The 132,850-nt window shown below is 29.4% G+C and overlaps 14 protein-coding genes and 1 long non-coding RNA gene across 34 annotated transcripts in view; 8 read left to right on the forward strand and 7 right to left on the reverse strand.

Moving 5' to 3' along the window:
- LOC112702010 (probable sugar phosphate/phosphate translocator At1g06470) overlaps positions 1-4,648 on the reverse strand; it is a 6,344-nt gene extending 1,696 nt beyond the window's left edge. For both annotated transcript variants that reach the window (XM_025752850.3, XM_072198978.1), the window contains exons 1-9: positions 4,413-4,648; positions 3,078-3,763; positions 2,808-2,977; positions 2,294-2,379; positions 2,092-2,141; positions 1,915-1,982; positions 1,209-1,309; positions 1,000-1,012; positions 118-302 (exon numbers count right to left, since the gene is read on the reverse strand). In XM_025752850.3, the coding sequence (XP_025608635.1) occupies positions 118-302; positions 1,000-1,012; positions 1,209-1,309; positions 1,915-1,982; positions 2,092-2,141; positions 2,294-2,379; positions 2,808-2,977; positions 3,078-3,595 (1,191 nt within the window). In that variant the 5' untranslated portion in view covers positions 3,596-3,763; positions 4,413-4,648. The remainder of the gene's footprint in view (positions 1-117; positions 303-999; positions 1,013-1,208; positions 1,310-1,914; positions 1,983-2,091; positions 2,142-2,293; positions 2,380-2,807; positions 2,978-3,077; positions 3,764-4,412) is intronic.
- A 949-nt stretch (positions 4,649-5,597) lies between these two features.
- On the forward strand, positions 5,598-8,533 carry LOC112702011 (uncharacterized). Of its 2 annotated transcripts, none has more exons than XM_025752852.2 (6): positions 5,598-5,962; positions 6,741-6,854; positions 6,956-7,238; positions 7,313-7,430; positions 7,776-7,940; positions 8,262-8,533. In XM_025752852.2, exons 1-6 carry the CDS (start codon positions 5,870-5,872, stop codon positions 8,296-8,298), a joined length of 810 nt encoding a protein of 269 aa, XP_025608637.1. In that variant the 5' UTR covers positions 5,598-5,869; the 3' UTR covers positions 8,299-8,533. The 2 variants fall into 2 exon arrangements, with proteins under 2 accessions (XP_025608637.1, XP_025608638.1); XM_025752853.2 differs by having other exon boundaries at positions 7,316-7,430.
- A 14,162-nt stretch (positions 8,534-22,695) lies between these two features.
- On the forward strand, positions 22,696-30,339 carry LOC112702012 (protein trichome birefringence-like 43). Of its 2 annotated transcripts, none has more exons than XM_025752855.3 (5): positions 22,696-23,439; positions 26,821-26,992; positions 28,910-29,085; positions 29,380-29,538; positions 29,888-30,339. In XM_025752855.3, the coding sequence occupies exons 1-5, from the start codon at positions 23,183-23,185 to the stop codon at positions 30,186-30,188; spliced, it is 1,065 nt and encodes a 354-aa protein (XP_025608640.1). In that variant the 5' UTR covers positions 22,696-23,182; the 3' UTR covers positions 30,189-30,339. The 2 variants fall into 2 exon arrangements, with proteins under 2 accessions (XP_025608640.1, XP_025608639.1); XM_025752854.3 differs by having other exon boundaries at positions 22,821-23,439; positions 29,870-30,339.
- Positions 30,340-30,502: 163 nt separating this feature from the next.
- LOC112702014 (protein trichome birefringence-like 43) lies at positions 30,503-33,547 on the reverse strand. The gene is made up of 5 exons (XM_025752857.2): positions 33,258-33,547; positions 32,830-33,004; positions 32,564-32,745; positions 32,033-32,191; positions 30,503-31,104 (listed from the first exon to the last, which is right to left on the reverse strand). Exons 1-5 carry the CDS (start codon positions 33,503-33,505, stop codon positions 30,801-30,803), a joined length of 1,068 nt encoding a protein of 355 aa, XP_025608642.1. The 5' UTR covers positions 33,506-33,547; the 3' UTR covers positions 30,503-30,800.
- A 1,972-nt stretch (positions 33,548-35,519) lies between these two features.
- Positions 35,520-38,246, forward strand: LOC112702013 (protein trichome birefringence-like 43). Its single transcript, XM_025752856.2, has 5 exons — positions 35,520-35,835; positions 36,215-36,386; positions 36,517-36,698; positions 37,409-37,567; positions 37,790-38,246. The coding sequence occupies exons 1-5, from the start codon at positions 35,588-35,590 to the stop codon at positions 38,106-38,108; spliced, it is 1,080 nt and encodes a 359-aa protein (XP_025608641.1). The 5' UTR covers positions 35,520-35,587; the 3' UTR covers positions 38,109-38,246.
- A 12,158-nt stretch (positions 38,247-50,404) lies between these two features.
- On the forward strand, positions 50,405-57,551 carry LOC112702015 (probable LRR receptor-like serine/threonine-protein kinase At1g07650). 3 transcript variants are annotated; one of them, XM_025752858.3, is made up of 24 exons: positions 50,405-50,723; positions 50,908-51,079; positions 52,308-52,379; positions 52,464-52,532; positions 52,671-52,742; positions 52,856-52,927; positions 53,014-53,085; positions 53,167-53,238; positions 53,355-53,426; positions 53,526-53,600; positions 53,704-53,775; positions 53,887-53,958; positions 54,056-54,121; positions 54,284-54,352; positions 54,442-54,480; positions 54,580-54,638; positions 54,785-55,170; positions 55,270-55,465; positions 55,631-55,780; positions 55,948-56,066; positions 56,170-56,380; positions 56,483-56,723; positions 56,801-56,951; positions 57,039-57,551. In XM_025752858.3, the coding sequence occupies exons 1-24, from the start codon at positions 50,597-50,599 to the stop codon at positions 57,435-57,437; spliced, it is 3,105 nt and encodes a 1,034-aa protein (XP_025608643.1). In that variant the 5' UTR covers positions 50,405-50,596; the 3' UTR covers positions 57,438-57,551. The 3 variants fall into 3 exon arrangements, with proteins under 3 accessions (XP_025608643.1, XP_025608644.1, XP_072055078.1); XM_025752859.3 differs by having other exon boundaries at positions 50,453-50,723; positions 50,908-51,071; XM_072198977.1 differs by lacking the exons at positions 50,405-50,723; positions 50,908-51,079 and adding an exon at positions 51,720-51,737.
- Positions 57,552-57,619: 68 nt separating this feature from the next.
- Positions 57,620-62,680, reverse strand: LOC112702017 (citrate synthase, glyoxysomal). Its single transcript, XM_025752860.3, has 13 exons — positions 61,946-62,680; positions 61,341-61,521; positions 61,056-61,141; positions 60,587-60,691; positions 60,227-60,289; positions 59,999-60,108; positions 59,801-59,920; positions 59,647-59,722; positions 59,228-59,301; positions 58,925-59,045; positions 58,464-58,561; positions 58,248-58,371; positions 57,620-58,072 (listed from the first exon to the last, which is right to left on the reverse strand). The coding sequence occupies exons 1-13, from the start codon at positions 62,189-62,191 to the stop codon at positions 57,941-57,943; spliced, it is 1,536 nt and encodes a 511-aa protein (XP_025608645.1). The 5' UTR covers positions 62,192-62,680; the 3' UTR covers positions 57,620-57,940.
- A 7,601-nt stretch (positions 62,681-70,281) lies between these two features.
- On the forward strand, positions 70,282-71,203 carry LOC112702019 (alkylated DNA repair protein ALKBH8 homolog). The gene has a single exon (XM_025752862.3). It carries the CDS (start codon positions 70,282-70,284, stop codon positions 70,963-70,965), a length of 684 nt encoding a protein of 227 aa, XP_025608647.1. The 3' UTR covers positions 70,966-71,203.
- LOC112702018 (ubiquinone biosynthesis O-methyltransferase, mitochondrial) lies at positions 71,037-74,155 on the reverse strand. The gene is made up of 9 exons (XM_025752861.3): positions 73,672-74,155; positions 73,257-73,346; positions 72,771-72,849; positions 72,398-72,475; positions 71,938-71,986; positions 71,801-71,850; positions 71,565-71,714; positions 71,327-71,407; positions 71,037-71,221 (listed from the first exon to the last, which is right to left on the reverse strand). Exons 1-9 carry the CDS (start codon positions 73,887-73,889, stop codon positions 71,108-71,110), a joined length of 909 nt encoding a protein of 302 aa, XP_025608646.1. The 5' UTR covers positions 73,890-74,155; the 3' UTR covers positions 71,037-71,107.
- Positions 74,156-75,676: 1,521 nt separating this feature from the next.
- On the reverse strand, positions 75,677-80,576 carry LOC112702020 (serine/threonine-protein phosphatase 5). Of its 3 annotated transcripts, none has more exons than XM_029287839.2 (14): positions 80,481-80,572; positions 79,711-79,798; positions 79,481-79,636; positions 79,015-79,184; positions 78,857-78,928; positions 78,400-78,550; positions 78,185-78,293; positions 77,974-78,091; positions 77,404-77,551; positions 76,837-77,085; positions 76,581-76,706; positions 76,411-76,511; positions 76,203-76,277; positions 75,677-76,036 (listed from the first exon to the last, which is right to left on the reverse strand). In XM_029287839.2, the coding sequence occupies exons 3-14, from the start codon at positions 79,548-79,550 to the stop codon at positions 75,977-75,979; spliced, it is 1,449 nt and encodes a 482-aa protein (XP_029143672.1). In that variant the 5' UTR covers positions 79,551-79,636; positions 79,711-79,798; positions 80,481-80,572; the 3' UTR covers positions 75,677-75,976. The 3 variants fall into 3 exon arrangements, with proteins under 3 accessions (XP_029143672.1, XP_025608648.1, XP_029143673.1); XM_025752863.3 differs by having other exon boundaries at positions 79,750-79,798; positions 80,481-80,570; XM_029287840.2 differs by lacking the exon at positions 79,711-79,798 and having other exon boundaries at positions 80,481-80,576.
- A 5,056-nt stretch (positions 80,577-85,632) lies between these two features.
- Positions 85,633-89,988, forward strand: LOC112702021 (serine/threonine-protein kinase 12). The gene is made up of 12 exons (XM_025752864.3): positions 85,633-86,160; positions 86,775-86,849; positions 86,946-87,041; positions 87,125-87,210; positions 87,306-87,426; positions 87,932-88,011; positions 88,175-88,237; positions 88,373-88,491; positions 88,685-88,770; positions 88,958-89,079; positions 89,198-89,309; positions 89,450-89,988. The coding sequence occupies exons 1-12, from the start codon at positions 85,843-85,845 to the stop codon at positions 89,543-89,545; spliced, it is 1,374 nt and encodes a 457-aa protein (XP_025608649.1). The 5' UTR covers positions 85,633-85,842; the 3' UTR covers positions 89,546-89,988.
- A 2,722-nt stretch (positions 89,989-92,710) lies between these two features.
- On the reverse strand, positions 92,711-95,255 carry LOC112702022 (uncharacterized). 2 transcript variants are annotated; one of them, XR_011863591.1, is made up of 3 exons: positions 95,035-95,255; positions 94,488-94,744; positions 92,711-94,251 (listed from the first exon to the last, which is right to left on the reverse strand). It is a non-coding gene; the product is annotated as an uncharacterized lncRNA (long non-coding RNA). The 2 variants fall into 2 exon arrangements; XR_003153904.3 differs by having other exon boundaries at positions 94,488-94,672; positions 95,035-95,244.
- A 13,825-nt stretch (positions 95,256-109,080) lies between these two features.
- On the forward strand, positions 109,081-119,505 carry LOC112702023 (uncharacterized). 10 transcript variants are annotated; one of them, XM_072198987.1, is made up of 7 exons: positions 109,103-109,328; positions 109,422-110,826; positions 114,327-116,375; positions 116,496-117,308; positions 117,410-117,481; positions 119,085-119,194; positions 119,284-119,505. In XM_072198987.1, exons 1-4 carry the CDS (start codon positions 109,297-109,299, stop codon positions 117,201-117,203), a joined length of 4,194 nt encoding a protein of 1,397 aa, XP_072055088.1. In that variant the 5' UTR covers positions 109,103-109,296; the 3' UTR covers positions 117,204-117,308; positions 117,410-117,481; positions 119,085-119,194; positions 119,284-119,505. The 10 variants fall into 10 exon arrangements, with proteins under 10 accessions (XP_072055084.1, XP_072055083.1, XP_072055082.1 ...); XM_072198986.1 differs by having other exon boundaries at positions 119,088-119,194; XM_072198983.1 differs by having other exon boundaries at positions 109,081-109,328; positions 114,327-117,308.
- LOC112702024 (HVA22-like protein f) lies at positions 118,919-120,048 on the reverse strand. Its single transcript, XM_025752871.3, has 4 exons — positions 119,877-120,048; positions 119,653-119,679; positions 119,420-119,542; positions 118,919-119,332 (listed from the first exon to the last, which is right to left on the reverse strand). Exons 1-4 carry the CDS (start codon positions 119,921-119,923, stop codon positions 119,059-119,061), a joined length of 471 nt encoding a protein of 156 aa, XP_025608656.1. The 5' UTR covers positions 119,924-120,048; the 3' UTR covers positions 118,919-119,058.
- A 2,261-nt stretch (positions 120,049-122,309) lies between these two features.
- Positions 122,310-125,289, forward strand: LOC112702025 (zinc finger BED domain-containing protein RICESLEEPER 1). 3 transcript variants are annotated; one of them, XM_025752873.3, is made up of 2 exons: positions 122,310-122,572; positions 123,186-125,289. In XM_025752873.3, exon 2 carries the CDS (start codon positions 123,195-123,197, stop codon positions 125,181-125,183), a length of 1,989 nt encoding a protein of 662 aa, XP_025608658.1. In that variant the 5' UTR covers positions 122,310-122,572; positions 123,186-123,194; the 3' UTR covers positions 125,184-125,289. The 3 variants fall into 3 exon arrangements, with proteins under 3 accessions (XP_025608658.1, XP_025608659.1, XP_025608660.1); XM_025752874.3 differs by having other exon boundaries at positions 122,332-122,572; positions 123,174-125,289; XM_025752875.3 differs by having other exon boundaries at positions 122,335-122,572; positions 123,106-125,289.
- The last annotated feature ends 7,561 nt before the right edge of the window (positions 125,290-132,850 follow it).

Below are 132,850 nucleotides of genomic sequence, written 5' to 3' on the forward strand. Positions count from 1 at the left end.
ATAGAGACATTACAAGATATTCTCCTTATTTCTAACAAAGCGTATCTCAAAAAAGTCAATAAGAAGCTAGTTGTGTTAGATCAGAGCACAAATGAATCTTGAAGGGAATACCATTACCATGAAAAAGGCAAGAATGCCCCCCAAAATCATCAGGAAGAAACTTTGAGTAATATGCCTTGAATCATCAAAGTATTTGTTGTTATGGAGTTCATGCCATGGATCTAATGCAAGAGAGAGAAGTGCAGTTGCCACTGCCATTACTGGTGCTACATAGCTCATAAGCGTAAGTGGATCTTTTAGACCTGAAACATTTGAAAATGCACATAAAGGCTTTGCTAGAGACTATAATAGAACTTATAAAATTTGTATTAGTGAAGTAAGGGATAAAGGACACTACTTACATCTAAGATTCTAACATCGAAAATATCTTTTGATTTATCTCATGAAGTTATCCTTGCCATTACCTATCTCCTAGATATCAATCCTGGTTGAGATTTTAAGCCTATTCATTAAGGTCTATATATATTTGCCTTCATCTCCTAAATATACTAAGGAGTATGGAGGATTTAGTTCAACATATGAAATGAATAAATAATGGAGAGAGTAGTGACCTATGTAAACTAATTTATTGCTATTTACAACTACAAATGGTGTACAATGATCTCTTAAACATCTGCTTTAGTTTTCTAGCAATCATATGATCTCTCATGCTTAGGAATATTTATGATATCTTAGGTATAAAGTACACATCTACCCTTTTTTTAAAGTACATCTGCATTTTCAGTAAAGGCACAAAGATTCTACTATCAATTTATACAGGAACAAAAAAAAAAAGGCACTAAGTTATATTAAATTTAAGGGTTGATTGACTGAAACCAACAAGAAATAAATAAGCAAAAGATTATTTTAACTAATAAAGTTTATCAAATATATTTTAAAAAATCTATTATGAATGAAGATGTGCCTAATGATTCATGTGGAGTTATACAGGGAACTTACCATAGGTTTCTTTCTTCAATTTGGTTTTTGTGTCAACATGCACAAGAAGAATGAAAATTAGGTTCCACGGCAACAAAACAAGGTAAGAATACTAGTTACTAAGGGCACAAAGAAAAATAATGAAACTTTAATGTGGTTCTGCAAGTGCTCACTTGTATTTTATACATACAGACTTTTTAAGCAAAAGAAAAAAAATGCAAATATCATACCTGCAAAAGGATCTGGGTCATACACCAGCGGAACCCAGACATAACAGCAGCAAGCATAACAAGTATAAACCCCCATAACTGAAATTCTGTCTCCTTTGCAACTGCAGTGCACAGAAATAAGATGGGTATGTGTGTGAATTCTCAATGTGGTATGTTTTCCTAATGCTTGAAAAGTTCGCTGGGCAAGCTCCAATTGAAAATTTAAAGTCAAGAAACTTGTAATCGTGATACTATATAGAACTGAGAAACATTCACCATGACGGTAAAAAAGAATCAAAGCCCAATATTAGTTGAAATATTTAACTGGTTCACTGTTCAATAGTTTGCTAAACAATGTTGAGGTATTAACTGGAAAAACCAAAATTCAGAATGGACTAGGAACTTCCAAGAGCACACAAAGACATAGGGGGCCATTATAAATTCTGATAAACATTCCAAAATATCATGGAAAAGCAAATTAAGTAAATTAACAATGTAAGATCAACTCCTCTCCAGAAGCTATTTCACATAAAATATTACAATGTTTCAAGAAATCGCATATTCAACATGGAACAATATGATGGAACCATGGAACTATTAATAATTAGCATCCATATTCAGCTAATCTTTGTTAATGCCAGTTGGAAGCTATATTGCGTCAGATGTTCTGATTTTGAAAGTGCAAATAAATGCAAATTAAAACGAGAAGCTCTTAGACTGAACATGCCTGTTAGTAATATGCCGACAGAGATGACTACGATGATGCCAGATAGTTTATAGCTTGGTGCCTCCAACCTTCCAACAAATATTTGACAATTCAATGGCAAAAACATGAATTGAAACGACTGACTTGTTTATATTTGAATACGCACACAGATGACATATGAGGAAAAGAGAAAATTACCGGAATGCAAAAGCAAACAGAAGGAGAAAAATTGGAGCCCCAGACTTACACTGCCAGTGGAAAGGACAATGAAGTTAGGGAAGAAGAATAATATCTTCTACAAAATAGAGGGCGATGTAGTGAAATGAGATGTGACATTACAAAAGAATTTAAACAAATATTTCCCTCAGGTTACATAGAGAAGAACAGAAATATCACCTACCATTGTAGCAAACGTGACAGAGATGGAAATTAAAGATGCATTGCTCAGGTTAACATCCAATGCTGTTCCAAGAGCAGTCGGCACAACTGTGAAAGGCAAAGTCCATCTGTGGCATTAGTTGATAGAAAAGTTAATATAACGAGTGATGAGATTTTTGCATGAAAAACAGCTTCACTGTAAAGAAATGACACAAGATTTTTTAAATTTAAAAAAAAGGAAAAGAAGGAAGGGGGAAGGATTTTTTGTTTTGGGGGGGGGGGGTAACTATAACAGAAACGTGGCATGCCTTCAAATATCCCAAGTAGTGTTATAACTATACATTTTGTTAGTACTTTCCAAGTCAGAATAACAACTACAACAAAGAGCAATGAACTACAACAGTCAATTACACAAACTTAATGACCAAAAATTAAAAAAAAAAGTATCTAGAAGTTTTAATATGGAATACCCAATCAGCATAACCAAGTGAGCAGATAACAATAGCGATAATGAGATAGCAGAGTTCAAAGGCTACCTTTCAAAAAGTAATCCCTCCAAGACATGACAACACCAGTTTGAAATTTATGAGACCAGCACCAGGTAATAATCCTTGATAGGACACCTTGCATTATGAAGTGGAAAGTATTCATCATATAAGGAGCCGGGAACTTCCCCATATCAGCTCCTAATAGAGTTTTATTGTACCTGTTCAAATTAGTAGAAAAACAAGAAAATGCGAATCGTAAATAACCTTACATAGTGTATCTATGCATGTGATGACCACTTGTATCAAGAAGAAACTTACAGGGTCAAACAGAGACTGAATGTGTACCAAATAAGAATGAAAAAAAAGGTCTTTAAAATATATCCCACAGAAATAGGATTGCGGGAGCTTTTCGCCAAAGATCCATGATCTTCCAAGGACATGGAGGAGTCAACATGAGTCAGTCCCCCTGTAGGCCTGTTCTCAATATCAAAAGGCACATGCTTCTCAGATCCATTTACTCTCCGATGAATTGAATCTTCATCCATGTTACTAGCACCATACAAAATGCTATGCTGAAACTTTAGGTGAAACAGTCTCTCCCTTTCTAAAGGTCCTCTTGGTAGCTCCTGATGAAACAATAATTCAAAACCAGGGTCTTCGTCCACAAGATCATTCCTTGCATTTCCTAATTCCCGATTCAAATGGACTTCTTCGTCCGCATCACACCAGCTTGAAAATGAAGGCTCTCTGCCAAAGACAGAACCTACTCTTCCACTGTTGCCACCAGTGATCCTAGCAAACTTGCCCTTGTCAGAATCCAATTCACTCTGTACCATTTCCTTCTGTATGTCGAATTATTGCCATTTATATACTCCACAACAAATCCAGCATACTCTTTGACCAAAACCAACTACTTAACCTCACTTGGGTGCATAACAAAGCCAGGGCATAAGCTGCCTTCTAGCACAGGACCTGGTTTCATAATCAAATTCATCAAATTACGCCTGCATGATGGACTTAAAATCATTGATCAGTAATCAAAGAATAAACAAATTAAACATTGATTGTCATTACATCTTAGAACAATAAGCCAAGATATTTTTAAAAACCAAAAGAAACAATTGCTCCTTGACAGCCACCACCATTTTGCAGTTAGATTAAGCTGAATGTTCATAGAAGACAGGTACATCTTCCCTATTCATCTAAATGAAGCAATAATGATATAAACATTGATTGCTTAGAAACTACTAGGAAAGATCAATTCTTCAAATTTTTTATTGAAATTAGTTTATGCTAACTATGCAATGTTAGACAATGCAATGAAAATAACAATAACAAAACACGGAATGTGTGTGTCAGAGAGAAAGAGAAGCTAAATACAAATTATGGTGGTTATTTTCTTCAATCATTGGGACCATTATGTATTCGTCTTGAAAACAAAGATACAAGGACCCATTGGAGCTAAAGCTAGCTCGCACGCGACCAATATGATAAAAATGCAAACTTTGGGATCAAAAACATTTTTTTTTATTTATATTTTTTGTTTGTATATAGAAATCATCATCCATCCCAATTCCATAACAATAAGAAAAGACCCACGATGAATTAGTTATTGAAATGAACATTTGGCGGGGAACAAAGAATGAAACTGACCTAAGGAAGATTGAGAGAGAGAGAGAGAGATCCAATCTGGTTCGGTGCGATCAAGCTTTTTTGTGTGTGGAAAAAATCGGTCTTTGAGATGGAATTGGATTGAATGTCGTTATTGTTTGTTGAAGACGGCACCTCAAATCATATGAACGTCAAATTCGTTGTTCATATTTGTGAATTCTGATTTTTGCATTCTGCAGCTAAAGCTTAATGCTTTCAGCTTTGAACAATGTCAAGATAACTCTACTTTGCATTTTTAGTTACATTATATTGTAAAGATTATGTTGTAATTAAATGGTACATTTTGCAATATGCAAATATTCCCTTTTTATATATTTAGTAATTTCATTTGTTTAATTGTAGAATTGTTAATAAGAGACAGTATTTATATTTTTTTTATAGTTATAGAATTTATACTTTAAAAGATATATAAAAGAACATCACTATCAATATTCACATAGTTGATTTACAAATGTACCAAAAAAAAATACTGTAAAAGTTTAACATATTTTTTTTAAAGTTATTTCTATAGTGCTTATTATTTAGGATTGAATTTTTACCGAATTGTTTTTATAATCTATTAATTTTTAAAAATAAAGAAAAAATAGGTCATTCTGATTCGCAAATATTTAAATTTTTTAAAATTTGAAAATATATTTAAGTTCTTGATCCTTTTAAAATATAGACATATTGATTTTTCATATTTATTTGGGTCTGATCAAACGGGACTCCTGTTGTACTAACCTAGTTGATATGAATGTATACGTGAGAGTTTTTAAAATTGGATAAATTAGACTTAGGGATCAATATGTCTAGATTTTGAAAAACTCAGAAACTTAAATGTATTTTTAAATTCTTAGAGACTTAAATGTGTGCAGACCAAAAAATTAAGAATCAACTTATCATTTTCTCTTAATTTTTTTATATTTTTTAATTAAATATTAACTATCTAACTTATTTTTTATAATTAAACACTATACTTTTAGACATTATAACAAATATTTAAAAGAAAAAAGTGTGCACTATCAATATCAAGAGTACATGACAATTTTTCCTATTATACTTTTCAATTTTTATTTTTCATTTTTGATTCATTGGATAATTTGGAGAAAATGTTCACCCAAGAATGCCCCTATCAAAGACAAAAATGGAGGCAATAGAAGCAAGTGGGGTGACATGTGAGTATGTGACTAATTTGAAGCAGCAATATTCTATTCTACTAAAGTTGATAATTTAGGTTAGTAGTGAGGACCATGTGGCATCTTTAACTCTTTACACCTTCAAGTTTCAAAGATATTTAGATTCAATGGGCCCCACATGTTCCTTTGCTCAACTAAAAAATCTTCCACAGTGCTCAATGATTGGCTTCTCACTGCTTATAATCTTATTCATCTTCAGATCCACACAGTGTCACACACTTCATCATATTCATCTTCATCTTGGTTTAGTGCAAAAAAAATATGGAGAGTGAATTGGTGAGGCGCAGAGTTAACTTGATTGCTTCCCATTTTGCATCAACTGATGACATCTCAGCTACTCATGTTCTCCCTATGGTAATTAATTTATCAATTATTTTTTTTTATTGAAGAAATTGTTTGAATTGATCAATTGAAATTATGGATTTCTATTGACATGCTTGACAAGTTGATACTAAGTGGGGAGCAAGAATAGTGAACTTGTGTTCCTCAATGAGGTCATATGATTAGAATCTTAGGATCATGTTTATCATGAGAGAATCTAACTAACTGAATATGATTTGGGTATCTTATGTAAAGTAAATTCTCTTTTGTTTCATTTTTGGATTCTCTCTAAAGGGAGATAGAGAAAATTTATTCTTTGAATCAATTGATGAGATTCACACATAGCATAGTAAATTGATATAAGGTTGGATAATGTTTTCCTTTTTTGGTTTTAAGATTGGATGAATTGATATAATTGTGCATCTAGCTTTTCATAAATTCTTTGTGACTCTGCATAATTGCATATCTGCATTCATAGGTGGTAGTAATTGTTGAAAACTTGAAATCCAAGATGTGAAAAGTTCCTAAGCTTAGCATAGAGTTCTAGCAACTTTCAACTATATAAAACCAAAGAATTTTTTCTCCTCTTGTCTAAGACATATTTAAAAGGATTTAACATCAGATCTATGTGTTTCATAAAGACAAGGAATTAAATTAGTTCTATACTAAGATACTAATTCAGAATTTCCATGTGCTTCTGTTTTCTAGCATTTTTTGTATGATGTCTTATATAATAATCTTTACCCTTTTCATCATTAGTATTTGTATGCAACTTGTTTTGTTAATTCATTTTCATTCCCTTTTTCATCAGAACTGCAGTGGTAGTTTGAACTCTGTGCTCCGGCGATGCGATAACAAGGTGTATTTCGCGCGCCAATCATCTGAATCTTATGGTTATTTCATGAGGCAGATTTCAGCTGAAGAGGTAATAACAACAAATTTCTTATTGCCTGAAATACTCCTTCTATGTGATTCTTTTTCAGAAGAAGAAACTTAGTAGCATAATTAATATGAAAAATTTTGCAGGGTGCTCCAACTCCTAAAACTTTTGGTTCTGCATCTGATCAGAGTCCTGCTAACACAAGAGCACCATGTTTTGCTAGACCCGAAAGTACACCTTGTTTTGCCAGACCCGGAAGAGCACCGTGTTTTGCTAGACCGGCGAGAACTGAATCGGATTACTTAAGTTCAGTCGTTCAACCATTGGCTCCAGTGCAGGGTGGTGAATTTAGTACACTTGAACCTCCTTCATTTTCTAGGCCAAGAAAACCGCTACCGCGAGTAGACCAACTACATTCTGAAATTAATGGTTAGTATGTTAGAGATTTGAACCCAAAAGTTATTAAAATGGAAGCATGTTACATTTATAAAAATTTTTCTTAGCAGGAACTGAGTGGTCTCCGAGGATGGATGTCGCGGAATCAAAAGGAAAATATGTTATCACAGTTGAAGTTCCAGGAGTTAGGATCAATGACATAAGAGTGGAGGTTGATGATCAAAAGTAAGTAACCATTTCTGTTATAATCTTCTCAACTGAAGGAAAGGGTAAAGCTTAATAAAATGTTGCATAATCTTTTTACTCAAGTCACTATTGAAGTCTCATATGTGATCCAATTTATGCATACGCATCGAAAAGTAAGTCTTATCTGACTAGATGGAATCGACTACATTGATCAAATCAAATTATGTTAATGTATGTGTTCAAACCATTTCTTATGATATATGTTTCATAAAAAGTTGTGAAAGAAAGAATGGTAGGTAGAAAATCAAAATGTTTAACAATAATTAACATTCTTGGTTATGAATTGTGTTAAGTTTTTGACCTACTATGTGAACTGTGTGGCAGGTTATCTGTCAAAGGTAGACGCTCTACTAGCTACTTGACAATTGCAGGGTCTCCGAATGCCTCGTTTTCTTCGTATCACAAGCGCGAGATACTATATGGACCATGCGAGGCGGTCTGGCCACTCCCTTCCGGCGTGAACAAGGATCATATATCAGCTGAATTCCAGTGAGTGAAACCTTATAGTGTTATTTAACTTGTTATTTGTTGACTATTTAAGATTCATAACTCTTGAAACTAGCCACTGATGCATAGTTCATTACAGAGTTAATAGTATTCTAAAATCAAATTTTCAATTTCAGCTAGAAAACTAAGTACAATCATGATTCATAAAGACTCAATATCTCACAATCACATAAGTACATTTGAACTTACAAAAGAAGTGTTAGTGTTTGATTGAATCTATGTTAACATTCTTCATCAATAGTAGACACATGTGAATTGAAGCTGATATTTCTAATCTTGTTTTCTTTGTTTCTGAAATTTCAGGGATGGATTTCTTCAGATAATAATTCCTAAGATTTGAATGAGCAATAATGTTGATTGCAGCCAAAACATATTTTGGAGCATTTGTTTGGTTATGATCATATCATATCATATCATAAATAGATCATAAGATAGGCTATGTTGTGCTTTAGAAATGCTTTTATTTCTTCTGTACCAGTTATGTCTGTCTATGTCTTATTTTATATGCCACTAAACAAAAGAATTTGGCTGAACCTTAGTATATACATATTTATGGCTTAATTTTGATTGATCAAGATATTATTGCTGATCTTATTTTACATTGTATGTTGATTTATTTGAAGATTTATTACAGGATATGATGAATGCTTAAAAACCAAAGTTAAAATATCCATTATATTCAGTATCATTAAGCTGAATAGTTAACATTTCAAAATATAGAGACAACTTTTATGCAGCAGCAACTGAATCATTCTCCTCCTTTCACCAGACTTTGGATTCACATCTTATATGATCTAATTTTGCAAAATAACACAGGCAATCTTGTAAGTAAAAAGAATTAAGGAAATGATAATAAAATCAACGCTGGCTAAGGAAACTTTTATGGTAAATAGCTACTTGAAATATATGAATATTTGTAATTATTTTTCTTTCCCTTCAATATATTGTACCTTGGAATAACCTAAATAAATAAGGGAAGAAATCATAATCATGTACATAAAACATAAGCAAAAAGAAAAGACCACTCAGATTGAGAGCCAAACTCAATTTCACTTAGACTATGCTTGGGATTAGTCACCATATTCAAAGGGTGTTTAAGACTGGTCCAGATCCAAGACATATTTTATTGGGTTTGGGTTTATTATTTTTATCCGGTTTTAGGGGGTGGGTTATTCACATTTCATTTGATGGTCAAAGGCGAATTGAAAGCTAAACAGTGGTAATTCCAAGGATTGGATTCCCTGGGGAAAAATAGAGATGTCTCCTACGTTACCCGAACTATGCGTAAGTAGCGACGTAATTTCATAGAGTCATTCGGTCTGAATGCTACATGAAGAACATAAGTCAGATGAAGGAACAGGAAGACCTAGGATGTAGACGATCATAACATGAGTGATTCGGCGGATTTGGATTCCTATATATCCACTCATGCGGTACTTCCGGATCAGTTATTTTGTTATATTTTGGGTCGCTTGGCTCGGAATTTTTTTTATAAAAAAAAATATATTTTTTAGTAAAATTGGTAATGTCATATTATACTTTTATACTTCAATTAATATTTTATATTATATGGTATTGTTTTTGTTTTAAAATAATTTATTTTAATATAAATATGAGAAATATTTGTTAAAAATTTAATTTTTAAAAGTAATATTTTATTACTTAGTATATAAAATTTCAAAATTTATATATACTAATTTTACATTAGGTCGATCATATTTATTTTGGATTGATTTCAGGCCGGGTCAAAATAGACTTGGTGTCTTTTTAGGGCCAGGTCTGGATCTAATTAAACCCGACCTGACCCGTGAACACCCATCACTCCATATATATATATATATATATATATATATATATATATATATATATATATATATATATATATATATATATAGAGAGAGAGAGAGAGAGAGAGAGAGAGAGAGAGAGAGAGAGAGAGAGAGAGAGAGAGAGAGAGAGAGAGAGAGAGAGAGAGAGAGAGAGAGAGAGAGAGAGATGTTTTTTTAATAATATTTTTTTAAAAGATCTTTTACAAAAGTAAAAGTAATTTTATTTTTGGATACCGATATTTCATGTAAAAATATCTTTTTATTTATCAATTATGTTTGGATAAAATAAAATAAAAGTACTTTTTTGTTTATTTATTATGTGAAAAACATCTTTTTTTAAGAAAAAAAATCTTTTAAAAAAAGATGTAAATTGTAGCTTTCAAAAAAGATATTTTTTATTTTTTTAGTATTTTTAATTTTACTATTAGAATTTTGTCAAACACACTAAAAAATAAAAAAAAGATATTTTTTATCAATTTAATGACATCCAAACAAGCACGTTATGTATACACAAAAAATGAGTTCCAAAACACTCCACTATTCTCTTTGAATCTATATCAGATTGAAATGTTGGAAAGTATAGTTTATAGTCAAAGAGAAAGCTTATGTAACCTATAATGAGTTAAAAATTGTCCAAAATTTTCCCCTTAATTAAGTTAAATAGAATTTGATAATAAAACTCATAAAAACATGTTCAGTGCAGGGCCAAAGCTTAATACATAGGAAGGGGACAATAGCCACCTTATTCATAACTTAAAAGTTTTCCATTATAGAGTTAGGTTTTCCCCTAATTTTATTTTTTTGTCTTCTCTAAGTTATGCCTTTCATGTTGGCTTCCTCCACCAAGCACTAGCTCTAGTTCCTTCCCTGATTCAATGTGAATTTTAATATTAATAAATAACAAGTATTTGCTCTATATGAAAATAATATCAGTTATATTTAGTATATACTAAAATCAGGTGTTTAACAGGTCGATTAAGAGTTGCAAATAATAGAGTGATATTTGATCTTTTGGATTGTTGATGGCTTTGGTCGAAGATGATTACGATTTAGTTTATTTTATCTGTTTAATACTTTTCTATTGAGACGTTGATGCTCCACCTTGTTGTGTTGAGCTTTTTATTTAAAAAAAAAAATAGATAGTATATGTTCAAGTTTTATAACACAAAAACTATATGATCTTACCTTGGACTAACCACATGAGACAGAGACCATGGGGGAGAAGGAGTTCTCTCAGAATCTATAACATAACATAGGGTGAAAAAAAAAAGATCAATAATATATTTTAACTAATTGTTATTACAATCCAACCAAGATTTCATGCAAATTGAACAAGTATTGTAATAGATTCACTTTTTAATATTAAAGTTACAATCCAAACAATTGAATGATGTAATAGCAACAATAAACTAAAGCTATATTTTATCATTTACTATAAATAATTAGATTAGATATATCATTGGAATTAAAACTTACCTTCTGAAAAGTATTGTTGATCATTAGGGTTGAGCTGATTTAGGTTTTGGTTAGCATCTACCAAAACATTTTCAACCTCAACACTTTTTGTTTGTGGTTCTTCTTTTTCTTCTTTTTTGTTGGGTGAAGTTTCCTCAGTCACAGTAGCACCCATTTCCTAATTAAAATTTTAGCAATAAACATTTAAAACTTGTACATTGAATAATAATGAATTAAAATATAATGTTATATTTATCAAAATTTTGTAAACTCACTTTCACTGTTGTTTCAACATTTTCCATTTTCACTTTTTTTGGCTTGCGACCTGGGCGAGTGCCTTCTTTCTCAAATCTTTCAACCTCTTTTAAAGATCTACACATAATTCCTGACTCCGTATGATAATAGAACTACAAAAATAAATATAAGTTGTCAATAATAGGAGTGTTCGCTTTTAACTCATTCTATCCGAATATTGAATTTACTTGCGGTGTAATTTGGATTGGATTAAAAAACCGATCCGATCCTATTAAATTTCAAACGGTTTGGATTAATAAATTAAAATAATTAAATATATATAACAAGTCTTAACATCAAATTTTAAATAACCAACAATAACATAACAAGTCTCAACAATATCTTAAGAAACCAACGATAACATAACAATAGAAATAAAATTATAGATTAGTTAAAATAAATAAATAAATCACATTTTGAACATAAGATATTTTTAAATAATAATAATACATGAATAATATAAAAATATATAACAATTTGAACATGTTATAAGTATAATTGTAAATATAATAATAAAATAATAATATTATAGCACATTGTGCAGTTTGGATTGGATTGGATCCGTTATAAAAAATAGATCCGAAATCCGATCCAATCCGAAAGTTTGCAAAAAATAGAATCTAATCAAATTCAAATTATTAGTATGATTTTAATCGATTTTCAGTTTGAATTTAAACAACCCTCATAAACAATAATAAATAAGATATGTATTTCAATCTAGAAACTTGTATATTAAGAAGAAATTCTTAATTATTATTGCAAAAATTGATGTATATATGTAGGTACCTTATCCCATTTTCCATTTTTTCTCTGTCTAGGAACACACTTCCAATTGGCACCATATTGTTGTTCAAATTTAGCTCTTTTCTTATCATTTGATGATAAGCTTGAACCTGATGATGGACTACTTGCACTCTGAATAATCCAAATTAAAAAAAAATGAAGAATATGAAATTAAAAAAGAAAATGACCATTATATATTGACATTGATATATTAATATCAAGAATACCTTATTATTATTATTATTATTATTATTATTATTATTATTATCATTATTATTATTATTATTGTTGTTATTGTTTTCTTTTGGTGAGGAGATATTGTTGCAAGGTTGAGATGGAAGGGAATAAGACAATGGAATGGCAGGAATGGCTCCATCCTTGTTCTTTTCTACATTACCAAACATCAACTCAAATATTTTTGCATCTGCCTCACCCTAATAAACATAATTAACATAATTAAATAATAATAATAATAATAATAAATCAATAAAGGTTATCTAAACTTCAATAGTAAAATTTGACTTAGAAAATAATAAATTTGTTCGAGAAATTAAACTAATAAATTCATGCAAATTTACGAGTTAACTTGAAAATTTGATAACCTTGACCGTAAGTCTTTGGTTGTTTAATTTAATCTTAATTAATAGCTCAACCCAATCACAAGTAGTAATCTATACTCACTATTTTGTTGTCATACTCCTTTTTAATAGTGAAAAAATATAACAAAATTTATACATAAAAAAAACTTAATTGTAACCTAATCTAACCCACAATAAGATATAAAAAAAAAATCGAATACTACAAAACAAAAGATATTATACACCGATTTATAATATTCGTTGTAGATCGCCTCACAGATGATCAAAAAGAGGCGATTCAAAAATAATACTCCTATATTTTTTTCAATAATTATATTATCTAATATAATTATTTTGACAAAAAAATATGCTGACAAAATAATTATAACAATGATGAATTGATCAAATTAAAGAGAGATGAAGCAAACAACTGTTAAGTTACATTACCAATTCACTGAATAAACTTGTTGATGGTGAAATCTTGGGGTTCTCTTTCAAATCATCATCATGTGGACCAAAATCCATTTCTGGCCTCAAGAGAATGAAATCAAATCAAAGCTTTTGGATCAAAATAAACTTGAAATGTGAGTGATGATGAATTGAAGCATAGAACTCTAAAAATGAGTGAGAATGAGAAGCAGAAATTAAATAACACCATTTTGATACTTTCCTTTCATGCATGCTTCCCAGTTTTTCTGCATTATTATTGACTTGTAATTTGTTTTTATCCTTTCAAATTACATCATAATTTTTTTCTTATTAAAATAAAAAAATGGTCAAAACTCATATAAAAGTCATAAAAACTATTTATTTCAAAATTTTAAACAAATTATTTATCCTTGTAATTTCATCAAATTTGTAATTGAATTTTTACACTATAAATAATTTTAATTAAATTCATACATTAATTTTAAATTCATAAACACCTAATATTATCGTTCAAAAAACATTTAATTCAACGGAATATGCTAACCATATTCGCTAATGGTGTGAGATAAATGAAAACTTTTTTTTAATGTTTACTATTAAAAAATATCATTATAAATTTAAAATTAGTGTAAGAATTTAATTAAAAATTTTAAAATATAAATACCTAATTAAAAATTTAAAGTATTTTTTATGTTTATTTTTATTAATTTATACTTATTGTTTATTATTAGAATTTAATTTTCATATGCACTTTCAGGTAAAATAATTTTACATGTATATCCAATTATGTAATATTATATCAACAAAAATATTATTTTTTATATTGATTACATATCTACGTAAATAATCATTTAAATAAATAAATATAATTGAACGAGTATATATATATATATATATATATATATATATATATATATATATAATATTTTATGTTGTTAGTACACTAAATTAAACTCACTTTATTTTTATAAGGTAAGAAATCTTCTTTAGGAGAATTTAATGTTTGTTATAATTTTAAATATTACTTTTGACCACCAGATACAATAAATGGTAAATATTAAATACCGATATTCTAAATATTAATTATATTTTTTTGTGAAAAATTATATTTAATCGATATTAAAATAATTCGAACTATATATTGATAAAATCATATTCATTTAGGAAGATTTCTCTCAATATATCAGAGCAATATATAAACTATATATATGATAAAAAAATGTCAAAATAGAACTAGTTATAATAATGTATGTAATTTCAAAATAAATAAAAAATTATAAATAATAAATAATTTTTAAAATTTAGATTAATCATTTTAATAGAGATTTTATTCATGGTTTAACAACAATTTTAAAAATATTGTTAAAATAAAAAAATAGTATGTACAGTAGCGGAGCTTAAAATAAAATTTTGGGGGCCGGATAGAAGATAATTGTCAATATGTTTTTGATATGGATCCCATTTAAGATAAGCTCGTCTAACATCATTTCTTTGATTTTGATGATATTGCCAAATTTAAAACTTTTTTCTAGGGTCTCGTTCCAAAGAATTAAGGTCAAACTAATCAGATGCGATTCTTTGAACTTTTGAAGGTTGTATCTTACTTTTTTCGTGTTTCATTAAAGTAGAAGAACTATCTACATGTTTTGATATTGTAAAAGTTATATGTTCTCCTTCTTAAATATTAACCTTCCTTTTAAAAAATGCATCAATTCTTTGATTTTTTATGATTATTTTATATAAAAATTTAAATATATTTCCTGTAAAATATGTAAAAAAGAAGTTAGAAGGACAAATATTAAAATTTATAATATTTATTAAATTTTTTATCAATTTATACAACTATGATAGTATCAATACTTATTGAATATTCTAATATTTTTTATCATATAAAAAAATTAAATTAAATAAATAATAAAATATAAAATAATATTAAATTACATAAATAAAAAATACCTAATTTTTTATATTTGAACTCAAAGGTAGAGGGAGTGTTACTTATTGAATAGAGAGCTGCGTTCAATTCAGTTCAAATTCAACATGTTTTGAATGTTTAAAACTAAAAATTATTATGCAATAAAAGCAAGAGATGAAGATTAAACTTTAGTATTTTAAGTTATAGTAATATATTTGAGCCAACTTAACTATTTTTTATTTTTTGAAAAAGTATTATTAATTTTTTTAACAAAAGTTTGGAGGGCCATGACCTCCCTGTCTCAACTAAGTTCTGCCTTGAGTATGTATACAAAAAAAAAAAATTTACTATCAAATCAGTTATATCTGTATATAGATATGTGTATTATTTTATATAAATAACTAATTTTAATATATACATATAATATAATTATAAAATTATGCATTCACAACGGTTCTATATAGAACCGTCACCAAGTCAAAGCATCACGAGAGCACTTAACACTTTAACAGCAGTTTTGGCAGCGGTATGGAAATGGTTTTAAGTTTTTAAGTTTTAACCCTTTCTTTTCGGGTATCTCTTGCATAAATATTTCTTCCTCAAGCGTTTGAACAAAATAAACAAATTACACCATCAAATAACGGGATAAGAATTAAATATCTTTTTAACCTTGAATAATATGGAAGAAGACTGAAGTGGTTTTCTTTTTTTTAAGGAAGGATAAGTTATTTTGTAAAATAAAAAAAAGTATACATTTAAATAGGTTCCCAAAAAATTGTGTCTCAAAAAATTGTGTCGAGTTCCAAAAATTTTTTATTACATTCAAAAACGACGTCGTAAAAAAACTTTTTTTTTAAAAAATGTCCAATACAAAATTTTTTAAAAACCTAGTATATACTCTAAAAAATTCAAATTACTTCATAATAATTAATGTTGTTGCGAATTCACTGAATTATGGGGAATTATTTACGAATTGAAAGAGAAAGTCAAATAATAATTAATGCTAGCTAGTGGGCTGAATATATATTTGTCCGTTTTCTTTTTCTTCCCCAGACTTAATATCACTTTATACTTAGGAGGATTATATTATTTCTAAAAGAAATAAATAAATATTTAGTGAGAAATTTTTTGGGATCAGTAAATTTTAGTATTTTTTTGTTATTTGATTAGTACAAATACTAAAATATTTTTAATAAATAAATTTTATTAATTTATGTGAGTAAATTCTAAAAGATATGGGTGCAAATTATATTAATTCATGTGTGCAAAATTCTAGTAAACATAAGTTCAAATTATATATTTTTTGTATGCAAAACGTATATAAATATGAGTGCAATTTATTAATGGCTAAATACGGACAAAAAATAATGATAATATTTACTGGTAATATAGCATTGCTCATATTTAAAACTATTAGAAATGAAAAGAAAATAGATCAAATGAAAGTCTTTAAATAAATTTTAGATTTAAAATCTAACTGACTATTTTCATTAAAAAATATTAGAGGATCAATATTTTGAATAAAAATTAAAAATTGAGTTAATATTAACTCAAATGTAAAAGTAATAAATGTATAAAAGAAAAAATGTTGACCAAATACCTAATTTATATTTCTCATTAGGGAAAAAGATATGCAGGAGAATTGAGTAGAAAGATAAGTTACTTCTTCAATTTCGTTTATACCTAGTTTATACTATTAGAAGATGAAATCGCGAAGAAAGAAACCAAGAAGTATCAAGAATGGCACACAGAAGACTATAACATCACTTCATGGCTTTTTGCATCACTAGGTGCATCCTTCAAGCATCGATTGATTTAGGGGTAGAGCTTGAGCAATTCTTAGAAAGGTGCTAATATAAGAATATAATTTTAAAAGAAGAAAAAATTAAAATTAAAGGGACTAATATAAAAATTAGTGATTTTTATACATTAAAATTTTAATTTGGAGATCATTATTGCTCTTTTTTAACATTAGTTTCCGCCCGCTGGATTGATTGATTGTCATTTTGCTCATGAAATTTAGAGCAGAATCTATATCTTCTTTGCATCACAAATTAAAACAAGAATTTGCCAGTCACGACTACAACTTTAAAATAGTCAAGAAAATTACATCCACTTCTAATTATCTTCTAAAAATAAAAAATACTGATTCTTTGGCCTCAGTAAGAGCTCCTCTCACAGAATCTAAATGTACAAACATAATTTTTGATAGACTGAATAAAAAATATAATAAAATATCATGCCTTTATAACGTTGGTCACAGCAAAAGATCCACCATATTTGATTTCAGAATTTGAGGCTCTCTTAATGGTACAATTAAATCTAATAAAGTTATAGAACACTTGATACATTACAAGAGAAATAGGATTTAGCAACGGTTTAAAATTGCCACAAAACTACTTGCCAGCGTTTCAAGAAATGTTCTAGGATAGGGTGTGGAGATTTAATTTTGTGACATTTTCACTGAACCGCTGGCATAACCGCAGCGAAATTCCTTGAATAGCGTCGGTTAATTTAGCGGCGATTTAGAACCACCGCTATTTGGCCAGCCTTGAATTTGGCGGCATTTTCCAACGATTTTGAACCGCTTCTATTTTGTTGATCGTTGTATTTTTTAAAGTGTATTTCGTGGCAATTTGAAACTGCCGCTATCTAATATTCAATAGTTTTAAATTTATTTTTGGCTATTTTGTAACCAACACTATTTGTCCAGCTAAATGACCATAAAAATACTGTATTTTGCACCGACAATCAATGCTTTTTTAATTTAAATATATTAGGTTTTTTGTTATTTTTTAAATTTTCCTGATATTAGAAATCTTAATTATTTTGTAACTGAAAAAATAAATTGATTGGTGAACGACATTAGCAAAACTATAAAAAAATATTCATATATTTATCCAAATATTAATAAAGTATTCCTTACTAAGAGTTGCATAGTCAACAATAAAAAGCGTATATTTAACTAAAAAATTAATTTCAAATCCTAAGTTCTACTTTCTACTCTATCCTTCCAATGAATTAATCCATGCAGCCACGTTTGGTGGCAGCTTCCCACCTTTTTCTTGAATTAGACATCTCAGAGCACTCTCCATTGCCTGCCTTTTTGTTTTCTCGACTGCTACCTCATCCTCAACTACCTGTCTTTTTGTCTTCTCGATTGCTACTTCATCTTCCATTGCCTTCTATCTTTTTTAATTTCTCGGCTGCCAACTATGCTTGTAGTTTAAGTAACACCCTTTGGATCTCCTTTCTTTGAGTTCCATTGCTCGGTTGATGTGAATTTGTACCAAACACTTGACTAGAAGTTAGTCTGATACCCATACCACACACTCGATCCAGGTGCTCCTTTCGAATAGTTTGAGCAAGCAAATCATTCTGAGACAACATTCTAGATGATTCATCATGTTGCTCAATCTCTGCAATTCTTTCCTACACAGTTAGATAAGTAAACATAAGCATTTATTAGCTAATTGCTAACCAAATAGACTTTCAACACAATTTTAACAAACAAAATCTATGAGAAACAACTTAGCGATTCTCAACACATTACTTACACCAATAGCCTAAGCTGCATCATGGAGATAAGAGCCATTAGGTCATTTGTGCGTTAAGGTCCACAACTCCCCTCTACCAACTGGACGCCCTTGTTACTCCGACTGTAACAATATAGCTTAAATAGTGAATAGGTAGACAAAGAGAAGGTTCAAAAAGTAAGTCAAACGTAAATTACCTCTTTTTCTCCGAGCCTTGCCAAGCTTTTTGATCTGCCTGTGTGAGTGTATAACTGCTTCGATCGATTCACAGCATTTTTTCTACACTTCTCCTATCATGCCATCAAAAGTAAAGGTTACTAGACACCATTTTTTTTACTAAATGTAACATAAATAGATTTTTTTTTGTTATTAATATATTACCTTTGTGCCTTCACAATTGTGATAATCAAGGTACCATCTCTAATGATTCGCCGTAATTCCTGGTGGACGACCTTCAATATTTTGTTCAACAGTTAGTTCTGAGTTGTAATAATCATGGTACAACCTGTTTCTCGTTTCCTTCCAAGCCCTCCCTAACATTTTTAATATTGTACGCTTGATAGCACCTCTACTATCTTCATTAAAATAGAACATTTTCTACAATAGTAAAATTAACTTGCTAATAAGTGATAAATTAAGATTCTCGAACTCTACAACAATATAACGTTTTACCTTTACACATTCATTATAAATCTTGTCCTTGGAGCGATCCTTTCTCCAGTCTTTCTCGTAGATTAGAAATTTGGTGTAGTTAGATCCTAACAATCTAAGAATGCAGCTTAGTATACCAGCTTCATTTCCAACTAGTTGCAGTCTCTCGTTGAATTTGAGTACGATCTTTCTACCGTTATGTGGCTTCATAGCCTCCTTCACACTTAGATGAAGTTGCTTGAATGTCCCATTGGACTCTGTAAATCATAGTTACTCTTTGTGAGTAACCATTGTGGCCAAGATGCGATGAAATCATAGAAAAATTAAGCATAAATAATGATATGGGATAAATTCTTGTATACCAATTGTTTTAACATCCCAAAATTCAGTGGTCTTGCGTCCCTTGCACTTCTGAGCCTCCGATGCAGCAAATAGGTTGTCAACGTGTTGCTCAAAAGAATCTACCTCATCTGCCTCTGGGTTTAAGTCTTCATCCCCCGACTCTGAGTTTTGAACACTATTCGTGCAAGTATGTGATAGCAGGCAGTGGTTCAGTACGGAATGGTCAAAAAGGGCATAAAGATGAGGTTACAGGGGCACCAGCACCACTAGACGGGGGAATTAGGCAATCCACTTGATACACAGATGAAGCTGCAGCAGATCCTATCTGAAGTTGTTAACATGTTGTGTTTAACTTTGATTTTTTTGTGTAACGACCTATCTTGGGTATCTTAATAAACTGGGTACCACCAAGGGTATTACTTATACTATTATCAAACTGAAAAAAAAAAGAAACATAAATTTTACAGCATTAAATATTAGCAAATAAGTAAATCCAAACCAAAAGAAAAAGAAGCATCAATTCAACTTCTTAGACAGGAGATTTTAAAAACCTTACGTAATGCAAAACACTTCGAAGAACGCTGATAGCAGTAGTTTATTTGGTTAAATATAACATTAATAAATATATTTTAAAGTAGTCAGCTTTAAAGTTGAGACATGAGCATTAAAATGACTAATTATTTAAAGTAGAAAAACTAATAATACATATTTCCTGTCTTGGACTAGTTGTATGCTTTAAGTAATATTTCACCTCCAATTCAACCATCGAAGTTTTAGGCCATGCAAAAATCAAATGATTTTCAAGTACAATGTTATGACAAGAAAATTTTATGTCGGTCAAATATACTTCTAAAACAAAGCTACTCAACACACAAATTCTTAAAGAATATAACTCAAATTTGGAAGATGTCAGTACTATATATGCATTATTGTAATAATTTTTCAGCTATCAACACTTAATAGCAAGAAATCTAACATGATTTTGACAAGAAAAAGAAGGGTATAATAATTTATTGAATTCAAGGATACAAATAACATCATAAACAACCAATTCAACATAATAAAAAATGAAAATGAAACGGAAAGAAGCATATAAAAGGATATCTATCAAAATTTGGATGATTTGTCTAAAATGGATATCAAAATTTGGCTGAAATATGCATTTAGTAAAGAAGTAGGGGAAACAGCGCAAAAAGAACTTTTTGTCATGCTCTTAAACTGTTCAAAAGTAGCATATTATATAATATATCCTCCTACATTACAATAAAAACAATTTCCATCAAAATACAACAAATGTTGATATGATAACAATATAACCTTTTTGCTAATGATAATCAAATGTCTAGTAAAATGCTAGAAACAAAAAATACTACTAAATGCACTGAACTAAGGATAAACTAAATTATTGGTGAATCAAATATATTATACAATGTAGCATGGCAACAATGCTTTTTTCAAGTTGATTTTTCTTATTTAGTATTTTAAACTAATGTAACAGTAACAAAAGGAGGAATTTGATCAAGGAAACACAAAACTAAATCTATAAATAAGGGTTAAGTAATAGCTGAACTTTCAATTGGCAAATCAGTAACCACACAAAGTCAACTAGTTGTGCTTACCGATAGCGAGAGAAAGGTTATTGACGGCAAGAGAGGAGTATCTCATGACACAGCTGCTTGACGGGTGGACCAGCTTGACGACGCATTAAGAAAGTTTTAACTATTCATTTTTCTATTATTAGTCATCATTTTATCCATTCTGCATCTCTCTATGAATATGCTAATTGCTAAATACATGCTTAAACCTTTTAAAATCTCATATATTCTTGTCAAATACAATATTATTCTATGTTTTTCATATATGACAAAATCATTCATTCTTTTCTTATAGAAATTACTAAATTAAAGAACCATTGGTAAAAAGATGAGATTCTCTTCTAATATATATGACCTTTTACGATGACAAAATAAAAATGAAAGGCATGGAGTAATATTATGTATAGTTAAGTTAATTTTAATTTTTTTAATAACCAGATTTGTCATAACGTAAATGATAAATAATGTACGGATTGGATATTCTTCGAGTATAATATACGTTTTATTATTTTGTACGGAATATTCTTCGAGTATAATATATTTATTATTATTGACTGGATATTAAAAATAAATAGTGTTTGTATTATTAGCATTTATTGACAGTGTAGAATGTTACATGTCCAACTTTTATTGACAGTGTAGAATGTCTAAATTAAGACTAAACTATAACATTTGTCAAACAAATAAATAATAATTAATAAAACACTCATCCATGTCTTCTTATTTTGAGTACATTTATACATAAAAGAAATTACACATAAAAAAGAAAAAAAAAGAGATGAAATAACAAGAGCGATAAAATGACGATCCTTATAATTTAATTTTGCTTGGCCATCTATGTATAAAATACCAGATTTCAGATTTAGAAGATTATGATTATCTAACAAAATTAATTCGTATTTATTACATTTAATTTGAATAAGTAAAAAATTATTTTATTTTAGTTTAGTTCTTCATTCTTATGATTTAAATTTGTCTCAATTCATATGATTTGATTTAATTTAATTATTATTTAAAAATATCTCAATTATCTATTTTATTCTAAATTTATTATTTTGATGACTAATAAATTAATCAAATTAATGAACTAATATATATAATTAGTATACTATAATTAATTTAGTTTAATAAATTAAAAGAAATAAATTAAAAAATACTATTAAAATATTAAAGAAATAAATTAAAAAGTACTATCAATATAAATTGATATAAACTATATATATATAATAAATGATGTGATATTAAATATTTAAAGTGAATCGCATATAGATAGATAGATACTATATATCCAAGTATATAAATTTTCATCATGCATGAATATATTTAGTTCGGTCCATAAATATATTCTTTAACTGCTATATATCATCATTGTAGGATAGAATAGAACACTCAATGGACCCACTTAAGCTATTTTCATTACGTAACATCCATCTATATATACCCAAAAATTTTGTGATTCTTGGTGTGTAATCTATATCCATTCTCTTCTCCGATCCCTCCATTGCATATATATATATATCACACTATGCTTCTCTCTCTTTGTTAATTATTTTTCTCACAATTATTGCATATCATCATATATATATTCCTCTAAACATGGCACTTCATGCATAAAAAAAAAAAAAATCAAAATTCAATATAGTCACACAAAAATTAAAGTTTTGCATGCAACCGTTTCTTTAATTTCTTGCATCACCATTTTTGGCGGATACCAATTCAATTATTATATATACTCAAAATTCCACAAAAGCCAAATTAATTAGAAAGAAATCATACACCCTCTTAGATTGTTCATTTTCTTCTGCCACCATTTAGATATGGGGTCTTTTGCCATATCTAGTGTTGTGATGGTTGTTGTTCTTGTTTCTTATGTTTTTGTTGAGACAAATGGAAGTATAGGAGGGTGTGACTTGTTTCATGGTAGCTGGGTTTTGGATGAATCAAATTCATACCCACTTTATGAAATATCAAAATGTCCATTTATTGAGAAAGAATTTGATTGTATAAATAATGGTCGTCCTGATCAATTCTATCTCAAGTATAGATGGCAGCCCACTGCTTGCAACTTACCAAGGTACATGTTCATCACTTTTTTTTTTTTGAGTTTTTAATTTGAAATATCTTAGTGTATGTGTGCCTCCGCGCCGAAATAGATATGCATGAATATTCTTAGATTTGGTTTGGTAATTTTTTTTTTAAATAAAAAAGATTACGTGTTTATGGTGTTTAAAAGTTAAAAATATTTTTTAAAGTATTTAAAGAGATCTCTTTTAAAATTATACGTGTTTATCAAAATTAAATTATATATTAATAAATATTTAAATTTAAATTTATATTTATATTTATTATAATTTTTTTAAATTTTAAAATTAATTTTATTAAATACGATCGTTGTTACTTATTTCTATTAAATATTTCTGTTAAGTTTTAATTTGCCTATAAGGTTTAATATCTTATTCTTATTCTAAATGTTTTATTTTTTATTTTAATTTTTTGGTTAAAATTATTTTTTTCATAAATATCTTTTTTTATTATAATTTCTTTTAAATAGTAGCAAGAATAATAATTATAATGATCATAGTGGGTGACTGTAGTAATTTAAAAATATAAAAGATAATAATAAACAAAGAATATTTTTGAAAGAAAAATATTTAATTTTGATAAAAAGACAAAAATAAAATGAAATAAAACATTCGAGACAAAAATATAATATTTTAAATGTGATGAATAAAATTAAGACAGTTTACTTGTAATTTAATAATAAATAAGATATTAGAGTCGACTATATATATATATTTTACATTTGTACACTATATATATCCTTTTGAAATGTATTACATGAACTCTTTTAAAACTACTAGTTGTTTGACTAAGGTCAGGAAAAGAAAACACAAATTAAAGAAAGTTAAAAACAGATAGAAATACAAAAAAGTTGTAATGAAATTAAAGGAAGCTTATGTTGGGCCAACCGTGAAGAGCTCTCGACAATTGGGGAGACTTCGGGGAGGAATCAAGTGAGAGAATATAAGATGAAAAGACACCACATCTAACTCAAAACCTTAAGGTGTTAAATTAATGGGCTCATCTTATAAACTCCTCACTCTTCCATACTTTCTTAGATATAGGACTAACTTCAACACTCCTCACACTTACAATACTAACAGCTCATTGGTTTCATAGTAATTTCTTATCGGAAGTTGGGAAGTTGAATTTGGCATGAGGTGAGGCCTTGCTAATAGGCTGAAAAAATGAAGCTAGCAAGAACTTCATTTTCTTGGAAAGGATTATTTCTTTAATTTCGATCATGCATGATGCATGTCCTCTTTAATTTCCTAAAATTACTTAGTGATTAAGAATTTAATTTTCTATTTTATTCTTAATAAATTCTATTCTGTCTCAGTAATTAAACAATATCACTCACATGCAATAGTTTATAGGTGAATTTTAAGGTGGCTATAATGTAATGTCTAATTTTTACCTAACTTATTTTTTTATGATAAAGTTTGAATATTTAATAATTATTTGTTTTTATGTCATAGTTAACTAAATATTATTAAAGTTATTGAGGAAATAATTATAAGCCTTGCTTGTGCTCTATGTTTCTTCCAAAGATTCTATCACTTTACTCTCAACTTAGAATTATTGAAACATGAACAACAACTACTTAATTAATTTAGTGGACCTTTTTATGGGTAAGACACCTTTGTCAAGTAACCATGTGTCTGATAAAACTAAAACATAATTAGAAACTTTTAGATCAGTTAAGTAATAAGACAAAAAAGATTAATTAGTTATGGATCTCCTCCTCTATTTTTCATGCTACAACAGTTGGAATTGAATGTGACATTTTTTCTAATGTAGATTCCACGCTTCCTCTTAGGGTCCACTTGTTGTTACCATATGATATATATAATATAACATTCTGAAAGGAAAATATTTGCTTGACTTGTTTTACAAGCTACTAGTTATTAGATGGCTAACTAACTAATAACACTCATGTCGATAATAATAATAGAAAATATTTAGTAACCAAAGAAAGTCAGCTAAAATCAACTATAATTTATCTTATTTAGTATTCATTAATTGTTACGATAATTAATGAATACTAAATAAAGTAAATTTTGGCTGTTTTTTAATATCTATATTTCTCTTGTTCTTGTAATTCACTTTATTATTCCTTTATTACCATGTTGAATGAAATCGGCTAATAAATCCGGTTTATTTCTATATACAGTATAATAAGTCAAATATATTAATCAACTTTTTATTATAAAAATATTTTTATTTAATCTTTATTTTTTAAGATCTAAAAGTTAGAATTTAGAATTTAGGATTTAAAATTTAAGATAAAATAAAAAGTGATTTAAAATATTAGTTGATATTAACTAAAATTGACTCTAAAAATATTGTACACACTAATTAATTAGTTATTAAATTAATCACTATATATTTATATATAAATACACGTATGATTTAATTTAATTTTAATATATATTTTATACAAATAATTTATTTTTTATTTACACCTAACATGTTGATACAAATATATAGCTATGTACAAAAAATTATCAAGACAATTCGTTTTGTGAATTAGTTCAAATTCTTAAGCACTAATTAATTATTGTGTAGAAAAATATATTTAGTATCTTATAAAAAAATTATTATATTACTCTAAATCATTAGTTTAATTATTTGTCTATTACATATTTGATTTTTCTATTATAATAGATTTAGTTATTTTAGTAGTAATTATTTAGTTGTAATGTGAATTAATATATACAAATATACATATTAATTGATTTAATAGATGATTTTTAATTTATATTGAAGCATTTTTATTAGTTTATTATTCAACGATCACATATATTAATTAAATAAATAAAGAATAGGTATGATTATCTTGTGCCGTGAACCACTAGAAGAGAATATAAATGTTTTTTGTCTTTTTGGGGGCAATCCCTAATAACAAGTTGTCAAGCACCAAATGCAAAAAAGATAGACTTAGGTTGTTAGCCTTATATATACACATTTAAACTAATTAAAAATCTATAAAGTTAAGTGCATATAAATAATATATAATTCCGTGGAGAATTGATCAATTGAGAGACATGGTGTTGTAATGTTGCTTTCATCTATTTTGTCATCAAATAGAATAGCACATCCAATATTAGACCAAATAAAGTTTAGTTTTAATGATCATTAATTGTGATGATGTAACCAAATAGATTGGTCTAATAATTAGCTCACTAGTCTGTTTAAGTAATTGTCGTAAGTTTGAATTTTGTTTTGTACATACAGCAATTTATTGATCAGCGACAAATCTTTGAATAAAGTTCAGTGTCGCGACGGATTAGTTTTTAGTCTGTTGGGTTGGAAAATACCGTGAGAAATAAAAAAAATAATAATTGTGATGATGTAATTTTAAATGGAGCCATCACTTTTGAATATAATGCAGATTCAATGGGTATGATATGTTAACAAGACTTAGAGGGAAGAGTATATTATTTGTGGGGGACTCATTGAGTTTGAATCAATGGCAATCACTCACTTGCATGCTTCACACAGCTGTGCCACAAGCTGAGTACACTTCTCTCAGAAATGGAGATCTTTCTACCTTCACCTTCCCGGTTAGATCTCTTTAATTTCTAGCCTCATCTTCAATTATTCATTTTAATCTTATATATATGTTATTCATCTCTTAATTTATTATATTTATTTAGGGTTCAGCTTTTTTTTAATTAATATCTTCCAATTTTTTTTTATTTTAAATTTTAATCTTAAATAAAAAATAATTTTAAATATAAAAAATTGATTAATATTAATTGATTAAAAGTTGGTTTCTATATATACTATTTATGTATTTATTAATTATATCATGAATCATTATCATGATTAACACATGAGTTGGACGTAGTACAAGTGGACAACTATCTAATTAAAATTCGCATTCACTCACAAAAGATGTTAAATTAAATGGGTTGCAATAATAATAAATTATGTATGGGATTTGTAGTGACAATTTAAATGCAATAACATTCATTTGATTATTGTCCCTTCCTAAAAGAAGGTCTTGAGAATGATAGATTTGGAGCCGAAAAGTGTGATAAATTATTGAAAAATAAATAACAATGTATAAGTATAAATGTATAATGCACTAATGCTTATCCCTCTTCATTAAATTTATTTAGATTATTAATGGAATTTCATCACTGAAAAAACCGAGTCACAAATATAAAGTGTGTTTGATTTGTATTTTTATTATTATTATTATTATTATTATTATTATTATTATTATTATTATTTGTTTTTTGAATTTTTTAAAGAATAATAATTAAAATAATAAAATTATATTTTCTATTTTTATCTCTTATTTTTTTACAAAATGTTAAAAATAAAAAATACTAAAAAAATAAAAAATAAAAATACAAACCAAAAATATTAAGTTGGCGTGGCCTATATTTATTTTTATTCCGGAGAGGTATATATATATATATATATATATATATATATATATATATATATATTACTTTTTGAGAGAGGTGAATGCTATGGTATTTAAAAAGTAGTATTTATTTAATAAAAAAGATTAAAAGTTATTATTTAATTTAAAAAATATAAGAATAAATAATTTTTAAAAAAATCAAAATTTATTACAAAAAATAAATTAGACAAAATTCAAGCAAAAAATTATAGGCACAATAAAATTGGCTTTTGAGAAATTTGAGCTTAACTCCTCCATTATTTTTTCATGTATAAGAAAAAAACTAAATTAAAGTAATGGACCACAACTTATTAAGAATATATAATGCATTGTTAGCATAAATATATTCAATCATGTATAAGGGTCAGATTGGTAGTTCAGTAGTTGCAATATCATGCGTTGAACTATTGGAATTTGGAAAAGGACCTGTCTACTACAATGGTCTTCTAATTTCTATGGATATTTTAATTAATTTCCGAAGTATCTTTTTTAAATATTATTATTCAGCGGCTAATCTCTTATATTCTCCCTTTGCTACGTTCCAAATTTAATTTAATTTGTACAAAGATGCTTTTTTAATTTTTAATTATTTCCCTAGCATACTTTTGTTATAGCACCAGATATTGGCTAATTTAATTAAGACAAAACATCAAATACAATCAACAAATTAATTTTATGAGAATATTTTAGTCTTTGTTAAAATTAGTACAAGAAAACGTATTCTAGTGTTTATAAATTCAACGTAATTTTGTGTTTCTAGAGTTAAATTCTAATTTCTAATACAATTAAGCGGTCTTAATTAATTCACCAATAATAGATATATTAATCTTTTTAAAAATAATCCTAAAAATGTATTTTTGTCAAAATATTAAAAATCATACATTATTCTTTTGGCAAAATTCATTATAAAGGTATTTTATTTAAAAAAAATAATTACAATAACACTTTAATACATTATATTATATATTATATATATTATACTTCAGATAGTTAATTATATATTATTATTATTATTAATATTATCCACGTGATGATGACTCATTTAGTTACATATAATTTTCAGAGCTTCGATGTCACGGTGAAGCTTTCTCGGAATGCATTTTTGGTGGATACAGTGAGTGAAAGTATTGGTCGCGTTCTTAAATTGGATTCAATTGAAGCTGGAAAACTTTGGGAAGGAAACGATATATTAATATTCGACTCTTGGCATTGGTGGCTTCACACCGGAAGAAAACAGCCGTACGTACATAGAATACGGTGAAAACTCAGGTACAATCAATTTTACGTGAAGTTAATAGCTGAGAGTCATTAAATAAAAATTTAGTTAAATCATTTAACCAACTCTTATCTATCAATTTCATGTGAAGTAGAATGCATCTGAGTTTTCACTAAAATCCATTAATAAACATTAAAATATTTTTTCGATAAATCTGTCTATAATATCAAGTTATTTCTAGTAGTGTAACTAATTTATTATTACATAATTTATACAATGTTTCAGCTTCTCATTTTAACATAATTAAAACTTTGTAGATGGGATTTCATTCAAGAAGGAAATAATACATATAGAGACATGGATCGTTTGGTTGCATATACGAAAGCCTTAAGAACATGGGCCAAATGGATTGATGACAACGTTGACCCCACCAAAACTAGGGTGTTCTTCCAAGGGGTCTCCCCAGATCATGCCGAGTAAGTTTTGGCTTCTTTCTCACTCATTATCATTGCATTTTCTTCTTTTTTTTATTTGAGAAAGTATATGAAGTTAATGAAGTATCTATACAATGTGTACAATAAGGTTACAGGAATATTCGATTCAGTAGGATATCAAATGTTTATTATTTTTGGTATTCGGATGGTTATTTTAAATAATATAAGTATATTGTGTTTGAGAAATTAATAATATATTATTCTAAATGTTTATTTTTTAACTCATATTAAACTAAATAAATAATTTATTATACGCATTATATAAATACTCTATTAACTCTTTACCAGAATTCTTTTTATTTATACCCCTTAGATTGTTGAATAATTTCAGTGGATCACAATGGGGGCAATCATACCCAAAATCTTGTGAGGGGCAAAGTCGTCCATTGAGTGGAAGTAACTACCCAGGTGGGCCACACCCAGCAGAGACAGCCTTAAAGGGTGTGCTTTCAAGTATGACTAAGGCTGTGTACTTGCTTGACATAACTGAATTGTCACAACTTAGAAAAGATGGTCACCCTTCTGTTTATGGCCATGGCGGCCACCGTGACATGGATTGTAGCCATTGGTGCCTACCTGGTGTTCCTGATACTTGGAATCTTCTTTTCTATGCTGCTCTCTTTCAAACTTAATTTCTCTCTATGTATCTCTACCTAAGCTAATACAATAATAGTAATTCTTATATATGTGTATGAAGGATAATAATAATAATAATAATAATAATAATAATAATAATAATAATACGCTTTAAATTAATAAATATTAAATATTGTTGAGGGACAAGGTTAGTTGTTTACAATTAATAAATATTAAATAAAATAAATTTTAATTGTTTTTATTTAATTTATTTTGATTAGCAAATATTTTCGTAATTCATTTTTAATAATACACTAATTCTCCCTCTTCATACATGTAAAAAAAACATTTAATGATGAAAAGTCAAATATGACCATCATAATCACTAAAATCTCATTCATCACATAACTCATCATATAAAATATGTACATATGCATCATCAGATATTAATAATTTATCAATTATGCTATGCGAGTATCAAAATCAACTATTAAAATCAGCTATCAATATAAAATACATATTAAAATACAAAATATATGTTAAAAATAAAATAAACTATATAATATATGTATTTATACATAAATACATTAACGATTGAACATAAAAATAACATTTTTGATAATTTATTCATACATGTATAGATTGATTATTATTGGCTCGGATCCTTATTACAAGGATCTAAGAATCTCAGCATAAAAGAGTTGATTCCAAGTATCAGGAACTCCAGGGAGACACCAATGGCTACAATCCATGCCATGATGCCTTGGTGAAGCATAAAGACCTGGGTGTCCATCTTTTCTCAATTGTGAAAGCATTGTTATGTTCATCAATTTCACTGCCTTTGACATTTTACTAATCACTCTCTCCACTATTTCTTCGCCTCGAATCTTCATCAATGGAATCTTTGCCTTAAATATTGGCTCTGTTTCTTCACCGCAATGCTTCCCATCATAATTCCCCCAAGCGCTACCACTATATATTTCACAATACATATATATATATATATATCAATAAATAAAATAAATAGGTATCTGAGATTTTTTAATGAATTTATATATAGCTTGTTAGAAAAATATTAAATAATTTGCTGTTGAAAAGTTTTTATAATGAATTTATAAGTCCTTAACAGAAAGATGAATCATGTCAATTTATAAATCTAATATTCTAATTTTTTTAGTGATTTATTTGATTTTTTTTAGAATGATATTTTTTTTAGAGATGTGTTTTTTTCTTTTTTCTCAATATTTTTGTTTTTAATATTTTATGAAAAAACAATAAAAACAGTAAATTTTATTTTATACTTTTACTTTTTTTTTTCAAAATTTTAAAAAATATATTAACAATTAAAATAAAAAATAAAAACACAAACTAAATATATTTTAGTTGCCTTGTTTCTACTACAGAGCAAAGTAGCAATAGTTGTGTAAATTAAAATTATTTTGGGATCGGTTATGCTATGTTTACACTAAAATCAGCTATTAAAGTCAATTACTAATATAAAATTGTGGAAACTCAAGTGCAATCGACTTCACGTGAAATTAATAATTAAGAGCTGTTAGATGATTTGACTGATATGACTAAATTTTCATCTAACGGTTCTCAACTATCAACTTCACGCGAAGTCGACTGCATCTGAGTTTTCACCATATAAAATACATATTGAAATACAAAAATTACATATGTATTTTACACAAATACATTAGTAACTGATTTTTGATGTATAAATAGCATTTTTGTTTTACGATAAGTGTAAAATTAAGAGTTAAAAACCGTTAGATGATAATTTAATCAAATCTATCAAATTATTTAACAATTCGCATGAAATTAACTACGTACTTGAGTTTCTACCTTTCAGATATTGTGTAATTAACATTATTAATCCATTATTTAGGGAACCTACTTAGGATGTCTTGCTGCATCTCCTCGGAAGAAGACTAGAGTCTTATGAAAATCAATGTTACTTTCCACCCAATAAGCCCATGTAGTCAGTGCCTTCTCATATGCAACCAAACGATCCATGTCTTTGTGTAAATCATTACCATCCGCTATGAAATCCCACCTGCACATAACGTTCAACATCAAAGCTAGTTAATTTAAAGGTGAAAACTCAGGTGAAGTCGACTTCACGTGAAGTTGATACCTCAGAGACGTTAGATGAAAATTTAGTCAAATCAGTCAAATCATCTAACGGCTCTCAGGTATCCACTGTACCTGAGTTTCCACCTAATTTAAAATACAAATAAGTATTCATAAATGAATACTCACGTGAAGTTAATTTTATGTGAAGTTGATAGTTGAAAGATGTTAAATAACAATTTAATCAAACATATTGAATCGTTTAACTGTTCTTAACTAACAACTTTATATGAAAATAACTGCATCTAAATTTTCAATGCATATATATAGTTAATTTTGGGGTTATGGATCTCACGGAGTTGCGGTTCCAGACTGAAGCCACCATAGCCATGAATTGAAAACCAGAACATCACTCTGTTGCCACAGAGTAGCATCAGAATCGGCAATAGAACTCAGGTTCAAAACACGACCGTATGAAGTGCTTTCATTTTCTACTAGGAATGGATTCCATAACAAAAGTATTGTCACATTGTGATTCTACATACACACCGCAATAATATCGCATAATTAATGATTTGTCGTTATAGTAAATTCATGATGATGAATAACTATTATTATTACCGGAAAGGTGAATTTGGAGAAACCGTGATGGCGAATCCCTCCAATGAATGCAACGTGACGATGGTGTGAATGAAGTATGCATGTTAATGACTGCCACTGATTAAAGCTTATTGAATCCCCAACAAACGCTATCCGTTTATTCCTTAATCTCTCCAGAAAATCCTTACCATTAAACCTGCGCACATTATTTAATTATCATTCTTTCGTTAAACTAATTCTCTTTCAGTTATTTGTGGTTCAATGTTAAATTTTAATGTCAAAAATTTCAATCTTGTGACTAAAATTTTGTATAATGAGATTGAAATTTTAGTTCCCATCTTTAATCACCAAATACAATACTGAATTTTAGTCTCTTATCGTAATTTCCGTCTCTTAAAATAAATGCTATCATAGATGCAGAATCAACCTAATAGGAAAAATGATGATACCTTGGTAGGTTGCATGCATAGGGTTTCCATCTATATTTGAGATATTCTTTATCTGGACGACCATTTTGTTGGCAATCAAAGTGCATGTTTAGATGAAAACACTCACTTGAGTTGTAAAGAGGATATGAGTCATCATAAATCCATGTTCCATGGTAGATATCACACCCCTTCAAATTATGGATCTCATCATCTCCCCCATTTACATAGCCAAAAAATTGTAGTAGTAGAACCAAAAATGCAATAACCATAGAAGATTATTAGTGTTTCAAGGCAAAAGAATAATGTTATGGAATCAGGGCATGAATGTAATGTAACCTAATAAAGATGGGGAAGTTATCATCAATTATTGCATGAAGAAAACGACTTTAACGTGCGTGCATTAACATTAATAATTTAGTGGACTTTGCTAGGTAAACAATGATTTTTGTAAACAATATAAACAATAGGCTCTAAAATTAGCATAATAAAGCAAAAACACACTACACTCTCAAATTACCCACTTAAATTTTAATATTAGGATAACTATCCGCATACCTAGTGAAATAATAAACATCCAATATATTCATTGTTTATATTGTTTTCTACCTATACTTTTCTTAATTTAATTTGCAACCATAGCTTTTAATTATTTGATAGGCTGCATACTATTACATATAGTGATGTATAAATCGCGTTTCTCTTGCATTCCAAAATTTAAGACACTTCTGTATCTGATTTTTTATTGCATCTTATTAATATTAGTTATCAATAAAAGAAATTCATAGCTAGTAATTTTTAGTATGTTTAGTTATCATTTGGTTAGTATAAATATTAAATTATTTTTAATAAATAAATTTTATTAATTTATGTGTAAATTTTAAAAAATATGAGTGTAAACTGTATTAATTTATGTGTATAAAATTCTGGTAAATATAAATACAAATTATATATTTCTTCTATGCAAAACGTCTATAAATATAGATGTAAATTATTGTTGACCAATAAATGCTAGTCATATGTAGCATTGCTCAATAAATATTAATACTCAACTAACTTGGGTTGGTCGAGTGGTCAGTCCACTCATCTTTTTAAGCAAGTGTCGAAAGTTCGAATCATATTTTTTACATGTGGCAATCCATTGATCAACAACAGACCCTTAAATGGAGCTCAGATCCGTAAGGTACTACCGTGAACAAAAAAAAATATTAAACACTCAAAAAAGAGAAATTATTCAATGTTGGTGAGTATTTTTATTGTGTAACGGAGGAGGAGTAGTAAGTGAAAGAGTGGAACTAATAAGAAGGTTCTAGAAGAAGCTGAGTAAGAGTTAGTCAGAGGCGGTTAAATGGTTAAAAGGTGTTAGAAGCTGTTATGTGAGTGAAGCAGTGGCTTGTGATGTAATAACTTGGTTCACATTTTTCTCTGAACTTGAGTTGCTCTCTTTATTCTTCAAACTCTCGTTTTAATTCTTCATTTATTCAACCTAGATCTGATACCTACACTGTGAAAAAAGAAAAAGAAGGAAATTTAATTAAGGAAAAGTGTCACAACTTAATAATAACGCACCACAAGCTAATCGTTCTCATTGGTCTTATCCAATTGAAAGCAAAGTCATTAATTGGTGATGTCCATGCTTATTATTTAGGGTTTATTATCACCATGATAAGCATGCTATGCCAGCGACATGAATAAAACAGAAATAAATTTTGGTAACATCAATCCGGTGACTCGATTTCAGGATCATTAAATTATGGTCTTATTACATTGTCAATGTGGTACACATTCACTACAAGAAAATCGGCAGATAGCGACAAATATTTAGCGACGATTTTTTTAAACCGCTGCTAAATAGAATATGTTAGCAGTTCTTATAACAAATTTAGGAGAGACTACCAAAAACTCTCATTTTGCAGCGGTTTTGAAATTAATATTATTTTTAAATTATGAAAAGTCACAATAATATTATTTAATATAATTTTAAAAAATATTTTTAATTTTTTGAAAAGTTATTTAAGAGTTTTTGAAGAAGTAAAAAAAATATAATTTTTCTCCTTCTAAACAATTTTATCACTCCTATTTATTAAATAATTATTTTTATAACTAAAAATTCAAATACAAAATAATTTATTTATAAACTACTTTTAATATAAATTTTTAAAATTTAAACTTTTTTTTTAAAAGAACTTAATTAAATTATTTACTGCCTAAATGAACATTTTAAAAATTTTATTTTCAAATATATTAGTTGCCTCTCTATTTAAGCCACTGAATGGATACCTATTCCACACACATACCCTACCCTTTATTCTACATGATCTTGTATTATTGTTCTTGTGTCAAAAACGCAAGCCATGTTTATTGTGTTATTGGTTCTACTACTACAATTTTTTGGCTATGTAAATGGCGAAGATGAGCTTCATAATAATTTAAAGGAGTGTGATATCTACCATGGAAAATGGGTTTATGACGATTCATATCCTCTTTACAACTCAAGTCAATGTTTTCATCTAAATATGCACTTCGATTGCCAACAAAATGGTCGTCCAGATCAACAATATCTCAAATATAGATGGAAACCATTTGCATGCGACCTACCAAGGTATCATCATCACTCTTCAATAAAAATTACTAATTAAAAATAATTCTTTATATGCTTATATTCTATATTTAAATTTGAGCAATGCTACAAAATCAATAAATATTATTATTTTTTATTAATATTTGACCAATAATATAATTTACACTCATATTTACAGACATTTTTTATACAATAAACATATATATAATTTACATTTATATTTATCAAAATTTTACACACATAAATCGATACAGTTATATCCATATTTTTCAATAAAATTAATAAAATTTATTTATTAAAAATAAATTAATATTTATGTTGGCTAAATAATAACATACAAAAAAATATTAAAAATTATTGACCCAATAGTTTTTCTTTTTTTGTATATATACTCATGAAGGTTTAGTGGTAAGGATTTGTTGGAGAGAATGAGAAATAAAAGGATAACATTTATTGGGGACTCAATAAGCTTAAATCAGTGGCAATCTTTCATATGCATGCTTCATTCACACCATCCTCATGCCGCATTCACTCGAGACAACGATCATGGTTTCACTCAATTCACCTTTCTGGTTAGTCAATTAATTAGCTCAATAATAATAACACTCATTAATTTATTATATTATTATTGCCTTCTATATATGATTGCATTGTTAAATTGAGCTCATTATTTATATTATATATGTGTGTGTTATTAATTAGAATCACAACGTATCAGTGGGATTTTCATGGAATGCATTGTTGGTAGAAAAAGAGAGCACCTCTTACGGAATGGTCTTGAATCTTGGTTCCATTTCTGATTTTGATGCTAACATGTGGCGACACAGTGATGTTTTGATCTTCAATTCATGGCTCTGGTGGCTTCATAGTGGCTCTGATAGACCGTACGCCACATATATATTATTTAATTTTATTATTACTCTCACTATTATATACATATTATAATATACAAAAATATTATATATATACTAAAATTAATTACGTATATTTGTGTATAAATATATAAGTTGTTTAATTTATTTTTAATATATATTTTATATTAATAGGAGATTACTTGATAAAGATACTAAAAATATTTTTTTAAGATGTTTACATGTATTATGATATTATTGGACATTTTTATTAAATCGGTTAATAATCTATTTTTTAATAAATCAGAACAAAATTGATTTATTATAACAACAATAATAAACTCAATTGTTCGCATTATAATTATTAGATTCGATTTGATCCGACCAATTTATACAATTTAAACCGAATCATGTTTAATTTTTTTGATAAAAAGACAAATATATCTCTGATTTTTTTGTTAAAAAAAACCAAAAAAATCTATGATCCAATGGGTTATGTAAATTAATTGGTTCGAACAGATTTGATAATATACAATTGGATTTATTATTATTGTTATAAAAAAATTGGTTTTATTCTAATTTGTTAAAAAATTAAAAAATAACCGGTTAATTAATACGTCCAATAATAATGCGACACATAACTATCTTTATAAAAAGACGTTTTACCGTCTTTATAGAAGTATCGTCTTGATTTTGATACCTGAATGTGACCTTAGCTTATATATATGTGGGTATATATATAGGTGGGATTTCATTGTGGATGGTGATGATTTACACAAAGACATGGATCGTTTGGTTGCATACGAGAAAGCATTATCAACATGGTCTCATTGGGTGCAAAATAACATTGACTTTGATAAAACCCTAGTCTTCTTTCGAGGGGATTCACCAAGACATCCCAAGTGAGTTTCTTAAATAATAATCACTAATATCGCCACTATAATATTACAAGCTTATTAGTAGATAATTAGTATTTTTATTAGTCAACGAATTATAACTCAAATAACATAGTTTCTCCATATTCACTTAGAGGTCGCAGGTTCAAGTCTGGTACAGACATATATTATGACGACCTTATCAAACAATATTCGTTAATTTGGTGTCTTGTGTTGGTTATTTAATAGTGCTAGCGAATGGGGGAATAACGATGGAAAGCAATGCAGTGAAGAAAGAGAACCAATAGAAGTTAGGGAAGTGAATGAGTATCGAGAACTGAAGAAACCAGCGGGTGAAGGGATTGTGGAGAGAATAGTAAGAAAGATGAGAAAGCCGGTGAGGTTGTTGGATATAACAAGATTGTCGGAGCTGAGAAAAGATGGACACCCAGGTGCTTATGCTTCATCTCATCATCAAGGCATGGATTGTAGCCATTGGTGTGTCCCTGGTGTTCCTGACACTTGGAATCACCTCTTTTATGCCGAGCTTCTCAGAGCTTATGTATAAAACAATCATCATCATTATCTATATATTTCTCAAGGGGATGCTCCCATGCATAAAACGTCTCTTTTTGTAAAGACATTCACGTATCGCATTATTATTGGACGTATTAATAAATTGGTTATTTTTTAATTTCTTAACAAATTAGAATAAAATCGATTTTTTTATAACAATAACAATAAATTCAATTTTTTTTGGAATTTAATTATATTTTTAAATTTTGAAGGATTTAAATGTCCGAAAAACAAAAAATCAGGGATATAATTGTCTTTTTATCAAAAAATTTAAAGATATTCGATTTAGATGGTATAATTCGATCGGATCAAATCGGGTCTAATAATTATAATGCAGACAATTGAGTTTATTATTGTTACTATAATAAACCGATTTTGTTCTGGTTTATAATAAAAAATAAATTATTAACCGGTTTAATAAAGATGTCTAATAATAACATGACATGTGTGAACGTCTTTAAAAAAAATACATTTTTAGTGTCTTTATTAAAGTGGTCTCTATTTCTTAATCAATTTAGATTAATCAAGTGATCATTTTATTCGTTAGCTTAAATAAATGTTGGATATTAAAATCAGTCTTATACATACAATAACTCATTAACCAGATCATTAAATGAAATTTAGATATTTTATATAATAAAAATATTCTGAACAACAACAAAAAAATCATCTATATTTATGTGTCTATGCATGAAAGTGTGTTACAATAGGTTCGATTTAATTTTGCTTATTAATATTTTTCGAGAAATGATGTTACATATGTATGTAAAAGATAATAAAGATGTATAAGAAAAATGTACATACAAGTATTTTTCCTAAAAATGTTGTTATATGTATATGGAATAATAAAGTCATTTTTAATTTTTAGCCTTTTTTTTTCTTCTTTGAATTAAGTTTTTGGTTCGAGACGCGTAACTGTTTAAGCCCAGAAAATTCAGAATGACTAAAGCGTTTTTCTTTGTTTCATCTAACAAGATTGGACTGAATAACCAAACAGGCTCTCTCAACAATAACAAGGTCTTAATCAGTTGGGCTCGTCACAGCCCAAGATAAAAAAAAACAGAAAACAATGACAAAAATAAAATAAAAAAAAAAGAATTATAACCATCTTGGGTTGGTTGAATAGTCATCACTTGTCCGTTTAAATAAATGTCAGAGGCAGCCGAGGCTTGGAGCTAGTGGCAGAATCTATTGCCTCATAAGAAGCTGCACCCGGATTCAAGTCCTATGAGAGGGAAAATGAACCCTTAAATGAACTCATGTAGTGTGTGTGAGTGTGTTGTGTGGGTGTGTAATACATGAGTAATGCTTAGGATTAAGGGCCGTCTAATCTATGTGACAAATAAATAAATAAATAAATGTCAAAGGTTCAAATTGTGCATTATGTATATAGTAATTTATTAGACAGTGGTAGATCCTTAAATTGAGCTCAGATCCACGACATATTAGTCATTAACCTGACAAGTTGAGAAATATAGTGGAAAAATTGAAAAACAAAAATTAAGTTGGGTTAATCTAATAATTAACCCACTAATTCACTTAATCAAGTGTTTAGTGTTTAAATTTCACCTTATAGATGCTACAAACTATTGGCCGACAATAAATTTTTAAATAAAACTCCGATTCGTAATGGATTAGTGTTTATCCTGCTAGGTTGGAGATACCGTAAAAAAAAAAAAAAAAGGGACAAAAACAAAAGCAATTATTAGAAAAAACAAGTGAGATAAAGTTTTCTTCTATCTTCTTTCTTATTCTTATAGTATTTATTTGTATCTATAGTTGGCTAGTCAATCTCTCAATTTATTTGATCTCTAGATCTTACAGTTTATTTTGAATAATTAGCTAGCCTCTCATCAATCAAGCATCGTAAAACAGAATCTAACATGCTGCATATTGGTTGAAATCATAGGTCATTGATTCATATGCACTACTCACACACACACAGACAATAGATCGCATATAGATTTGCATGCAAATATATAAAATAATACTACAAATATCGCTATGACGTATGCATCACATGATAAATAATGATGAATGATCTCTAATAGTGTGCCTTTAATTTGATTAATTCCAACTTGTACATATTTTTTCATGTTATACTACTATAAAAGAACCTTAGAATATAATAATATAATATAAAGTGATGATGATATGTATAAAAATTATGGCCTATTGTATGGTTTTTTTCAATATATTTTAATTTTTATGCAATAATTTTATATATTATTATATCATAAAAAATAACTAATTTTTAAATGTTACTATTTAAAAAGTTATTTAAATACATCAATCCAATATGATCATTGCATACAAATTATTCAAAAATATTATATATACATACAAAAATTATCAAATCTTATAGGTGCTTCAAATGTTTATAACATGAAGAGATCAAATATTATTTAAAAATTATTAGTTTATTTTAATGTTTTGATTTTTTTTATTTAATTATTAGATTGAGCTTTATGTTTGTGGACTTTAGAGTTTTCTTTATTTTAACTTAATAAGAGGTTATAAATACCTCATTAGCTATTGTAGTAATGGTATTGAGTGATATAGAGGTGTCAAAATACTTTTTGATTTGGTGATAAAATCATGGTGTAGACAAGTGAGATTGAGTGGGCCAATGAATTATAGCTCAAATGACATAATTTCCCAATACTCAACTAAGAGGTTGTGGGGTTCGAGTCTCCCTATCTTCGATAAAAAAGAAGTGAGGTTAAGTGGATCCCTCTCTTATTATTGCTCGAGAAATTAGATAAAAAGTAGAGTAATAATTTGTATTTAATTTCAACTTATCCTTTTGTTTTTATTTTATTTTAATGTATCTTTTTTATTTAATTTTAATTCATATTATTTTATTTATCTTTTTTCGTATCAAAATCAATTATATTTATTTATGTATAAAATTATAAATATATATATGTATTATTTATTTTTTTTAAATATATATTTTATATTTTAACATATATTTTATATTGATAACTTATTTAGTGATTGAATTTTATATACATATAGTATAATTAAAAATTATTTATATGAAAACAAAATTTCTAAAACTAACCTGTATTAATGTATTATTAGGGTTTATGAAAACACCATTTTATAAAAGCGCGTAGCAAACACAATATATATAAATCCAAACTCAAGTACATGAATGAATGAATGAATAATAGTACAAGGAAATGAGAGTCAACAGAAGAAGCAGAAAGATGATAGAGAGTCCAAATTGAGATGCTCCTTTATTTAATTTGCAGAGCCAATAAGTTAAGGTAGCAAGCTGGCATATATAATTATATAGTAACAGTAGTAGTCAACGCTATGGGGGCAGTGGCAGTCAACTTTGTTATATTATGCATGCAAATATTGCAATCAATTACAATATTGAATTTCTTTTCTATATATGTATGTGCATGCATTCTCTCTCCGATCCTGTCTCTTTCTCACTCTCCATAATTGCATACTACGTACATGTACAGTACCTAATGTATATAAAATATTATAAGAAAATAATTTTCTAACACCCAATATAATTCTTCATCCTATATTAAAATTTATCTCCCAACGCTACAACAATTCCAGCAGATAGCGGCGAAAATCTTGCGGCAGTTTTATAAAACTGTCGCAAAATGGCAACCTGCGATACATATGGCGGCGGTTATTGATCGGGACTGCAATAAGATCACATTTAGCGGCGGTTTTTTATGAACCGCCGCTATATTTCAATAAGGCTTGTATTTAACGGCGTTTTTTCAAAAATCGCCGCTATATGTATTGTCGGTGAGTATTGTTTTACATTTTGCGGCGGTTTTGTTTAAACCGCCGCAAAATGCGTATTACCACATATTACAATGTTTTGTTTAGTAATAATCATTTGAGTATAATCTAAGTTAAGTAAACACTACTATCTTAAGCTACATATGTTTAAATCATTGTTACTTAAACTCGTAACACTTTTTTTACATTCGTTTTACGTAAATAAAAAAACCACAAGTTAAATAAGCTATATATGTTGGCCACAACTATAGTACCTACGTTTACCGTGGCTACAGGTGGCTAGTAATTGACCATCTAATAAAAATGTGACATTTGTCATAGTCTAAATTAACATAAACATGCTTATAGCTAATCTAAGGTAGATAAAACACACATTTTTTACAGCAAGAGCGATAGTGAGGTCGAGATCCAATAGCCCCTTGTATGACATGCCCTCGTAGTCCACTACAGAAGAAGAATCGAAGTCATTGCATTGCCTATGAGACACATTTCGCTGGCGGCTCATTCTCGATCCGTCGCACGATGTAACATTTCAAAAAACATGATACGACACGCTGCTGGGAACGCCATGACGTCAGAAGTAAAGGCGGAGAAAACGGCAGCTGCGAAGATGAATTAAGCGTGCTACTCTGGCTCGGGTTACATGTGTTGTTGTTAATGTGAACGAAGTTGTTGCTGTTGTTCAGAAGCTCCGCCGCCATCTGAAAATTGGTCTTAGCCTTGGCGCCATACGCACGCGCTGCCCCCTCTGCAGTTTCGAAAGTTCGAAGCCAGACGTGCATCTTGCCAGGGTCATGGATCTGGGCGGCGTCCATGGCCGTTTCCTAACAGATCTCTTTGGCATGACTGCTTAACAAATTTATCGCGATTAAGGTGGTCATAATCCAAGTCAAAACCATCTCTCTTTCAACTGTCAAACTCTTATAGGTTCTATCATATCTAGCCACCATTGCCACGAAGCAAACAAGCCACCATAGACATCACCATATATGTTAACTCATGTGAACAAATTTACCAATAAGATTTTTTTGTTTACTTTATTGACATTTAAATTTGCATTCAAATATGGATATAAAAGAAGAAAATAAAATCATACTCTGTACTAATTAAAAATCAAACATTTTCTAAAAATAATAATTATAAATATTTTCTATAAAATATTAAAAATAATAATTATAAATATGTTCTACAAGTTATTAAAAATTCAAAATGTTATAATTTTACAAAAATTATAATTTTAAATTATCTTTTTTTATTTTAATGATTTGTTGGGCATTTATTTAAATAAAAATTTAATTTTTTTTTAATAACAATCTTAACTTGTATTCTTAGATATAAGAATTCATAATAACTAAATTTAAAATAAATTAATGTTTTATCAAAATTAAATACTAAATAGAATAAAAATATTTTTATATGAAAATCAATCAATTATCTACATATTATCGTGGTTAATAGATTCAATAATGCTAACTGACCAACAAAATATAATATTTTTGACAAATATTTTACTAATTTTAAATATTAAAGACTAAATTCTAAATCTTAATAAATATTTTTAGAAAATATTTTATTTTTAATAATTTATAAAAAATATTTATAATTATTGTTTTTTTATTTATGATTGAATATACTCTTTATTGAATTCATTATGGATATTATTAGATGTACTCTTTATTATACTCTTTATATACACTTGGATCATATATAAATAGACGTAAATTACTTCGATCTACTATGGTCCAAAATTAATTCGAAGCAGACTCATTCGAATTACTAGGGACGACCTAGCGTGCATAATTCGAATCACCCTGATTCGAACTACCCTAGGACTACATGCAAGCATAATTCAAATTGGACAAATTCCAATTACAAGCATTACTACTAATTCAAATAGGACTAATTCAAAGTAGTGTTGGTTTGAATGTGCTTTTGGGAGATCCTAATAATATTTTTTAATTTGGTAGAATTGTGTAATTTGGTCCTCCATTTGATTTAATTGTGTATTTTACCCAATATATAAGGTGCCTATAATAACAATGATCAGATATATAAAGTATACAATAAAAATCTGTGTGGCAATTAAATGTGTTCAGATGATATATATAATTATTAGCGCTATATACATCGAAGAGATATTTGGCTTGATGGTAACATGACATTGTTAAAGCTTTTCCTTATCTACAGTTCTGATTCTAATAACTATGAACAAAAATATTAAAATTTGGCAGCGGTTTAGAACCGCCGCAAAACAAATGTTGTGTTCGTTTATTTGTTATTTAGTGGCGGTTATTCCAGCGGTTGACTAAAACCGCCGCTATCCGTTTTGCCGCGTCCTATTTTCCGGCGTTTCATGAAATCGCTGCGAAATATTTTGCGGCGGTTCAAAACCGCCGCTAAACGGCTCCAGGAACCGCCGCTGAATGGCGTTTTTGTTGTAGTGAACTCTATTATTTTTATATTTTTTATTTGACTCTCATTTTAACATTTGAGCTCATATTTTTTTTTTACTTTTTAATTAAACTAAATGTTAATAAATATTTTACGTTTAAGTGTAAAGTAACTTTTGATATATCCTATATTATATATATCCATCAATGAAGCCAGCATCTCCAAAACTTTAGGTTAAAAGAAAGTTAAATGTAGATAGGGCTAGAAATGGAATAAGGTTAGACAGCTTGTTAAAAAATTTTAAACCTAGCTTACAATTAACTTGACTTGGTCTGGTCTAATTTGGTAAAAAAAATAAAATTAGATTTATAATAAAAAAAAATTATTTTAAAAGGTCAGGTATTTAAAAAAAATTTTAATATATTATAGACTAAACTCAGGTTAAATAGACTTAATTTTTTAATAATATTGATTTGACCTAATTTGTTTCTATCCCTAAGTAGGGCACAAACAAAGGACCACTCATTGCGTGGTGGCCTAATCATCAGTAAGAAGCACGTGAGTTTAACATTGAAGAAATATAGTTTTAAAATTATTAATATATATGCTGGAATTCTTTTTTTTAGATGACCAAAAATCAAATTTTGGACTTTTAAGTTATAAAATTTTTTTTACTATATCATAAAATTGCCTTTTTTTTAACTTTAATATAATAGAAAAAGATATATAAATAATTATGATAAATATTAAAAAATAAATATAAAAATTTGTAAATTTTTATTAGAAATATAAAAATGATGTAGTCTACTCAAATCATATAATGCATTAAGAGAGTTGATTGTTAACTAATTGGGCTTCTTAAACATTTGATCAAGAGAGCATTATTACTTAAAAATGTGCATATAGAAAATTATGTTGCAAAAACTTTAATCTCTTTAAAGAAGAGTTCAATTATTGTCGTGGATACTCTAACAAATAAAGAAGAAATAAAGATGTATATTATCTTCTACTCTCTAATAATATTTCCATTGAATATTATATTTTATTATATTATTTAATTATTTGTATATATATATATATATCGTTTTATAAGCGCGTTTTTTGTGCCCCACATAAGCAGCCTCTAGCCACGATGTAATTAATCTCCATGTATATGTATATATAGATAGGGTCCCCACACGTTAGATATCATTTTCATTTTTATTTAGCTTTCTTTAATTTCTGTAGAACCCCTTCATTCTCCTTTCGTTATCAAGAATTAATCAATGGTAAGGAATGAAAGTGGATAACAAATTAAAATTCTACCTATTCAAAGAGTTGGAATTACAAGAAATTATATGACCAAACTTTTATGGTAATTATCAAAACATATATAAATACTCAAAGTGTTTTTATATAAAAATAATAATTAAAATATAGATACGTATTATATTAATAATATTACGTGGGTAACCTGAAATAAGTGAATTGGACTTAAAGAATTGGTCTAAACATTAATGGATGGTGGTCTCTAACTTGTTCGCGTTTGGAAGTCAGCGTTCGAGTTGCGTGATTAAAGAAGTGGGGGTGGTATACTTGCCAGCTCATGTCGAGTCTGACCTTTTTGGAGAGGAGCTTATGTCAAGAGGTCGGGTATATAATGAAGGCCAATCTTTGAGTTGAACATCTTTTATCTTTTTTGGACATGGACCATAGTATTGGATTAGGATATGAACAAATAATAATAATAATTTAGTTAAATATATTATAAAATTATTTTTATGTGAATGATCGTTTGTCAAAAACGTAAAGTATGGATCAGAACAATAATTAGTAGCTCATAATATTCTAGAGTTTTCTTAAATTTAGAAAAAAAAAAAAGAAGAAGAAAATATTAAAAGTCCTATGATCCTATCTATCTATAACTCATCATTTTCTTGAGTGATGTTATTTCAGACGAACATGTTCTCTTGAATGATAATATGATTTGCATGGTCATGATTATTTTCATAGAGATGGCGTTGACCAATGTTCATACAAAAATTATGGTATACGAGACCGGCTATTAAAAGTAGCCAATCAGCTAAATAATATAAAGTCCATTAGTTTGTGGATCAACCATATCATGATCAATGGTAAGTATTAACTAAAAATATATATTTAAATATAAAATATAAAATACAAATTAATAATATATTAAATATAGTCTATTAGTTTGTGTATTATCTGTCCTTTTTTTTTTTTAATTTTGGTTGATATTTTTGTCTCTATCATATATATTTTTTTGAAATAAACAAATAAGACCTAAAATATGAATTAAAAAAAAAAGGCATAGTGTATCTATTCGCTATTTTGCTATTATGAATAACATCACAAACGCTGTCATCATCTTCAAATCCTTTTCCATGTTACATAATAAAGGCAACAATAATTTAAGCAAACGATGCTTTATTAAAAAAAAAAATGCTTTATTAATAAATTCATTTTCAATTTTTTCATTATACATATATAATAAAGTTATAAATCACTTAAGAAGAATATCCTTAAAGAGAGAAAATACTAGTGATAGATTATATCTAACTCTTTTGGGTAAGGTATTTAATATTTAATTCGAATAAAAAGTAGGTTCCAAAAGATATAGAATGATTTTTATGAATGAAATGTGATGGTTTAAGTGGATAAGAGAAAGGGGGTTGAATCTTAGCCCCCTTTTTACGATGCTAACATTTGCTGACCTTTAAAAATGACTTTTCTGTTTTTGCTCGTCATTGGACACGAGCAACTTTGTTTTGTCTCGTCCCTTGCTACAAGACTTTTCTTTTTGTCTCGTCACTTGGCACGAGATAATTCTGGTTTTTGCTCCTGTGTAGTAGAAAACAGAAATGGAGTAGAAAGGAGAAGAAGATTGCACTCAGATATATCCTGGTTCGGCTGCTAAGTGCAGTGCAGCCTACATCCAGTCTCCATCACAAACATGATGGAATTTCACTATAATCAATCTGATTACAACTTGTAAAGTGCTAATCCAACTTACAAGGGGATTCCCACAGAATCATGAAACACAACATAGATGAACAAAGGAACTCTAAGACATCTATGGCTTTTTCTTTTAATTTTGCACTCTCTGCCTTTTTCCGCTCTATGGTTTTTTCATACAAACCTCACTGTTTGCCTTTTTCCATGAGACTCAAGACATGACAAAATTAAACAGAAAATTACAAAACAGAATACATTGAAGGAGAAGAGAAAACTGTTAGCTCAGGTAGCTCTGAGAACTCTGTGCCTTGCACTCTCAAATTTTCTCCTTGCTTCAAACAGTGGTTGTCCACCCTTATTATAGAAGAGGGGAGCCTCCACTTATTGAAGCCAAAACCGAACCAACTTCTTCCTCCTTCAACAACACAGAACCGGTTCGGCCACATAGAGAGAGAAGAGATAACCATGTAAAACCCAACATGCAATTACCTCTAGTCCTTTCTTGATCATCACCCTTCATCAATCCGAGCTCTCCATCCTTGGCTTCCTCTCCAAGATGGATTTCTGGCCCTTGATACTTCATGATGATGATGACTTCATCTGCTTCAATCTCTGCCTTCAACCATCACTTCGCCACTCTAGCTACTCCCTGTGGTGGTTGAGCAGAATCAAAGACAAGCCATGCTTCAAGAATCTCCCTTGCTGGCCGAATCTTCATCTTCCTTTTCTGAGCATGAAGGATCCGAAATTACTTCACCAAATCTAACCACATTTGGTGAAAATCTCAGCCACTACATACTTTTCTTTTTCCTGCCATCATTAACTTGATGGTCTTGATGCATGCAACTTCTTCTTTTTCTTTGATGAGCATAGCGTCCATAGCTTCCTGGACAAGGACCGAAGAAAGAAGAAGAAAGAGATGAGAGAGAATGAAAAGAATCTGAAGAGAAGCAATACAAAGTGGTTAAACCAATTAATTGAGAATAGCTTGCTTTTACTTCCCTAGCTTAGAGTGGCGTGTTTGTCATAATAGCCATCAATCAATTCAGCTGTATTTCTCTCTCATATTCCTCATGCATTAATTAACAATGTAATAGATTTGAAATCCATCACATGGTTAAAGGTTTGGTTCCGCTGGAAGCACTTTGCTTTCATTTTTTCTTGGTTTCGGACCAAGCTTGGAACCATTTATCACTAATAACATTTTGGGCTTGTAACATTGAGATTAAAACTGGCCCATTTAGTTAACATTTGCTTTCCTGATGAAATTGGGATCAAGCAATGAACACATAAGAAGGCTTTCTTTGGGCTTTGTAGAGTTAAAATTTTCTGGCCCAATTAATAAAACCGTTTCAGCCAAAAAATCACACAACAAGAATTATATGGGGCTGAAGTTTAATTAATTGGGCTTGGGATATTTCTTTTCATTTCGGCCCAATATAAAATCTGCACAACAAAATTATTAATTAAGCAAATATGAATTAAGATCAAATTAATAATTTTGTAATTAAATATTTTAATAATATTTGTTCATCATCAAAATTAAATAAGAGTTTTCCAAACTCATCAAAATGTATAATGTTTGAATAAAAATTCTGAGTCATAATAACACACAAATAATTTGAAAGTTAAGTCTACTCTGTCTCTCCCAATTATATTAATTATTACATTTCTGTATTACCAAAAAAAATTTTCACATGTCAACGAATTATAGTTCAAATGTCATAGTTTTTCTATATTTATCTAAGAGGTCACAGATTCGAACCTCTTTATCTTTGGTTAAAAAAAAAAAATTTACATAAATATCGATGAGTATTTGCCTAATTGCCTCCAATAAGTCTTTTAACAAAGTTGGAATCACACCTTACTATATCATGAGTCTTTTATCTTTGTCACTTCCCTTAAGATAAATATTTTATATGGAATATTATTATCATCATCATCAAGTTACATAACTCACTATTTGATTTCGTTATAGTGCATTGGACACTTTGCTTGAAAGCTTCAACAAAGAGACTTAATGATGGAGGTTGGTCAATGGTAATAAATAGATCAAATAACGCGTTTTCTTCTAAACAAGAAAAATATTGAAAATAAAATGTTGGTGGAATATTATTATTATGCAGTTAGAAGAGCTTTAATTTGCAGAAGAAAATTAAAAACAAACAAACAATTAAACATGGTCGGTTGGTCCAATAATAATAACAATACTCTTAATCCTATTTTGAAGTCCTGCATAGCTCATCAAAATTTGTCATCTACAGACCTATGTTTCACAAAATATAATTATTTTTTAAACACATATAATTGAAACAATAAAGTCATAAAAGAAGATTTCATAAGATTTAGAAAACCATGTCTATAAATTTTGTGCTGAAAGTAAAAACTCACTTAATTATTATGATGAATGACAGAGAGTCAAAGAGATATATCATATATATATATAAACAAAAATATTTTATTTATTACAATTTGTTTTTTATTCTCACAGTGTCATTCTACTCCCTCTTGCATCTTACAATCATAAACAAATATTATACATTATATTAATATCTATGATGTACGGACACTGACACAGACATGAGACACGACACGATACGACACGGGACACGCCGATACGCGAATTTTAAAATCTTACATGACACGGAGACACGCATACATATAAAATATAAAGTATTTTTTAGATAAACCCTTAATGATATTTTAATATTTTATTGATATTAAAATATGAATTAATTTTTTAAATTATTTTTAATGTCTTATTTTAATTATATCAAATATTTAAAATATTTTTTGTTTTAACAAATAATACTATATACTATATCTAAATTTATTTTAAGAATATATATTAAGAATAAGATCGAACACGCTGACACATGATGATATTTAGGTGTATCCAAGTGTATCCAGAGAAGAATTTTTTATTTTTGTTGAGACACGGTTAATTTGGACATAGCAGACACGCGTGTCGGACGAATGTCGGTGAGTATCGTATCTGAAATGTATCCGACACGCAGACACGACAACATAACAAAGTGTTCGTGCTTTATAGATTAATATTAATACATTAAGATTAACATTGGGTTTGGCATTATGCCATAATAATAGTATTTTAATTTGGTCCCTACTTACAATAAGACTACACAGTACCTTATGCTGCATAACCATTTATTTATTTATTTATTTATTTTTTCTTGTATCCTAATATCTATCACTATCCTCATCTGATGAATCATGACTCAAATCTCATAAATGAGTTCCCTATAGTTGTTACCTCACTACCCTTCTTTATTTATTTCTGCTACTTATTGGAACAACAACCAATTAGTAACACTCCAAAGTTCAAACTTAATCATGGAGAATAATTTAGACCATTGCTGTTGTTCCAAGCTCCTTCTTTTTCTTCTCCTTGGTTCAACTTCATTGGTTTTCTTGTCACATTTGGCTTCTGCTGCCACACCAAAACTCAACAATGAAGAGGGTAAGAGAGTCATTACTTCACTACTACTACTTCTTCTTGTCTTAGTAGCTTAATATAATTATTGCTTTTTGTATTCTATAGTTATAGGAAGGAAGTGATTTTGGTCAAATCTTATATGGTCACATAATTTTAATAATTAATGATTGATATAACATTATTGTTGATTTGATTTATGTATGTGCAGTGAAGGCATTGAAAGAGATAGGGAAGAAGTTAGGGAAGAAGGATTGGGACTTTGGTGTTGATCCTTGCAGTGGAAAAGGGAATTGGAACATGTCTGATAAGAAGAGCTTTCAGAGCTTTGTGGCTTGTGATTGCTTTTCCTTCAATCAATCTTCTTGCCATCTTGTAAGCATGTACTGTTCTCTCTCTTAATCATTCATTTTTAATGTGAATTATGGCAGAAAATCACATGGAAGCATGTGCCTTTAGGGAGATGAAGGAAGAGCCTCACTTTTTCTTCTTCAAGCTTTCCATTTAATTGTTCTTCATGTGAATTTTCCTTCAAATTGTTAGTTATAACTACCTGAACTTATCATAAAATTCATAAATCATCTTCCTCTTTCAAATTATGCTTAGCTATATATATAACTTAGAGGTTTAATTATGTATGTCTTTGTAGTATTCTGTTAACATAATGTAACTGTAGTTATTTTATTGAATGTAACAAATTTTATTGATTGAGAATCACTGAAGGATTCAATATTAATATCACTGATTCTCTAAACAGTAAGAGTTTCTCTGTAGTATCTTTTATAATATTTGTTGTAATGTGTGCATATCCTTTGGCCATACAATGAGTTATGTTGTCTTATATATTAGTCTTAATCAAACAAATTAGTGAGGTGTCAAAGTGCCCCATTGGTCTAAATTGGAGTGAAGTTTGAAAATTTGTTGCAAAGTCCAATCATCATTTTCACACCTCAGAAGTGACAGATCTTTGTGCAAATTGCATGTCATAGTTGACTTTGAAGTGGATCCTCTGATCTAATCATTTTTTTTAAGACAGCAAAAGTAAGTTCTTATCTGTAATAACTTTTTGGTCAGTGCTTACTGCAAACTTTTAAATTATATATTCTTTTATATCCAATTGATAAGTCCTAGATTGACTAGGCTTGAAAATATGTCACTGTAGTTTGCTTAATTTACTTTTGGAGTTTACTAAAGTCAAAATTTGATCTTAATTTTTGCAAATGTTAACTGGTTTTTTGAATAGGAAGTGTTGATTTAAGTTCAAAGATGACTAGTGGCTTACTTAACAGAATGTTTTCTGTTCTTTTATGAAGAAAATACATAAATTCTACATTGTTCTGTTTTAAGGCTTCTTTGTTGGAACATTTTGCATTAATCATAATCATGTTAACCACTACCTAAATTCTAATCAGTAACACTTATTACACCAAGTGCTTCATATTAATTGTATATTTAGATTATTTTTTAATTAGCAAAACAAAGGAAGCACCTGCTAGTAGTTAAGAAAGTACTAGTGTCAAAATAATGTTTATTATAAATAGTGTATGCATAGTGGTAGCACGATTAAATTCTAATTTCCTGATTTTAATTTCACATTCTAAAATCTTACAGATACTTGAAGGCAGAGAATCTGAGTGGTACTCTTTCACCAGAGTTTTCCAAGCTCCATTATCTCAAGATTTTGTAAGATAAACCAACCAAACCTCAGCTTTTGAACTATGATTCATTGCTCCATTATCTCTAACTTGGTGTTGCACTTTCAAATAGGGACCTTAGTCGCAACCTCATCACTGGTTCTATACCTCAACAATGGGCTTCCATGAACTTAGTTGAGCTGTAAGAAGTTTCTTTCTCATATAATGAACCCTTTGGTTTCGCAGCACACAGTGCGCATGCGCGAACACTATGTTTCTTCCTCAGCAAGTAAACAGCTTGCCAATGACAATATAGATTTGTTCTTAACTGAATTTGCAGCTCTTTAATGGGAAACAAATTATCAGGTCCATTCCCTAAGGTTCTCACAAATATTACAACTCTCAAAAACATGTAAGTTGATGCATTTTCCTTTATTTTCACCTTTATTGTGAGTAGAAATGTTATGTACTCTAAACAATGTATGTGGTAATATATGATTTCCAATATTTGCATGAACATTGCAGAAGTATTGAGGGAAATTACTTTACAGGCCCCATCCCAAATGAGATTGGACAGTTGATCAATCTAGAAAAGATGTAATAATAAAACTCTTTACCTCTTTTTTCTCTACTTAACATATCTAGTATTGCTTGACATGAATGAATCATGTTTATTTGTTCAGCATTCTGTCATCAAATGGATTCACTGGAACATTGCCAGCATCACTCTCCAAGTTAACCAAGTTGAATGATCTGTAAGTATTTTCTTATCAATCTGATTTGTCTACATTCCACCATAGATAAACTTTGATAATCTTTGTGAAGTCACATATTAGGAGGCTAAGCGATAATAGTTTCTCCGGGAGGATACCGGATTTCATTAGTAATTGGACATCAATCGAAAAGCTGTAAGCCTAATTCTTTGTTCTCTTTTTATTGTATTTGTTTTTATATTTACACAGACATCCAATCAGATACTATCATATAGACAAAAATAGTTAATTTCCACACCTCTTTGTTACAGGCACATGCAGGGTTGTTCTCTTGAGGGGCCTATACCTTCTAGCATATCTGCATTGACAAGATTGAGTGATTTGTATGCTTGTAATACTTTACTATTATTGTTATTATTAACTTTGATTAAAGATGATGAATATATCAAGTGATTTTTTTTTCTTTCCTTTATGATACTTAGGAGGATAAGTGACCTAAAAGGTACTAAAGGCTCTTCTTTCCCACCACTGAGTAATATGAAATCCATGAAGACACTGTGAGTTTTCAGTGATTCAAATTCAATATATCTTTTTTTTCCCTCTCAAATTCAATATAACAATGGCCTATATCTTTTTTTTCTTGGACATCTTATAATGTAGGGTACTGAGAAAATGCTTGATCAAAGGAAATATCCCTGATTATATAGGAAGAATGGAAAAACTGAAAATGTTGTAAGTAAAATCACCAAATCAGACATATATATAGGGTTATATACACATGGTTTTTGAATTTACTCATTCTTTATGCAAAACAAGTTCATGTATTTATCTTCATTGTTTTAGAGATTTGAGTTTCAATGGCTTGAGTGGGAAGATACCTGAATCTTTTTCCATCCTTGACAAACTTGACTACATGTAAGTAAATGGATTTAATGAAAATTTGTGATTCAATCATCTCATTCACCTTTCTAATGAAACGACTTCCTTTTCTTTTATCATATATATGTTGCAGGTTTTTAACTGGGAACATGCTATCAGGGACCATAGCAAGCTGGATCCTTAGAACTAGTAAAAATGTGTATGTGAAATCCCCTGATCTTTTAGTTATATGGCATTAGTTTACAAACAATCTAGATTTCAGATATGTTAATACTAAATCTGATGTTTAAAGACAAATATCATTGAGCTTGCATAACACTCTTATTCAAACCGCGATCATGACATACTAGTTTTGGTGCAGGGATATCTCTTCGAATAACTTCAACTGGGATAGCTCTAGTCCAACTGAATGTCAAAGAGGAGGGACCTTGTAAGTTTAATTTAAGGTCTGATATTCATTTTGACTTAAATGAATGTTAGTTATCAGTTATAACTAATTAGCTTTTGCTATTTTTCCAGAAACCTTGTTGAGGGATACTCCTCATCCGCAGATACACAGTAAGCTATTTTTGCTTTGAATATGAAGTTTAACACTTTCAGATTTTAAGAATTTTCTGAAAAACTAGGCCTTACCTTAAATTCCACATTTTGTTGCAGAAGTAGGATTTCTACATGCCTTAAAAGGAACTTTCCATGCCCTGCCTCAGTTACCAAATGTAAGTGTGTGTAATGCATTAAATTTAAGATTAACTTATGAATCTCTTCTAAGTTAAAGAAATAAACAAAATAGAAGTTACTAAAACTTCTAGTAAACATGATTGCATGATCCAAGAAATCCTAATTGCCATTGTTCATGCAACAGATTCTCACTCCATGAACATAAACTGTGGTGGACTGGAAGCAAATGTCAGCGGCCGTGTTTATGAAGCCGACAGAGAAGGAAGAGGTGCATCAATATTGTATTACCCTACTCAGGGATGGGCTCTAAGCAGCACTGGAAGCTTCATGGACAATGACATTGACTCTGATCCCTTTATTGTGACTAATGCTTCAAGACTTGTAAATGTCTCTGCACTCAATTCAGAACTTTACACTACAGCTCGTGTTTCGCCCCTTGCTCTGACATACTATGGCCTATGCCTTATCAATGGAAACTACACTGTTGAGCTTCACTTTGCAGAGATTATGTTTATCAATGACAGGTCATTTTACAGTCTCGGAAGGCGAATTTTTGATGTGTACATCCAGGTAGCTACTGCCACATGATTTAGACATGATTCTAGTTGTTTGGTTCCTACTGAATTGTGCATTGATGTAGATGAATGTGTTGTTGTGTTTGAAATTCAGGGGAAATTGGTGTTGAAAGAATTTGATATCCAAAAAGCAGCTGGTGGTACTGGCAAGCCAATTGTGAAGACATTTAATGCAACTGTCACAGAACATACATTGAAAATTCACTTCTACTGGGCTGGAAAGGGCACAACCGGCATACCGACTCGAGGAGTTTATGGACCTCTAGTATCTGCTATCTCAGTAGAGCCTAGTAAGTGTTTCCAAGCTAAACTCTTATTTGTAAACTTCTGCATAGTGTTTACTACTTTGTATTAAAGGAATTAAAATTTTCATAGTGTTTAAATTTTATGTCTATGTATATCTAGATTTTGTTGTTGATTCTACAAAAGCTATAAATACTGTTTCCCTTGCCCAGATTTCCCAGTACCATCAGAAAATGGCCACAAAACCTACATCATTCTGCTAGCTGCTTGTACAGTTGCTGCTGTTGGTGTACTTGTTCTTATTTTGTTGGGTGTAATGAGGAGAAAGGGATATATAGGAGGAAGCAATGCAGTGTATAAAGGTATGGAACATTGCAAATTTGCAATATACCACCAAGATTTTTGAAGAACTATTATTTTTTTATTTGAGTATTTCAATTTCTTTCAAATAAGTATACCTCCAAAAGCAGTGTTCATGTTTAAAACTTGAATTCAAATTTCACTCTTGTTTTTCTTATTTTCTTCCCAGAACTTAGGGGTATAGATCTGCAGACAGGATTGTTTACTTTAAAACAAATCAAAGCAGCAACTAAAAACTTTGATGTAGCTAATAAAATTGGTGAAGGTGGCTTTGGTTCTGTTTACAAGGTATGTTTCATCCTTCTTTTTCATTCTGGTGTTATTTAGCCGAAATGTACGGATTGACGTCGAATCTATCTAAACTATATATAAACCTTTGTCCATGATGCAGGGGCTACTATTAGATGGAACTGTAATTGCAGTAAAGCAACTCTCATCAAAATCAAAGCAAGGAAACCGTGAGTTTGTGAATGAGATAGGAATGATATCAGGGCTTCAACATCCAAATCTGGTTAAGCTTTATGGATGTTGTGCTGAGGGTAATCAGTTAATACTGATATATGAGTATATGGAAAACAATTGTTTATCTCGGATACTATTTGGTAAGTTTCAGAATGATGATTAACATTATAAATTCACACCTGCAATTTGAATAAAGTATATTGAATGAATCAACTGATTATCTTTATCACAATCATATGTAGGTAAGGATCTAGACAGAAAAGTGAAACTGGACTGGCCAACCAGGAAGAAGATTTGTCTTGGTATAGCTAGAGCTTTAGCTTATCTCCATGAAGAGTCCAGAATCAAGATCATTCATAGGGATATAAAGACTAGTAATGTCTTACTAGACAAGGATTTCAATGCCAAAGTTTCGGATTTTGGTTTGGCTAAACTCAATGAAGATGACAAAAGTCATGTTAGCACTCGAATTGCAGGAACAATGTAAGTTCATCGTATTCTGCAACCATTTCAAAAGTTATTATTTGTAATTCATCTACATGTTTGTTGTCATTTTGCAGTGGTTATATGGCTCCTGAGTATGCAATGCGTGGCTATTTAACTGACAAAGCAGATGTGTATAGCTTCGGGGTGGTTGCATTGGAAATCGTTAGCGGAAAGAGCAACACAAATTACAGACCTAATGAGGAATTTGTTTATCTTCTTGATTGGGTAACTACTACAAACAAGGATTGATTTGTATTGCATGATATAAATTGATATTGGTTATTCTAGTCTGAAATCTGAGGTTTTTTTCAGGCATATGTCTTGCAAGAAAGAGGAAATCTTCTAGAGCTTGTTGATCCAGATTTGGGGTCAGAATATTCAACAAAAGAGGCAATGGTAATGCTAAATGTGGCTCTACTATGTACTAATGCATCTCCAACACTAAGACCAACAATGTCACAAGCAGTGAGCATGCTTGAAGGTTGGACAGACATTCAAGATATACTTTCTGATCCTGGATATTCAGCATATAGTTCAAATTCAAGATATAAGAGTATGAGGAATCACTTCTGGCAGAATCCAAGTAGATCACAAAGCATGTCAACATATAGTAGTACTATGTATGCTGATGCTAATTCCTCTCACTCACTTATTGAAACAGAAGGGAGTTACCATCTTGTAAAAGTTAACTCAGACATGTCAGACAACTGATGAAAGTTTCCTTGTCACCATGTCTATATAGAAATCTGTCTCTAATGTACATTTGAAGAAACTCTTTTTTATGCCTTCCAAATAGTGATTGTAGATTCAACCAGTTTCCTTTCACTCTTACCTAAGGATTTGCTTGCAGTGACCAGTGTGCTCTCTAGGACAAGTGACTACACCTTTATATATGATATGAAACGTAACAATCTTCATTTTATTTTCAAGAATAAAACCAAAATTAATATTTAACAAAGTACTTAAAAGGTATAAGTAGAAGGAGTAGCACCTATATATAGTGCTTGAATACATGGCTTGAACAACTAATCCCACCCAACATCATTTTTCATGGATGAGACTGAAGTTGCATTATTTATCCAGTGACATGCTCCCTATGAATCACCCTGGTTATAGCAAAGTAATACAAGTCCAAAAACAAGGAATTACGTCCTCCCTACATCTTCTATGTATAACCTTTTGGTCATGACACTCATCCAAACTGGGGTTCTAAACTACATCCCTGATCCAGCGAGCCGCCGCTTTGAGGCATTCGACATGGCTACCTGGCCAAGCTTGTCACCATCACTTGATACAATCCTTTCGTTGATCGGCTTATAATGTCGCAACCATTCTCCAACATAAACCTAAAGCATAGAATAGATTCTGTGAAATTAGGGAAGTGAAATGTAACCGGAAATGCATCAGATGTTCTATATCTTCTGGTAAATACTACACAACCATATGCATGAAATAACCAACTATAATCCTGATTAATGGGCAAGAAATCATAAACAAAGTGATTTGGAGAAAGAAAGTAACCTGATGAGGTCTCATAATCTTTGTATCAGGATCATTCAATGACTCTCTCCAATGTGCCAAGTACCCGGCCATTCGAGGGATTGCGAATAAAACAGTGAAAAACTCAGGTGGGAACCCCATGGCCCTGATTGCATAAAACCATCAAACTCGAGCATGCATAAGCATAATTTATCATATCTAAATCTAATTGCCATACAAGATGTAATGATTGATTACCTATAAATTATTCCAGAGTAGAAGTCAACATTTGGATATAGCTTCCTCTTGATGAAATATTCATCAGATAGTGCAACCTTCTCCAAGGCAACTGCAACCTGAACAATCAAGCGTTCGCACACAAGTTAGAACTTTCAAAGCTTAAACTAAACATACTGAATCAAATTAAAACAATAATGCTTTAAATTAAAAATTTGCTACAGATTTTTTTGTCTTAAGATATTATCTAATTCTATCTGCAATTTAATTTTAACACAATAAAAAATGTAAAATATAAGGAAAATTATAAACGTGGGGAGAACAGACCTTCCATGTGAATTTTCTTTTAGCACATGTCATGTTTAGAGATATCATATATGATCAAATCATGTGAAATTTTCACATGTGAGGATCTATACCCGCACGTAGGTATGTCATTGTATTAACAAATAGGAAAGACAGAATTAAAAATGGATAAATACCTCAATAAGAGGATCCCGGCCAGTAATTGCAAAAACTTCCTCTGTCAGTTTTCTTAGGACCTTTGCTCTGGGATCATAGTTTTTGTATACTCTGTGACCAAAACCAGACATCTTCCTTTTCCTGTGGACACAAGAAAAAGATTTTTATCTTAAGTTATCTTCTTTCCCCCACTTTCATTTAAGAAATCCCCAAAAAGTGAAGCAACAATAGCAATCCATGATGCTATCTTTCCAGGGTACAAGCATTAAGCCAAAAATTTGGGAAGAAATAAGACCCACAAAACAAAAGAAAGTAGTAGCCACCTGGATTTGACACCTTCAATGAACTCCGGAATGTTCTCAACACTTCCAATTTCACTAAGCATTTTGAGGACAGCCTGCATAATCAAAGGTTACATTAGGATGCTCATACATTGAAATATTAGTGTTGTGCTTATGTGTATTCACTTCATCATATAATAAGGAATGAACAAAAGATTGTAACAGCTTCATTAACTCTTTATAGTAATTCCTTACATTTAAAAAAAAAAGTCCTCTAGAAATAATAATAATAATAATAATAATAATAATAATAATAAAGTCTTCATATTATTTTTAAGTTTACGATACCAATAATAATAATAATAATAATAATAATAATAATAATAATAATCTTTAAATTATATTCTCATTCCTAGTGTCATAGGCCTAAATGAAATAATATTCTGAAATAGGGGGCGAACCTCATTAGCTCCACCATGAAGAGGTCCATATAGAGCTCCAACACCCCCAGCAACAGCAGTGAATACATCAACACCACTGAAATAAATTAATAATTAAGCAAGATTAGATCAGCTGCTTTCTGTTGCTTAAGTAGTGTTGTAGTATGATGTCTACCTTGATGCAAGGTGTCGAACAGCGGATGTAGAACAATTCATTTCATGCTCTGCATGCAGGATGAAGATGATGTCCAGTGCACGAGTTAGCTTAGGGTTGGGTCTATATGACCGATTGCCCCTGAACGCATCAAGAGTGAAGGTTCCATTACACACTTATTCCACACACAAATAGAAAAAGAGCATACACACAACTTACAGGGAATCTAGCATGTATAAGAAATTCTCAGTGAAAGAAAGATTGTTAGATGGAAGCACAGGTGGTCTTCCTGTAATTCTGAGATAAATTGCAGCAGCTATCGTTGTTATCTGCAGCAAAAAAAATTGGGCAGGTCAATGATTGCAAAAAAGATAGAGTTGTATGGATAATTTAGGTATATCAGACCCAGATGGGGGAGATGAGAAAAAAGAGAATGAATAGGCATACCTTTCCAATAACCCGTGCTATTTGTTTATCTCTCACTTGATTTGAATTATAAACACCCTGACCCTGCATTAAACGATAATAGATAATGAAAAACAAAATTCAATTTGTAGACATCCAAAATCAGCAGGAATCCACATAATGATTTGAATACCATGGACAAATAAAATTAGATGTAACCAATCTGTTTTCATAATATAGAACTTACAAAAGGGAAGACAAAGAACAAAACAGAAAAAGAAAGATCATGTAACCAAAACTGGTTAAGATTTACAAGATGTCATGTTATGCTATTACTAGACACGTAATCAATGCAGAACAGTTCAAAAGAGTAGCCAATTGACAGAAGATTTCATTACTTACTCTGAGAGCAGGATTCGCATCGGGATGATAAATGGATAGAGAACTTATGGCATTAACAAGCGCACCCATAGGATGTGCATCATGGGGCAATGCTTGTATAAGATCCTACAAAATCAAATATAAGATAACACCACAACTGGGATTAGTAACCTCTTACTTCATTAAAAAGAATCGAACAGCATATTTTCTCTCCTTTGCATATAAACTAAAAGGAACTACATTGAAAAAGAAATTCCTATGCAGGTTGATCTAAACCATCCCAGAAAATTAACAGCAAATCTTCCTGAAATAAAGAGGTCAGAAAACCTACTTAAAAAAAATAAAAAATGACTCCACTCGAATATTAAATTTCAAGCAGTAATACAATCCCTGGAAGTTGCTTATATATTAAATGCGTCAATGACCAAAACAAAAAGAATAGCAAACACCAGATAGGACTATGGGAAATAGATATAGCATAGAAGCTCACCAAAACACCTTGTGGAACAGCTGAATGTTGAGATATAGCGAACTTCCATTCAGCTAGCTGACTTTCAGAAGGCAAATTTCCATACACTAATAAGAGAATGAGAGTCAACAAACTTTAGAAACTTTCATGCCATCTAAATGTTAACATGTAACTAACAGGTTCCAGGACTATGGCAAAATGCATGTTTCCTCACTGGCATTAAAGATATAATATTTTCTTCTACTGATAAACAAGCACCATGGAATACAATATATACATACACACTGCAGCTAAAGAAATACTCACAAATGAGATAGGCTACTTCTGTAAAATTGCTTTTCTCTGCAAGCTCCTCAATTGGGTACCCTCTATATCTAAGAATCCCCTCATCGCCATCGATATAACTAATAGTTGATCTAACAGGGGCGGTGTTCAAATAGCCTGGATCATAAAGCTTGAGACCCTTGTCATTCTTCCCCGTTGTTATCTGCAAATAAAGAAACCAGAATTACCCCACAATTTAATTTGTGTCTTGGTAATTTTTTATTTTAGATTCCAATCATGTTATCATATCCATGGTTATAATATTAAATTATTAATTTATATAAATCACTAATCCATATAGGTAAAATTGATATCTAAAATTACGGCTACAATTTTTGTTTATTTATTTATTTTGTAACTTCAGCTTGTAACCATGAATAAATAATTAATTTTTGTTCCCGGTAAAGACATTAACGTCATCGTTAGAAGCATAGCCATGATCATAAACAACGATATACACCGAACACACTCACAGAAAGATGCGAAATTTGATGAGACACATCTCCCAAAATTAGAAATCCCTTAGAGCACAGAGATCAAAACTAAAATTTTGATTCGATCACAATCACAAATCAGAAATCACATACCTTCCTGAGATCAGTGGCTTTGATCGTGCCTTCAGCTGAGACCTCAATGGTGTACTTTTTTCCGGTCCTTTCGTCCACGACGGTCAACGTTCCCTTGACGTTCGGAGGCGGAGACGACTGTACGGAGAGACGGAGAGGCTGAAGAGCTGATGCCACGTCATCAGCGGAGGAGGGACGGAGGTGAGCTGTGAGCATGGCCAAACGGCCACGCGCAACAACCGTCGCGGTTTCGGAATTGGTTGACATTTTTGTGTTCCTTTTGCAGAGAGAGAAGAAAGAGATCGAATTGAATATGCAGTTGCAAAGAGATTATTTTGGAATTGGATGGATTAAGAAGCAAACTAAGAGAAAGGAGAGAGAAAGTGCAAGGAATGAATTCATTCAGAGAGAGAAAATAAAATTAATCAAGACACTAACACTAACACTAACCAACCAATTGCTAGTATATAATTGCCACGTGTCAAAAATTAAGGATTATTTATTTATGAGTTTAGCTAAATTTTTTTATTTAATAGATCCAAAATAAATGTATTAAAAATTTAAATTTTTATATTTTTAATAAAAAAATTTAATTTACCCTTTATTTATTTACATGACTAAGATCAAAGTTGAAACTAAAATGTGGTTGATATTATTATTCAAAAATCTTATAATTAGAAGAATCCTAATGGCTTACAAGTAAATTAGATTAAATTTTGGTGTTAAATGAAAATGTTGAAAGTTGAGAGAGATAAGAATGAAGGAGAATGGAAATGTGTATAAGTTATTACATTTGTAGATGAGATGAGATGATGACATCAAGACTATCCAATCCATTCATATCGCTTGCAATGAAGCTTGAAGCTAATTTAAGTTGCCTTTCCTCACACACAAACACACACTTATTCCGGGTCTAAAGGGTTAACGGTGTAGTTTCCTACTTTCCCAGCTTCCCTAATGTCTCGTAGTTAACTTGGTGCTTTCATGCACCTCATTATCAAATTGTTTTTCTTCATAATCTCCCCCAATTTGATCGTGATCCAAGCGCTTGCATCAGAACTTTATTTAAAATTTTGGTCACATAAAAAAAAATCATATTTTATACACTTCACTTAAAAAAGACTAATAAATTAAAGAAAAGTATAGGTAACTAATAATATTCATGAACAATGTGTGAACAATGTGAATTAATAAGATTAAAAGAGTAAATTTAATGAGTAGCATTAAATTAGGATGTAATATACTTATATTTGATTAGTGATTGTTCATGTTGTTCAAGATAATCATTGTTTTCCTAGCACTCCTCATAAATTAACTACTACACTAATTCAATTCTTACCTTATTATCTAATCTAATGACAAAAAATTAAGATTTTGCATAGGTTAAAACTTAAAAGAATGTGATAATATATATCTATAACAATATATAATGGGAAAACCCATTTTTGGTGTCCAATTTTTCTTTTCATTTTTATCCTTTTTAGTAACCTACCTCCAGTTACAACATTCTGTTATTTCATTTCCATCCACGTTCACCTCAATATAACTTCTCCACGTTAATTTCTCTCACGTCACGTTACTGCATCAGTTACAAAATTCTACTACTTAATTCTCCACTACTGCATCAGTTACAAAATTCTACTACTTAATTCTCCACTACTGCATCAGTTAATTCCTCTCACATCAATTACTCCGTCAATTGTATTATTCCCAATTTTTTCTCTTAATCTCTCTCACTTCACTGGTTACTCCATATCTCTCCGTAATAGAAAAAATTTCTTTCATTTTTCCTCTGTCTTCTCCTGCATTCTTCTCACTTCGCCTAAATATGATGTAAAATCTTCTGTAATTTATTTTTTGTCATTAAATAAAAGTGTATAATTGTTTTTATATGTTTCTTTGATTAATTATAGTTGACAACATACCAATGGAAGATTCACGTGGGAGTGGTCGACGAACTTGGCAAGACTATGCCAGACAACGAAGACAAAATATGAGTGAAGAACAGAGGCAGCAACACCTTGCCAGAAGGCGTGCCAGTTACCGAGAGAGTATTAGACGAGGAATCGATACATCAAGTGGACTAACTAACATGGCAACACCATTATAAGATATCACAAATATACCTCCTCAACAATACTCTATATCAGGTACTCTAAATTATACTTCTCAGTAATAAATTTATATTGTTAGTTTATTATTTAATATGAATTATTTTTTACGATATATCTATGTTACTGGACTCTTAGTACGTACCAATTATGTATAATCTATTTCTTGAGTGTACTCTTAAATTATCAAATTACATTATTTTCATCTTAATAATGAATTTTTTACATATACAGATACTCACAATAACACCGGAGCTGGTTCAAGTAATATACCAAACGATCCAAATATGGATAGGAATCTTATATTTATATTTATTTAATTAATAATAATTTATTTTTCCTTAAATTTTGATTCAATAACTCTTTTATTATTGGCCTAAATAATATTATTATATTATCTTAAATGTAATTTACATCTATACCAATATATAATGGGAATATGGGAGTTTGGTATCCAATTTCTTCTTCCCATTTTACCCTCTTTCTTTTTTTCAAGAAAAGGGTTTACCCACTTCACTTTTAATTAAAAAAAAAAACTGTTACTACGTATTTAATTTTTTATTTTTTTTAAAAAAATTGTTTTTACCCATAACAAAGTTTAAAACTAATTTATTTTATTTCAAGTAATAACATAATTTATCGATATTCTATAACAAAATTAATTAAATTACAATACACGGTTTAAATATTTCTGATGTCTATTGTTTATCTTAAAAAAATTACATATAAATGTGTGCTCTTAATTAAATCTATACCAATTAATTAAATTACAATACACGGTTTATATATTTTTTTGATGTCTATTGTTTATATTAAAAAAAAATTACATACAGAAGAGTACTCCTTAATCAAATCTATACCAATATATAATGGATTATACCAATGTATAATGAGATAGGAAAATTTGGTATCTAATTTCTTCTCCCTATTTTATCCATATTTTTTTATGTTCATTAAACACTGAATTCAATATAATAAACTGTTACTACGTCCTCCATTTTTTTTATTTTTTTATCAAAAAAAGAATTTATCCCATGACAGAGTATCAAACTAATTCACTTTCAACTCCACGATATATTTTAAAACTGATTTACTTCCAATAAAATAACTGCTACCACTACGGCACTACGTACTCAATTTAAAAACTGACCCACTTTCAATAAAAAAAACTGATCCACCTTCAGTCGTACTTAACTCCCAAGAGAATTAAATTACTCTTTCACTTTCAATTTTGGTCTCGCAAACGTTTTTTTTCTCTGCATCTTGCTATCATGAAATCAACAATCACGTCAACATCAACTACTTGGACAGAATCTGCTAGGCGAAGAAGACAAAAAATGACAGAAGAATAAAGACAGCAACACCTAACTAGAAGACGTGTAACTTATTGAGAGATGATTCAACAAGAAAACAAGTTGCCATATCAACTAATACAACTACACAAGTGGAGCTACCACAAACACAGGAGTAGCCCGATTCACTACAATTAGAACAGGCAAATAGAAATCTATAACAATATATAATGTCGATACGGAGTTATTTAAATAAAAGAACTTCCACAATTAACAGCAACACATGTTCATTTTTATTTTGTATTTTACTAATAGTTGTAGGAACCGTAACCTCTTCTTCAATTCTTTATTCCAATAATTTATCCTTTTATTAATTTTATCCGTTTTCAATTTTTCTTATTTCTCTTTCCAATTCTGAATGTACTTTTCTGTATGTAACAATTATTTGAACTAGATAGTGACTATGCTAAATGTTGATTTTGGACGCCATGTATGAAAGGAGAAAAAAAATAATTAGGGATGACAAATAATTTTTTATCGATTTTATCATTTTATTTTGGGTATATTCTTTATGTGAGTACTTTATACCAATAGTTGATCTCATTATTCAATTTTTAGTGCTTCTCCTTTCACTATTAGAGTATTAGGTGCACTTTTCTGTATTATTACTGTTGTCATCATTCTCCTTCCTTTAATATCGTGATTGTATCGCCTCCATTTTTTCCTCGCTTCCATTCACTACAATTACAAATTTTATACTGTTTTACTGTAGTTATTAATTTCACGCATAACTTTCACCTTCATTTTCCTTTCTCTTCAGTTTACTTACCAAACTGTATTAATTCTTATATATTTTTAATCTATCTTTCACATCCAAAGTTTTATTTCATCAATTTAATTTTAAAAAAATTATTTTTTTTTTATCTGATATTTGTTATATACCTATCAATAATGAACCGAAGAACTCTTATAAATTATTTTGTTAATTTTTTATTTTTTAAATGGTTTTGTATAAGATAAAATTATTTTTAAAATTTTTTAAAGTATTAATTATGTAAAATATTTTTTTAAATTTTAAGTGCATCAATATTTATCCTTTAGTTAAATCTCAATTTTTTTTAAACTGCTTTGTATTTAATGATGTTATTTTTTTAATTTTCTAAATTATTGATTATATAAAGTATTGAAATTAAAATTTGAGTACATAAATATTTATTTTTAAATTAAATTAAATAAATTATACAACAAAAAATTTATTAATTTTGTATTCCACAATATTATTTGTTTGGCATATAGTCCTGATTATTTGATGGTGATTAGATGCACGTGTAAAATTATTTTACATTAATAGGACATCAAAATTAAATTCTTATTTGATTAGCATAAAAAGACGCAAAGAAAAAAATTGCAAACTACCAATGATTTGTTAAAATATTGATATGTTTATTTCTTAAAATATTCTTAAATTGATTTGTCAAAAAAATTAATTAATTAAATATTATTTGTTTGGCATATAGTATTGATTATTTGATTGGCATATAAAAGATGCAAAAAAAAATATATATGTATCTATCAATAGTAAAGTGAAAAAATTCTCATAGATATTTTGCTAATTATTTTTTTTAAATTTTAATCAGTTTTATGTCGGTTAATATTATTTTTTTATTAAATATTAGATTGACATGTAATATTAAAGATATAGTAGGATAATAACGCCTATGAATTAGTTTTTTTAAATAACCTGATAACACAACAAATATCTAAATTTTTTGTTATATATTTTTTAACAGTTTCAACCTTTAAAATATTATACAAGCTAATTTAGATAGCCAATATAAAATAAAATAAGAAACAACAAGAAGATATAGAATTTCACTTTTTGTTATATAGTACAAAAATAATATAATAATATAATAAATTATAATAAAAATAAAATAAAATAAGTAACAGCAAGAAGATATAGAATTTTATTTTTTGTTTTGTAGTACAAAGATAATATAATAATCTAATAAATTATAATATTTTGGTACAAAAGAACATAAAATTTAATCAAAAATACTATTTATACACCAAAATCAGCCACCAATATATTTGTGTATAATAAATACATGTGTAGTTTAATTTATTTTCAATGTGTATTTATATTCTAGCATGTATTTTATACTGGTGGCGGACTTTGGTGTACACATAGCATAACTCAAACTTAATATTATTCTTTTCGGTAGCTTTTTATCTTTTTATTTTAATTTTATTAAAAAATACTAATATAATTTACTTTTAACTTTTAACTTTTAAGATAAATGTAAGGATGTGACATTTTATGTATTAGATAATGTAAAAAATTTATTATAGAAGAAGTTAAGAATATAAGAGAGAGAGAGAATTTTTTAACCTATTAAATATGAGTTATATCAAGTGATGATTAAGAAATATATTAGAACTTTTAATTCAAAAAAAAAAATTTACTCTCTTTATACAGTGTTTCACTTTAACTAACTATTTTTATGGATAGTATTTAAGTGACAAACAAAATAGTAAGAAGGTTCGTATTAGATTATGAAAATTAATATCATCCTTATAGTAGGATCGCATTATTTCAAAACATGCAAAATAAAATAATAAAATATAGTTTAATTAATTTACACAATAAAACAAATGTACAACTTATATAATAGTAGTCAAATGTAAGAAGTAATGACATTCTTTTATTCTAAGGGCCTATATTAAATTACAACTTAATTTTATAATTATTAGTTAAAAACTTACAATAATGTACTATTTTTATTATATTAGATAAAATAATATATTTTAATATTATTTTTAAGGATTACTGACATCAAATTTTGATAATTTGAGCAAAAATTTTGAATGTTTTATGTGATACATTTTTTTAATAGAATAATAAGACAACTTAAAATTCACATCAAGAAAAAACTATTGTTTTTATACATTTAAATATTCAGAAGACATAAAAACCAATTCTTTTAACAACACTTCAACGACTCATAAAAGTTAACATAATAAATGATTATAGATCAAAGTGATAAACAAGATTGAAAGTTGCGATAATAGTACTTGGTGATAATTAATTACGATTGGGTGAAGAGAAAGTGTGAGGAGAAGAAGAAAATGAGAAAGGAGAATAAGGTAATAATAGTGTGCGATAGAAATAATAGTAAGAGAAAATTAAAGATAATTTAATAAATTGAATATAAAATTAAAAAAAATATTTTTTATCTATTAGAATTATGAATAAAAATAAAAAATACTTTAAATATAAATTTTTATATTTGCTTCAAATTAAATGCTGTTAAAAAATAAATAAATAAACTTTATAATATTTAATATCTTAATTTAATTTAATATTTATCTTAATTTTATTACACATAATAAAAACATAATAAATTTTTTAATATCTTATTTAATTTAAATTTATAATTTTGAACGTCCTAAAAGTTAAATAACTTATAAAATTTTTATATTTATTTTTAAATATATTTTTAAAATTTTAAATTATTTTATCAAATCTATAATAAATTGAATTAATTGAATTTGTTCCTACTATATTAAGGAATCAATTTAATTGAATAATCTTGAAGTGTTTATATAGTTATTTTTGTAGTCAATAAATTTGATAGTTGTTCAAGACTCAAAAAGTTATTAATAAGGATATGTATGATGAATTACGAAGATTTTTTTCAAGTACACAATTTTTATATTCTCCTATTTTATTTATTAATTATTCTTATAGTTTGATATTTAAAAATAAAAAAATAAACATTCTCATTTCTTTTTTTTGTCATTATTTATAAGAAAATGAAGACCTATTCAGATTCATATTTTGGCCTACCACTTAAAAAATATGAACACAAATATAAATATCTGTGACATTTAAGTAAAAATTATCTTTTGTAAATAACTAATATGTATTTTGATTTATATATAATTTTTTTGAATCAGGATAATATTATTATCATTATTTTTTGAAATATATATATATACCTCTTTATTGTGTGTTTTTATAATTTAATATTTTAAAATTTTTTTTATAATAGTTTTAATTTTAACAAAATATTATATAAATAAGGTCATGTCAATATTAAAATAATAAAAAATATTTATCTAATAAATTTAAAAAATAAATAATATATTAACAAAAAATAAATTTTAATTTAAAAAAAACAATAGAAAAGCGGCTGAACAGGCACGATAGTGCCTGTTGAGCCGCTAGTTTTTTTAATTTTGATATTCGAGATATGGTAATATTTTACAGCATTATTGGAATATGGTATGTTTTAATTAGAATGTGAAAAACACAAATTAGACCAATAAATTTGTCATTTAAAACACAAAAATACCTCAAATTTTAAAACTTTTATAATGCACAAATCTAATCCTCAAATTTACATATCTCATCAACATCGAATCTTCATTTGATCGTCTAATTTGTTCAATAACAATTTTAAAAAAAACAACTTCATATTAAAAAAAGGTGAATTTTATAATATTTTTTACTATAGTATCTAATTGTCTAATTTATGTTTAAAAAGTAAAAAATAAAATATTTAAAATAAAAAATAAAATATTTAAAATTTATTAAATATTATTTATTTATCTTTTTTAACAAGTTAAGCACAATCTCAAAGGCACCATAACATTCACTTTAAAAAAAATACCAACTCTCTTAATAACTATGCATTACGGATTTTCTTAAATTAGCCAACAATATTATTTTTTTTTTGGCGTCTAATTAGCCAACAATATGATTCAAGGAAAGGATTCAAAGGAAGACTAGTATTTTTTAATTAATTTTGAAAATGATGAAATCAATCCACCTCTAGGAACAAAATCATGCAAGACTAGGGCCAAAATAAAAATGAAAAGCATGTAGGCCTTAGAAAGCCCGTTTCTGTAATGTGTTAAAAACCTAATCGCGAAGAAGAAGAAGAAGCTCATGACACAAAACACACCACTGAGAATGGAAGAAGAAGAAGAAGAAGAAGACGAGAAAGCCGTGTTAGAACAAGTCTTCGGACCCTCATCATCATCATCAGAAGAAGAAGAAGAAGAGAAGTTGAAGTGGGTGGCAATAGAGCAAGTTAAGGGTCTATGGATATGCACCAACTTCCTCTCTCACCGCCACCAAACCCACCTTCTCTCCGCCATCAACTCCCACAACTGGTTCTCTCCAACTACCAACAACAACCAAGCCATGCTCTTCGGCCACCTCCCTCCCTGGGCCCACCACCTCTCCCACCTCATCCGCACCTCATCTGCCTCCATTCTCCCTCACCCTCTTCTCTCCAGAGAACCCTTCTTCGACCAGATGATCGTCAACATGTACCTTCCCGGACAAGGTATCTGCCCCCACGTTGACCTCTTGCGCTTCCAAGACGCCATCGCCATCCTCTCTCTCGAATCTTCCTGCGTCATGCACTTCACTCCCCTTCACTCCGATTCGCTTCAAGTTCCCGTCTTGCTCACGCCGGGCTCCTTGGTTCTCATGTCAGGGGAAGCCAGGTACCAATGGAAGCACCAGATTAATCGCAACCCTGGATTTCAGCTCTGGCAAGGAAATGAATTGGAACAATCCAGAAGAATCTCCATTACTCTCAGGAAACTCTGCCCTGATCCATGAACTGATTCGAATCCAACCAATCCAAATCAAACCGATCTGTTATTTTAGTTTTGTATTGAGCTTTTGAAAGGGAAAAAAAAAAAAGATTGGATTTTTATTCAGTGTTGAATGAAAAGTTTGTGTTTTTGTTTTTGTAATGACATTAGATAGCGTTTTGGCTTTTGGTTGCAAAGGCGATGAAATTGACACTGATATCATCTGATAATAACCACCTTCCTGTTAGAGGGTTGTACACAAATCCTGCCATCTCCTCCACCTGTGTTAATCATGTTGTAGAAGCTGGTTTAAACTCAAAACAAGCTGATTCGAATTCAGATTAAGGTTGAAGGTGTAAGTGAATTTGTTGATGCATTTAGCTTACATTGATGCCGGCACGATGTAGGATCATGGCTAGTTCTTCCGGGGTAAGAAAGGTGGACCATTGATGTGTGCCTTTTGGAAGCTGCAACAATATATCCAAATCCAATTACAATTATAACATTGATATGCTAGTTACCAATTCAAGTGGAGTTCAATTATGCATCATATGTATGTTGTAACCAAGATTGTTTAGGAAGAAATGATGTAAAACTGTGGAGTCAACAAGAAGAATGAGTTACCCAGTGGAGAATATATTCCGCGGCAACAATGGCAGTTGCATATGCTCGCATCGATCGATTGATTGTTGATACAACAGTGGCTCCATCTGGATTTGTTAATGCTGCCAGAGATTTGCAGAACTCTTCAGGATTCGCAACATGCTCGATCACCTGTGAACATTCAAAATGATCTTGATATGCATAAACCCAATGAGAGCTCACACAACTGAGGGAGGAAGCAGAGAGAGATAGAGTACCTCTAAGGCCATTACTGCATCAAATGTTCTTCCTTCTTCAACTAACTTCTCTGATCAGTTACTTTTATCAACTTAGTCAAAAAAGGAACCCACACAAAGTAATACTCAATAAGAATGAATAAGATGTGTGTATGTACCAGCTGTTGTGCAACAATACTCAATAGTTGATGTCGTCGGATCCAAGTCCTGTGAAAAAAACAATAATAAAGTTGCCAAGCTAATAGTGAAGATGTAATGGACCAATTTTTCTAAAGGTAGCAACAACTTCATTCACTAATGTAACTCAATCTAGCCTTTGTTTGTAACATATTTATAGCAAGAAAACTGTGGATCATCCTATCTAAGAACAAAATGTTAAGTGTGAAATATAACAAGTATTAATTTTTCAAACATCATAGTCTTCCAGAAGAAAAAATTAGCAAATTGCATAATCTCAGTGGAAATATGTTATCATAGAAATAAAATGAAGCAAATCATGACACAATAAGAAACTTGATAAAATTTTTGAAATACACCGACAAATAAGAGCAACATTATATGAGTTGATGCATAAATTGATTGTAAATTTTCAATGGACAAATTATAGGATAAGCATACAGCATGAAGTCGAGCAATCTTGATATTCTTCTCTACAGCATCGATGCCTGTCACGGTAGCTCCCAAGCGAGCCAATGGCTGAAGACCAAAGGAGAGTATAACTATAAATGAGGATAAAAAGAACACTGATTTCCAGTTGGAAACATAATAATCATAATGAGTAAGAGTAGGATAATATGCATCAAAGAAAGACATTAGGTTTCCACATTTCTATCTGACAATTAACAAATCTAGTCAATTTGTTACCAAATTTTTACAATTCCAGGTTCCTAGCTAACAAATGTGACCTCCAAATCCCCACATTTCCGTATTGGCCAGCAGATACAAAGAACAAGCGTTTTTTCACTATGTCACAACAAGGAGAAAAAGATACCTCAGAAAGAATTCCTCCTCCACACCCTACATCAACAATTTTAAGTCCTTCAAAGGGTCGTGTACTATAAGGGTCCCTCCTGAGACAAGAAAATTACAATTAATAATTTATTAACCACATAGCATCAAAAGGACAAAATATATATCATTACTTCCATTGTTCTCTATATTTATCTCTTTCTATCTTCATTTGGCATCAAAAGCAATTCTATCAACGGTTTTTAGTAACAAATACTTTTCCACAGTCATCTCTTTTCATATCCTCATTTGAATCAATACTTTTACATTATAGCAATAATAAATATCTAATCTCACATCTGCTACAAAAAATGACTATGCTATCCCAATAAGTAAACTAGTAGTATCTGGGAATCTGAGCAAGTGGTAGTACATACATGATACATGCATAAAACAATGGAACTAACTGGATTGCAAAATGAATCATTAGTACTATATAGGAATTATAAGCACAAAAGAGGTGGCTTACTTAAAATGTCGACAGAGTGTAGACCTGATGAAAGCAAGTCTTGTAGGATTCATGAGATGCAAAGGTTTGAAAGGGCCTTCAGAATCCCACCTAGTTATGCAGGCAAAAATACAAACAGATAGAGGACATCCATTATATTAGCCAGACATTCCTACCATTATTTACAGGAACACATATCCTTGATTCTATAGAGATCTAACAAAAAGAAAATTGCACAATTGCAGCAAATTCACTATAAACTGAATTCAAATGGTTCCAGAGCAAATTATAATCAGCTTTCAATTCTAATTGTTCCATTACCACTACTAAGAAAAAGGTTGCAAATTTCACATTCTCCAATTGGAAAAACCAAAACCCAGATTCCAAAACGTGATTTTTATGTATGTGTGCAACAAGAACCAAATAGAAAGCTAACCAGGTATCAGAAATGGCGGCAAACTTGGCGAGCTCGTTGTCCTTCAAGGAAGATGGACCTGAATGAGGATCTTTATCATTAGCTTTGGAACTCTGAGAGGGAGAAGGTGATGGAGCATGGGAGAAGCACCTAGTGTTGGTGAGATGCAGAGTGGAATTAGCAGAATTGAGGAAGCGACGATGACGAAGAATGCGGTGGATGGTGACGTTCAAAGCCATTCACGAAAAGTACTGTGTTGGATTTAGGGATTAGGGTTTAAGGGTGCAAGCGGGAAAGTGATGCAGAAAATGAGTCTTTCTGCTTCAAGCTTCACCGGTTCAGGGAAAGGAAGAAGAATGGAAGATCAGTCACTGTTTCGAGCGGTGCCACCGGTTACACGTCCAGCAAATAGCAATGAAGGGCGGTGGCATAATGGTAAAAGTTCAAATTTTATTTTTAAATAATTTAATTATGACTTTAATGTTTATATATGAGAATTTGACATGAGTACATGACCATCCAATCATGTATTATATTATTATTGCATCAATAAAAACAATTAATTTTTAAATTTAATAATTAAAAAATTATACTATCAACATATTAAAATTAAATTCTTTAATTATATTTAAATACAAAGACTACATTTATTTATAGATATAAGATATTAAAATAAAAATACAAAGACAAAATTATATTTGACAAATAAAATATAAATAGAGACATTATATCCAAATTAGTATATTTTATATTTTTTTAAAAAAATACAAAAATATTAATAAAAAATATAATTTATTTTTTATTATTCTTATTAAATTTTTATAATTATATTTTTTTCTAAATTTTTATATAAAAAATAAAAATAAATTAGACTTTTATAATTTGTTCTACTTTATTATTAAACAAAATACAAAAATATGTTTCTATTTTTTTGTTGTTAGTGTGTTATCTTGTCATGTTATCAAAACTTTCTTTTGTTATCCACGGTATCCCCTAACTCGATAAGTTAAAAACTAATTCGTCATAAATCAAAATTTCATTTAAAGGTCTACCATTAACCAATAAATTATTATATGCATAAGGCAAGATTTAAACCCCAAAACTTACTTAAACAGATAAATCCCGAAACTTACTTAAACAGACGGATAAAGTGCTTTCATGTTATCAAAACTAAACGCAGCCAAATAATATTAGCCTCTCAGTATTTCAATAGACAAAAGAACCTTTGAAAAATTTATCAATTTCATCTTACTAGTAATGATTAGAAAGAAAACTTATGCGAGCGAATATGTAAATGTTTCACATGAAGCTCAAACTAATTTTTAAGAATATAAAGTAAAATATGAAACTCATAAGAAAAGTAGATATCCCAATTACTTGAAGATGAATCGTATGGTACCTAAAAAATGGTGCCTATTTACTAAAAACGGTTAAAAATTATTATTTAATTTAAAAAATATAAAAATAAATAATTTTTAAAAAATTAAAATTTATTACAAAAAATAAATTCGACAAAAATTCATAGACACCATAAAATTAGCCTTATTTAAATTACCTCAGTGTTGGACTTGCCTATAGATTAAGTACGTGAGTGAATTTTTTTCTTGTGCCAAAGTAACTTAAAGTGATATTATTGGCGATTAAAAAACCTTAAAAATATAAAATTTGAATAAATTTAAGCATGCCCTTATAAACATAAGATATATATGTCTTAAGATAATACTTTCATATTACGCATATACAAAATATAATTACCAATTAACCACCACACATAAAAATTCATAATTGTTATTTCATAAAAAATATCATTATACTACTGTAAAACAAATTTAATAACTAATCATTCGATTATTCTAGTGGTTAATTATTTAGTTAAAAAATGTACAAAACAACATGTTTAAATATACACATTCATAATAACTAATTTAGTAATTAATTTTTAACGTACATTTGTTTAGATATACACATTCTTCCCTACTCTTTTATAATTAACATATCAAGTATTTAAATAGATAAAGTCCACAAATGCATAATAATCTAATAACTTCCTTCAAATTCAAGCCAAGTAGAAAAATATCACCAAGTTTCAAGTGACCATAATTTAACCTTCCTAAACAAGTTATAACTAAATATTTCGTTACACAACTACACTTAACAACCAAGTGGATTACAAGCACAAAAAAGAATTCTAACAATGTACTAAAAAAATAAATAAAAAAAAAAAACAAGAGAAAGAGAGAGAGATCTATGTATATTCTATCTTTGGAGGCATAGTAGAGAGACCACAAAGCATAAAGCATCAGTAGTTCCAGTTAGCTACCTAAAACTATGAAAATAACCTGAGAAAGTTGTTTGCATAAGCCATTGGCTTCACATCAGGGTGTGGCTGAAAATTCAACAAAATCCAAAAACACAAGAATCTCAGCATCAGGTTACTTGCATTTAAAGCTTGAAGCTTTAAAAATAAATACCATAGACCGGGAAAATTTATTTGAGGAAATGTACAAAATTGGAACATTGTAGAGAAGACTAAGATTACAAAAGATACTAACCACTGCTGAGAATGTAACAATGTTAGGCTTCAAAGCAGGTGCTTCAAACTTAATAAAGGCACCTTTGTTACCCATCTGCAGCATACAATGAGCAATCGATGCGATTTAGATTTTAACCTCGGAAACGAGACGGTTCATTTGAGTAAAGTTCCATGATATTTAGTACGAAAAACGAGGTGTTTAAACAGAAGTACAAGGGTTTGATTACCTGGTCACAGTAATTTGGAGCAGAGAAAACAGTTATGAGTTTACCATCATGATCAATCTCGTAGCCCTCATCCTTTACTTCATGAGATCGTACAACTAAATCTGTGAAGTGGTGGTGTTAGAAGTCAAGAATTAAAGAACAAGCAGAGTAACAAATCGATGACCACATACCTAAGTTATTATCTTGCAAAAACCTTTTCGTGACATCCGCACCGAAAGAGAGACCTACGCCCCTCTTGCTTGGACCTCTTCCAGGGAGTGGTTGCGGATCACTCCAAAGCAATTCACACATCAGTCCTACCCACGCCAAAGATAGGAAAATAAGACTACCATGCTATCGCGGAAGAATACATTCTTTTATGCCTTTAGTAGGTAATGTTATTATGTTTGGAGGAAATGGAAAGGGGAAAAAGGATGCATCAAAAACCTTCTTCTGGAGGCTCACAGAATCGGTCAATTGCTCGGATATCAGACAGTTTGACCCCATCCACACTAAATAGACCTCCATGAACTATGAAAATTTTCTCATTTATCAAATGAGCCAAGGGTAAACAGCAAAATACTTCTGAAAACAGTTCCACGAATGTTTCATTCAACTTTGAGCGCACCTCGCCTTCAAAACCATATATCTTGTTCATGTTCTTACTCTCATGATTTCCTCTAGCTAGATACATGCCTGAAATTTACATGAAAATACTATAAGTAGCGATTCACAGGAAAAATGTACATATAGATGAAGCTGATTGGGGAGTACACTAGGATTCCTTCCAATCCAATCACATAGACAAAAGTATATAACTTGATTGAAACTACACTACTGAACACTATAATTTGTGAGGTTCAATATCAAAATGAAGCATAATGGGATTGAAGTGAACATCGAATATCATCAGAAACTTTCTTCGATTCTAACAATTCCTGACGAGCATAAAAATTTATAACGTGCCAAGAAAATATAGCAAAGCTTTCAGACTAATTAAGATCTGAGGATCACCTGAAGGACACATGCACTTAAATGCAAACAAAGTGAGGATGACCTCCACAGAAAACGATCCTCTATCAACAAAGTCACCATTAAATAGGTATGGATTCTCTTCAGAGGGAAGCCCATTGAGCTCAAAAATATTCAAGAGATCATAGTACTGCAGGATTAGTTAAAGAAAATTGAAAAGAATTAAGAAAGAAAACAAAGTTAAAAACAAATACGATAGGCAAGCAACTAGGGTCACTTTGATCAAAATATTATTACATTTAACTGTACTCGAGAGAATGTTCAGAAGTTATTACATTAGCAACATTTGAGAAATATCAAATTAGAAAAAATAACACAAACTAATATTTCATCATTAATCATGAATGGCATTACTGTAACAACACAAATACACAATCCACGTCATTGACGAAACTTAACTTTCTTTTCAAGTTAATCATTCTCTAAGTACATAAATTCTTTTCTGGAGTCCTACTCTTTGTCTGCACAAAGATGTGGTACACAAGTATCCATATTTGCTCAACACACTTTTTATTTTTGAATTATTGCTAACAAAACTTTAAACATCCATACCTGGCCATGCACATCACCACAAACAGTAAAATGTTTGCCATCGGGAACATTTATATCAACAAGAGAAGGCAAAGCTTTCAACATTTCTCTGGTTTGCAATACAATCTGGAATGCATAACTAATACATGAACCATGACAAAACCAGCAAAGTTAGTAAGTGATAACACTTAAAGAAATTCAAAGTTATTAATGAACTCCTATGCTTAAGTACCGTTTGTGTAAGCACTTTTGATTCTTGAAATCATCCATCATTTTCTTCACAAAATCCAAAGTAACAACATCCCCCTCTATTCTTGCTCCTGAATATTGTGACTCCACATCTAGCATCAAAACAAACTCCAATTTTTTCATGCCCACGAATGAATAACTGCTACAGCTATAGAATAGATGCGGAACATAGAAAAGATGCCATATTTAACATAGTACCTATAGAATGGAAATCTATGGAGTCGGCTATTGGACGTCTTTGATGCTCTGGCACAGCAATTGCTTCTTCAAATTTAAGTTTCATAACAGCTTTTTCACACTCCTTCAATTTCTTTGATGCATCAGTGTCATTTGGGCACATTTTCTTGACCTATTTCAATATAAGAAAATCAGATTAAACACATTTGGACATTATATGCTAAATAATATCATAAGTGAGGTAATCAAAGTTGTAATGAAAGGGCAGATCAAATAAATAAGAGAATTGCATGACTTTAAAGATCTCACAAACAACACCAAACAAAAAGAAATATTATTATTTTAGAAACATGAAAAATGAAAGCAGTACCAACCTATATGTATTCAGCAATGTAGCAATACCACAGTTTTATATTTAAATGAGCCATGACCTGCAACCTTTTTAAGAAAACAGACATTTATAATTGCATATAATTACCTGCTGAAAATCTTTTAGAGCCTCCTTGAATTTTCCCATAGCAAGATGAGCTGCACCCCGCCTATAATACCCCTATAACAAGTAACTATAATCAGCACACAGAAGTTTTGGTAGATAACTAAATGCAAGCAAACCTAAAGTTCTAGGAAGTGAAGCACCTTTGAGTATTTAGGATCAACTTCAATAGCCTTTGTAGCATCTTGTATGGCACTACCGTATTCCTCAAGCCGAAGATGCGCAAAGGCACGATTAGCATAGTAAACCGCATTTTTATCGTTTAGTTCAATTGCTTGCGTATATAGTTCAATAGCTTGAGTAAATCTGTGAGCTGAAAAGCAAAAACATTGGATGATCATTCTTTGAAATAAATAAAAGAAAATATAATAAGAATAAGAAATAAAGAAAAGGCGGAAAGCACCATGTGCCAGCTCCTTTGCAATATAACGTCATATGCAACAATTAATGAAAAAGGAAAAGATGACAACATTAATTCCGTTCCACACACTTCCGATATTTGCTCTACCGAATACTGATATACTACGGATAAAATTGAGCAAACTCAATTATTCAGCTGAAGAAAGTAAATGGATCATATTGTCAACAAGTAGAATAAGCATTAATCACCGTTGAATGCTTCATTCGCAGAGCGCTTGAATTCTTCAGCTTTTGAAATGTTAGAATTGTCAGCTTCCATATTGAGAGAACCTTTGTTGCATACACTAAATAACTTCAAAATATAACTACATCCATCTTTCCAATTCTCACTTTATAATGCTTGATCTGTTAGAATAAAACAGAGAACTCAGAAAGGGTAAAACTTCAACTACTAATCCGGGAAAAAAAAAGGTCTTTACAAGTGAAGGAGCTATATCAGAAATTCGTGATTCGGAAACCTCTAGTTTAGACTAACAGGTAGAAATCACCACAACTTTGAGATCGACACTGAAACAAGACAAATAAAGATGGAAGGTCATAGTAGAAGCAGCCATGCAATAACAACAATATATGATAGCAGAAATTGCAATTTAGCCCCCCCCCCCCCCCCTTTTCCCCTTTCTAAAAAAATATTAAGAAAAACTTTCTTTTCCAATCAAATAATTAGATAGAATAATAGAGCCAATTCAAAAGACAAAGAAGCTCTAACGTCAGCGTCCTCCCAAATCATCTTTGTCTCCTACTTCTACTGAAAGCATTCAAAAAACTTAATATAATATCACTATCAGCAGCAGCAGGATCATCACCATGATTCTGTTTTCCTATTTCAAACACTAACAAATCTTCCTTTTTCCCAGAATGAATGATCAGAACAAACAACACTCAGAAAAAGACAAAACAGGGACCAACCACAACAGACAACTAAAAAACATTATATTGGCAAGAGATAAACGAAAAAAAAAGATATAATGTTAAAAATTCAATTTTTTGAATATGGGGTATATGCATATGCAGAATGAACATAAGTAATGAACACGAACGCTGAAAAAACAAATTTTATTTTTCCAGCAATAATATGTAGCATTACTATAAAGTAAAGAACAAACGGGTGAAGAACACATGCAAAGAGAATACTGAAATAGAACACGTGAAAAACATGGTTATTGAAATCAGTGATAGAAACCGGTACCTTTGAAATGGAAGCTCAGTGAAGAAGTGAAGCAGCGAAAGAGAGAAAGAGAATGAGAAAGAAAAGGTGTTACCGGCGTCTGCTCTTGAGGGCTCCTGAAGCTGAAAATACAAGGCGATTTATGGGCTTAATTGGGCCTGATATTGGGCCTAGCCCAATTTCTCAAATGAGGCCACTATTTTATTTCTCTCATCCAACCATAAATAACTAGGCCCAAAAATATTTAGAAAAAAAAAACTGAACAATGAGCTCTAAGTATGCCATATTGATATTCACTTGGTCACTTTATTTATTATTTCTAAACTTTTAACTTGTTTCTTAATGGTTTAATTTTTTTATCGGTCCCGATAGTTTCATTAAATTTATAATTAGGTATTTATATTTTTTATTTTTTAATTAAGTCCTTACACTATTTTTAATTTTGTAATTAGATTCTTTTTAGTTAAAAATTGTTAGAGTTAATTAAATATTTTTTCGTAAATTAAAAGTATCCATAATTAAGAACCTAATTAGATCTTTGACTATATATTTTTTAGGATAAATATTCTGTTAATTTTAATATTTTTTACATAACAAAGTCCTAATTACAAAATTAAAAAAGTATAGAAACTCAATTATATATATATATATATATATATATATATATATGTTTAATTACTCTGTTGGTCCTATAGTTTCGTGAAATTTTCAATTAGGTTCCTATACTTTTTTTTTTTTAATTGAGTCTATATACTAAATTTTTTTTTTTCAATTAAGTCCTTTTTAGTAGTAATTGACTTAATTTTATAGGGACCTAACTAAAAAAAATTGGTATAGGGACTTAAATAAAAGGAAAAAAGTTTAGGAACCCAATTAAAAAAAAAATTTGGTGCAAGGACTCAATTAAAAGGAAAAAAAGTATAGGGACCTAATTGAAAATTTTATGAAACTATAGAGACTAACAGAATAATTAAACCATATATATATATATATATATAAACTTAATTAAAAATTTAATAAAACTATAGAAACTAACAGAAAAATTAAATTGTTTTTATCTAACATCTAAAGTCTTGTTTTATACCATCACATTTAAATTTAGTATGCTTAACATACATTTTTTTAAATAACATAAACAAATAACACACTTTTTATATACATACATAATACCACTAAAGATGTTAACAAAGAAGAATGTTTTTGTAGGGTATTGTTATGATATAAATATAAAAAAGTTATTCTCATGTAAAATTGCAAAAGACCTATTTTAAAAAGTTAATTTGTGCGTCTGTGTGCAATATTGCAATTAATTTATTAGTTTATGAAGTAATTGTCCAATAATATATATTGATAAATGATAAGTAGCTTAATTTCTCATAAGAATGAAGATACAATTTTAAAACTCAAAAAGAAAAAAAAGATACAAATTTAAATCTCTATTAAAAGAAGATAGTATACTTATGTCTATCTTAATTTAACTTTTCAAAATGGATAGAAGATATATAGGAGATTGAATAAACAATTATCTTATTGACCCTAGACATGGGAAATAGATTGGATAAAAATAAATAGTGACAAAATAAATTTAAATTAGTTAGATTATGATACCAAAACAAAGGTGATAGTTCACTATTCCTTTTTGTAGCTAGATTATGACTTTGGAATGTGTAAAAGGAAGTGACATCAACATGAATAGGACTTTATGTTGATAAGAGCATAAATTTAAATCACACAAAAACAAAAGCAATGTCAATGGAGAAGGAACAAGAAGTCAATTTTGTGGCCCAATTCAAAGAATCATCTTTAATTTTGAGATTGAAATAAAGAATGAACAATAATTCCCTCACCCTCCTTTTTCTTTCAATTCTTATCTTTTCGAATGGTGATGAGTACACACCTCACCCATTCCAGAGTAATATACAGGGAATTGATAAATTGTCAATTTTTTAAGAAAGGAAACTTCTTCACAATTTAACCATTTTTTAAATAGAGTTTATTTTTAATGTATTAAAATATTTTACATAGTTATATAATTACATTCGTTCTTTTAGATGATTATTTACATTATTAATATAAAAGATAATTAAATATTATGTAATTAGATACGCATATAAAATTATTTTACACTGACGATATATTAAAATTAATTTTGTTTTAATAATATCCTTCTTATAGTTTACATCAAAAAATAAATATTCATCATTTAGTTTCTAGAATAACTTGACATTTAGTCTCATTAAATAAGGTGTTGGATTTAACTAATTTAAGATTCAGAGATAATAAAAATATACATCAGCCCTTAAAACAGAATTCATACACACAATTCTTAGGATAGATTAATTAATATAATTATGATGCTAAAACAGATAACTATGTCAAAGATTAAGGTGTATGTTTAAAAAAATAAATATAGATACAAATATATAGTTTCGTGACTATAATGATAAATGATTTAGCTTGAATTTCATATTATTAATGGTATAAAACCTTTATATATAAATACCTTCCTATACTTCACTATATCACTAAATTTGTTTGATCACATCATCAAACTTAAATACATGTATTCACTTTTATGAAAAGAATTTAGACAAAAAGTATTAATGTATTATATCAGCGATATTAATCAATTTTTTACATTTATAATTTAAAAGGTCACTTAAATACCTGATTTAATACGGTTCATTAAAACTAAATTCATAATTTAATGAATATATATACTATCATTATAACAACGGATAATTATTTAAAATTTAATTTTAATATATTATTAGTATAAAATTATTTTGCACGTATATTTAATTATATAATGTCATATTAGCAAAAATAACTACATTTTACATTGTCCGTATAAATAATCATAAAAAAAGACGATTATGATTGCACGACTGTATTAATACATCAAAATTAAACTCTAATTATTTAATCGTAGATTATTATTATGTTATTGTCATATATATTAATTTTAACTTTATTAAAAATAACCACTTTTCATTGCTATTATTTAAAAGATTTAATTACTTTGGTTATATATGTTTATAATTTGACTAAATTTACAATTATATTTTTATAGATTCTTTTAATTGAGTTCTTCTATTATTTTTAATTTTATAATTAGATCTTATTTAATGTAAAAAATACTAAAATTAACAAAATATTTTTTTACAAATTAAAGATATCTATAATTAAAATCTAACTAAATTTTTTACCACATATTTTTTAGAATACTAAAAAAAATATTTTATTAATTTAAATATTTTTAATACAAAAACAACTTAATTATAAAATAAAAAATAATATAAATATTCAACTAAAATATATATATATATATATATATATATATATATTTAATAAAACTACAAAACTCAATAAAATTATTAAATTTGTTAAAAAATCATCCAAAATGATATATTTAAGTGTATTCAATGTAGAAAAAATGTCAAAAGGAAAATTTTGTTGAAGAAGATAAGCTTCAATTGATTAAAAAAACAAACATAAAAAATGATAATTTTTTTTAAATATACAAACTACAAAATAACTCAACTTGCATTAAAGTTAGAATTGTACACGAATAGGATCTGATCTATAATTTTATTCAATCTGTACCGCATTTATTAGATTGGATCGAAATATGATATTTGCATTTTTTTATATTAGATCGGATATCGAGATTCGGGTATATTCGCATAATTTTAAAAAAAAAACTATTTTAAAATTTTGTTTGGCTGTTTTTACAAAAAAATATTTAAAAAATTCATTTTTCACCTATTTAAACCTATTTAATCCTAAACTATAATCAATAAAAAATTTCTTGAACAACAAATAATAATAATAATAATAATAATAATAATAATAATAATAATAATAATAATAATAATAATAATAATAATAATAATAATAATAATAATAATAATACAAGATCTAAATTTAATTATTCTAAGTTGAAGTATAACATAAAAAATTAAAAACAATATATCATAAAATTCAGGATAATTTTCTTAAATAAATTAAGTAGGAAAGAATTTACTCAATTACACATTTTTAAATACCAAGACGCAAATGCATTTTTTATAATTCTGTAGAAATTGCTGTTGATAGTAGCCAATTAGGGGAGAACGCAAATCGCTGTTGGTAGCCGCAGTTTAAGTGTATAGCGGAACCATGAGGCCGACTTACTTGTTATTAATACATATGCAAATTAAAATAGAAATAGATATCTTTCAGCAAATAATTTATTTTAATTTTAATTATAAACTCATTTATTTTTTTATAATTATATAATATCTATTAATATTATTTTTCAATAAATACTTGTAGTATATAATAGTATAATAGATATAAATTAATTAATAAATTATTAAAATTCAAAAATAATAGTTATTTTAATATAAAAATAAAATAAAAATATTTATGATAGAGTAAAATTAATAAAATACTTATTGTTTTTGTTTTATATTGTTTTAGAATAGCTAGATATTTTTAAAATATTAGTAAAAACATGTATTCTAAATTTTAATTTTAAATTTTTGACTATGTTTTATTTTTTATTTACATAGGACCGGGTCAATTGGTTCATCCAGTAATTCACTGGTTGAACCAATAATCCAATGACCCAATAACCTAATTGGTTCGATCACTGATTCGGTTCTGACAATTATGCTCCACGTAAACTGCTATTGCCTCCCGCGGTTTACATTCAACACTCAATACACATAAACTGCTGTTACTGCCTTGATGATTAAATCTCGTTCCACAGAAATAGCTGCTGTCTACGATGATTAATATACTTAAACCACAACTGTCAACAGTGATTTACATTTTTTTTTCCTAATCTGCTCCTATAATATTAATTTATATAGAATTATGAAAAAATGCATATGTATCTTGGTATTTAAAATATGTAATTAAATAATTTTTTTTACTTAATTTATTTAAAAAATTATCTTAAAATTTATAAAACAACACATTAAAATTTATATTATATTAAAATTTATTTTTTTTAAACTATGTTATTTATATAAAATATACAGATCAAATAATATTCCAAAATTCGAATTCAACGAAGATACACAGATATTAATTATCCCTTCTATTCTATGTGCAGCCCTAATTAAAGTTATTCTATCTCTAATAATTATAATTATTTAAAGAAAGAAAAAAATAGAGCCTGAAACTGAGAAACTACGCATTACGCAACACACAAACAACAAAAAAAACTAAAAGAGATTCTTTCTCTATTCTCTCTCCTTTCTTCTCCAACAAACAACCACCACCGCCGAGAATAAAGCTCGAATCTTTCTCGCTCCAAAATCCTCATTTCAATTCCCAACTCTCACTTCAATCACCTCCAGCTCCCGCGCTCTCTATCTACATTCTCAATTCCATGGAAACCAAAAAGCTTCAGCGCCGTTTCTCACTCGGCAGACAATCCTCCATGGCGCCGGACCGCTCCTCCGGAGGCGGCGGCGATGACTTCTGCTCCGAGGCAGTTGACGAATCCGTGCGGCTGATGTACCTTGCCAACGAAGGTGACTTGGAAGGGATTAAGGAGCTGTTAGATTTCGGCAGTGACGTCAACTTCAGGGACATTGACGGCCGCACCGCCCTCCACGTCGCCGCCTGCCAGCGCCGCACCGACGTCGTTGACTTGTTGCTACAAAATGGCGCTGAGGTTGACCCCAGGGACCGCTGGGGCAGCACGGTAATTTCACCCTATCATGCATGTTGTTCCTGTACTCATTAAGAGTATTTGTCTTGTAGTAGTATTTAGTTCATTTTCTGGAATGTGCATGAAAAAATAGTTTCTTTTTTTTTTATAAAAAAAATAAATACATTTTGTCCATCAAGGAAATGTTTCTGTTTTCAGTAAATATTGTGAATTGTTGATTAAAAAAAGGTTGTACTTCAGCAGTTCAGCTGAGTTTATAAAATCTGAAACCTTCTAGTTTACATTGTAATCATTTTTCTTTTTAGCTATGCTAAGTGTACACCATAAACTAGTCACTCTTGTATAGAATACTTGTTGGAATACAAAATATACATTAACAACATTTGTATTATTTATACACAAATTCATAGTAGCATTTGGCGGCTGATTTTTGGGGTACAGATAGTAGTTTTTATTTATTTTTTATATATAAAGTGATCTTTAGATCATGATGTTAATGTTAATGTTAAGTGTAGCGCAAACAAAATAGTTTTATATATGCTCTGTTGGATTTAATATTTAGTGTTGCAAACTGGGCTATTTTCTGCTGAATTTTTATGTGCAAAGTGGTGTGTGATCTAATGCTAACTTTCTGGTTTGTTTCTCAGCCTTTAGCTGATGCAATGTACTATAAAAATCATGATGTTGTAAAGCTTTTGGAGAAACATGGTGCAAAACCCCCGGTATGTTTTTTGATTCAGTTCCTATATAAGTATATATAGTTCCCATTGGAGCTATTACAGAAACTCATATATCTTTCTACTACTCACTTTTGATAGGTTGCTCCTATGCATGTCCAAAATGCTCGTGAAGTCCCCGAATATGAGATTGATCCTAAAGAACTTGATTTTACAAATAGTGTTGGGATAACCAAGGTAATGGAACTATTTATAGCTTCAATATCACTCTTATTGTTTTTTCCATTTTACATTTTATCTTGACTATGTTATCATTTTAGGGAACTTTCCGTATTGCATTGTGGCGTGGAATTAAGGTTGCTGTCAAAACTCTTGAGGAGGAAGTGTTCACTGATGATGATAAAGTGTGGGTTGGTCTAATCAATCTTTTATTTATTCATGTCAATTGAATTATCAAGTTATGTATTTTCATAGTTGTTAATGCTCTTGACTGTCTCCCAGGAAGGCATTTCACGATGAGCTTGCGTTACTTCAGAAAGTTCGGCATCCAAATGTAGTTCAGTTTTTAGGTGCTGTAACACAAAGCACCCCGATGATAATTGTCACGGAATATTTGCCACAGGTTAGCCTTTATCCTTCACTGGCTATCACAAAAGCTTTGAATAAATCCTATGGGTTGGTTCCCCATACTAAATCATAGTTAGGAGAATATTGTTCAAATAATTAAATAGGAGCTCATATGTTTGTTGAGGATATTTCCAATATTGCTTCTGGAAATCCATCATTAGATAGGAGCTCATGTATTTCCAGCAATCATTTCCTTGAGCACATCAATGTATGGTTCATCTAGAAGCCATAAATAGTTTGCGTAAAGGAAGTTATGTATCAATGGCAAATGCCACTTTATATGTACTCATTTCTTGATATCTGCCCCTCCCTGTATTAGGCTTTTTACAGAAGTTTTGTTTCTTTATATTTGTGATTCCACTTCATCTTTGCAAAGTTTTGGAAATAAGGGAATGCATATAGATGTGAAATAGTAGCTGTGAATACGTAAGTGATTAACTAAGCTTTCCATCTCTCAATTGCGTTCCCTAACAATTTGGAATGGATTATTATCTTCCCAGGGAGATCTTCGCACTTACTTGAAGCGGAAAGGTGCATTAAAACCAGGAACAGCTGTAAAATTTGCACTTGATATAGCTAGGTCAGTCAACAGCATCTTCTCTTGTGTAGTTAACTATTTATTCTTTGTATTGGTTTGCTATTTTTGTGTTTTGAACAATTGAATGTCAGATAAAAGGGGAAAAAGAAATCTCTCGAGTAAAAAAATTGCAATTTGATGCTTGTAATAAATGAAATATTTGCAGGGGAATGAATTATTTGCATGAACATAAACCAGAAGCCATTATACACCGAGATCTTGAACCTCCGTAAGTTTCCTGCCATCCATCAGCTGATCTTATTATTCTTTCAACATGGGCATGAACTACCACGAATTATCTTATTAATTCTTGAATGATTGCAACTGTTTAAAGTTCCTCCATTGTACATGAGTAAGGTAACAGAAATATTCTTCGGGATGATTCTGGGCATCTGAAAGTTGCTGACTTTGGAGTCAGCAAGTTGCTGAAATTTGCAAAAACAGTCAAAGAAGACAAACCAGTGACAAGCCAGGATACGTCATGTATGCTTTCTTCATTTGTGGGGTCTCTTGTAATATTCATAGTTTATCATGAGGGTTGTCATATGCACTCTGCAATGTTATTGTTGCATACCCTTCAAAACTGGAAATTGCTGTTACACTTCATTTTGGTTCTGTTAGTGTTTGGTCTGATTTTTGTAGTTCATATTATTGAAGTGATTCAACTGCGTAACAGGGCGCTATGTTGCTCCAGAGGTTTACAAGAATGAGGAATATGACACTAAAGTAGATGTGTTTTCATTTGCTCTAATACTACAGGAGGTAAATTTCCTCTATTTTTCTTTTTTGGTTTCTTCTTCCCCATGCTCAGGTGGACCGTTCATGTCAAGCACTAAAGAAGTGCAATTCCGAAATAGAATATATGAAGTGCTCACACCATTGAGTCGTCATTTGTAGAGATGCTTAACAAATTGTTGACTGAATACGCATTGGTTTTTTATTACTTTAGATGATTGAAGGTTATCCACCATTTTATGCAAAGTCAGAAAATGAAGTTCCTAAAGCATATGTTGAAAATGAACGTCCGCCATTTAAAGCTTCACCCCAGCTTTATGCTTATGGACTTAGGCAGTGAGTAACGCTAAATACATGTTATTGGCTGCAGATTTCAATGCTGAGTTTCATAATACCTCATAAGTAAGATTCTAAAAGAAGTTTCATGTTTCCTGAAAATTTTATTGTTCCATAGGTTAATAGAGGAATGTTGGGATGAAAAACCTTACAGAAGACCAACATTTAGCCAAATAATTGGGAGATTAGAAGACATCAACTACCATCATGATCAAAAGAAGCGTTGGAAGGTATATCTCATTCATCTGAAAGAATTTTCAATTTTCAAGACCAGTTTCCACCTCCATTTTTTTCCTCCTCATGCTGTAAGTTATCTTAATTATTATATGCATCAGAATGTGATTCATTTTTCCTCCGGCATGATACACAGGTTCAGACTCCTACATGCATTCAGCGTCTGGAGGCCCTGTTTAGAGGATATCGCACAAGCCCGAATAGCCAATCATCTCGCTCTACGCCAAGATAATTAACTGCAAGAATTTTGATTTTACACTTTGAATCTGGTTTACAATACGTATACACTACATGCATCCATATATAGCTTTTTGTATATACTTCATACTTGTACTCCTAGTTTTAAATTTGACATTTTGGCTTCATGCTTGGGCCAGTTGGCAGCTTTTATACCGACCCTTTTGTCAATTCTGGTTACATTTATAGTTAAGCATGAGTTTTGACATGTTACATGGATCTGCATAAATTAAAGTGTTTGTGGATATGGTGATTGTTTCTTGCACAATTGAAGCAAAAACAAGTTTCTTTGTAGTTTGTAGTAATATAGTCAAGTTTCTTCTTCTGCAATGATGATGTTGCTCCAAATGAATGTGGTTATAGACACAAACCTTGTGAATAAATATCCTTAATGATGTTGATGGATACATCTATATGGTTGCTGAGCCATTTGTGGTAGCTGGTGTGAGTGCCTTTTTTTTCATTTGACCTTTTATGAATACAAACAAACTTGATGAGTGGCACCTGCAATTTTTTTTTATTATTTATTTTAATCGTTACATACCTTGCCGACCAAATTTTTATCTTGTTTACTGGTAAATATTTTTTCCCCTTCTTTTTCTTCACAAATTCAGTTGTATATTCTTTCTAGTATGGACTCAAGATTTCTTTTAAAGACTTCCTGTCATCTTATAGATCTTTGAATATGGTTAATGAATTTTACATTCTTTTTTGTCATATGACAATAATTTTCCTTTTCAAATAAAATTACCTTTATACTTATACATATTCATTTTTCCCAAAATAAGATGAATTTCAGACATAAGTTGTGTTATGTATACATATTCATTGTGAATATATACCAAATTGATGAAGCATGTAATGACATTGAATATATGTCCTTCATTCTCATCAGTGTTGCTGAGCATCTTCAATGAGATGAGAGGCTACTACAGTTTTATACTTGTGATTCTGCAGTACTGAATTTTCAACACATAACGATTTTGCAAATCACAATAGTAGCATGATATGACACTAGCTTCCTCCAATTAATGAGAAAAAAAAATGTTAAGGTGGTTGGGGGGGACCATATATATTATTACCTTTCATTACTTTTCAGTTGTCAAGATCATAGGAATTCAACTAACGTATAACATAGTGAGTGAAAATAACAGTGTTTCAACTTGTTTCCTTTTCACCATTGCTCATGTTCTCTCAGACATTACTACCTGAAAAATCACTGACTAGACCAATAGTAATAATATGTGCAAGTTTATTACTATCATTTTCATTTTTCACTATTCATTATTAACATACCAAACTTATTGCATGCAAATATTCATACTTCTTTTCATAGAATGTTGCATTTATAAAGATAAACAGAAGTTTCTGACGTGTCATATTGCCATGTGAAATGTTGACACTTGACACAGATATATATATGAAGACAATTAAGTGATATATGGTGTTGAGAATGTGGGAAAGATAGGAAAGAAAAGAAAAAAAGAAAAGGGAAGCTTGTGTGTAGGACCATTATAGCTAAATAGCATTTTCCTATTTGGGTGCCATTCCCATTTGGATTATGCTGAATAATTGAACATGCACTGCTACTCTTTTCCACCCTTTCAATTTTCACCTTTTCTTGGATTGGATTGGATAAGCACCCTTCTAGTCTTTTACTATTATATATTACTTGAGATTTCCAACATGTAACATGCTTCCCTTTGTTCTTTTTTTTTTTTTTTAAAAGAAAAAATATTGATCAATTTATTATTTATTGCTGTCAATCTTCTTAGTCGGTGGAAAGTAAACTATTATTCACCTAGAGGTTTGAGGTTCAACATCAACTATATTAAAACTACAGAAAAAAAATTTATGTATAGGAAATTTTTAAAAAGAAAAAATAAAAGAGAAAACAAACTTAGAGTTAGAGAGAGAGTGTTGAATATCTAAACAAAACTACTCCATGTACTAGTTAATATATATTTATATACAAATTTATTTTTTTAATTAAATAATCAATCATCAAAATAAGTAAATCTATCTTAGTAAAATAATTAAATTTATAATAAATGAATAACCTAATTTATTTATAATAGCATAATAATTTTTTCATAAAATATCAAATATATATTTTTATATAGAGTAAAATATTGTTTTTGTCCCCAACGTTTGGGATAATTCCTATTTGTGTCCCTAACGTTTAAATCGTCCTATTTGTATTCCTAACGTTTATAAAAGTGATTCAATGTTATCCTACTATCAATTATACTAACAAATCAGATTATATTTTTCAATTATTCTCACTTGGATATATTCATTCTCAATTAGGTCTCACTTGGATGTGTTCAATTTTAATATTATACCCACTATTTGTGTTTAGATTCAATTATGTCCCTAGAAAAGTGAATTATGTAAATGTTGTAGGAATTAGTTTCAACTTTTAATGAGCTATTTTTCGGAGTGGATCATCGATTTTATCCCAGACATTCGTATTCTAACTTCAAGAAGAGATTTTTAAAACTCAAACTAAAGCGTTCATGATGTGTAATTGATGGCAAGATAACATTGAATCGCTTTTACAAACTTTAGGGATACAAATAGGACGATTTAAACGTTAGGGACACAAATAAGACTTACCCCAATCGTTGAGGACAAAAATGATACTTTACTCTTTTATATACAATGATTGATTAGTCACCAAAAAAAAAATATAAATGATTGATTAATAACCAATAATTTTTAGTGTATGCCTAATATTGACATCTAAATCACATTAATTTCATGAGTATGCTTCGTCATAGCCTATAGACTAAAGTTAATATAGGTCTCACCGTATATAAATTTATCTTATATGACATATATAGTAATTGCAATCCTCGAGACTGTTACTGCTAACATGTAAAATTGACAAAAGTTACAAGAGACAAAAGCATGATCTTACCATGATATATAAAAAAAAAAAATGTGCTGCAAAACCAAAAATAATGAAATATCTCATTTATTAAATTTCCAAGATAACATATTTAAAAAAAAAAAAAACAAAAGGACAAGTGGCCAAGCTAAAGATATGAAGTCTAATTAACAATAAGAATTAGACAAAGACTAATTATAAGCTTACTACTGTTTTCTAATAGTAAGTATAAGCTAATCTAACGGACATAAAGAAATTAAAATATCATAGTCAAAAAGTGGAAACTATTACTCATATCCATCAATCATATCATGTCTTCCAAATAAAATCAACAATATAACAGCCTGTTATTAATATGCAAACATATTCATAGTCATAGTCATCAAGTACAAACACTTATTCTAACCATTCAGAGAGTTGTTAAAAACAAAGTAACAAACCAAACCCAGTATTCTAGCATAGCATCTTTGACCTCTACCAATCTTCAGCCTATAGAAGCCATAAAAACAAATTCATGATTATAAATTATAATCAGTGTATCAGTTAAGCTACATATAATTGTCTAGCTGGGGATTTAAAATAAATAAATACTAATCTAAGTATTAGCTCATGTGATTATTATCATGTAACTCCACCTCCTCTTGAGCACAAAAAATGATAACTTCCATCACTATTCCTAATTTCTTATATTCAAATAGTTTCCGTATAATGTTGTGTTAATCCCATGCAATGGCTCTACAAGACAAATATGAGTACATAAAATATTTCTTTTATGCTAAAATCAACCTTGATCAGTAGCCACAGAGAGCATTATTGGGACAAGTACAAAATAAATCCTCCTTGCATCATGGCAATTACAGAATGATATTTTCACATTCCAAATCAATGCTTTCTCAGTTTCAAAATCTTACAATTCAGCAAAAACAACTAAATAACCAAGATAACTATATCACTAATCATTAGATCACTGTTTTTTCCATTCATGAAACTGCAAACTTAATCAAACAGTTATCCTAGTTTTAATTACATTCAAATCCACCTTTCTTCAGGGTATATCTTTTGAGTTTTGAATCCTTTCTACATATTCTGCACCAAATCTTGAAAATTTGTCAATCCCAAAATTTAAGATAGATTAGGTGCTCACATTTTATGTGTAGGTGAGCTACTAATCCTTGATGAGCTGATGATATTCTGGGTATTAACTCTAGCAATCTCACATATGTAACACTAAAGATTGAATGAATTATTGTCTACTGCATTACTGAAAAGATTTTTGTCAATCCAAAGACTCAGATTATGAACTGATCCTCCAATAATAATAAGTACTATGTCTCTGATGAATTAGTGATGCCCATTTTCCTAAAACAATCAAAGACAATAATTGGATTTACCTTATAATAAGAGATACTATCTAGAAGTCTCATAGATATGAAAGCCACAAATGTAGAAAAAATCTAAATAATTAAAATACATAGTAACTAGCCGCCATATGTGAAGTGAGTTAGTAGAAGTTAGAATTCTAGGAGTAACTATAGCCAACCAGCTTTCATAATTATACATATCTACCTTATCCATTATTGTATCATAGTATCATATTGGAGCATCTCCACCTCATATTTTCATCACTCTTTGCATAAATTCCAACACACAGAGTTTGAAAAGTTCTAAAGGTATGGGATAATTTAATTTGCTTTTGTCCTTAGCTTTTTTCTTTCCATAAATTCCATTCATGTGAATCTTAGATGCCAAGTTGCTACTGTATGTACATCCTAGATATATAGAACTTCAGAGATAAACTCCAAATCCATCTGCTTCCAAACAAGCATAAAAATGGTACCTCATCAGATATATTAATTGTTCATTATCAAATATCAACAAAAAAAAAAAACAGTTATAATTATAAGTTGCTAATCACTAACAACCCTCTCTTCTGCATATTGCCCCAAACATATTTGAAATTCTTTTCTATCACAAGAATAATTTCAGTAAATTGATCCAATAATATTTGATGAGTCATGATGGGGGGGGTCTAGTTTCTGTTTACCTTGTGCTTCAGTTGTTTTTGAGCTTCAATTAATGGCTGTGGGGGACCTTGATGTGAGAGGGTTCTTGAACTGTAGGTCCTGTTTCACCAACTATCAAAACTTGTAAATGCTCACCTCCTCCTACTTTCCCCTCTTCAAACCATCTCCAATCTAACTCCAATAACCATTGATTTTAATCTCAAATCTTATCCCAGGTTGTTGAAGTTTCAATGAGTAAGTGAAACCATTAATCAGTACTATTACAGTTCACCAAGTTCTTCCAGAAAAAAATCATTGCTTTGATTAGTGTTTGACAAAAATTAAAGCTGCAAATCCATTTCTTTACTACCAACTATATCCATCATACACTTACTGAAATAAGTTCATTGAATTTAGACTGGAACAGTCATATTATATAAAATGAAGAATGATTATCATATCAGAAAGTAAGCTAAGCAAATCAACAAACAGTTGATAAGCATAATTTAGAATAGAAAATGAAAACGGTTCCAAAGCTGAAAAAAAAAAGTATGAGGAATATAGAATATTGTTAGCATAGGCACATACCTGATGAGAGGTTGGTTTTGGAATGTTTTCAATGGCTAGCTAGAAAGACAGATACTACTTTGGATTATGGAAGTGCATAAGATAAGAGATAAGAAGAGCTGAAAAAAATTAAAGAAGAAGAAAAGAATTCACAACACAAACACCACAATGATCAAAAGACAAAGTACCCTCCAAGTGTGAGATTAGAGCATAAAGCATTACACCACAATAAAAATTTATATGCTTTTTATAATAACTATACTATATATATATTAAATAATTTAAAAATCTTTTACTAATAACTTTAACAAGTACTTTTAAAATTTTTGTAAGTAAAAATCTGTTAGATGTTTTAGTAGTAAATTTAAAACGCAATATAAAAATTTTGGTATAAATTCAGGTACAATTGACTTGAAGTTGATAGTTGTTCTTGATAATTGATAGTCGTTATCTAACGGCTAACGGCTATCAACTATCAACTTCACATGAAGTCGGCTACACCTGAATTTTCACTAAAAATTTTAGTTATTTTATATGAAATCAATAAAAAATTAATTTTTTATAGAATAATCTATGTAGCTTGACAGATTGTAAATATGAATTAAACTAATAATTTTAATTTACATCAAAATATTTTTTAACTTGTATTAAAATTAACTCAAATTTTTCCCAATAGGACACGGACACCATTATCATTAGTGGGTAGGTCCCACATTCTTGTCGTTTTCTTTGACCGCATGCTTTTCTTCTTTTTTTTTTTTTCAGTCACTGTTTTGTATCATGGTCCATGATGGCATGATGCCATAAGATATAGTGCTACTACATCTTAATTTAATTACTTATATTAATATTAATTAAATATACTAGACTAGACAACACTAGATAGCAGAGATTTGAAGTTGGATGTTACAATTTTTTTAATTATAATAATATATGATGAGAGAAAGTATCAAGATTTTTTTGTGCTATTAAGTGATATATGCATTAAAAATTTATGGTGGCTCTTATAAATGAATGTTCACGAACGATGATCGTGTGGTGGGGGTTACGTTACCCTTTTTCATTTTATTATTAATAATAAAAAGGTTTAATTTAGTTTGATTGATGATACAGCCTTGCACATATTCTAATAATACTGTGTTGGTATTTGGAGTTATTTAATTTCTTCAGTTAAGATTAAGTTAGTTAATCTTCAATATTTAGTAAATTAGTATTTAGAGTTATTTAATTTTTTGAATTAAGACTAAATTAGTTTAATCTTTAATATTTAGCAAAAAATTTAAATAAAAGAACATAAAAAAAGAAAATTTTGATAAAAATAATATTTTATTATTTTAATATTCGTTATAATTTATAAATTATTTATACACTTAAATTTTAACTCTTATTTTTATTTATAATCATCTATATCTTTAATAAATAATTAGAACTAAATTTAATTAATAGTCTAAATTAATTATCCAAAATTTTCACTATAAATATTTATTGTATTATATTTTTTTAAATACTTATAGATTATTTTATACTACTCTTTATATTTATATATTTTCATTCTTTTAGAATATTTTATGACATTTCAAAATTTTCTAAAACCTTTTAGATATTCTGAGATCTTCTAAAACATTTTAGAACATTCTAGAACTATCTAAAATATTATCAAACACTTCAAAAAATTATATAAATACTGTTAAATTTAATCTTTTAAAATTTACTATGACATTAAGCTCAAAGCTGATTATTCTATCATCATAATTCGAAAACAGGCCAATTTTATGATATTTTTTATTTGGTGTCTAATTTTTATTTTTATAATATTTTTAAATATTAATTTTTTTATATTTTTAAATTTAAAATTAATTATTTATTTTTTTAATAATTGAACAATAACTTTTAGACATCATAATAGACATCTAAAAAATAACTGACACTTTAAATGTTTATAAAAATAGTAATTTACTAATTACTTAACAAAATTATTTAAATTTTGAAATATAAGATCAACGGCTATCAATTATTATTTTTTATAAAATTAAATAATTACCACGTTATAAAAATATAAAATAATATAATTTAAATATTAAAAATTTTAGGTATAGATATAAATTTATTAATAAAATGAAATAGAAGAACATAAATTTCAGATTTTTTATTATTTGTCAAAACATGCAGTCAATCGACCAACTTAATATATAATAGTGGATTTTTTTAATTTAGTAAAATAGTAAAGTGAAAGAATAATTATATTAATTTTATAATTTTTATAAAATGTATATATTATTTTATTAATTTTTTATTATAGAATATTTTAGTCTGACTTTCTGGTATGTCCGAGAAGTAAAAGATCCATACCAACGTAAATCATCCCCAAGTAACGTTTTAAGGTATTATACCCAAATCAATTCCATTTCAATTTTTTAATTTAAATACATTATGTAATTTCTTTTTTTAGTGCAATTTTCATAGGGAGCAATAGCGCAACAAGTTAAGTTACTTTAATGAGAAGCTCAAAAAGTCAGAAGGATGAGGTGCAAGTAACTGTGTAGTATTCCCATTTTCTCACTGACTTGGGTGCCTTAAATATTCTCATACTCTCATCACATTCACGCGTTTTACACGCGCTTTACTTCATGAATCATGGCTTTCATTTTTCCAATCTTAGTCATAAAAATAAAATAATAACATTAAGGCACCACCACACTTGAAATTGAGAATTTTAAATTACAAAATAGTTTACAACCAAAAGTAATACTTTAACATTTATAATATTTTAATACATTTTAAACATAAAAAAATTTATTTTACAATTAAAATATATCTAAACCTAAATTAATTTTAAATAACTAATTATTTTAAAATATACGTATAAATGATCGTTATTAAAATAACACTAGTTTTCAAGTGCTGTCAAACACATCAAATAGTAAATCTATTATTTATGTTTTGATATAAAAGTTAAAGTTTTAACTAATTTAGATAAATTGAACGATTACTCAACTCATTTGTTTAAGTAAATGTCAGAATTTAAATTTCATCTTATATATATATAATAATTTATTAATTAATAATAAATTTTAAATAAAAATTAAATTTACGATAAATTAATTTTTGACTTATTCTAAAAAAAGTACAGTATCAAAGAAAAAAGGTGTTCACATAGCCTCTTCTTTTTCTGAACTTGGAACATTCTTTGGTCCCTTTCAAGTTCAACATATTTTACGGATCGGAAAAAGAAATTGCTATATTATAAAGTGTCATGTTAAAAGAAGTTGCATATTAACATGTATTATTTCGTGCTAACGAGTTATAGCTCAAATGTCATAAATTTTTTATACTCATTTAAGAAATTGCGGATTTAAATCTTCCTATATTATTCTGTTATAAACAGATTAATTATTGAACAAATAAATTTAGTTAGGCATGTGAAGAAGCAGAAACAGAAATTAAAGAGGAGAAAACTGAAGGAACCTAACGAAATTAAAGATGGTTGAAACATTGCTTTCGTGACCAAATTTCAGAGACCACATTGGCTGTTGGGGCCTTGGGGGCAAGAGTACTAAACAACTTGATCCATGTTTCGAAGCTAGATATGGTCATTAATAATTAATAATCATTTCAATTACACATAATAAAGTTCAAGTGGATTTATGACGTCATCTCCATTAAATTAATTGGATCTTATGTTTAATTTCTTTTGCGTAATAATGCTCTTCAATTAAATCCATGAACTCATAAATAACCCAACTTAGATACCCACGAATCGTAGAAACTATAATGTAAAAATCAAGTTATGAAATATATTTTACATAATCTTATATTAAATAAACTTGTATTCTTATCTGAAATTAAAGCAATTATTATTATTTTTTTAATTATGATCCAATAAAATTTAAAAATTTTTTATTGAAGTTGTGGCCGTAAGTCGATCCTTTATTCTACAGCTATGATTGGGAAGTGGGACCCACATAGGGGGTGTTTGGTACTTGGAATTTGATTGCTCTAAATTAAGATTTCCAAACTTTTAAGCCTTCAAGAGTCCCTATGCACTTTATTATATTAAAGGGGGAAAGGTGATGGTTCTTGGTTCTGATCTAGTTAATCGACGAATAAACTGTCAATATAGAACTCCAAAGATTTTGATACTCATAAAAATAAAATTTATTTATTTTAGTTTTTAAAATATTTTGAATTAGATATTTTTGTCTTCAATTAAAATTAATTAGTTCATTAGTTCTAACGGTTAATTTTATACAAAAGATAAATTAATTTCTAGACAAATTATAATCAATTTGATTATTAAAATATTCATTGTTAAATAAATTAATTCCCAAAATTATATATTATGAGACAAATTAATTTTTAAAAATATTTATTATAAAAAATGAGATTATCATAAACATAAAAAAATGTTAAACAAAAATATCTATTTTTTATTAATCAGAGATAAAATTTTATTCTTAAGTAGAATAATTATCCAAATTATCTTGTAATAGCTCTCTTGAATAGTCACTTTAATTTCAAGCACAATAAAAAATATATATTTTACGGCTTATTTATTTGTTTCTATGAATGTATGTGTACCACTTAACATCTGACGCAATAATTTAATATAACACAAAGGACAATTTTATTAAAAATCAATAGAGTGAAGTGAGTCAAAAATTAATACCACTTATAGAATTAAATGTTAGAGACTAACAATAATAACAACAACAAAGTTTTATTCTACTAAGTGGAGTCGACTATATAAATCAAACGATGTTATTGTGCTCTATTATGTATCATGTCTACAAAAAAACCGTTTACATATAGATCTCGTTTAAATGTTAAAGACTAACAAACTAATTAATTATAGACTCAAAATATTTAATCTAATTTTTTTAAAAAACTAAAATAAATAAATACTCTAAAAATAATTTTAGAATACATGAACGATATATTAACCTCTAAAAATTTATTAAAATTTTTAAAAATAATTAATAATATTTGTTGAAGGTGCGATAGAAGTAGGAAGAAAAGATGCACTTCAAAAAATGTACAAAAAAAAATGAAAGAAGAGTGAAGATCTGATTCAATATTATGACAAAATTTGAGGCTATTCACTGTAATACACCATATATATACTAGTGCTCTTATACAGTAAATAAGCTTTGTAAATTCTTCTTTTTTTTTTGCTGGACTATTCTATTACAATACAGATTACTACTACTAACAGTAGGTAACACCTTCCCTCAAGTTAGAACAGCAAATGTCTTGGAATTCCAACTTGCAAATAAGTGTAGAAAAGCTTTCTATAACTAAAGATTTTGTTAACAAATCTGCAATCTGTTTATGTATTGATATAGGCATTGAGTAGATTAATTTTTCTAGTAGTTTATCTCTAATCACATAACAATCTACCTCTATGTGTTTGGTTCTCTCATGGAACACGGAGTTAGTCACTATGTGAATTGGCAATTTGACCATAATTGGATCTATGATTTGATAATTTAAAAAATCTTCAAGGAAGTATGATACATGGTCTGTGGCATCTGTATCAATCATCCAGACGTGCACTTATTTTTCGAAATAGCTAAAATTTTGATACTGGTTTTAAAATGCAAAATATGTATCAGATTACCTTGATGAAGGAGTGATCTCTGCTGTGTCACAATCTGGTTTGTGCTATGAATATTCTTTACCTCATGTTTGTTTAAAAATGCTAATAAGGCTTCTCTTTGACTTGCAGTAAATCCAAAACAAACATTTTCAACCTCTTCCAATTGCGTCATGAGCTCTTTACTTGCTTCCTCTGGATCTGCTGCGGCCATGATGTTTACAACAGTTTTTTCACTATATTTTTGCCTTAAATGTGGTAAAAGGTCGTGCTTTTTGTAGCACGTATCGACCATGTGCCCTGTTTGCCGCAGTGTGTGCATTGTGGCTTGTCTCTTCCTCGCCCTCCAGCTTGATGTCTACCTCCCCTGCCTCTCCCTCTCCCTTTGTCCTGACTAGGGTCTAAAGTGTTCGAAGGAACTGTAGAGTATGCAAGCAGTTTGGTGTCTGAAATAGGTTCCAAGCTGTGAGTTTGTCTTTCTTGCTGCGTGAGCAACGAAAATACTGTGTTGACGTTGGAAAGTGGCTCCATCAGCATAATTTGCGATCTTACTCCTGCATATTGGTCGTTTAATCCTCTAAGAAATCTTGTAATTTGGTCTTCAACCTTATACTTTCTGACCGTGCCTAAGCCACATGAACATTCAACTTCACAAACACATGAATGTATTGATTAAAAGTCATCAATTTTCTCCCAAATCAATCTCAACTTTGTAAAATAGCTTGTAACATCCATGTCTCCGTGCCTAAGTGTATACATTTTCTCATACAATTCAGTTACTCTAAATTTGTCTCCTTGATAGTACTTATGCTTTAAATATGCCCACAGGTCACTAGCTATGTGGTTCCAAATGACTGATTAAGAAATATTTGCACTAAGCGAAAGATTGATCCACGCAATTACATAAGTGTTGGATCTCTTTCAGGCTTCAAACAGATTATCACTACTATCCGATTTTGGCAGACTACCATCTATGAATTTCAGTTTATTCTTAGATTACAACGCTAAAAGCATAGCTCGATTCCAAGGCCCATAGTTCTTTCCATCTAAAATGACATTAGTAAGGGGAATACTAGGGATTTCAGAAGGATGGAGATAATAGGGACTTGTGTGATTTCCAGCCGCGTTAATTGTGCTTTGTGTAAATTGCGCTTGAATTGATGCAATTTGACTCAAGACTTCTGTCATCGTGTGCAAATCTAAGTTCGATGATGGTGAATTTGAGATTCTACCGTGCGGTTCTGTTATTGATGATTCAAATCTTGTTATTGTGCAAGATTAATCAAAGACACAAAAATTAATGTTTCTTTTCCTAATTATTGTCTATTTATGCGCCAGTTTCTTTATCCACACTTACCGCATCATGTTAAAGGTGGGATAAAAGTAGGAAGAGAATATACACTTTAAAAAATATACAAAAAAATAAAGATTTAATTCAACATAATGATAATACTCGAGCCATTTGCTGCAATATGCCATATATATACTAGTGCTTTTATACAGTAAATAAGCTTAATAAATTTCTTTTTCTTATTAGACTATTCTATTATGATGCAAATTATTACTACTAACAGTTCTTTTTCTCATATTAGGTAACAATATTAATTTTATTTTCGTTAATAAAAAATACTAAACTGACTAATGAAAGAAATACATGAGATAACAAACTCTAATTAAGAATCACTACATAATTATATCATATTATTATTTATTATAATAATTTACAAGTTAAAAATAAATCCACGGATCAATTAGTTAAAAGCCATATTTGTCCCTTTATTCTTTAACCCTAATATTCATCCTTCGTTATTTCGAATTACATTATTCTACCCTTTTTTTAAGATTTAATTATTCTATTGATCTTTATAATTTTACGAAATTTTTAATTAAGTCTCTATATTTTTTTTTTCAATTGAGTCTTTGCATATTTTTTTTAATTGGATATCTATACTTTTTTTTCTTTTTATTTGAGTCCCTGTACCAATTTTTTTTAGTTAGGTCCTTATAAAATTAAACCAATTATTATTAAGAGAAACCTAATTAAAAAAAATTAGTATAAAAATCCAATTAAAAGAAAAAAATAGAAATTTATTAAAAATTTTGCAAAATTATAAAAACCAACAAAATAATTAAACTGTCTTTAAATTTAACAAACTTTAATTAACACTAATTTTTAAAACCCGCAATTACGTTACTTTTTTTTAACAGGCATCAAATGTGGTGGATATTACAAACAGGTCTTTTAGCTTTTTTGATGAATAGATAGAGGATGCACCTTGAAGTTGTTGATGATACTACCCAAGATGACTCAAAATCATTAGGTTTTTTGAGGTCTTACGTGTTATTTATCTAGCTTTTTAATTTAATTATGTCCAACTCCATCTGACGGTGTTGAGCTCTTTGCACTTCAAAAAAAAAAATTATCATTAAATAATTAGAATTTTCACTTTTATTTCTGGTTCATTAATAAACTGCTTATAGATAGACTTTGCCGATATTATCTCATACTGCATATATAATCGAAATATGTATAGAATTTTGTTGGTTTGCACTTTTTTTAATACTGTAGTTCATTGATAATAGTTTATAGATACCTATAATATCTATATATCTATAGATATATAATAGGGAATTTTTTATATATAAATAAAATAAATTTTTTATTTATGAATATATATAATTTTTAAATTATTTACAAATTTAAAATTTGGTATATATCTTAAATATAATATACAAAATAAATATACATATATCTCGAATATCTTACATCCAAAATATAATATATTTGTAAATAAAACGGAACAATGGAATTATGGCTGATAATAATTTTTGTTATTAATCGAAAAAAAAAACAATTTAATACATATTGAAAAAATGTGTCATATTTTGGGTGCAATGTGCATCATGTTTTAAATTTGTAATAATCTAAAAATTATACATGTTAATAGATAAAAGATTTATTTTATTTATATAAAAAATCTTATATAATAGCGATACACTTTTATAATTGTTAAATTTATTTTTTAATTTTTCATATTTATTTATGCCTATATATTGTAACATCTTTACTACACGGTTCATTCTTGTGCTTAAGTCACAATAATTGAGCCATAATTAGAGTATCATTATTTTTACCAAACCTATTTACAAGGTTATCATTTAGATTAATAGCATTTGTATAATAGAAGTCTGTAAAAATTTTTCTTATCAACGTACTAAGGGAAAAGACTATTTAAATGGGATCTCAAATTATTAATAAAAATAAGAGAAAACAATAAATAAATCTTTAATTTTTTATTTAAAAAAAATAAATTATTGACTAATTAAAAATAAAATGTTATTTAATTAAACATTGATTCTTTCTTACTAATTAAATATTGTAAATTTAACTATTTAGTTTTATTAATGAAATTTTATTTTTTAAAATATATTGTTAGAATTTTTCTAACAGCTATATTTATTATTACTTTTAATTGAGATCAATTTAATTTTTGTATACTAGTAAAAATAGCTTTAAATTATAGCGCTACTAATAAAGTTTATTCAATCTAATAGTTACAGTTAAATCATAGCATTGCAGTTGACATCAAATGGTGTTTAACTTTTTTCAAAATCCTTCTCCTCATCACTATTTAATTTGTTGAATATTAATAATTTTTCTCATAAACCGTGACAATCTACATGTGTTTATGAGTTTAAAACACCCTTTATAAAATGTCGCTGCCTATAAGTTTTTTGGATATATTTTTGTATTACTAAATCATTGTGATTTACCACGATTTACGTTCAACACTTTTCCTTGCTAAACCATTGTAGGCTGTCACGGTTTACATATAAATAGAAAACCGTGATTAGCTCCACGGATTACATAATAACAAAAAAGGACATGCTGGTAAGAAAGTTCCAATTGTTACAATCACGCAAAGCTTTCTCTCCTTTTATTTATTTGAGTATATTGCCCTAAATTTTTACTATATAATAAATATACTTTTACAAGAAGTATTGAAATAATTAAGACATTGTTATTTTTTATAAATTATGAATTTAATTTTAATAATTGGTAATATAATTAATTTTATACAATTATTTAATTAAATTTATAATTTTAAATAAATTTTTAAATAATAAATTTAAAAATTAATTATTTTTATTAATGTAATAATATATAAATAATTATTTGTATATTTTTTTTATATAAATAGTGAAGGTTGTGGTAGGCTTAGAAAAGGGGGTGTTGAATCTATGCCTTCTTTTTAGTTGCAGTTATTACCCTTTTAAACAAACTTTCAATTCAGGTTCTGTCTGAACACAGCAGCGAAAATTTATGAGACAATTTATTTTTGTCTCATGAATATCAGAAAACAGAACTCAGCAGAGAAAAAAGCTAACACCAGTATGTATCCTAGTTCGGTTGCTTTGTGCTATGCAACCTACATCCAGTCTCCTCCACAACTATGGAAGAATTTCACTATAGTTAACAGTATTACATACACCAATTTCACACTCAAGTTCTAACCTAACTTGACATTGGCTATGCTAACTCTTAACTATTTACTCTTAGTGCTAACCCAACTAAGAAAGGGATACCAAACAGGTACAAGATACAAGACACTTAACTAACCTAAAGAAATCAGAAAATAACTCTAGACTTTTCTCTCAAGTGTATCACTCAGCCTTTTTCCACTCATGGCTTTTACTTGAGCTTTCTCACAATGCCTTTTCTCACAAGAAATTACAGAAAGATATACTTAGAAAAGTACATTACAATCAGTAAAAACATGAAGGAGATTGACTTCATCAATAGCCTTTGTGCTATGCGAAAACCAGATTAGACAAGCCCTGATCTAGTTCTTCATACTGGAGGAATGCACCTTTGGTTAGGTTACACTGTCCAGTTAGTTGAACTTTCTCAAAGAACACTTCTCAGAACAATACCTCAATACTCTAGTTTTCTCTCTTTTTTTCTGAATGAGCAAGAAGTCTTCTTTTATTCTCCTTGCATGTTGCTGGGATCTTCTCCCAATGTCAACACTTTGAGCCTTGAGCTTCACCAACCACAGATTTACTTTTTCTCAATAATCCTCAGAATAGAAACTCTCCTTCTGACTTCCTCATCTTGGCCGAAAGCCATAAATCAGCAACCATAGAAATCTTCCAATGGTCAACATGATATGAGCCCTTGAAAACTAACTTGGTCCCCAAGACATGTTTGAGACCGTGGATACACAGCAGATTAGGTCAGAAAACATCTTTCTCTTGTGTGCCATTTTCGGTCTTGCAGAGTGCTGGGAGGTAGAAAAGAAGATATGGAGCACGCAAACGGAAATGGATTACTTTTACCAAAAACCGGATTTGGCTTGAACTTGTTGATTTGACCTAAGCCTTTCTTGCCTGACCTTCTCTTTCTTTCCTCTTCTTTGAATAGCTTAGGAGTTAAGCACTTTCTCTTGCTTCTGTGATTTGACATGATCAGAGAAAAAGTAACGTTGAGTTTGTGAAAACAGATGAGAGGGAAAAAGCTTGCTGAACTCAATGTATGAATATGATTTGCTTGGCCCGTTTTGATTTCTTTGATTTTGTTTTTTTTTGACTTCTGTTTTTGTTTTTCAGCCCACTAGCTTGGTTATTTTATTTTTTCATTTCATTTAGGCTTTAATTCAAATTTTGGCCTGCAACAATTTATAAATAATTAGTAACATATAATTATATTTAATCAATACTAATTATTTATTTTATTCAAAAACAATGTTTATCATCATTTAATTTATTTAGTTAATTTCTTAACTCAATAAATAGGTACTTATGTAAAATTCTTTTCGCTGATTGTACTTGAAAATTAAACTAATACTTTTATACAAATTTTTATTTATTATCAAACAATCGTACTTAAAAAGAAAAACATACACATAAATATATTGAGGTTAAAGACATTTTGATGAGCTATTTTGAGGGGAAAAAAAGGTTAAATGAAAAATATTTAAAAGAAACCTAAATAATATATATCTATCTGTGTGTATGTATGTGTGGCTTTAGTCCATTGAAATTTTCAAAATTGTCTATTTAAAATAAAAATTGTCCAATAATCTTATGTACCTTATTATATATAAATGGTCTCAATAAAGTAATAATTTAAGGTTTACAATCTTCACACTCTATTATTTACTTATTTTACAAAGAGAAATATTTTAATAGAAATTTTTCTACCATATTGGCGTTGAGGAACTAACTCTATTTTATTTATTAATTAATAAGATATTTGAGATTAATAAAAACCGAGGCATGTAGATAAATTATACTTCTCGAACTTTCTTGGGTATGAATTTAGTAAAAAAATATTTTAATTGTAAATTTTTATTAGATTTATACCATTAGATTATTGTCTTAGTATATAAGTGTATCCCACTAAATTCAAGTTAGTGCATTAAAAATACACAAAGACTATTATTTGACCAATTCAAAATAACCAAGTATTATACCAAGCAATTACTAAATGCTAGTATGTTAATTAGCAAACGCTAATTAAATATATGTAATAATAATAAATATGAAATTCATTAAGATAATAAATATACTTTAATATTATAATTAAGAAATTTTGGAGACAATTTAAAACAAAAATATAAATAAAACTCTTTTATTCTTATTATATATAGTAAACAAAGGGCAACGATGACTATTATATTGAAAATTAACAACATATATCAGCTTTATATATGGTTTACAAAGTAATAAAAAAAAGCTCATAGTTTTCACAATTTTATTTTTATTTTACCAAATTAAGTTAATTCCGAATTTACTTTAATTAGAGTGTGTTTTAAAAGCATTTTAAGAAAAAAAATTGAGATGCGAATTTTATCTTTGATTTTGAGTTGCCCACAATTTGTTTAGACAAAAAATAATTAAAAAAATATTTATTTGTACATAAATATATTTTTATATCTTATTTTAATTTATTTATATTTTACTATGAAAAATAAAGTTGGCATTAATAAAGTTGGCTATTTCTAGAAAAAAATTTATATAAAAAATATTATAAATTATTAAATAATTCAATTAAACAAATTTAATTTAATATATTAAATTATTTAACAATTTATAATATTATTTTTATTGAAATAATTACTTTAATTAAATAAAGTAAAATTCTAATAATAAATTATAATGGGTAAAAAACTTTAATAAGCCAAGTAAAGAATCATGTAACGTAAATACGCCAAAGTGAAAATCGTTTCAGCAATAAGCCAAATCATATTTTTATATAATTCGAACCATGCTGGTTCGAATTTCATTTCTACATAATTCGAACCAGCTTGGTTCGAATTATACACAAACACATGCATACACGTAATTCGAACCAGCTTGATTCGAATTACACACAGTAATTCATGGTATAATTCGAATTATGCTATTAAAAAATTAATAATTTATTTAAAAAAATTTATTAAAAAAATTAATAATTTAAAAATTAAAAAAATATATATTTTTATTTCATACGTTAAAAAAAGCTAACAAAATATTTAATTACGAGACTTCTTTAAAATATTAATGAGCTATCAATTCGAATTTTATACAATACTTTTCTGTCCATTTTTAATAGTTCATGAATATTTTTTAATAAATTTTTTTAATAAATTTTTTTAAATTATAGTACAAAAAATATTTTATCCTATGCAAAACAATTTAAAAAAATGGCTTAAAAAATGTTAGAAGTACTATAAAAATTTGTAATGTTATAATAACTTAGGTAAATACATGCATGTACTCAAATTTTAAATAAAATACTCTACATAGTCAATAATAATTTAGAAATGAAAGAAAATATTTTATTCCATACAAAATAATTAAAAAATATATTTTATTCTATACAAAATAATTTTAAAAAATGGCTTAAAAGATGTTATGAGTCCTATAAAAGTTTGTAATATTCTAGTGATTTAGGTAAATACATGATAAAAATATTTTTTCTTTAATTTCTAAATTATTAGTGACTATGTGGAGTATTTCTTTAATGTCCGAAGTCATTAGGACATTACAAATTTTTATAGTACTTCTAACATCTTTTAAGCCATTTTTTTAATTATTTTGCATAGAATAAAATATTTTTTTGTGGTATAATTTAAATAAATTATATACAATACTCTTCTGCCCATTTTTGATAGTTCATGAATATTTTTTAATAAATTTATTTAAATAACAATAGGTATTTTCAAATAAAATAATAGAGACAAAAGAACAAACAATAATATACAGATAAAAATTCAGGTAAAATTAATTCTACGTAAAATTAATATCTATAAAAATCGTTAAATAAAAATTTAATTAAATTTTTAAATATCAATTTCATGTATCTGAGTTGTCACCAAATATACGATATAAAATAATTTAGAATAATTTTTAATTAATAGAGATGTTGCGTATTTGTAAATGTTGTTATGCAAGCTAATAAGATGGAGTAAAATGATAATTTAAGCTTTATCCTGCAACTAGTTTCAATTTGCAATGCACAGTTGCACACTCTCTCTCATAAGTCACTTTCAGTCATAAATTAGGGAAAAACAAGCAAGCACACAGACAGCTACGCTCTCTCAACACTAACACCACACTCAAACACACCCACACACCCTCTCTCTCTCTCTCTCTCTTTCCCATCCATCCCTCCCCCCCTCTCTCCAAGCAGTTACCTACTGATCATGGGAGCAGCCTTCAATGGATTCTCCATAAGGCAGGCATCTCTCTCTCTCTTTCTCTCTCAGAAACAACTCACTCTTCTCTTGTCTTATATTTTATGATTATGATTCTGTGTGGTTGGTTGCAGGGAATACACAAACAAGATGAGGTCCGTTGATGTCTTCAAGTGCTGGCCATTCTCCACTTCCCCTAATGTCACTGCCAAAGACCTTCACTCCTGGCTTCCTCCTATGACTCCTTCTTCTACTTCTACTTCTACTTCTACTTGTTCTACTTCTTCTTCTTCTTCTTCTTCTTTCCAATCCCTAAGATCTACTTCTACCAACAACCACCAACAACAATCGCTCCAATCCGATCAACAATCTCCTCCACCTGCTTCTGCTACTCTTGCTGATGAAGAGAGACTGGAGATGGTCTGTCCAGTTTGCCGAGAATTCAACGCTGCTACGCTAACGGCGGTTAACGCTCATATAGACGCTTGTCTTGCTCAGACTGTCAGAGACGACCGCCGTCACATCAGGATCACCACCGCAACCTCTACTGCCACCACCACCTCCTTCAAGTCCTCCTCCTCGTCTCACGCCAAGCCTAAGGCTCCGAAGAAGCGCTCCATCGCTGAGATTTTCAAGGTAAACGAACAAGGAAAGGAGCAGCAGCTGGAACAAGAGAACGACAAAGAAAAGGAGCTTGAGAAGGAACAGGATAAGGAGAAGGAGAGGGACGAGGGGGATGAAGAAGAGGAGCCGCGAATTGAGAGTGTATTGAAGCTCTGGAAGAAGGACGGAGTAGAACACGAGGACTCAGTCGTTGACGATGTTTCGATTACGGTTACCAAGTTCCAGTGGCTATCGCAACGGCTCGAGGCGCTGAGATCTGGTCGCCGAGGAGGCCAATCGGCGAAATCGGACGCAGGAGGAGCCTCTGGTACGCCGGCGGAGGCGATTGACGACGACGACGAAGAAAAGTCGGAGATGGTTTGTCCTGTTTGCCGCGATTTCAACGCTGCTACCGTTACGGCTGTGAACGCGCACATCGATAACTGCCTCGCGCAGGCTGTGAGGGACGAGAGGCGGCAGATGAGGAGGAGCGCCGGTGTTAGTGGTGGCGGCTTCAAGCACAAACCTAAGGCGCCGAAGAAGCGTTCGATTGCTGAGATTCTCACCGTGGCTCCTCCGATCGGAGCTACCAAAAGCAAAGCAATCGAAGTAGCAAAGGATTATGACGAAGAAGATAATGGAAATGAAGATAATGATAAATCATCTGATTATAGTGGTCTGAATTCAGCTGGAGCAGCTGCAGCTGATGCTGATTGTGATGGTATTGTGGTTTCGACAACGAAAAACAAGAAGAGTACCACCACCAAGAGTAGGAAGAAAAAGAAGAAGAAGAAGACGAAGGAGGCGAAGAAGAAAAGCAAGGTGGTGGAGAATCTCAACAGCGAGAAGACGATAACTGTGAACAAGCAGCAGCAGAAGAAGAAGAAGAAAAAGAAGAGCTTCTTCAACAGCGAAGTGACGACTTCTTCAAAGAAGGTATGTGGTTTATTATGTCTCATAAAATATGAGCTAATGTTTTGCTATATGCAGTTTGTTTCCATGATTTGGAGGCTAATTCATGCCGAACAAGGTTGCAATTCGTGGATTTTGTGCATAAAATATTACCCAACAACACTGTTGATGTAGTTGCTTAAGTGATGGTGTTAAAGCTTTCCCATCTTTGTGTTGCTTTTTCTGGATAGAATTACTGCTGAAAAAGCTGATTAGGGAGACAGCTAAACATTTTGTGGACGAAAGCGAGTGGTTGTTTTTGTTTCAGTACATAAACGAAATACGCGGTAAGTATAATAAAAGTTTGGGGGAAAAAAAGAGAGTGAAAGAAAAAAACCATACAAATTAAGACAAGTGCCTTCGTGCGCGGAAGGAAACTCATCAGAAGGGGTGGGTGTTGGTGTCTGCAAGAATGTTTATGCTCCAGCTGTAAGCTGTATAATCAGTACAGGTACCCTAGAAATGTAGAAGGGGCCACTCATGGAGTTTCGAGGTGGAAGAAATGATGGGGTTTTGTGGGGAATTATCATATGGGCCATGGGTAGATCAACAGATTCTTGTTTCTATTTAGTGGCGAGTTTTTTTGAACGCAGATGTAGAGGTTTATACCCAGGTAGTCAAGGCTAGATGGATCGGATGATCGTTCAATTGTAGGGTCTGTCAGAAGTTTATATAATGAGTGGTCTGGGATTGATGATCGTATTAGATATTAATAGTATGCAGTTTCAGATGAACATGAATATCATTGAAATTCGGAAGAAATCACTCTGACTTGGGTTGATTTCAATCGTTATCGCATGGGTGTATCTCTGTTATTCTGGGATTTGAACTACTACGAAATACAAAAAAGTACGTGATGAGAATTACTCCTTTTCTGAGCATATCGGCAGGTTGAGAGCGCAGGTGGTGACTGCTATTTTTTACAATTTTTATTGGCAGATATCATTGAGATACAATCAAATCGCTATGAGTTTCAGTTAGATAATAATTCCAGAAGATTGAGTATATAGTGTCGGAGGAAAAAGAAGACAGAAAAGAGTGTCAGTTTATGGTTATGGCGGACAAAATTTGAGAGTGAAAAATTTCAAATCTCTAGCTATATTTTTATAGATACAGTCGTATATATACATGAAATGTTGAGAATCACGGTGGTTATCTCCAGATATGATGATAAGATTAAGGGAATAAGATTAGTGAAGTGAAACTTTATAACTTGGCATCCCTAACATGCCTGGATTGTTTAAAAGAATATTGGCGTTTCCGGAAAAAATACTTTATTTGGATGAGTGTTTCCTACTTATAATTCTATAGGCATAAATAGAAGTTTCCCCTGCATTCGAATGTTTAAAGATTAAAAACAGACTGAATTCTGCGGCGTTTAGATTCTGCAGAACCCAGTCACTGTTTTAATGGCGATATATGAAGCGCGTAATGCAAATTCTAGAGATGCGCTATATGTGAGTTTCGGAGGTTGGCATTACGTAGAAGTCTCTTGCTGTCGCAATTCTTCATCCCTTCTCTTCCACTCAAATTTAGTGAGAGAACCACAACTTTATGTGCCACTAGGTTTCTTCTCCCTTTATCCTTTTTTCCCCCCGAGTTTAGGAATATATTATTATTATTATTATTATTATTATTATTATTATTATTATTAGCCTCCCTTCATAATTAGATGCACTTCTGGTCTTATATATTATATATCTAAACGATATTTTGATACATGTATGACTATATGAAATGATCATATATGCGTATGTTTCTCTCTCTCTCTCTCTCTCTCTCACACACACACACACACACAAAAGATTTCTTATGATTCCTTAACGTGATTATTTTAATACAAACTATTTAGGGTTGTCATTATCATTATTGGTTATTTAATTTTATGACAAAGTGTGATTAGGAACTCAGAGAATTTCTTACTTGAACTTATGGAGGTACTTTGCTGATCTCCCCCATCAAAGTTTTCTACTTGAAACTTTAGTCTCTATATCTATATTTAATTATTTATTATAATAATTTTATATTCTAGTTACGACTAGGTATTTTTAAAATAATATCTATAAAATTGTACTAGCTCCTTTTATGTTTATTAACTAAAGATGTGTAGTTTCTTTCATAATTAGAAAAATAGATTTTACCCCTTGTTATGAATAAGATTTTGAATTTAATCTGTCATGCATTGGTCTGGCTGGCGTATAAAGCTTCAGATATATAATAATTAATTAATTATCTAGTTCATGTATGATTAAGTGCAAGCCTACATCACACGCGCGTTGAAGTTTTAACAATAACATCTTTCTTTTGAGCCAAGTGTTCGATTATGTGTGAGGCTGTGATCTAAACGTTCTATGATAAATGCCTTCATAGTTTCTGAGTTTCTCTCTTCTGAAAAATAAGTTCTTAAATTTATTATCCCCCCCCCCCTTCCCTTTATTGGTTTTAACCTTTTTTTAAATCCTTTTTGATGGATTTTGTGACCGAAATAAGGATGCAATGGTTTTTGGTCTCTTGACTTCCACCTTTTCAGTTCTTATTTCAGCTGTTGGAATCGTGAAATAATCTTATGCTTAAAATTTTCTGATGCACTAAGTGAAACTTTGTTATTGAACATCATAGTTTATTTCTTTTCTTTTTTTTCTTAGTAGTTTATTTCAAGTTGATAAGTTCCAAATTAATGCCCTTTTATATATGATTGTTGGAACACCTTAAACACGAATTAAATTGAGTGAAGTGTTACTGGATCCCTCGGTCTTTCCACCATCATTATATTGATTGAAATGTAAAAATATTTCTGTTAATAATCAAAGAGTTTGTTTACGTTGAAGTTTGGGCTGTTATTTGATAATTAAAGATGGAAATATAGTTCTTTATGATTTCTCGAAAACTTTCAAAGCTGGTTGTTCTTCCCGACCATAACTTATTTTATTTGACCATAAATTCCATTGTATTTGCCTTGTTTTTTAATATGTCATGGTTCTGAAAGTGATATTGCATGTTATTTCATATTGCTAGTTGGAATTGTTGAAAAGGATGTTAAAAGTTTGTTCATGGTTCTCTTTGGTGCCATTTTATGAAACATGTTCTTGGCATGCAATCAATGCTTACAGGAATACCTGTCCCATATGATGAATGACCTCATTTACTTCCGTTACCTTTTATTCCTTAAATTTACTATAGTAACTTGAAACTGATAACAATAAGTTGCACTTTTTAGTCATGTATATTAATGCTTTTAATTTATAGGGATTTTTTATGCTTTTTTCTTTCTCTCCAAAACATTTTTTTGCTGAAAACTCGTCTATAGTAGGAATCATTATAAACGTTACAAAAGTGTTATGTTTCATGGGTAATGTATTGGAGATATGGTGAATTGCTTATTTGCTTTCTCTTTGAACGTGATTATTTTGCATATTATAAATCTTAGCAACATTTTGAGTTTGTTTTATTAAACATCTATAACCTTTTAATCTTATCTATCTCAGGAAGATGCTTGTAAGCGTAAGGTGCAGATGCCGGTAAATAGTTTCAGACAACTGAAAGCTACAATTGGAACTAAAATGCTTGCACATCACAACGTAGATCCTTCTATCCATGAGAGAAAATTGGATTCAAAGATCTCTTTTGTTGAAAAGGAGCAGAAAGTTAAAACCTATGAACCGGATGCAAAGCAACCAAAATCAGTATATCCTTTTTGTGGCATTCTTAAGAACCGTGTAAAACAACTTTCCGGAAAGGCATCAAGTAGCAGCAGTACTCAAGATGGTACTGATGAGTACAGTTGTGATGATGAATATCCAACATCAGACAGATATGTGAGATTCACTTGTAAAGATGACATACTCGGTCCCAAAAGGAGGAATTCATTTGAAGAAACCATGTTTAATAAATCATCAGATGTGCTGACTACTTCATTAGTAAAGGAGCAGTCCTCTGGAAGTGATAGAGAAACTTCAAGTTTGGGGGCAAACAGAAGTTATGACTATGCTGCCATTAACATAGACAACAGAAAGGAGTTTTGCCCTATAGTTGAAAGTAAAGAGTTTGCTAATACTCTGGAACAAGCTACTGCGCAAAATTTCTTGAAGCCGTGTCCCAGTCAAAAGACATCAACGCACCCAGAAGAGAAGTCTCAAACATTAACCAAGGTGATGCTTTGTGACGACAACAATTTACATCCGTTTGACGGAGGCAACACAAGTACATTGCATTGTTCTCCATATGATGATATTCCCAGTCCTCTTTCTACAGATCAAGAAGTGAAGATGTCTGGTACCAATTCCCAATTGTATGAATCTGGATCTTTGAGCTCCATTGGAAAGTTCATTGACCATTTGGAGGATTCTACTTTTCGGGCTGTTCCTGTGAACTCAGATGCTAATACAAGGACATTCCTAGAGCCTTCATCATCATATTCTTCTTCTTATGATAAAGGAAATGAAAGACCAGAATTTCCTTTGCAAACTTATGAAGATAATGATGATAGTAGCCAGGCCTTTGGTGACAGACAGTTCTCTCATATGCTTGCTTCAGATATGATTGATAATGCATTCCTCTATACAGCCTGGGGAAAGGGAAGTATAAGAAATAACTGTTTGGATCCGAGCTTCTTTGGTTTGCCACTCAATTCTCATGGTGAGCTAGTCAATTTCAGTTCAAGTGGGACATTAGGGACAAACCAGCCGGAGACGTCAAGTACGTTACGTGGTTCTTTAGGTGGTCTACCAGTCAGTAGTACACTCCATCAAGATAACCAAGAAAATTTGAGGATTAATGAGAGGCAGGTTGTTCAGAAGATATCTCCAAAAGATGGTCTAAACTCATTTCCACATTATCCAGCTAGGTTGGCTGTTACTGAGTTGCCATGTGACAGAGATATCAACCCGACTGATTCTGACATGTGTTCCAGTTCTTTTGTCCAGCCACCTAACTCAGAGGTGAACGTTATGAGAAACTTACCCATTGAACAGAATCAGTATGGCCAGGTGCAGAGCCACAAGGGAGACGGGGTGGTTTCAGTGAAAGAGAGTTCAGATCATGTCACACTAAGTTCCAGCCAACCGACAATGAGGTTGATGGGTAAAGATGTTCCAATTGGTGGAAGCAGCAAAGCAATGCAACAACTCTCTGGAGATGTTTGGGCTGGTGAGGAATCAGGAAGAAGGCACTCTTCTGAATATGGTGCTTCAGAAAATTCCTTACTGGGAAAATGTTCTAAGCAGGATTTGGCATTTGGCAGATCATCATCAACTGACAACGTTGTGCAGTCCCCAAAAATTCAAAGCAGTCAAGGATTTCGATGTACTGTATTGATGAATGGTCATGACACAGAATTTTCTCTTCAATTTGCTGATCTGCAAAGGAACCATGTATCTCAAAATGGAAGTCATCCAGTCAGCAGAAATGGCATCTCTTATTTCCACCCTATTACTCAAGAACCTGCTTCATGTGCTATGTTTAATGGCGCACCTGATGACTTTCCAGAGCGATTTATGCCCGGAGCTAAACCTCAAGGACTCAGCTCTCAGTCACAGGTACAAGCTACTCCTTGCAATTTCAGCCCGCCAACATACCTAAACAACGGCGAGCTGCATGACAGGAACAAAAATCCTCATCATGTTGCGAAATCAGCCTTTGAATTTCCTTTCTTGCAGACATCCAACAATGAACAGGCCAAATCAACATCTTGGTCTCAGAGGCCTTACAGAAGTTTACCATCGTGGTTGTCAGGCCCAACAGATGAGAGGCTACCAGTCACCTTCTCTCACCAATTTTCAGGCGTAAGTAATCCAAGTTTTTCTCAATGTATTTGGGGAAACAAATTTACTACACCATCAGCATCCTTGAATCATTCGGCTCAAGTTCTCTATCCTTCTAATCCTCTGACTTATCCGAGTCCTATGAAGACAAACCATCTTAGTCCAGCATCAATTGCTCAACCTCCACATGTTCCAATTACATCCTCTCCCTTAAACACTGGTTGTAGAAACATGAATATGGTTGCAGACAGTGTGAAGTTGGATCATAACATTGCCAAAGACTATCATCCATGCACAAACACCAGGAAGAGACCTGCACCATCTGCTCTTGATGATTCCAGAAAACCAATCAAGTTACCTAACATAGAAGTGCAGGAGAACTCGAGTCGCATGACAAACTCGGGTGCAGAATTGCAAAGACACACAAGGGTGACAAAGCTCGATCCACGATTGGATGGTGCAAGAGGTAGATGTTGCCAGAATGAAGCACAGAAGCTAAGTACCACAAGTTATCCTGCCGTAGATTCTTTTAAACTGGATGGCACGGTAACAGGTCCTGTCAGACTGGGTCCTAGAGCTAAGCACATCCTGAGATCCTCTTAAAAAGAGTTATCTCAATTCTGCATTTTTCTCACATTTGCGATTACTGACTGTGATAGAGACCTAGAAATTCAGACACAAACTGACAAAAGTATACTTATATTAGGTGTAAGTCATTATATCATTTTATATCCTTTTTTTCTTTCTTTCAATAGTATATATATGCATTTATGAACATAACAGAACTGTTCATGTATCAATATTGTCAGGTTGCTCAAACAGGTGGAAAATTGATATTTTGATCACCAAAGATGATGCTTTCCTATCTATTTTTGAGTAAGGTACTCTCCACATGGCATCTGTTCAATCACCTTTGAAGATGTACTTTAGATAGAACAAGGGAATGGATATGAACATATATATATACACTTATGAATATTGATGGCTAAACCAAATCAATAAAAACTTGAATTTCAGGCTTTATTTATTCCTTAATTAACCATTGGATGCGGCTAAAGCCACTCCATAAAATAACAGTAGTTTAATTACAATTATATTGTTATCTTAATTGAAGTTATAAAAGATCTCGTCTGGTGAAGAAAAATAAAATTCAAGTTTGAGTTGTGGATTTATCTCTTTAATAATAATAATAATAATAATAATAATAATAATAATAATAATAATAATAATAATAATAATAATAATAATAATAATAGTTGTTCTCTTTGTTTTCTTTATCAAAACCCGATAATTAAAATAAAAAAAAGTTAATAGTCAAGGTGGCTGGACCTTTCGGCTGATATTGTTGTCCGTACTACATCAATCAGTCTATTTTAGCCATATTTTTCTCCAGGTGTTCCCACAGCTTAATACAGGATTATATTTGCATCAAAAGTGAAAAACAAGACGTTATGTCGAAAATATTTCTATTTCCATTTTTTCGCCTCTTTCATATATATAATAAAGGTATCTGGAATTATTTTTGTTAAATTCGTTTTATTCTTAGAAAAGAAGATTACTCCCTTAAGTATAGCCAAACTCTTTCTAACCAAAAAAAAAAAAAAAAATAGGTTTCGTTCTTAGAATTGAATCAAGATTTCTAAATCGTAGTATATATGCGTACTAATGAGCCATGTATATATAAAAGGGAGACTCTTGGAACAGAATTTTTTGTATTTTTTTGTTATTATTTGGTAAGTATAAATATTAAATTATTTTTAATAAATAAATTTTATTAATTTATGTGTATAAATTTTAAAGAATATAAATATAAACTATATTGATTTATCTGTACAAATTCTAATAAATATAAGTACAAATTATATATTTTTATGTGTAAAATTTCTAAAAATATGGGTGCAAAATTATTGCTAATTAAATACTTGTTAAAAATAATATTTATTGATCATATAGCATTCTTCTATGTTAGAAAAGATAAACATTCTTAACTTTCTTCCCTTTTTCCGACAAAAAAAAAAAAATTGTTGATGCTGCTTTCTATTGATATTATCTATCAAAGTCATTCATTCATTCATTCACATTTATCAATTGTTTTAGCTGTTTATTAATCCAATACGTAAAGGTGGAACGGAAAAGAGGTTGAACTACTTTCATTTTACTACAAGAAACCCGCTAATCCCTCATTTAATTTATGCCTAATAATCATTTGGCGAGATTACACTTGTTATTGTTAGATTATCATTTTATTATGATATATTGCCGGAAGAATAGAAATGATGCATGATCATCAGAAGAATTTTCGTTTCAGCATCAAAATCTAAAATAACATAACATGGCCATATAATTTCATGTAGATTACATAGAAAAATTTAATGCATATGTGAAGCCAAGTTCAGATTTGATGATTACAAAGTGGTTAATGCATCATGAGAGTCATTAATTAATTAAGAATACATGATCAGTGCTTGTTTGCTTCTCTCTCAGCAGCACTGATAACTTTTTCAAAGGCTTGAGGGCCATGTCTATCGATGTAGCGTTCAACAGCTTTCCTAGCATCGAAGCTCATCATCTGAATCGCCTTCTTGTTCTTCATGGTATAATCATTAGCTCCATAGCTCGTTACATTTATGTATCTCCTCACATAATTCTCATATATATATGCTGCTCCATTGAACATTGGCAGCACCAGCCACATGCATATTACAAGCTTCATGTATGGCCAAAACGGTAACCTGCACTTTGTAAAATTATTATTATTGTTGTTGTTGTTGTGTAATAAATATAACATACGTAACATTATTATATATTCATGGACGTACCAAGATAGGACCTTATGAAATGAAAGCTCAAAGAGGGTTATAAAGGAGTACAAAACCCAATACGTTAGCCACTGTTGATCATCTAAGGTTGAAGGACTCTCAATCGCCCTCATTGATGCGTATCTATAATATATACATAATCATATACAAAGCATTCTGTCATTCTGCATGTTTATTATTATTGCTTTCTTATTAACATTATTGTTAATGATGAATATTATTAATTTACTTACAGCGGGTAAAGAAGCATTGCTCCTGGCCTGATATAAAGCCAAAAAGAAAGGCTGTTATTCTATATGGACGAAATGTTAAATAAATTAATAATAAATAATAATAAGCAATATATATATAGTTTGTGTTATATTTATAAATAACTTTTCATATTAATGTGTTGGTGTAGTAGAATAATAATTATAATATATATGCATGAAGGAGAAAGATTAATTTAATTAATTACCCTACTATTGTATCCAAATTTCTTGCCACTGTTCCAAGGACACCCATGATGACTGATGCTGAAGGTGTATTTTCTTTTCAGATCTTTAGGATGACCAAGCTTTAGAAAGATTATAATATGGTTGTATATTGTGGATGCATATGTGAATTAAACAATGGTTTGATATGTATGTGTTTATATAGATAAAATGTGTGGTAGAAGGTTTAATCTAGGAAGTAAGGAATGTTTGTGTTATGACCAAAAGTCTTCTTTTCTGTATGGAGAGGAAACAATTAAGGAATATAATATATTTATATTCCTAAAGTTTTGAATATGCACGTGCATGCTTTGGAGTTTGGACTCATGCATATCCTAGCTAGCAACTAGCAAGAGAAACCATATTAATGCGTTACCTTGATCCATCTTTTTCTGTAAGGCTTAGCTTTTGTGGCATTATTGAGATTCTATGATTGTATATTTATATGTATGAAGGAACTTATATTTATATTATTAATTGAGTATTTAGTGTACAAGACAAGAAAGTATACATAAGATCCAATGTCTTGAAACCCTACAACGGTGGTTACTTTTACTTTTTCAATATGGTGTGAATTGGGGTGAAAAATATGATAACAAAGCATTCAACCATTAAAAAATATTATGCAATGCACAAAATGACAAAATTGATTTGCATTGTATTGTTATATTCACTTTAAAAAATTTAAATCATTTTAGTTCAATAATAGTAAGTTAAGATGGAAAAAAATATCATTAAAAACCCAAAAATAATTTAACATTAAATACGTAATTCAAACTTAATTTCATATGTGATTTAATATACAAGAAGCATCATTCAAAATATATAAATACTTAACGATCACTATAAAAGAAATATATTCAGATAATAGTATTTTTTTCGTTGAAAAATTTTTCCAACTTAATCATAGTTATTGTGATGTATCTGTATACCAAGGAGAATGTCAAAATGTAGCACTTCTTATTTATGATTTTTTTTTATAAAATGCCACTTCAAGATAAAGTTTATTCTTAGAAATCTTTATTCTTCTTGTGCCTAATGAAGAGTGAGAGATTGAACTTGAATATTTAAAAAAAAAATGATCTAATAAATACCAATGTTACATTTTACATACACACACAAAAGCAGACACAAAAGCTTCTCAATTATTGAAACTGTTAAAGTGAAGTGCATTCCACAAAACAAAAATTCAATGATAACCCATTTTTCTTAGTATATATTCCTTCCAAGCAACATGTCCTTCTCTGGTCCCTATTGGCTGCATTTGCTTGTCAACAAGCACCCCAGCATCATCATCAAACTTATTATTTACCTCACTAATATTACAAGCAACAATGTTGCATTTTATAAAATACAAAAGTACTTAATGACATATAACTTACTTAGAGTTTATTTGGGTGAGCTTTTAAGAAAAGATATTTTTTTTTAGTTATCTTTTTTTAAAAGATCTTATAGAGAAATAAAAGTAATTTTATGTTTAAATATCTCATGTAAAAAAATCTTTTTATCTCTTAATTATGTTTGGGTATAACAATATAAAAGTACTTTTTTGTTTATTTATTACATGAAAAACATCTTTTTTTTAAAAAAAAAATCTTTTAAAAAAAGATATAAATTACAGTTTCTCAAAAAAGATTTTTTTTATTTTACTAGTATTTTTATTTTTACTACTAAAAATTTGCCAAACACATTAAAAAATAAAAAAAATTTCATTAAAAAAAATCTTTTTTTTAACAAAGTAATGACGTATGCACTTAATCTCAAAAATGCTAGTATATATATTTTTACAATGAAAGAATGTCATGCTTAATATAGTCTAATATTAGCTATATATATATATAGTATTTATTTCATTTTTAATCATTATAGAAAAATAAAATAAAATGATAGGAGGTATGTTTCATGAGTCCATAACAAGAATGCAATCTAGCTCAAAAGTCAACACATATCCACAAGTCCAATCTTATCATGAAACAAAATCGCCATGGAGAGTGAATTATTGTTTAAAGACCCTGAATTAATAAGAATGCTGGATGACAGAATTGACAAAAGGAAAATGGTCTTCTTCTAAGATCAACCAAGAGGAGCTGATAATGCTTACTAATAGCTAAAAAAGTTTCAGACTTTAATCACTTTAAACAAGAAATACGAAAGAAAGAAAAGAAAGAAGGAATCAGAGAGCGTAGTACCACGAGAACATCTAGAACCAAGCGCTGCATCCATGAAAGTTTCAATTTTTCATCAAAACCAAGTTTGAGGGTTCACACTCTCGCGGCAGAGGGAGAAAGAGATGCATTTTCGTTTTGGGCTATAATCAATTTGGGCAAGCCCAATATGAGCCCATATATAAATTTGGGCCCTAAACCTTAAAAGAAACTAAAAATAAAAATAAAAATAGAAATAGAAATTATAATAGCGGTGGTGCACCGAAACGCTGCGTTTAGAGTGAAGCTATGTCGTCATCATCGTCGTCTTCTCCCTCTTCTTCTTCTTTCTGTTGTCCCCAACACATTGCATTGCATTAAATGCTCCTTTCTGTGTGTAGGGTTTTCAGAGTGTCCTTCTTCTTTTCTCACATAGCATTTGAATTGATTCATCTTCCCTAAACAACTGCAGCTACATACATACAACAATCCCAATTCATCGGCGCTTCTTCAAATCCAAATTCTCACTCACAAAGGTACCAATTTTTCTTCCTTCTTAAATAATTCATGTTATCATTTGGGAATGGATCATTTTCCTGCCTAAATCATTTCTGTGAGAATGTAATAAGAAGCAGCTGCTTCCAACTATTTAGTTATCAGGAAACTATGAATTTGATTCTATCGGGAAAAGAAGGTTTTTTTATTGTGAAATTTTTTGTTGTTGTTGTAAAGTGAAGGTTTTCTTTTCTCAATTCCGACAACAAGAACATGATAAGAGGCAAGTGTGGAACAGTTCTAGATAGAATGGGTTTAGGGTGATTACCAGAACATTCCTCACATATTTATGAAGTTATTTTGAAGTTTTGCTTAAACCATGGGTTTTTTTATATGTTTTTCAAATAAGCATGTGCACCTAATATTTTTAGAAGAATTTCCCTCCCAATCTCAAATATGTTGAGAGATTGGAAAGCTATGTGTTTGTTCTCTTATCTTCTTGCAATGTTGTACCTTCATTTGTTCATACTCATGTATGCTCATTTTTCTATACACAAACATTTGATTATGCAAGGATTCTATCTCGTTCGTTTCATTTTACCCCGATAAATATGAAGCTTTTGAATTGAATTGGATGGAAAGCTTATTTGTCAGGTTCATGCTATGGATTTGTCGGATGCTGTAATTGTCAAATCCAGTAGGTTGAAGTCTGTTGTATGGAATGATTTTGATAGAATTAAGAAAGGAGACACCTGTGTGGCAGTTTGTAGGCATTGTAAAAGGAAATTGAGTGGATCAAGTTCGAGTGGAACATCGCATTTGAGGAACCATTTAATCAGGTGTCAGAGAAGGTCTAGCCATGGCATAGCTCAATATGTTACAGCTAAAGAAAAGAGAAAGGACACAACTGTCACTGTTGCAAACTTCAACTTTGATAATAAAGATCACAAAAAAGATGACCCCCTTAGCTTCGTCAATGTTAAACTGGACCAGGAGCAGTTGAAAGATGAAAATGTGAATGCTGGAAACTGTAACTTCGATCAAAGGCGGAGTCGATTTGATCTTGCTCGAATGATTATTCTACATGGATATCCGTTGGCTATGGTTGAACATGTGGGTTTTAGAGTATTTGTAAAAAATCTACAGCCTTTGTTTGAGCTTGTGACGATGAATAGGGTTGAGGCAGATTGTATTGAGATTTATGACAAAGAGAAACAGAAGGTGAATGAGATGTTGGATAAATTACCTGGGAAAATCAGCCTTGGTGCCGATGTGTGGACTACATCGAATGGTTCTGAATTTTTATGCTCGACTGCAAATTACATAGATGAATCATGGTTGTTAAGGAGGAGGATTTTAAATTTTGTCGCAATTGATCCTTCCCATACTGAAGACATGCTTTCGGCTACTATCATGACTTGTCTGATGGACTGGGATATTGACCGGAAGCTGTTCTCCGTTGTCTTGGATAGTACTGCCGGCAATGACGTTGCAATAAGAATTGGGGAAAGACTTTCGCAAAACAGGTTTCTTTATTGTAATGGTCAATTATTTGATATACGCTGTGCTGCGAGTGTTCTACATGTCATGGTTCAGCATGCTCTGGTAGCTATTAGTGAATTAATCAGCAAGGTCAGAGAAAGTATTCGTTATGTTAGAAGTTCACAGACAGTACAAGCAAAGTTCGACGGGATGGCCAAAGAAGTCGGGATTAGGAGTCAAAAATGCCTAACTGTAGATAATCCATTCCAATGGAATACCACACATTCAATGCTTGAAGCTGTCTTAGAATTCAAGGATGTTTTTATTCTTTTGCAGGAAAATGATGATGGCTGCACAGTCAGCTTATCTGATGTAGAGTGGGACAGAGTCTCTGCCATTACTAACTACTTGAAACTTTTTGTGGAGGTTACAAATGTTTTCACCAGGAGCAAGTATCCAACTGCAAACATATATTTTCCTGAACTATGTGATGTCAAGTTGCATCTGATTGAATGGTGCAACAATTCTGATGAATATATTAGTTCTTTGGCATTAAGAATGCGGAGCAAGTTTGATGAATATTGGGAGAAATGTAGCTTAGGTTTGGCAGTTGCAGCCATGTTAGATCCGAGATTCAAGATGAAATTGGTAGAATATTACTATCCACAAATCTATGGTAGCACTTCTTCAGCTCGCATCAACGAGGTTCTTGACAGCGTGAAGGCTCTATACAATGAACATTCAATATGCTCGCCACTAGCTTTTCATGATGAGGGTCTGCCGTGGCAAGTTGGCAGTGTTCGACTTTCCTTACCGACTTCTGCAAAGGACTCTAGGGATAGACTCATGGGATTTGATAAATTTCTCAATGAAACTTCCCAGGGCGAAGGCATGAAATCCGATCTAGACAAGTACCTAGAAGAGCCTCTCTTTCCACGCAATGTTGATTTCAGCATATTGAATTGGTGGAAAGTTCACACTCCCAGGTATCCTGTATTATCCATGATGGCAAGAAACATGCTAGGAATTCCGATGTCAAAAGTTCCGCCGGAGTTGGCCTTCAACACCGATGGAAGGGTTCTTGATCGCGATTGGAGTTCGCTTAATCCTGCTACTATCCAAGCATTGGTTTGTTCACAAGATTGGATAAGGAATGAATTAGAAAATTAAGGATTGATGCTAATTCTGCATGTCACTTCTTATAAACCATTGTAAGTAGATATTCTGACTCCATATTTCAATTTTTCAATTTGATCCAAAGCCATATGCAAACTTAGCAAGTGGGGTTTTAATTTTTCTTTTGGTTATTACATATTTGGTATGCTTAGCCTTTCTTGGAGATAAGATATTAAGATTTAAGCCTACAATTTTTTTTACCCCCATGATCGGGGTATTTATCATCGCTTTTTTTTTTTTTTTCAATTTTTCATTGGTTTATAGATACCTTGTTACGTTAGTCCATGATTTTAAAGTTTTTCCATCTCAAAGATAATTATCGATTGCATTCTCGACACTTCAAAAGAGGATGAGCCCCTTGCATTCAAGTTCAACTATTCTTTTCAGATTAAATTACAATATAAGATGCTTCTAAGGGGGAAAAAAAAAGAAGAGAATTTTCTAGGCTAGAAATGAAAGTAGGTTTGGCACTTATGATTAATAAACGAAAGCTTCTCAAAACTGAAAATGAATGTCCGTACTTAAGTACTCATAAATTGTTTATATAAAAGACTCCTATAAAATAGGTTTCAAATATTTAACACCTGTGTCAAACTCAAACCTCTTATTATTTGTTCTTAACACGATCATGTTATATCATGGGAAAGTTTGATAGATATAAATACTACTTAAGGTCCCGTTTGAATAAAGAAATGTTATATGCATTGTTTTTTTTTTATACTACTAATGTACATATTTTATTCTTAATATTAAAAGTGATTGATAATAAGTGAAACAAGGTAAAAAGTTTGTAAAAAATTTATAAAAATATATATGTAAATAAAAAATAATTGATGATAAGTGAAAAAAGATACAAACAAAAAATAAAAAATATACACAAATAATAATACAAACTTTATTTCTCATCATTTGAATATATCTTAAGATGATAAAATCAAGTTAAAATTACATAAGGAATAATCTTAAATTCTTTTTCTAGCAAGTATGAGTTGATACTTGATAGCTTTGGCTTGCATCATGAAACCTTCTCTACTTTTTAGGGTGTAGTTATTGTTCCTGTTCTAATTAATAGCAACAAATAATAATCCGATAATATTAAGGAGGCAAAAAAAATAGTTAAAATTTATCTTATTTAAAACATTAAATAAAATAAATTTGACTGTTTTTATTAATTTTTTTTTGTTATTAAATATTTTTTATAATAATCAACCTATGGTAGCTAGTAATTAAGCTTTTTTACTTTCTTTACCCATTTACATTCAAAGTAATTAATTCACACATGGTGGTAAAACCATCACTTAGTTTATAATTAAGGTTAATTTCAAAGGTGTTTGTGTTCATCATGTCAATGTTCTGTCATAGTCATCAGGTTTTGGGATTTTGCTAGAAACTGACAACAATTTCTAATAATTATTAAAGGTGTTGATCCATAGAGCTAGCATGTCCATTTAAAACTCCTCTATTGTATATTCTCTTTAGCTGCCAAACAATTAATTACAGCTCAATAACTTGCCTTTTTAATTTGTTGCCACATTTATCCAAATTGGAATAATTCTAAACCCTGCTGGAAACAATTAAATGTTGCTTTCCATCCACATCCATTATTTCCTACTATATCAACATCTTTAGCAAATTTTTTAAAATAAATAAATAAAGCCATTATTATTACCACATATATTATGAACCATGGAATTCAGCAACTGGCCTATAATAATAATAATAATAATAATAATAATAATAATAATAATAATAATAATAATAATAATAATAATAATAATAATAATAATAATAATAATAATAATAATAATAATAATAATAATAATAATAATAATAATAATAATAATAATAATAATAATAATAATAATAATAATAATAATAATAATAATAATAATAATAATAATAATAATAATAATAATAATAATAATAATAATAATAATAATAATAATAATAATAATAATAATAATAATAATAATAATAATAATAATAATAATAATAATAATAATAATAATAATAATAATAATAATAATAATAATAATAATAATAATAATAATAATAATAATAATAATAATAATAATAATAATAATAATAATAATAATAATAATAATAATAATAATAATAATAATAATAATAATAATAATAATAATAATAATAATAATAATAATAATAATAATAATAATAATAATAATAATAATAATAATAATAATAATAATAATTAATAATAATAATAATAATAATAATAAAATAATAATAATAATAATAATAATAATAATTAATTAGGCCAAAAATTAGGATACATTCTGGGAAAATAAGACTTCCATCGAAGAGAAGCAAATGAAAGGCTTTCATAAAAATTCATCTTTTTTTCATTATTAAGAAAGGGTAACGAAGATAAGGAAGTAACTTGGACAAAAAGAAACAAAGTAACTTAGACAAATCTTTTTTGTCGATAACCTCAACCTCAGACCAATCAATCGAATATTGATTAATACGTAATCGATCGAACACTACTTTCGAGGAATCCTTCATCAGTGGTTGTGAATGACCGATTTTTCTCAATCTTTTATTTAAATCGCTGGTACAGAGTCAAAGGGGGATTCGATTCTGCACTAAAACTATTATATTAACACGAAACAAGGTGGGAGAGTTTACACACCACCCCTTCTTATTTGAGAATACAATAGGGGAGGTAATATATATCCTTTATACTTAAACTAAATATTAATTAATCTGTATTGACCACGAATCTCAATGATCAAGAATTGGAAATTGGAATTTATTAACATTCTCCAAAAAGGGTACTGTTAATAATCCCGCGGGTACCGAAACCATTAAAAGAACGCCCAATAACTTAATAATAATAATAATAATAATAATAATAATAATAATAATAATAATAATAATAATAATAATAATAATATCATTTTAAATATCACAAGTTACATTTATAATTCCGTATATATATAACATCTATAATAATTATATGTTTATTATAGATAAAATTATCTATTTATAATTATTTCTGCAAAAATCAATAAATAAAAAATATAAAAATTGAACTACTTTAGACTAAATTTTATCCTCTTCCATTTATTTTTAATTAAATTGTTGTAATTAATCCTCAAAATAGTGATCAAAAGTTATAACTATTAGTCTATTACAATGATAAAACTTCAATTTTTTTTTAAATATAAATTTTTAATAAGCATCTAGCAAAGGAGACTATACCCCCAAAAAAACCATTACTTATAAATTAAATGCCATTTGTCCTAGTAACTTGAACAAAAAATTTTCATACTCTATTATTAGTGTGAAGTCATGACTAGGGATGGCAAAATTCCTGGAGACGTGAAGATTTTTGTAGGAATTGCTTTGAATAGAGATTTAACTGTGGAAATTTTTTTTGTAAAAATGAGGATGGAAGACAAAATTTTTTCAAAACAAGCGCAGGAATTCGAGTGGGGATTAGGAGTTTTGCAGAAACAAACCTTCTTCAATTTAAAAATCTCTTACATTGTCCATACTTTATACTCCATATTCCATCCAACCTCTTTGCAGTCACCCCATCGCCACTTTTCCTTCTCACCGCATCGTCACACCTCACTGTGCCATCACCCTTACCGCGTCGTACTCTCTATTTGCGGTGTTTTTTTCGTAATTCTGCCGTCGTTTATATTCTCTCCTCTGTTGCTGCGTCTCACTTCATCCACTGTTCTGTCCTCTGGCTCGCCGTTACATTCTCCCACTACTTCATTTCGAAAGAAGTTACTATTTTGTCGTTTAGATTTTTTATATAAAATTATGCTGTTTTTGTATAGGATAAATACTTACAGTTTTATTCATATGAAAATTAATAATTAGTTAGAATTATCAGATAAACGGAGAATGAAGTACATCCAAAAAATAAGATCCTATAAAGAATAGAGATGGAGAACAATCTCTTATAACGAAAAACAGAAATAAGGTCAAAAGGCAAATTTAGAAGCGGAAATAGAGAAACCCGCTCTACCCCGTTGGCATCTCTAGCCATGAGCATGCCTTTTTAATCCCACATTCATAAATGCATGCTCTTCAATCTCTTAGACTCGGGATTTTATCTTTCCTACAATAGGATTTCAACTACCTACTATTAAGTGAAGTTTAGTGAATGAATTTAATTCTCTCATCCCTTTTAATATAGTTTTTGTATGTTGAGAAATTAAATTCATTCAAACATACCTAAGAAATCATCATGACGTCATCTTTTTGACTAGTCATTATTCATTAATTATTAGGGCCTACTCGCTTGTTTTGTATGCTGCAATTTTCCCCACTAATAACCATATAAAACTTTCTTTATTTCCTTCCTCATGATAATTTCAATTACCATCACTATCATCTTCACCTTCTTCAACAACTATGTGATGTGTGAAACCTTCTTCACCACATGCAATATTCTTTTAGTTTCTTTAATTTCTTTTTCTATTTATTAAAAACTATATAGATTTCCTCTTAATGTAGCACTCTTATATACTTGAGTTTAATATAAGATTACTTAATTAGACGATAATTTTATTTTATTAAAAATATAATTATTTTTGTGCATCTTTTTATCTGATAAGTAATATCAGAATTTTATGATCTAAAAATTTAAAATTCAATTTTTATTGCAAATAATTTATGCAAACCCAAAAAAAAAATTTATTGTCTAAAAAAATATGTTATATAACCATTCATATATTTTTCTTATCAGTTTAGATAATTTTTTTTATAAAAAGTAATATTATGACTACTGCTTTGAATTTTAACATAATTTCATGTTCAAAAGACCTAAATCAAGGCCTCTAATATAGCATAGCTTCCTTGATTTTCATTTTTAATTAATTAAGTTAGCATTAAATTCCTCCCCAAACCATATCACAAGACAAGACATGTTCATATATATGCTAAATCCTTTAGAGACAATTATAAAGATAGAGGCTCATTAATAATTATAAATATGGTAGCTTGTTTGATAATGGAAGCATATTCAATCTGATCTTCAAATATTGTCATGTGATTTAATTGCTATATGTTGCTAAAATAAAAAGAAGAATAAAAAAAATAATATAACAGTTCCTTAATGAAGGAAAAAAAAATGTCACAATGAGTGTAACCCTGAAAATAAAAATACGAAATATGGAATCATCAATGAGAAAAATAAAATGAATTTAAATAGTTTTATTATTGTTTAATAACTTAATTTATATGTCATTTTTAATGTATTTTATAATAAAATTATATTTTTAATGTAGCTCTTTTATTTCAAATTCTATAAGTAACGTGAAATATTTTACGTTGAGCAATAATTTTTTATTAAAATCAACCGACCTTGTATTTTATTTTTGTTTAAAAGTAAAACTACATATGCAATGAGTTAACTCAGCTCGTGAAAGACTGAGAATGAAAGTTGGCATTCATGTCTTTAGCATAGGAAAGGGCCCTACACTTGTTAATCACTACTTTATCCTCTGATTAACTAATCTAACGTGTTCACTAATTAATAATTAATTAAAGCCATGCATTGAAGGAATGATTCCATTATTGGGTGAAAATTTTGAACATGGAATCAAATCGGTGAATAGGGATAACAAATGGGGTAAGTTTCTCTACTACCTATGATAAATGTTTGGGGCAAATATTTGTTAAAAAAAATTAGCTAAAAATAATGAAAACTTATTTTATTAATAAATATTAAATAAGTCAATAGAATAAATTTTAATTTTTATTTGTTTTTCAAACATTACCAAAAATAAAATATACGTGAATAATAAGACAGATAATAGAATAAATCATTAATATTTAAAGTGAGTGTAAATATTAAAATACTCATCCTGATTTATCTTATTGTTATCTCTATTATAAGAATTTAATTTTATGTATTCTTAATGTAACAAACAATTAATTGTATATTCTTGTATCTTTTCAAATTTATCAATACATTAAAACTAAATTCGTTTAATTAAATCTATAACAATGCTTACATATTTTAGAGTATATATAATTAGTATATGTCTTTTTTAGATATTTATGACTATTGGATTCTTTTAATATAATTAAACATAACTTATATATAAATAAAAATTAGTGGTTATAAATTTAAATAAAGTAATTTAAGTTGTAATTGTACCAAAATGATTGGTAGCACCAAAGTGAAAGTTTTAATTAGTTCTGATCATAATAGTTACCATGCACCTTTAAATTAGACCCATAACTAATTACTGGGTTTTTTTTTTTTTTCTGAGAGTGAAACCTATAATTTTTTACCTAGTTTATGTACTGTTATGTTGCATATAATAATTGATGATGTACCTGCGATCAAGGAAAAATAAAATTGTCTTAGGAGAAAATTATGATTGTATACACCCAAATTATGAACACCATGATTACAGGTAGGTATGAAGGAATAATTGCACTTAGCAATGGGTTATTGTCAAGTTAAACCATTTTCCATATTTGAAGAATGTGGTCCTAAAAGAAAGAAACTTGAAGGACTTAAATTTCCATTTTTGATGGTAGGCCACATAGGGTTTGAAGTAGTATATAGCCTTAATGATAGCATTAAACTTTGTTTCAGAACAGATAACATTGCCAAATTCTGCATTTATGGTTCAACAAAAATGGTAGGATCGGAGGAGAGAAACATCCATGTACCTTCGAGTATGAAATGCATTTCTTAAGAATATTTGGAAATCAAAATTGACAATTCATGTAACTTAATCATATATGAATTTGTTCAATTTAAGTGTTAGAAAAAAATAATACATGTATACTAATTAGTTACCTGTATTAAATTAATTATTATATATATATATATATATATATATATATATATATTATCATAGTAAAATAATTAAACTTATTTATAATAATAATTGATTGGTGATTAATTATTAATGTTCATGTAGTATGATTAGAACAAAAATCATACCAAAATTTTAAAATTGTAAAATATATATTGATACATTAAGAATAAATAACCATTTGTACTTATGAAAGATAAAAACATTAATATATGTATTCACATTCACTAAATCAAAATTAAATTTGTATCCACGCAAGATGTTTTTTGTGTGACAAAAATACATTATCTTTAGAAGATTAGAATGTCACGTAAAGTATTTTTGTCACATATAAAATATGTTACGTAAATACAAGTTTAATTTTAATCTAATATAAATACATATATAAATATTTTTATCTTTTATAAATATAAATGGTCATTTATTCAATATATTAAATAGGAAAGATCCTCTATAAAGGAAAAGTAATTATCTTATTGAATTTGTGGTCCTGGCTAACTAACCTTGGGTTTTTACATTATTGAACCTAAAAGTATATCATTGTCTATCAACAAAAATTGGGTACAATGATAATATAACTAATCTAGCAGTATTATTCATTAGATGAGAATAAATTAATATTTAAAAGGATTTAATTTTTATGTATGATTGTTATATTGGTGTAAATATTTATTTATATATTATTATATTAATAAAAATAATTAATATTTATTTGAATCACTAATTAATTAAACAAAAAATAGTTTAGATTAGATAATCTATATAATACTATAATATAAAGACATCACTATTAATAAACATCAAAGTTAAACTCTATTCAAAATCTTAAAAGAAGCCGCGCCT

This window comes from Arachis hypogaea, chromosome 7 (genome assembly GCF_003086295.3).
Source record: "Arachis hypogaea cultivar Tifrunner chromosome 7, arahy.Tifrunner.gnm2.J5K5, whole genome shotgun sequence".
Classification (NCBI taxonomy): domain Eukaryota; kingdom Viridiplantae; phylum Streptophyta; class Magnoliopsida; order Fabales; family Fabaceae; genus Arachis; species Arachis hypogaea.

What these genes read in the sequence shown, in the direction of transcription:
- LOC112702018 (XM_025752861.3), bottom strand. Translation starts at nt 73,889, where the DNA reads ATGGCTTTGAACGTCACCATCCACCGCATTCTTCGTCATCGTCGCTTC. An exon ending in GCCGCCATTTCTGATACCTG is followed by an intron (nt 73,347 to 73,671) that starts GTTAGCTTTCTA and finishes CTGCATAACTAG; the next exon opens with GTGGGATTCTGAAGGCCCTT. An exon ending in AGATTGCTCGACTTCATGCT is followed by an intron (nt 71,987 to 72,397) that starts GTATGCTTATCC and finishes TTTTTTTCACAG; the next exon opens with GACTTGGATCCGACGACATC.
- LOC112702020 (XM_029287840.2), bottom strand. Translation starts at nt 79,550, where the DNA reads ATGGAAGCTGACAATTCTAACATTTCAAAAGCTGAAGAATTCAAGCGC. An exon ending in TTGATCCTAAATACTCAAAG is followed by an intron (nt 78,929 to 79,014) that starts GTGCTTCACTTC and finishes TACTTGTTATAG; the next exon opens with GGGTATTATAGGCGGGGTGC. An exon ending in CTCTAAAAGATTTTCAGCAG is followed by an intron (nt 78,551 to 78,856) that starts GTAATTATATGC and finishes ATATTGAAATAG; the next exon opens with GTCAAGAAAATGTGCCCAAA.
- LOC112702014 (XM_025752857.2), bottom strand. Translation starts at nt 33,505, where the DNA reads ATGGTTATTGCATTTTTGGTTCTACTACTACAATTTTTTGGCTATGTA. An exon ending in TATGCATGCAACCTACCAAG is followed by an intron (nt 33,005 to 33,257) that starts GTATCATCATTT and finishes TAATGTGCGCAG; the next exon opens with GTTTAATGGTAAGGATTTTC. An exon ending in TCTCCAAATTCACCTTTCCG is followed by an intron (nt 32,746 to 32,829) that starts GTAATAATAATA and finishes GTGTGTATGTAG; the next exon opens with AATCACAATGTGACAATACT.
- LOC112702021 (XM_025752864.3), top strand. Translation starts at nt 85,843, where the DNA reads ATGGAAACCAAAAAGCTTCAGCGCCGTTTCTCACTCGGCAGACAATCC. An exon ending in AACATGGTGCAAAACCCCCG is followed by an intron (nt 86,850 to 86,945) that starts GTATGTTTTTTG and finishes CACTTTTGATAG; the next exon opens with GTTGCTCCTATGCATGTCCA. An exon ending in ATCAAAAGAAGCGTTGGAAG is followed by an intron (nt 89,310 to 89,449) that starts GTATATCTCATT and finishes CATGATACACAG; the next exon opens with GTTCAGACTCCTACATGCAT.
- LOC112702017 (XM_025752860.3), bottom strand. Translation starts at nt 62,191, where the DNA reads ATGTCAACCAATTCCGAAACCGCGACGGTTGTTGCGCGTGGCCGTTTG. An exon ending in AAGCCACTGATCTCAGGAAG is followed by an intron (nt 61,522 to 61,945) that starts GTATGTGATTTC and finishes CTTTATTTGCAG; the next exon opens with ATAACAACGGGGAAGAATGA. An exon ending in AGATTATGAGACCTCATCAG is followed by an intron (nt 58,073 to 58,247) that starts GTTACTTTCTTT and finishes TCTATGCTTTAG; the next exon opens with GTTTATGTTGGAGAATGGTT.
- LOC112702013 (XM_025752856.2), top strand. Translation starts at nt 35,588, where the DNA reads ATGTTTATTGTGTTATTGGTTCTACTACTACAATTTTTTGGCTATGTA. An exon ending in TTTGCATGCGACCTACCAAG is followed by an intron (nt 35,836 to 36,214) that starts GTATCATCATCA and finishes ATACTCATGAAG; the next exon opens with GTTTAGTGGTAAGGATTTGT. An exon ending in TCACTCAATTCACCTTTCTG is followed by an intron (nt 36,387 to 36,516) that starts GTTAGTCAATTA and finishes GTTATTAATTAG; the next exon opens with AATCACAACGTATCAGTGGG.
- LOC112702023 (XM_072198981.1), top strand. Translation starts at nt 109,297, where the DNA reads ATGGGAGCAGCCTTCAATGGATTCTCCATAAG. An exon ending in TTCAATGGATTCTCCATAAG is followed by an intron (nt 109,329 to 109,421) that starts GCAGGCATCTCT and finishes GGTTGGTTGCAG; the next exon opens with GGAATACACAAACAAGATGA. An exon ending in TGACGACTTCTTCAAAGAAG is followed by an intron (nt 110,827 to 114,326) that starts GTATGTGGTTTA and finishes TATCTATCTCAG; the next exon opens with GAAGATGCTTGTAAGCGTAA.
- LOC112702011 (XM_025752852.2), top strand. Translation starts at nt 5,870, where the DNA reads ATGGAGAGTGAATTGGTGAGGCGCAGAGTTAACTTGATTGCTTCCCAT. An exon ending in CTACTCATGTTCTCCCTATG is followed by an intron (nt 5,963 to 6,740) that starts GTAATTAATTTA and finishes CTTTTTCATCAG; the next exon opens with AACTGCAGTGGTAGTTTGAA. An exon ending in GGCAGATTTCAGCTGAAGAG is followed by an intron (nt 6,855 to 6,955) that starts GTAATAACAACA and finishes AAAATTTTGCAG; the next exon opens with GGTGCTCCAACTCCTAAAAC.
- LOC112702025 (XM_025752873.3), top strand. Translation starts at nt 123,195, where the DNA reads ATGGATTTGTCGGATGCTGTAATTGTCAAATCCAGTAGGTTGAAGTCT.
- LOC112702019 (XM_025752862.3), top strand. Translation starts at nt 70,282, where the DNA reads ATGACACAAAACACACCACTGAGAATGGAAGAAGAAGAAGAAGAAGAA.
- LOC112702024 (XM_025752871.3), bottom strand. Translation starts at nt 119,923, where the DNA reads ATGGGTGTCCTTGGAACAGTGGCAAGAAATTTGGATACAATAGTAGG. An exon ending in AATTTGGATACAATAGTAGG is followed by an intron (nt 119,680 to 119,876) that starts GTAATTAATTAA and finishes GCTTTATATCAG; the next exon opens with GCCAGGAGCAATGCTTCTTT. An exon ending in TTTCATAAGGTCCTATCTTG is followed by an intron (nt 119,333 to 119,419) that starts GTACGTCCATGA and finishes TACAAAGTGCAG; the next exon opens with GTTACCGTTTTGGCCATACA.
- LOC112702015 (XM_025752858.3), top strand. Translation starts at nt 50,597, where the DNA reads ATGGAGAATAATTTAGACCATTGCTGTTGTTCCAAGCTCCTTCTTTTT. An exon ending in ATGAAATCCATGAAGACACT is followed by an intron (nt 53,601 to 53,703) that starts GTGAGTTTTCAG and finishes CTTATAATGTAG; the next exon opens with GGTACTGAGAAAATGCTTGA. An exon ending in ACTCGAATTGCAGGAACAAT is followed by an intron (nt 56,724 to 56,800) that starts GTAAGTTCATCG and finishes GTCATTTTGCAG; the next exon opens with TGGTTATATGGCTCCTGAGT.
- LOC112702012 (XM_025752854.3), top strand. Translation starts at nt 23,183, where the DNA reads ATGGGGTCTTTTGCCATATCTAGTGTTGTGATGGTTGTTGTTCTTGTT. An exon ending in CACACCGGAAGAAAACAGCC is followed by an intron (nt 29,086 to 29,379) that starts GTACGTACATAG and finishes AAAACTTTGTAG; the next exon opens with ATGGGATTTCATTCAAGAAG. An exon ending in GTCTCCCCAGATCATGCCGA is followed by an intron (nt 29,539 to 29,869) that starts GTAAGTTTTGGC and finishes TATACCCCTTAG; the next exon opens with ATTGTTGAATAATTTCAGTG.